General features: G+C 54.5%; 3 protein-coding genes across 6 annotated transcripts; 1 reads left to right on the plus strand and 2 right to left on the minus strand.

The window, feature by feature from the left end:
* Positions 1-6,011: 6,011 nt before the first annotated feature.
* PIK3R3 (phosphoinositide-3-kinase regulatory subunit 3) lies at positions 6,012-71,697 on the minus strand. 4 transcript variants are annotated; one of them, XM_088526156.1, is made up of 17 exons: positions 71,370-71,697; positions 69,653-69,655; positions 68,841-68,936; positions 68,600-68,677; positions 63,970-64,101; positions 61,465-61,636; positions 61,031-61,107; positions 54,530-54,538; positions 18,464-18,575; positions 16,080-16,178; positions 13,438-13,618; positions 12,466-12,591; positions 11,538-11,680; positions 10,733-10,909; positions 9,788-9,862; positions 9,269-9,439; positions 6,012-7,860 (listed from the first exon to the last, which is right to left on the minus strand). In XM_088526156.1, exons 1-17 carry the CDS (start codon positions 71,695-71,697, stop codon positions 7,659-7,661), a joined length of 2,181 nt encoding a protein of 726 aa, XP_088382282.1. In that variant the 3' UTR covers positions 6,012-7,658. The 4 variants fall into 4 exon arrangements, with proteins under 4 accessions (XP_088382282.1, XP_088382281.1, XP_088382280.1 ...); XM_088526155.1 differs by lacking the exons at positions 54,530-54,538; positions 69,653-69,655 and adding an exon at positions 53,309-53,317; XM_088526154.1 differs by lacking the exon at positions 69,653-69,655.
* Positions 71,698-77,263: 5,566 nt separating this feature from the next.
* On the plus strand, positions 77,264-82,194 carry TSPAN1 (tetraspanin 1). Its single transcript, XM_010227665.2, has 7 exons — positions 77,264-77,333; positions 79,374-79,580; positions 79,935-80,009; positions 80,806-80,904; positions 81,228-81,365; positions 81,668-81,751; positions 82,141-82,194. Exons 1-7 carry the CDS (start codon positions 77,277-77,279, stop codon positions 82,192-82,194), a joined length of 714 nt encoding a protein of 237 aa, XP_010225967.2. The 5' UTR covers positions 77,264-77,276.
* A 7,640-nt stretch (positions 82,195-89,834) lies between these two features.
* Positions 89,835-102,312, minus strand: POMGNT1 (protein O-linked mannose N-acetylglucosaminyltransferase 1 (beta 1,2-)). The gene is made up of 21 exons (XM_088526163.1): positions 102,147-102,312; positions 98,819-98,927; positions 98,304-98,419; positions 97,905-97,970; positions 97,295-97,408; positions 96,546-96,663; positions 96,115-96,213; positions 95,502-95,629; positions 95,048-95,118; positions 94,648-94,723; positions 93,576-93,659; positions 93,364-93,405; positions 93,108-93,166; positions 92,657-92,729; positions 92,269-92,397; positions 91,829-91,954; positions 91,599-91,663; positions 90,963-91,007; positions 90,651-90,786; positions 90,343-90,452; positions 89,835-90,067 (listed from the first exon to the last, which is right to left on the minus strand). The coding sequence occupies exons 1-21, from the start codon at positions 102,255-102,257 to the stop codon at positions 89,965-89,967; spliced, it is 1,980 nt and encodes a 659-aa protein (XP_088382289.1). The 5' UTR covers positions 102,258-102,312; the 3' UTR covers positions 89,835-89,964.
* Between the last annotated feature and the right edge of the window lie 4,590 nt (positions 102,313-106,902).

Below are 106,902 nucleotides of genomic sequence, written 5' to 3' on the forward strand. Positions count from 1 at the left end.
GCGCAGCCACTTGGAAATTTCCTACGGCGGCTCCCGGCTGTGATGTTTTCATAGCGAAGCAGCCCGGCTGGCAGAGCCCTGAACGGGATCCGCCAGTTAGTGACTTACATCTTCCTTGTAACTCTACCTCATTAGACTTTATTAAAAAGAAATAAATTAAAACACCCACCCCACCCCCAAAATAGAGGAAACCTCCATCCTCAGGAGGGGCACGAAAATCCCTCCCGCTGCTCGGCTCTCCGCTGCCTCTGCTCCGGCACTGGCTCCCGGGAAGCGGCTGGTGGCGGCCGTGGGGCTGGTGTGTCCCACACAACTGTTGTCCTGCCGCTCAGCACTGCATCATCATCATCATCATCATCATCAGTATTATTGTTACTAGTGCTGCTGTTATTATTACTCTTGGTACAGTTACTAGGAGCCACAGCTCTTTCCTGAGCACTGGCCCTGGGCGGTGACGCTGTTGGTGACACCAGGTGAGGTCCCAGCAGCCTCAAAGGAAGATGGTGCCGGGGAGGGTGGCGTTTTCCACCCCGGAACTGCCCTTTTTGCCGTTTAGGTCTGGGGAATGGGGGGGTTTCTGCCCTACTTGGCTTGGATGGCCCTAACTCAGGAATCTGAGCAGGTGCTGACTCAGCAGAGGAAAAAGCTGACTTGGCAGTTTGAGAAAATGCTGGCCCAGCTTTTCTTTTCTTTTTGTTGAAAGGGGCAACTCAGCGGTTTGGCCGAACGCCGCTCGTGGGGCTGAGACAGAAACGCCGACTCACGGGTTTGCAGAGAGCCTTTGATCCCAGCCCCAGCGCCGGCCGCGGAGCCGTTTCGTCCCTCTCCTGTTTCCCGGGATGTTCCCGCAGCTCCTCCCGCCCCCGGGCTCCAGGGGTGACTCCCTGGCCTTGGCCCTTGTCCCTCTCCCAGGCCGGTGTCCCAGGCAGCCCCACGGGAAGCGGCTGCTGGACGGGGAGCAGCGCGGAAGGGGCACTCGGTGCCGCGGGAGCTGAGGAGCTGGAAAAGGCATCTCCGAGCGCCAGGGAAGGGGCCACGACCACATCGACACCTCCAGCCACCCCGTTTTCACTTTTTCCTGCTGATTCCCCGTCACGCCAGCCCCGCCGCATTTCCCAATTTATTAGAAACATCCTCGGAAAACATTACATGTCCATGTGCTTTATTGCAATTCTTTTTTTATTGCGTTTTTTTGATCTAGAGCAAGTAGGCCCAGGATGCTGAGTGTCTGGGATTTAAAAGCCCAACCATCTAGTAAAAGAAAGTACAGCAAAATTGTAACACGTTGGTGACAAGTACAGTGTTGCATTACTGATCTAGAAACTACAGTATGACTTGTCCGAAAACACTAACATACAATTGGTTTCCTTATGAAGCAGTTTGTTTCTTTTTAAAAGTTAAACTACATGAATTCCTTTTTTTTTTTTTTCTTTCATTATTATTTTTTTGACTACACCATAAATGACAGAACAGGTTTTACACCAATAACAAACAGGAGTACCGAAGTTACATGCTGGAATTCAGCCGGGAGAAAAAGAAGAAGCCCTCAACAGCTTCCCGAGAAGCAGCGTTGGAGCAGATGCAGTTTCCCTTGGAGAAAATGGAATTTAAGTAACAAAAAGCAGCAGCAACGCAGAGGTGGAGCTGCTGTTTCAGCCCTGGCTCTGGCTCCGGTCCCGCTGCCCATCGGCTCTGGTCAGGACGGGATTTTAGGCCTATTTGAACGTGCAAACGTTGAGCTGCATCTTGAGGGAACGTACGAGGGTTTCTTCTTTCAAACCTTTGCTGTGAACCAATTTTTTTTTTTTTTTTTTTTTTTTACCGTTTGTCCCAGAGTAAATAATGATAAAACCCAAATTCAATCACTTTAAAAAAACAAAACGGAACAAAAACAAAACAAAAAAAAGAATTCCGTAGTTCGGAGGTTCACATAGTCAAGATGATCACAACGGATCCTTTTCGTCCGACACAAACGCACCCACCGCGGCCCGGACGCACGTCGGGAGGCGCCGGCCGGGAATTCCGCTCGCTCCGAGGGCAGTGCCGCTCAGGGCCCACGCGCGCCGGTGCGGATGTGGATATATTGTACACTTATCTCTATACACACAGTACACGGACACACGCACGCGCACACACACAGATAGGATGCAGACCGCCACAACCCCTGGTGCAAACAGCCAGATTTACAACATGGACAGGATTCGCCTAACGCCTCTTTGCCGCTGCAGGAGGGACACGGGCCTGTCCCCAAGTGATCCCTGCGGCCGCCCCCGGGTTTGCCAAGGCCGACCCCGCGGCAGGAACTGGGGGTGGGGACGGGTGGCCACTGAGGCCACTTTGGCTCACCCGAGGTATCAGGGAAGCGATTTTTTCCCCATGGAAAGGAGGGCCTGTTCCCATTTGTTCTGCCTCGGAAGCTCGTATCCCCTTTGTGCAAAGGCAATTTTTGAACGAACGGCCAGTCCAGCCACCGTGCCGCGCGGGAACACGAATCCCACGGGAGCCGGCCCGGGCACGTGCGCTTCGAGCCCCGGCGCCACTGGCGCCCGCAGCCGCCCCTCGCCGCCCGCCCTCGCCAGCAAGCGGGAAAGAGGGAAGATTTTAAACGGAATTCTCCCTTTCCCGTTTGGTGGAAGGTCTTGCTGCCCGCGGAACGCCAGAGTCACAACGGCGCTGGACAAGCCCGCGCCACCCAACGCCATCGGGACGCTCCTCGTCCAGCACCTGCCTGTGGGGCTGCTTTGCCGACAGCCCGCGCTGCTTCGTGCCGGGGACCGGGTTCCCGGTGCCAAAGCAGAGCAGGGCGCCCGCGAGCGCCCAGCACGGAGAGGGGGAGCAGGTTCCCGGGCGCTCCCGTCGCTCCCGGGGCCGGGCGCCGCGCGGAGCCGCAGCCGGGGACCCCTTTGGGCGGCCAGCCCGGCCTCCCCTCCTCGGGGCGCTGCCCACGCTGCTTCGGATGGCGAGTTCGGGCGAGCGTCTCCCCTAGCCGCCCGGCCTCGCTCTTCTTTGGGAATAGATTTTGACTTTGCTGGTCTTCCCAAAGCAAATGTTTGCAAATTAACAGAAGGAAGCTACACGTAAGGAAGTCCGGTTTGAAACGCGATCCAAACGAGAGCCCAGCTCACCACAGTGCTTGGTAAAACCGCGTGTTGAACCTGTCTCACCCCCCCAGGCCACAGACAGTACCTGTTCTATGTCTGCGCAATGCAGCAAACGTACGAGACTCACTAACATTTCAGATTTTTATTCCCTGTTAGTGTAACAAAAAAAAAAAAAAAAAACCAAACAGACATTCAAAAATAGAAGATTGTTCAAGTACCAAATAAGGGGCTTTTCCAAACTGAAGCTGACACCTCCCCAGCGACTCCGCCGCACCCGGCCGCGGCGCCGCTCCGCTCCGCCGAGCGCTCGCGGTGTCGGGACTGGGATCCCTCCTTCCCCTGCCTCCCAGAACGGCACCAGGTGTCGGCACCCGCTTCCACAGGCCCCATTACGGCTGCCTGGCTCCGCCAAGGGCAAGGGTTGGGTTTTGTCCTTCTCTGACTTGGATTCAGGTATGACTAAGCACAAGCTCTTTCCCTAGAGATGCTCTTGGCTGGGGAGGTCCTGCTTACACGAGTGTCAGCGAGAAAAGAATCAGGCCCGTCACAATAAACGGAAAATTCCTTGACCATCTGCCACGTCAAGAGAAACGAGCGTGGAAAGAGCGTTTTGTTTTTGGCACGGGACAGAGGGCTGGACTGGATGCGAACTCTCGACTCCAGCTACAAAAGGGGCAGATCAGCTCCCCAACCCACTGCCTGCGGGAGATTAAAAAAAAAAAAAACAAATGAGAAAACAAGGACCAAATCTGGAGCATTTCGAGGGTAAAAGATGCACCACCGCGTATTACTGTTCACATTCTATTGCGCAGCAGCCCAAAGATCAAGACATCCCTCCAAGTTCACAGGTTGGTTCTTTCCATGCTAAGATCACTTGCAATCAAGAAAGGAACTAGCGGGAAAAGATCTGCAAGTCGCTACCTTCAGTGAACACGGCACTCCTGGCTGGCATAACGGGGCCAGCTGAGCTCCCATCCACACGGGCACAAAACACTGAATCACCCCTGATCCCTGCAAATATACTTCAAAACAGATTAGAAGAAACTGTGCATATGAGAGTTTCAACATTACCCCCCGCCCCCATTTAACACTGTGCAAAAGTTAGTATTTGACTCTACATCTATACTGAACACAAGCCGGGTCAATGCCATCCGCACTCCTCCAGCCACACTCCGATAGAAAGCGGCTGCTCCGACAGTGAGACTATTTCCCCCTCTTTCCTCCCTATGTTTTGACTCTTGAAACCAAAACTTTCTCACATCTTACTGCTTTACAAGACCTTGAGTTCCTTTGTTTTGCCTTTATGTTCCCATTTCCTGTATTTGTTTTAGGCTCAACAGCTGGTTTTTGTACAAGGTGCAGTGCTGTACCTCGCAGGCCCGGCTCCGACTCCTCAGCCGCACTGGAATCGCAAGGACACGGGAGCCACGGGGCTTCCCACGGCCCTAACGGTACCGAGCGAGCGGAGTTGGGCCAAGGAGAAGGACCGCGGCAGGACCGAGCCCTTGCCCAGGATTACACCTGCCTCATGTCAGCCGGTTCTACACCCATTTTCACTTGCCATATGAGTGCAAAATCCATGCAAAAGAACGTGTGCCATGACTCGTGAGAGCAAAAAACAGGTACCAATCTGAGCAGCTGTGACTTGAGGCACCTACACCAGATGCAAAGAGATACAGTGGCAAAACAGACACTCAGAACCATCGCTGAGGCTACGGGAGCCGAACACCAACGGCAGAGGCTGCATCTGCCCACGGCCCCGCTCGGAGGCCGGGGAGGGGGACGCTTCACGATGAAAGAGGGACCAGATTCTGAATTCAGTCACACCACCATAAAGCCAAGATACCTCCACGGACGCCAATGGAATTATATTGTATTTACATTGGCAGAAACGGGCCTGGAGTCCGGACCAAGACCTCACAAGATCAGTGAGATCCCGCTAAGAGGAAACGTCAGACAGCCCCGCTTTTACACCGCTGCTGTCAGTGCTCCGAGGGTGTGCCAGGATTTATGAGCCTGGAAGTAGATCCTGGCTTGTTTAAAACAAAAATCAAGCTCGAGTCCTATCTAAAAAACACCGTAAATGTAAAACCCTTCAGCCAGTTCATTCCTTTCCCAAAAACAAGAATCAGAAATACATGCGCCATTATTTTGTAATGCTAACATTGCAAGAGCCAAGCCCTGAGAGATTGCAGGAGCACAGAAAGCAACCAGACACTCCTCTCGCACAGATTTTTCCACAGGAATTAGGCACCTGGCTATCATTTGTGCCTTTGAACTGATTTCCCTCATTAGGTGTTTGGCCTGAACCCAGCACTAAGGGAACATTAGATGCACAAGAGGTGAGAATGACAGCTTTACAGTTACCAGATTAGAACTGCAAATTATCCAAGAGGTAGGGCAGGTTTCTTTAAAAAGAAAAATTTCCATGTCCACATACAGCTGGAGAGTCCACTCCAGAGCAAGGCTAAGAGCAAAGCCTAAGCCTGAGTTTTCCTTTGCTTGGGGAAGCGAGAGAGAAGGGACACACACGGAGACGACGTGGTCACTTTGAGACCTGCCCTCACTAACTTGCTTCTCCTCTACTCAGCCCAGCTAAGTTTCATAGTCTTTTCTTTAACGAGAAAAAAACGGCACCTACAGAGCCTTTTGCCTGGAAGTTACGCTCTACCTGATTACAAAGCACCCGGGAAGTACCAGGGTCAATAGTGCAAAATGAAATATCTCACGGGCAGAGCAGGCAACTCCACCGCCCTTCCCGCAACTGCCGGCAGCGCTCCAGGCTTGCCGCTTCCCTGCTTGGAATTCATGACATTCAGCTAAATAATACTCCTAGCGCCTCTGGTGATGTTACACTTTCAACACCACCAGGCCTGGCAATTTGAGCAGGAAATCAGCAATAGGGTCAGAAGCAGGTCCAGAAGTTCCCAATGTGTCGGCTCCCATTTGCGGGACTGTCGGCTTCCTGCCCTGCACAATGGGCGCGTTTCAAGGGAACCGCTTCCAACATAGGAACAAAAGCAACTTTCAAGGTTGCACACTGAACAATTACTTTGCCAGTTGTGCTTCGATGCCAAGTGGTTCAGTTTGCCAAACTTAGCTTTTTTTTTTTTTTTTTTTTTTTCATTTTAGAACCCTAAGGACTGGAAATAAGCTGCTTTGTATACTTGTGCTGTGTACTTTCTTCTTTCCAAGGAGGGGATTAATGGGGTGATTGCTATACCTGACACAGCCCAGGACTATCTCCTCCAGTATCTGACAGCAGCCCTTGCCCAGGGAAGGTACCAGATACCCACTGTCTGGGGAGTACAGCTCTTTTCCCTTCCTCTGTTTTGCATAATATACAAAATAACAAGAGGTCAGATTATACCAGTGTAAAATCTTACTTGGCTACAGTGATGTGAAAGCTCAGAATCTAGCTTGCAAAGAACAAATGAAAGATTCAATTATCATGCTCACTTTTAACTACTCCTCATGAAATAATTTGGTATGGAGTAAGCCATCCAGAAGCATTAGACTGCACCTCTTTTACATCAAAACCAAGTGTTACAAGAGCCAGTCACTGTTCAGCAAGAGAACTGCAACAGCCGAGTGCAAGTTTCATTCTAGTTTACATTCGGAAGCATGGCATCTTTAAAAATTGAAAACAGAATCCCAAGCTGAGGAATGGGAAGTAGAAAGATGGAGAAAGAGAGGAGAGTGAGCAATTATATCAGGTCAGGCAAATTAGCGTTGTGAAGCCACACAATGTTTTAGCTTTTCCTTTTATTTGTTTCAAGTTTTGGTGTAGAAAGTATGTGCGGATGCTAATGCAACCTTTCCCATAAGTGCTTAATCTAGCAACAAAGTTTTGGTGGGTTCAATTTGGTTATAAGTGTTTCCTTTAAGCGAAGACCTGTAGTGCCATTGAAACCAAAACTTTGTTACTGTTGGCAAAAAAATAAAGCAACTTTTCTTTACAAGCATTTTTTTTCCATTTAAATAAAAACCTGAAGCTTTCCCATAATTCCTTTGGTCTTCTCTCACCAAATTTCACACTACCTTAAGACAAGCCTCTTTTGGAAGTTCGTCTGAATCGCAGTGAAGCTGCTAAAATTAACAGAGAAGAATTGCTGTGGTAGAGTTTCCCCCCTAGTTTCTTGGGCTTTAAGACTGAAAGACATTACTGATGCCTCAAACAGAGGCCTCACATTGTCTCTACAAGAACAAGAGAAAACAGAATCCAATTAGAAGTTCCATTGAAGGTGCCTGGCAAAAAATTATCTCCATAAAATGATGTTTTGCTTCCAGTATTTTTGTACGCGTTGCGTTGAGTCTTTTCCCCTCATAAGGAAACAAAAGTATCAGTGTAAAAGCACAGCTGAGCTTTTAAGGTAGCACCAGGACACCTACACCCAAGTTGTCGTCTTGTTGCTGCTAGGCCTCTTTTTGATTCACATTCACAGAATCACTTCTTGTGCAAAACAAGCAGTCTAAGGAGAAAGAATGCCCTCCAAGTTCTAATAAAAATTGTAGAAAAGAATCCAAGATAGCCAACATTTTCCTCCTCCCCAGGATTTATCTGCAAAGAGAGGGGGGCATCTGTGCGTAGACTGGGTAGGCAAGCCTGACATTTAGGGAATCATTGTGTTGGACAAGGGATGTCTGCTGGTAATGAAGAACCAAATCCTTAAGCGTGCTGTACAGGTTATATGGCTCTGCAAACCCATAACCTCTTGGAGTGCTGTAGATCACACAGTGCTTCACTTCTCCATCAGCTCTGCAAGGAAGGAAAACAGGAGTTTAACATTAAAGAACAAACCCAAAGCGACAGCCTATTAACAATTGACTAACACAGCAACCTTGCCAGTCACTAAATTACATAATGGAGTACCCAGTAGATGCAAGGAGAGGAGATTAATATAGTCTGTGAAGAAACAGTGCTTCAGGGCATGTGATTAAACACTCTTACATAATAATCCACATAAGAGGCCTCTTCTATCCCAGCAGCACAATTCCCTACTGCATTGTTCTCCAAATGTTTCTTGGAAAAAGAGTCAAGAGCTTAACCAAAGAGATAAGCACCTGAAGTCAGCAACAACTTTGTGCTCAACTTATTTGGAAAGCTGTCAGCTAAGCGAAAAAGCCAAAACCTAGACGTTCTTAGGACCTACAGAGTATTTTGTGAGACAGAGCACTAACATTCAATGTGCATTTTCTAATGTTAAGCATGGCATGCGCTCAAGTTGGTTCATTATCTGAAGTCATAGTGATTGAGTCCCTAACTTGGCAAAGCATTTACTGGAACACATTATTTCCAAAGCTGCTAGAATAATTTATCTGCCAAAAAGATCGAGTATTATGTAATCCCTGTACTGAAGCCTTTTACAATCCAAGTCACATGTCTGAACAGGTTACATTATGCCCTGCCTTTGCTATCTTGCAGCATGATACCAACCAAGTGGAAGTATCTGATGAACCTGTCACTTCAGTGACTGTGACAAACAGTATTCTGAACATAGCAGACACTACAACCTTCAGTTACCTTGAGGTGAAATACCTTCACATATTTATTTCCCTGACTTGCTTTCAGATGCAATTAACCTCATGAGAAATAAATCAGTGAAAGCCATTTTGCACTCCAAAATAGGCTTGAAGGATTTTTAGGTAATAGAACCAGAGTATTTCTGGCGTCCATTATACTAGCATAAAACTAAGTGAAACACCAGGGAAACAGAAAAAAAAAAATCAACACAAGGCTGGTGCAATCAAAACATCAGGTAAGAGCATAAGATCTCCTCTTAAGATCTATCCTCCATTGTCTTAAATGCACAACAGGAGGAGCCTGGCGTTTGGCACATCTAGAAATCAGAACAGATGATGTTACAGCATTACAGCACAGCTCTCCTTTCCACATGTTCCTTGGCAGATAAAAATATGGTAGATTTCAGCCTTAAATTGCTTATGACCTTAGGAGCTTCAAGCTGGGATTCTTCAGAGGTTTATACTACCAATTGTGATGAAAGAAAAGACTGTTAGGACTAGTTACTGCATTTTCAAAACATATTTTTGTAACAAAGCTATTGCCATTCTCAACTTCCTGCAAATATGCAACAGGTTTCCACGCGTAGGCCTAAAAACATGATTGTGAATTGAAAAATTAGGGGAGAAAAGGAAATTAGACTTACACCACAGAACAAGCATAGCATCCTTTCTTGCTACTTTCTCGAATTAAAAATGCTCCATCAGGTTTCCCACAGAGCAAGTCTTCTGCTTGGATACGGTTGAGGTCCCCGACAAACCAAGTTTTCTCATCATGATGCGGCAGATTTTCATCCTCTTCATTCACAAAATATGTGCTGCAAGAGGAGATCAATTTGTTAACTTAGCTTCTGCTCAGCAAAGGAGTTAAGAGGACAAACAATTTGTTTTTGCAGAATTCCAAGTGATATAAAAACCCTCAAACGTGGATGTCAAGCTCCTCCTGGTCATTTGGTATCAACTTTAGCCTTTAATCCTGGAGGTTTCAATGTAATACTAAATATTTCAGCAGAGTTAATACCTCGAATGACAGTAGCATCCCTAGAGAATTCCTTCCTTTCTCTGCAATCCTTTATAAAGAAACTTGTGCTTCATATTACCGACATCCACAAAATATACCACATATCAATGCTTCTCAGTAGAATTAAATGTACAATGACACTTACTCATCAATATTTTCATTTTTGATCCCCAGCCAGTCATTTATTCGCTTCTGTCTCACTCCTTTATGGTTGAGCCATCTGCCAGGAGAAGACAGCATTAACATATTATTTTAGACTATGTGCACAGGTTTTCTTACTGATCAAGCAGAAATTCAAACACCAGGTCCTGTAGAGAAACAGTGTAGAGTTTAATTTACTCTCTCCTAACAAGAGCCACAGAGAAGACCCAGATAGCCCACATTCCACAAAAGCGCCTTCCTGAATAGCCTTCTGAGATGCCACCTCCACTGGGCACAGCAACGAGCCTCTTAACTGGAGAAAGAGGAGGGTACAGCAGAGAGAGAGGTATTGCCTGTGCACAGTGCAGGTCAGGGAAGAAGCTGAATAGAGACTGTGACAGCTGCCTATTTTCCTGAGGAAACAAAACAGGTATCACTTCTAACCACCAACTTCTTTAACCACCTAACATCACCTTTTCAGAGAATGCATTGCCCACTGCTTTCTGCCAGAATCAGTTATCCCCGGGCAGTGACTCCAGCACAAAGACATTAAGAGCTGGGTAACAGAGGTGTCTTTGAAATCAAGAACAGGACCAGAGTAACATCTGCTACACCCACCACAAAAACAAGCAACTTTTGTTGCAATAGTGGGCATAGGTTTTGGTTGAAATCACATTTAACCTAAAACGATACTTTATTTACATGAGTCACAGAATGTGCACTTAATTGTAGCAGGCCCTTTAACTCTGACAACTGCAGTAATACAGTAATGAAGCCAGGAAGAGGCCAACCAATTACTCAGATATCCCATGCCAAGGTTTAATACCACATTAGTGCTCACACCACTTTGGTTATGAAAAGAAAATTAAATTCCCATTACCCTGATGGAGCAGTCATTAACCTGGTTTGTCAGAGACACCATTTTGAGGCACAGGTCAGGCTTACTTACACAAGATACTGATCTCTGATTTTGCGGAGCTGAATTAGGTCAGGCTTGATACTGTTCATTTTCTTATCAGTCTCTCTGTTGTCCAGAGCTTGCTTTTTCAAATCTTGTTCCAGACGCATTTTGCTATCATGGATCTCACCCAAGCGTGATTTTAATTTCTCATAGTTCATCATAATCCTGCAAATAAATGTACAACATTTGAGAGGTGAAGTCAATCTTGTCTAGAGGGACTGAACCTTACCGACGGCAATGTATATAAGACACCCAAGTACTACTGCAACAGCAGTTCCCTCCCTCTTCCCCCCACCTTAACATAAAAATCTCTACGTGAGTGCCAGAAAGGCACAAGACCTTTTTGCTAGAAGGCCAGCTACCCTTTTGCCTACCATCTATGGCAAGAGTTTTCAGTTTGCAGATCTTATGTGCAGTTAAGTTATAAGTATCTTCAAGCAAGGAGATTTAAAACCACTATGAGCTCCCACCAAAAAAAAAAAAAAAAAGAAAAAAAAAGAAAAAGAAAAACAGGACCTATGACCAAATGCTGTTCTGCAATAAGGACGGCTTTCATTACTAATTGGCGCACAGGCACTCAACTGCATGGTCAAGCAAAAAGTGTTCTGTATCAAGTCAGCCTGGTGATTGAGAACACACGGCAAACACTGCACTTGAGAAAAAAACTTCGAGTTTACACTGCAGCTTACAGGCTGATATACACCTTGAATATCAGCCCCAGAGCCAAAGTTTTAGAAAAATACATATGTAAACATGGCCCTTCCTTGTAAGTAAGCACAGCTTGAAAGCCTACCGTTCAATTTCTTTGTCATTCCCCTCTCTGCGAAATCTCTCAATGTAGTCTTTGCTGTAGCGCTCTTGTGAGTGGCACTGCTCCTCAAATATCTTAATAGTTTCATTAAACGCTTCAATTGCGGTCCTCTTCATCTGAATTTCCTGTGTGGGGAAAGAGTCTTTGTCATTTGTTCATGATGCAGATGATAACATAAGACTCAATTACATTCTCTAAATTGATTGATATGACGAACTCTTCTCTCCCTACAAGTCAAAATGTGATTAATCAGGTTTTATTATAGTGCAAGTACCTCAGTAGTCATCTCTTCTATGATCCCTTCCAGTATGTTTACATTCCCCCAACCTCAAACAATGCCCTCTATTAGGGTGCAAGCCCTCTTGGAAGTATTTTAGTCTTGCTTTTCATCTTCATTTTCAGGTAGACTGAACACCCTCCCAGCAAACACTCTCCCCCTACCAGTACAAATACCACACTGGCACTTTCTTAATGCATCAAATTTGATGGGAACACGACTTCACACATAACCAGACCAAGTCCTTCCAGTATTCTCACTGCAGCAAGCAGCAGCTGTAAATATTAAGCAGCTGAAATAGTGGCCTGCAGTGCAAAGCTTGCACAGGATGGTCTTCTCCACTGTTCTGCCTTACTACAGAAAGCTCAGCTTCTATTTCTTCCTCATCTTACACCAACAAATTATATTCATTCTGATTCCTTTCCATCTTCTTGCTCTATTACAAAAAAATTGCAGCATCTTTTTCCTTGTATTTTTTGACCCTGGATTGACTTTGCTAGGTTTAATACATTAAAGCCCTTTACTTATTTTTTTTAAACAAACAAACAAACAAAAACAAAAAACAAACAAAAAACAAACAAACAAAAAAAAAAACATGAAACAGACTCTGCAGATAACTGCAGTGGAACCAACCTGTGATGTTCTGGTATATTCTTCATACAGTTTGTCATATTCTTTACTCTTTTCTTGATACTGGGCATGGTATTCTTGAAGCTTTTTACCTACTGCATCTATATTATCTTCTTTCACCAACTGATCCTGCATATACAAAAAGCTATTAAGTCTTCAAGTAAAGTAGCTTTTCCTTAAGAGTATTTGCTTGTCCACTCATACACATTTGCATTTCTACAGGTATTAGTATAACTTTTATAATTAGGTTTCCACAGAACACACAGACACCAAATTGAAATCCCTCTTTCTTCTGCACAACAAGTTCCACAATTTTAAAAGAGCAGCAACTGGAATTGTGGGACACTAGGACTGATAAAGATACTAGAGACCCCCAAAATACATGACAGTTTAGTCTACACTCCTATCTTACCTTGGAGAAAAGAGAAAGTCAGTTGCTCAGAACTGGAAATTAAAGATCAGAGCTTTTTCCAAAAAGCTCTTCATTTTTTTTCCCTTTAACACACATAAATGTCTTAAGACTACTGAATAAAAACATCCCTCCAAAATGCTAAAAAAGCTGCATGGCTAAACACACAGAAAGCGGTGACATAGCTCAGAGATGACTTTCAAGGGCAACTTCAGCTGTCTAGCACAGTGCCCTGGAGCCCCTCAGGGACCCAAGGGAAAAAAGGCTCCTCAAACAGGCTCAAGGTTGCTGCATCCAGGAGTTTCACGTTCCTATTAGAGTGCTCAGGTGGAGACTGGTAGATTTATGAAATGCAGGAGAAAGCTTAGATATCTAGAGAATTTTGAAGACAGGTTAGTGTGAGCTGTCAAAAAGAGGTTAAATATGAAAACTCACATTTTGCAAGTTTTCAAGCAAAAGAACCATGTATGGGTAAAAAAGAACATTTTATAAGATGAAATGGGCATATGGTTGCATTTTTTTTCTTGCTTGCACTAATAGTTGCAGTGATCTGACGAAGACCTTACCTGCTGATAGCGGGACACTGGATACATCAACTTCACATCAAGCTTTGGGTTATACTGAGCAAGAGACTCATTGCGGTAGTGGTTAATCAGTTCCACAACAGAATTAAACGTCAGTGGATCAGAAAAGCCATATTTTCCATCCCGATGATAGATCTTTATCAGTTTATTGTTGCCACCCTTCCTGCAAAACAGTACAGTCATTTAGAGGTTTTACTGCATACCTCCTATCCTCTTCAACAGTGGCTGCTAACAAAAACAGTGAAATTCCTGGGCAAGAATCTCTGAGCCAGTCAGACAGTTAAATAAGTTTAACTCTCGGATTATGACTATAATTGTCTAATTATAAAGCTTAATTTTATAATGATCCTTCACATACTAACAGGTATAAGGTAGTTTAAGAATCAATACACACAATTATCATTGTGTATTATTTGAACAGGAGCAAAGCCCAAAGCAAACCACTTCCTGTGTGCTCATTCTGGAGCCAGCTTGCCATATTAAAGGCCTATCTTAGCTAGTAGCTTTTCAGGAATGCTTAAGGCTCAATAAAGGAGCCCTATTAAAATGAAACCCCAGTATTTCCTGGACTTCAGGGTCACTAATAGCGTACAAGTGAGCATATATTTATACAGTGATTAACAAGTCTTTCAAGTTAGGGATGCTAATACAGGATATGCTAATCAAAACAAAATCCTTTGAGAATTACAACATAGCTGTAAATCCAGGACTTTACATTATCCAGATTTATACATCCTAGCAGTTTCCACAAATACTGTTTATTTTTTCTCTTTTCACCAACAGACTGTTTAGACAATACTCTGTCCTTCCTGCACTTTCAATTATGGTTCCTAGAAACATTTGCTTCACATAAATAAAAAAAAATCATGTCAAACCTTAGCATCCAGGTCTTGAACTACAAGGTACAAGTCAGGGTAGAATTTAAATCACATGCTTGAGGTCATAAAACAACTGAAATTCATGGCAACATCAAATATACATAAGAGCAACTCCCAAAGGAGAACTACAGCTGCAGTGGCTCACATGTCCTTCCAGTGTGCCTGTAATGACCAATCTTGAGAGCCTGGTAGAGGCAAGTGGCTGCACATTCTGGGCAAATACATAGAATCATAGAATGCTTGAGGTTGGAAGGGACCTCTAGAGGTCATCTAGTCCAACCCCCCTGCACACGCAGGGTCACCTAGAGCACGTGGCACAGGACTGCGTCCGAGCGGGTTTTGAAGATCTCCAGAGAAGGAGACTCCACAACCTCTCTGAGCAGCCTGTTCCAGTGCTCTGTCACCCTCACTGTTAAGAAATTTTTCCTTAAGTTCACGTGGAACTTTTGGTGCTTCAGTTTGTGGCCATTACCTCTAGTTCTGTCAGTGGCCACCAATGAAAAGAGGCCAGCACGATCCTCCTCACTGCCTCCCTTGAGGTACTTCTAGACACTGCTCAGATCCCCTCTCAGCCTTCTCTTCTCCAGGCTGAACAGGCCCAGCTCCCTCAGCCTCTCCTCATAGGGCAGATGTTCCAGGCCCCTGATCATCCTTGTAGCCCTGCGCTGGACTCTCTCCAGCAGCTCCACATCCCTCTTGTACTGTGGAGCCCAGAACTGGACACAATACTCCAGATGCGGCCTCACCGGGGCTGAGTAGAGGGGCAGGATCACCTCCCTCGACCTGCTGGAGACGCTCTTCTTAACGCACCCCAGGATCCCATTGGCCTTCTTGGCCACGTGGGCACACTGCTGCCTCATGGTCAACTTGTGGTCCACCACGACGCCCAGGTCCCTCTCTGCAGAGCTGCTCTCCAGAAGGTCAGTCCCCAGCCTGTACTGGTGTCTGGGGTTATTCCTCCCCAGGTGCGGGACCTTGCACTTGGCCTTGTTGAATTGCATGAGGTTTTTCTCCACCCAGTTGTCCAGTCTGTCCAGGTCCCCTGGATGGCAGCGCAGCCCTCTGGGGTATCAGCTACTCTTCCCAGTTTGGTATCAACTGCAAACTTGCTGAGGGAGCACTCTGTGCCTTCATCCAGGTCATTGATGAATACATCGAACAGGACTGGACCAAGGACTGACCCCTGGGGGATACCACTAGCTACAGGCCTCCAACTAGACTCTGCACCGCTGATCACCACCCTACATGTGCACCCACATGTGCAGCTAGTGACAAGAGGTCTGCTGTCTAAATGAGCTAGAGCAGCTCTGAGAAGCCTGCCATTTGTGGGCTATTTTAATGATGAACGTGCCTCCAGTTCAACATTTCCTCAACTCTAGATCAGAAAGCACAAGATGCTCACTTTACGAGGACACTGTATTCAATTATCTGCACAACACTCCTATTGATCAAAGCCCTTATTCAAGAAACACTTTTACCTCAGCACTCCCGAGTGCCTGCCCTCCTGAATCCCATTTAATCCACTGAGACCCTTACAGTACTGCTCAGTTCATGGTCAGGGTTGTTGAATCTGTACAGAACAGACCATCACACCCAGCTACTCATTTGCTCATTCTGTGATTTGCCACATCTTTGTGCATCTATCTGAACTGGGGACACGCCAGCCTGTCGGCACCACTGCTGTCACTGGGACAAGGAGGAGCTGTGCGGGGTTGGCTCCGCAGAACGTCACCTCTCAGCACTTACCGCAGCGTCAGGGTGTAGTCTCCCTGCATCTTGGTCGACGCATCGCGCACCAGGAATGTTCCATCTGGCATGTCTCGTAATTTGTCGTTTACTTCTTCCCTGGAGAATGGAAAGGAAGATAAGAGTTGACATGAAGACACAATCTCTTTACTATAGGTATCAATATTCAGGGTATTGATACTAGCAGGGGTAAGGAATTTTGTCTTCAAAACATGAAGCAATCTGCATACAAAAATCAGGCTCCGCAGTCTTTTAGGCCACCTAAAGCAAGTTCAAACTTACTGAAAAAATAGCAGCTGGAGTCAACTGCCACTGAGGAAGTAGTTTACATTTAAGCAACAGTAGTAGCTGTGTCTCAGAGTTCACAACCTTTCACTGTAAGCTGCTCATGTTTTAAAGCCCACACTGGAAACAGGTGCCCTTTGAGAAGCCAGTCCTGACCTGCTAAGAAACAAGCTCCAGCATCATCTCTCAAAGGTGTCTAGAGTTTAGCACAGTTCTAGTCTCAAGAGACTCATTATTGGCTTAACTCTGATCTTATTTGCAGCAGTTTTAAACCACTGCAACCTCGCTAGCTTCAGTGTAGCTTCTCCATATTTACAAGTGTGAAACAAAAGAAAAACTAGCCTTAGAGCCTTAAGCCAAATCAAGAAATCTTTTAGGGAAAGGGAATACCTAGAAGTATTTTTTTTTAAATGTTTTCATTTGAAAAGTTAAATGTCTTGACAGGTTTGACCATTTCACCTAGATTACAAATTGCATTTTGTAACTGCTTCTAAGAAGGTGGTAGAAAGCTGCTAAGCACTTTTTAATACAACCATTTGAAAACAAAAGTTTATCTGGTAGGCTCAACATTATGTAAATAAGGTAAGAAGTCTGCTTGAATTTTAAAAAGAAAAAAAAAATGTTGTTGTTATTCAAACATCAAGGTACAAAGAGTATTCTTACAAAACAGCCTTAATTTGATTTAGCTACCTGAAAGCTATTCTGTTAAGATTACTGACTCCTATAGGTATCACATGCACGGCAGGTTATTTCTCTTAAAACCCTGGGCAGATTGGACCTATGTTACTCAAATGGTCTCCTCTTATCTTTGAATAGCGGAACTGATCTAGAGGCCTGGGCTTTTGTCTGCAAGCTGCATCCTGAAGCTCAGTATACAATTTTCTTAAGAACCTGGTTGATGATTCGACAGTCTGATGCTATCTGTGGCTACTGGCTTCCAAATTAGAGCCATGAGCAATTTCATCCTCATAGGCACGGGTGTCACATTTTAACCCAATGTTAAATCCAACAGCGCTTGTGCTGCATCTCCTCCTCTCATCTTGTGCACTGAACGAGGAACAAATCCAGAGTCAATGAACTTATACTCATATTGAGCTGTTTTAAACAAATCCTGCCTAGTGGGTTTTGTGATCAGGTTTTCCCACTCCTCTTTGATTTAGTATTAACAGAAATATATCACTGCTGAGGCCCTTCAAAAACAAGATCTATGTGGGTTTACCTTAGAGATAAGAGTGGTACAATAAAGATATAAAATCTTTATTTCCTTTCTCAGAACTTCAATGGACTACTGGACAAATATACCTTTCTTTCTTTTATCTGACAAACTGTTTCGAAGTATTATGTGTACAAGTTTGAGCAACTGCTGATCACAAGCCCAGCATGCTCATGTTACTCCCTGCAGTTCCAAATTCTAGACTGTTCAATAATGCCTTCAGAGGGTTAAATGACTAGACACTACAGTTCTCTTTTTTCCAATGAAAATAAGTATACAAAAAAGGTATGTTATTTTCTGAACCTAACCCAGGACATCTATTTTCTCAAGCATTTGAAAGTCTTTCCTGAAAAGGTAGAACTTATGTATTTGGCATGTATCTGTATCATCTGTTGTGTGACAGCTGGGGATGGTTAGCATAAGATCAGTTTTTATACCACTATATAATAGAAACTAATAAATATGCAATCCTAACAAAATGTTGAAAAAAAAACCCAAATAAGAATAAATGTCCTTTTATTCTAAACAAACCTCCAACTAAATTTCCTCAATTGCATGCATCCCAGTCCTGCATGCTTTGAAAATTTATTATTACATTGCATATTCAGAAATCCTTTTCTGCTGAACCAAATATATATTTTTAAGTTTATGTATCTTGAGAAAGTTTTTTTTTAAAAAAAAAAAAAAAAGTCCTCAAAATTGACAATCTCTGCTCCAAAAGAGCCACCCTTACATAAACACAAATCCCAAGTCCATTGGAACACTCTAGTACTCCCCAAGTACAGTCCCAAAGCATTTCTTCCTGTAAAATGCTGTCTGAAACTGATACATTCTTCCCCTGAAGCCTAACAGGTCCACTGTGTTTTTGATCATAAATAAACTTTACCTTGAGATGTCCCCCCAGTACCACTCTGCTTCCTGCAGAGAGAAACTGGAATTGTCCTTTATCCCATTTGTATTGACTGGTGTCATTGGTTTGGGGGGCTTTGGAGGAAGAGCTGAAAAAGAGATGATAGAAAGAAAGGTAAATAGGGGGAAATATCACTGCAATGTTATACAAACATGACAGTGAAAAAGAAACCCAACAACAAGAGAAACAAGCAAAAACCCCCATAAACTTGGATTTCATGCTTTCTCAAAATAAACAGAATCTGTGATTTTTAAAGTTCTTTGATGTCAACAGCTGCACTGTGAACTGAGATTTCCCAGCACTCAAACAAAACACAGACTGAGGAAGCAGCAGAGCAAGGAATAGGAGGAAATGGGAGCTTTTGTTAAAAGGAAGACTGGCTCAGGCACAACCACCTGGACTATGACTGCCTACACCTCCAAGCGAGTTACAAAGATGTTTTGTGCTTGAACACCACAGCACGTAGCTATGGAAAAGCTATGGCTACTAAGGAAAAGCAAGTCTTTTTGGAAACCTATATGAGCACACAGGTGTGCCCTCCTCAGAGGGAAAAAAAAAAACAACTTTGCTGGAGAGAGAAGTGGGGGCTAGGCAGCTGCACACCCATTACAGACCCCAGGGCTCATGTTTAACACAGGACTTGTTTCTTGGGCATTAAGAACAGAAACTACAACTCTTTGTATAGTTAATTCATACAGGACACAAGGTGATAATTAGGAAAATTAGCTCACTATTAGAGTGTTTAACTCAAAGTTATCAACACCCCTTTAAACTACCTAGTCCAGTACCTTTTACTAAAGAAAAGGGGGAAACTACAATTCCCCAAAGACAGTCACCAAAACTGTATGAGTTTTATCTTGGCTTCAAATTTGGTTTCAAAATTGGAAGGACATATCTGCTACAGTTCCCCTGCTATGAATTCAGTGCAAACAGGGTTTACTTCTAGCTCTCAAAACAAGACTCCACCATGAAAGGACATATAACTCACTCAAGCTCTGCTCTTGCCATCCAGCCTGTTTTCCAAAGCAAGCCCAACAAGCAACTTTAGCACAATCCTGCACGCAAGTCCTATTCCAAGAATAATTCAGCAGCCACAGGTATACTAATATATTGGTAGAGACTTGTCTGTCGTCACAAATTCTTTACTATTATTGTTGAGAAAGAGGTCTCGAGTGCTCTCCCTTGCTCTGTGGAGGGGCTCGGGGCTCATCAGAAACACTTTCACCAAAATGGAACATTTCATGAGGCAAACACGAAGGACTTGAGGGACAGCTATTATGTGAGTTTAGAGAAAGATAATAAAGCAGCTACATGCAATGATTTGCATGTTTTTAAGTCAGGCCCAGAACACCTACTCTCCCAGGCCTATGCCCTTGCCATCTCATTACAGAGCATCAGAGAGCAGGCCCAATGCACGGTGACAGCCGCCAGCTTTCAGGCAGGCGGTGCAGGCCAAAAGGCAATGAGCAGAAAGCAGATTTTGATCTGCAGTGCCGAGAGGTGTCCTGCTCGGCCCCATTCATCCGCTCGCCGCCGAGCCACACCTCCCACATTAAAGGAGAGAAAACACCGCCTTCCAACTGCACTTTCAAACACCATTTCATGTTGCATATCCCACACACAGTAACTTCACTGTTCTCGGACAAACCAGCCACTGCTCTAATCGAGCCAATCTAAACTAAACGTGCACCTTGACCCAGACGTTTGCACCCTGGGCTTGCTGACCAAACACCTGAGTCAGATAGCCGCATTCATTCGGGGGCACTGCGCGTTAAACAGGTTCTTTTTGTGAGGTGCGCCAGGAGCGCTCAGGTGCGCGCGTATCTACCAGGGCAATTACAGCTCTCATAAAAGGAAGGCGCAAACCTTGGGATTCGGTGAAGTTTCCTGGTTAGGAGGCTGCGTTTGGCCCTAGCTCAACTAAGAGCTAGGTGTTGTTTAACACCTAAGAAGGACTCCTGGATATACTCCTGGGAATAAGATGCTTTTTAACTCCTCTTTACTTGAAGCGCTACAAGTCTTATTCTGCCTTTGCAGGGCAAGAGGAGTCTATATCCAGACCAAGCCAATGGAATTAATTTTTCATACAGCCCCCTATTTTGTTCCATCTCTCCCATTCAAAGTTCAGGGTTTAGAAAGTTTTCAGGTCCTTCTTCCACCCCACACCACATTTGGACTTGGGAACCCTACACTCTACACAAGCAACAGGATACAAGCAGCAAAGCTCTGATTGCTGTCTGCACATGAAAATACATCTGAATCCAGAAAAACCCAACAACTGAATGTTTTCAATCTGCTCCAGAATCTTTCCCCCTGCAGATTCTGAATCAGCAAGTATGCGAAGGTTCATGTAGAAAACACAATAGCATGGAGCAATTTTTGGATTTTTTTTTTCCCTTCATGAACAACATATCAGCAATGACTTCACTTTTTACAAATTAAGGCCTGAACATACCAAAAATTTCAAGGTTTTTACAGTGTAAGAGCCCCTTTTATACTGGCAATAGAACAAGGTTTTAGGGGCTTTCTAGAAAAGGCTTCCAAGTGTTCTCTAGAGTTCTTGAATGCTTCTCCAGCCCTCTTTGTATGCTTAGGTCTTGCTCCTTTGTATACTATGGAATTATTTTGCAGCTTTGCTAGGGCTCACTCCAAAGCAGTGGGCACAAAAAAGCAAACTAACAAAGACCAGAACTTTAAGGAAGGAGAGTTTAGTAAAAGGGCACATATTACACCCACTGTCCTCACTATAGTTTTTTTTTTCTTCTTCTTTCCTATGAAAGGTAGGTGTTATTTCTTTCTATCATGGGTTTATGTGCACAACTTCACTCTGTGTGAGAAAAATCAGAAGACCTGGAGCAGTTCCTGTAAAACCTGACTCACGGAAGTCAGTCTTTTCCACAACAGACTTTTAAAAAATGCTTTAATAGCTTGCACATTTGAAAAATACAAAAGTACTTGCAAGGGTGGATCTTCTGCTTTTTTTAGCACTATGGACCTAGTCCTTTACTTTCGGGGCTTTGAGTTCTTGGAATAGTAATGGCATTATTCACTGAAGTACTGTCTAGAGAAAAAGGCCTTTGCTGTTGCTTTGTCCACAAAACAAATACGCCAAACCTTTTTTTTTTTTTTTTTTTTTTTTTTTTTGCATTGCTTGATTATTTTCTCAGCTTGATATGACTGCAGTCTGTATGACTGGAGAAAAAGCAGTTTGGACTCTGCAATCCAGAGCATGTAATGACAGGAGAGGAACATTTTGCAGTAGAGGGACAATTCCAGTGTAATGGAGTAGCAACCACCGCACTGCTGCTTTCAGAGTTCTGGCACAATGAGCTGGAATAGACAGAGGTGTTAAAACTAAAATAGTCTTTAATGATATCTACACAGTACTAACTGCCCTAGAAAAGACATCCTGTGATGTAGAAGAAATTCTACAGAGCATTTTACAGATGCTACAGATTTTTATTTAAATCTTAGAAATTCAAATCTAAGAAAAAAGAATCCTGTTTTGTATGCTGCAGTTGACGAGAGCTAAAATCCTACAGTAAAGTGAAATAGAGCTGGCTTGGAGTCAACAGAAATGCTTTCAAGAACAGCAGTGTTCCTCTCTCCATATCACTGAGTCCAATTCTGATTTAGCCACAGGCACAATCTCAGTTTGTCTAAAAAACAAGCTTTGATTAGACTGAAAGATCTTGATTTTTTCCCCCCCTTGCCTTTTCTTGGGGAAGAAAGAACACGGATCTTTAGTGATTAACAGCACTTTTTTTTTTTCTCCTAAATAAAGAACTTATTGTTAAGATGAGATACACAAAGCAGCCCTCCCCTACCCGTGTCTAGCTTTACCACACAGATCTTTCCAAAAACCAAAAGACATCAGCTGAACACGATGCTCTTCCATCCTTGCATTCCCAAGACCATGTTCAGACCTCAGCGACTGCCTGGCATGCAGCTAGGAGACACAACCAGCAGGCACCTTCCTTTTTAATTCCTCCAGCACTCTTAAGTCCCCTCTCTTTCCAGCTTCCCCAAGCAGCCTGGTTTGAGCTAAATCCCAATCCCAGAGCACTGTCATTTCAGAGAGGAAAATAAAAAGGAGCAGACAAGAGCCCGGAGAGAGCAGAGGCAGCCAATGCAGGCGGGCCGCGCGATCGCGTGTTGCTGACGTCAGGGCCGGGCGCTGCTGCGCAGCCTCCGGCAGGTAGCTCGGGCCGCACGGCGCCGCAGCAGCCATCGCCGCTCCGGAGAAAAAAGCCCAGCGATTGGGCGACACTGAGATACTTTCTCGATTATATACATTTTTTAAAAGGTTATTCCGGATTTAACAGATATAATCCCCTGAAATTCAAATCAACTCTAATGCTGAGACAACATAGAAAACCTGCCACTGTCTGCAGCTTGGTACTGCTGTGTTTTTTTTCAAATTAAGGTCTCATGCAGAAGACAATGGGCTGTATTAATCCCAAATTTAACTTCAGTAAAGTACACTGACTTTCAGCAGATAGCCACTTTTCCCAGCTAGGCTTTTAATCAAAAATTTTAAAAGTTTACATGATCTCAGAGCCAGCGAGCCCAAAGAATGAGAGTTTTCAATAGCACTAATTCCGGAGGAGTGAAAAAGCGGAATGCCTTGGGTCTCCAAGTGCACCATCCAGTCAAGCAGCCCATTCCCTCCCTGGCTGCAGCATTTGTGTACGAGATAAGTCTGCCAGTTAATTAAACTTTCATTTAAGTTTTCAGGCAGATGCCACTTAGTCTAGGAATGTCTCCATTACTTAACTCACTTCTAGCATTTTCGAAAGGATGCAGGCCAGATACTTAAAAGCACAGGAGATTTAAATGCAGTATTAACTATCTGCATTGCTACATATAATCATAACTACTGAGCAGTTAATTTTAAGCCACTTGGCACTTCCTTGTTTACTAACCTGCTTCCTTCTGAAGATCCCAATCTACTCTCTCTATATATTTTCTGCCAGGCATTTAACAGGTCTGAAGTTTACTAAGACAGTTATCCAGTTTCAAAAAAATGGCATGCAGCACCCTATGAAGCATAATATAAGGCTTTGAAAAGTGTCATCGCTAGGGAAAGCAGTCCAAAGTTAGGCCAGCTAAGATTGTAATGACACAGTCCTTGAGAAATACTTTCCCAGTGTAGATATGGATGAGGACTTGCAATGGAAGTGCAAGCTAGCTTTTCTCTTTTGGGAAAGAGAAAGTCTCCCAACATTTGTCCTGTATTTGTCACTGCTACACTAGTAGTTCCCCTCAAGACAAATGCAGCTTGGAAAAAAGAAAGTATGTGCTGAACAAAGGTGCTTTTTGCACTTTGTCAGTGAATTTGCCTTCTGTGCATGCAAGCAGGAGCCATAGGGCACTGTACCTCTGCTGAGATTTTCCAGCTGACAAGGGGGAGGATCATGCATGGGTGACAGCAGCTCATTCACTAATAGTGACAGGGAAGTTATCTTGGCAGCTGCACATCTCAGCTTGTCAGTTCTCTTGCCAAGACCCCGTCCTCAAAGTAGGGAGCATCGATGTCCTTCTAAGCTTCTCTTCCCCAAAAGGCAGCTCTACAGCCCTGAAAACTCCTCAAGAAGCAGATGGGGAAGCTACTTGATCGCATTATTGCTGGCCCTGGAAGCTTGTGCATGCTCGCATGTTTGCCCTCCTCCACCAGATCAGGCGAGACACCAAAGACCAAAAAAATATTCAAAAAATCAAAGTCTTTCAATATCTCATTACAGAAAAGAACAGACAAGCTGGCAAGAAGCCAGGCAAGTTTCCAATGAAAACACTTCCATTATAGCTTTGCCTGCATTACTGTGAACTTTCATAAAAAGCAACACCTTTAAGAAATGTTTCAGGTTTGATTAATCAGCTTTCTTGATAAAGATCTGTTTTGTTTGAAAACTCCCCAGCCATCCAATCCTCTCTCACAGCTCACAAGCCCAGTTTCACCTCCTGGGGGCTGTCAGGCTTCTGGGGCACTATTTGCTCTTCATGAGCACTCACAGCTATTGCACAGGTTAAAAGATGGAGGGGGACAAACAACAACAGCATGAAGAAAAAGGGGCCAACTCGGATACAGAAGTCCCCCTGTGGCATGTGGCAAGTACCATCACTGTGTCACAAGGTTTGTTACTTCACCGACAGAGGGGCAGAAACCGAAGATGCTCACTGCCAGATAGATGACATTGAGATTTTTGACTTCATCATTATAAAATAACATGGCATTTCCTTTCATTCCACTCTTTGCATGGAGACCTTGTAAAGCCCCCAAAGCCCCAAATCCCCAATTATTTTCACTGTCTGATGACAGATGTTCTTTCTCTCAACATGGACCACAGCAAAACTGTAACGCTACAGTGTTTGAGGCTGAATGACTAGCAGGGTTGAAGACTGTTACAAAGTTAACATGATGACGATGAAAACCACAAGTCCTCTTTTACTTAGCAAGCACAATTAGTTTACTGTCGATAAGCTGGATACCAAGACAGTAATAATGCTTTAAAAGTTGTCCTTGTATTCATTCAGAAAGAAGATCATTATTAGCTAAGCACTACACGCTTAGCTCACTTCAGAAGGGAATAGCACTACCTATCAGCCAGGAGGCCTAGGCTTTTACCAGCTCTTAGATGAACGTCGGAAGGAATCCTTTCCCATGAAAATCTGAAATACTTATTATCAACAACTGGATTTCACAGAATTCAGTGGCAGATCTAGAAGACTATCCTACACAAGGAGAATCTTCAAAGAGCCACTACATAAACCATTTGGTCAACACATGAAGATAAATTGTGTGCAAGAGCTAGGAAAGCAAAAATTGAGCATAAGCACAGATCTATAGTGACCTGCTAGCTCTGTTGTGGAACACAGGACAATGAAGTCAGGCCGAGGCAGTGAAAGATGCTAACTAGAAGACTAAAAAGAAAGAAAAAAAAAAAAGGAAAGAAAAGAAAAGAAAAAGTTACTTGAAATGAGAAGGGGCAGGGGACTTCTTTTCCTCAGACATGTCAAAAAGTAACCATCTATCCAGATATCAAACACAAACTTTACAGGAGAACTAATTCACAGAAATGTCTAGGCAGTCATGAGAAGTTTGTTGAAGAGAACCCTACCTCTTGCAAATAATAATACAGTCTTAAATACATGTGACTCTTCCTGCTCCAAGCGGCATTTTTTTTCAGTTTTCCGCTGGCTCAGATCTTTCGCAGCAGTACATAAAAATATCCTTCACACAGCACATGTCCTTGCTATATGCCAAACTATTTTCTGTAGTTACTAAACAGAGATATTTCAACACTACCTAAATTGCTAACAGAGATCCATCTAAATCAAGATCAGAAGGTGCTTTCCAAATTAGTACTCAGAAGAAAACAGTTGCAGTTTGTGTGCGTGCTCATACATACACCCAGAGATCAGAAAGGCAGTTACAGTAAGGCAGGAGTGTCAATACATGCAGTCCTATGCAACGCCCTCAGCAGAAGCTGAAATTCAGAAGATAAAAGGTCACCATCCCTAGCCAGCATATCTCAGATGGCTGGTGCTTCAGGTGTAACAAAAAAATGGGTTTGATCTCCTTGATCAAGTACGCTGTGATCTTCAAAATATTTTAATCAAATCCATTTGACAAAAGCAATTTGACTTCTTTCTTTTTCCCATACTGACCAAACAGCGTGGTCTGGACCACACTCTTCTAAACAGAAAGGATCTTAAGTGTTCACCGCATTGATTTAAGCTTCTCTGAAACCTTCAAATTACTTTTGTAGGTAGGAGACAAAGTAAAAGATGCCACTAAACCCAAAGAATACTAACTTGAAATTCAGGAGCAGTTCCCCAGAAAGTCAATGATCAAGATTCCTAAAATTTCAGTATGGTCATACTGGAGAAACACAACATGACTACTAACAACTGGAAAATTTAATTATTAATTATAAATTCTGGTTGAAACAGAGAGAGTAGAATTTTTGGATATATCACATCAATGAATTTCTCATCCATGTCATGTCTAAAGCATCTTCCTGAAGCAGGCTTCGTGGAGTGCAAGTCTTCCTGCCCACACTCAGAAGGAACACAACAGCACAGTGGGCTGTGCCCCCCTACCAGAATCCTTTTCTTCAGGGAAGGAAAAAAAAAAAAAAAGTTTGAAAAAAAGAGGTGCTTCTCAATTTCTCTTTTCAAGGGGAAGTGAGGAGAAGAAAGGTAAAAAGTATTCAGCAGAAGAAAGCACTATGCTTGTTTTGAAGGAGAAATCTGATCTGAAAGACAAGAGCCTCTAAGTACCACCAAACCAAATATCAAGTTATCTTAGAGTCAAAGAACAGAATAAGGGGATAAAAATTGATGTTTTATTGTTTTGTCCAACTCCCCATAAAGATTTTTTTTTTCCTCTAAAAAGTATCTTTTTAAATCCTTTACAAATAGCCACTTGTCAGCTTCAGGGATATCTGATTCTAGAAGCAGCAACATACATATCATTAAAGTAACACTTTTCCAGCATTCATGAAAACTAGTAGAGAGCCTAAGAAAGTGCTGGACAGTCACAGGCATTTGGAATGTTTGATCTCCTCTTCCAAACAGAGCCGGATGGGCGCTGGCTGTCTTCAGTGTGCTATTGGACTCAAATCCAGAGAAGAACGTGGATTCTGGTCAGCCAGAGAAAACTTTAGAGTATCGTACTTTGGCATCAGAATTCACCAGGCAGCTGTAGTCCTGCTGGGAAGGGTTACAACAGGCAGCACTTGCAGCTTTGCTTCCTTTGAGCTGTATGCATTTTTATAAAACTTCCATTTGGTAGCCACTCTTCCTTAAAAGTGCACTAGCAAAACTTAAGGTACTGGAATATATTCAGTAAACCATTTCAAAACCTTTGATTTTTGAGGGGAGAGCATAGCTAAGATCAAGGACAACTGAAATATCTTCTTTAGAAGATGTTACCATCTCACTCTGGGAATATAATCTAAATTTATATGTTGCAGTTTAGATTATGCAAAGAACAGACTTAGCTACAGTACAGACATTAGCCTGTCAGGAAAAAAAAAAAGTTAAAAAACAGAAGAAAAAAATGATTCATTTCTCATAGGAACATCTAATACATGAGCAAAATCTGCTCTTCAAGCACTACTCAGCAACCTACTTTACAAACAGAAGTGCCCCAAATCCAGCTAGAACACACCTATTGCTTTACTGGTGCCAGAGTTTTACAGATACATGTTTCAAGACAGTAACAGTCTTTGTGACAATAACCACCTAAGCTTTAAAACATACAGGTAAACACTGAGAAAAGTTTCTTTACACTGCTGTTTCTTCCAGCGTTCTCTAACTCTCTGCCCCGAAGTGACTCACCAATCAACATGAGATAAGGCACCCAGATGTAACTTCTTAGTAATGGTTGCAAATGCATACATCCGACTATGCTGCCCAGTTCTCCCAAACTACAGAGTAAGGATAAGGTTAACTCTGGAATAAAATATGATACATGCCCTGGTGAAGAGGGAGGTCTTCTACAGCTTGGGAAACTAGATCCTTCAAAATGAAACTCCAAGGAGCAACACTGTCAGCTAGGGGCTTCAGATGAGATACAAAGTTGTTAAGAACAGGGCAGAACTGACATTTCAGGCCAGTAGAGATGGTTTTGCTTTCAAGCATGCCACAAATAGCTCCCTATCTTTCCAGGGCATTCTTTTGTATTTTAGTTATCATAAACCTGAAACTTCTCAGGACAATTGAATTACAACTCCCTTCACTCAACTTTCTATTCCCAACTTGTTTTCTATGTCATCTGAAAGCCTACTGGTAAAAATTTCAGCCTTTTGAAGCAGGTTCTCCCTATTCCAGCAAAACACCATCTCACTTTATATTAATGATGCTACTTTTTGCATTCATGTACTTAATTGAAAGCTGATGAGTGATATTCTTTAACAGTTAGAGCCATCAAATGAAAACCAAACACAAGGAATGCAAAAACAACTCTGAAAATGCAATCTGAAATAAGAGACTGCTACAGCAGTAATTAAATGAAGACTGGAGAAGTCTACATGTAACAAAAACACAAAAAGGCCTCTTTCCTTAGAGGAGCTGAGAACTGGATTGAAACAATTTTTTAGGATTTGCAAAGTATAGTTTATTGAGTCTTTATTCCCTGCTCCATCCCAAAACAGCCTGCAGAAATTTCCTTGTCTGTGTAATAAGGAAACATGCTGTCCCTTAACATCTATATTTTGGGGGTCTGACTTCCAGCAAAACTCGCATTTGCAATGATGACATTTGCTGTTACAGTGCTGTTATGTTGACAAGACTAACTAGCAAGAACTATTCCAGTATTTACAGAGGTGAGAGCAGAGCTTCTCTTTGATAAGCTTTTGGAAGCAGCTCAGAGAAGCTGAAGGACAACATAATAAAATTTTCAACCATTCTTCCACCAGAAAATTAGGCACAGACACACAGTATTCACCTACATCTGGCAACTGCACCACTCAATCCCAAACCGTGCAGCCACATTCAGTCATCACACAATACTGTGGATGACACAGCAGACCCATATCCAAACAAACAGAATAGAATCCTATGTTTTCCCAATTTAAATTATAGTACTCCCTTAAAACAAGGGTTGTCAATTATGAGAAGCAGAAGCTATAATAAATGCAGCTTTTTTCTTTGAATACTTGTCTCTGTCATACAATGGCAGTACTGCTCCTTCAGACTAGACTAAACTGAGCAGCCTACAAACTATTATTCATTCCTCATCCTTTTCTTTTTTAAAGGAATATAGATTTTGTAGTAATAGCATTGCTATAGCTAGTATAAGCACACGGAGGGAAGGAAAACTAGTAGTCTTGAAAAATGTAGTTGGGTCAAGAATATAAATGCAGTCAGGTATATTTGTGCCTAGCAGTCTTTAGAAGGGTACTTTTCATATAGTTTTAGGACAAACATCTATTACATTATCTGCAAATCAATAGACAAGAGTCCATTCTGCATTAGTAAACCTACTTTAGACTTGTGGTTTTCTTCATAACTCACACTGAAACTAACCTCTAATTTGTAGTTGAGCCAAATATCTTTGCTGACATCTGTATCTGAAATCCCAACAGAAAACTCTTACTGATTTTCATCCAACTGTGACAGAATGTATTCAGTGATCACACATTTTATCATCAACAGAACTGATAATACTGCCTAGGTCTAGAGAGAGAAAGGGAAAGTCACATTTCACTCCTAACTAGAAGCAATGCAATACCCAAGTACCTAAGTAGTTGGGGATTTGGCACTGCAAAAACTTTTACAGCCAGTTCAAGATCCTCTATTCAAAAAACTTCTGGCAGCTACAAACTGTTGCAGAATGAACAGATGTGATAGAATAAAAATAAATCCAATCCTGTACCCTATTTCCTTGAGTTGTCTTTTCAGACAGCAGGGCTCAGAGCAAGAACAAAAATGTGTGTCACTGATTAGCCATTTTCCCAATGCCTGAATCAGTATGGTGCTTTTATAACTATGATATTCCATATTAATCCTGATTTGGAAGTTCAGAAGCTGTGCTAGCTACTGGCAACTGATGGCTTCAATTTTGTCTTTAGACACTGGAAGTTATTTTGTTGCATCTAGAGTTATCTGTCATTATACAACCTATGGACACACCTTATATCAGTGATGCATTTGATTATGCCAAAAGACTTGCAAGCACCAAGAAGAGGTTTTAGGTCCTTTGAAAGAAACAGGAGTCACCCTGCTAGTTACCACCACTTTTGCTGCTGTATTAGTAACAGTGCTATAAAGCATGACTTTTTTTTCAGGACTGTAGAACTGAATCCTCAGGATTACCAATCCATTTATGAAAACTGCCCCACTCCTATGCTTAGGACTAAAAGCTAGAACAAAGCTGACAACCACTTGTTTCCTGACATTGTACCAATTGGAGTTGGAGAAAATTCCATGCAAGTCAGGCAGCTTTTTTTTTATATATAGAGATAGATAGATATATACATATATTTTCTTAACCAAACTCTTTAGCAGATTGACTCCAAGAACAAGACAAGCATGCATTTACACCTACAATATCTGATATAGCAAGAAAACATGAACACACTGATAAGCCGGTGCAGGTGCACCAAGGCCTGCCAGTGCCTACAGCTTGGCTCCGTATTGCCTGCTATCACAGGATTTTATTTCTGCATTATTATTGGGTAACGTTAAGGTGGGTATTAAGGTGGCCTGCCAAGATATATTAAAAGTCTATTGGCCTTAACAAGAAGCAGTATCTCTACCCCTGACTCAGAGGTTACTGGTGACACTGCATATTATGTTAACCTTGCTTTTGTCTTCTGCCTAAACTTCAGGCAAACTAAAACGCAACTGCGAGCAGCCAGGCAGGATCTGAGCCGCTTGCAGCCAGTATCAGCGAGTGCCCAGTGCTACAGCGTGAAGAGCAGTCAGGGATCTCTTCCCGCACGTTCTGCGAACAAAAGAGCGTGTTGCCTACGCCGGCAGCGAAGCAACTGCCTGCGCGCTGTTAGCTCGGGCACCGCGGAGAACTCCCAGCACCACCGGTCAGCTGCTCGGGAGCTCTAGCCACTGGGCAGGGGAACAACTCTGTACTGAAAGCCTTAGCAGATTTTTGTTGGAAGGGGGCCAGGTTCAGTTGTGGTGTTACCGGGTGCAAGCAAAGTGACTTTATCACAAGGCATGTGGAGTGTCTAAGTCTTCCAAATAAATTCCTCCACAATCCCCTTAGGGATGACCTATCATTCCAGACCTTAAAATGCTTTTCCATCCCACCTCCAGACTAGGGAAAAGGAGATGACCTTAGACACATTCTCCTCCCCCTCTCCCCGCTCCATTCCTGTAAAATTTATAGTTCTACAAAATCAAGACGTGCACATGGGGACCATCCCATGCATCATTCCCAGCTCTGACTTTGCTAGCTAATGACTATGAAAGATAAAGTTCCTGAACACGGCAGGGGATCAGTACCCATCAGTAAAGTGCAACAAGCACTTTACTAACTTCAGTGATAGAAGCACTGACTATATCAATGACAGAACCACTGCTTCTTAACATAATCTTCTGAAGGCTGCACTGCCCGGTTTCTGCAGAAATATTAAAAAAAAAAAAAAAAAAGGAAAACACACACACCTATTTTGTAACTAGCACAGTTAGGCCAACCTAACTTTTAGCAGTCTCCTCACACCAAACCACTTAGGGGGTGTTTTTGTCTGCATTGTCTGCAGGCACCTACATCAAAACTTGCATTTTGTTTCCTTGAAGCAGGTTGACAGAATTACTACCTGCCTGAGGAGTTGAAATTGAACAAGCATTTACAGAAAAGTTACCCTTGGAAATTCATAGCAGCAAGCGAATGTATTTGACTGAACTTCAGGCGTTCAGGAGTAGCATCTAAAAATAGGTAGTGTCAGCTATGCAAGAATTTAATGAGCAGTGGCCAGTACTGCGTATCTTGGAGATCTGTCCAATTTTTAGTGCGTCGGAGTTGCTAGAGGAAGTGACTACAGGTCCTTGAGATCCAAAAATCTTAAGGCTATCCTCCCTCCCTCTCAACCCCCCCACTTTTAGTTAAAGTATCCACATACCTAAGGAGACAGAAAAACAGTTCGCTGTGTTGAAACAAAGAGATCAAAACACACCTTCGGGTACAAGCCATAACTCAGGCATAGACTTAAAAGCACATTTTGAAAATCTAGGAGTACATACTGCACACCCTACAAAAGACTTGCTATCAGTTTCTCCAATGGCAGGCTGAGATTTTTGATACTTGTCTTACTGCACATTGCGAAACAGAGGCACAGAGGCCCCTCAATCATCTCACTGCTCTCAGACAGTTATAGTTAGAAACTTAGGTATAAACAGGGGTTCAAAACTACACATCCATGCTTAATTTATTGCCAAAGAACCAAACTCTTCTCCTTGCATCTGTAAGCCTTCCCTCACTCTTCAGAGGCAAACGAAACTTTCTGTCCTATCTAAAAACTTTAGGCAAGCAAAGGATGAAACATTTTCTTTATTTTCAGCACTTGCAATTAATAGGGGGAAAAAAAGTTGCCTCAAAACAAGGTTATTATTATTAAAATGATGCTGCCTCAAGGAACCTATTTCCAAAAAACCAAGAACAAGGACTCAGAAAAAACACATACAATCTGTCAATGCAGTAACGGAAGCTGAGAGAAAAGGGCTCAGAATCTGTAAAAAACTATTAAACTGAAACTGAATTAAAAGAGGTAGGTAAATCACTAACATCAAAGTGCTACAGGCACATAAAGGCACACAGGTGAAGGGGGTAATAAAACCGCTGCTCTAGCAATGAACACATCTAAAATATACAGTTTTCAATAAAGGTTTTAAAAAAAAAAAGGACTTAGGAGAGAAACTGCTAGTAGTTCTTTTTCTTCTCCTTCTTCTACCCTCCTGAAAGCAAGATAAATCACTGTGGCCCCTCCACACCCCCCACAAAAGCCAAACAAAATCAGCCTTAAAACACTTCTGCTCTGCAGACAGCAGCATCCGAGTCAGTGCAAAGTTTGCACAGGCACCAGAGCTGGTTTAGCAGCAGATTTCCCCCCACCCCTGCAGATCCCCCCGCTCCTTTTCCAAATGGAAAAGCGTGCCATCAGGAGCCATGCCGAGCCGGGTGGGCCAGGGAGATGGCAATAACGGCCAGAAAATAAAACGCAGCATCTCTCGGCCGAGCGACGCGCGCGGAGCCCCGCACGCAGACTTGTGCTCCGTACCTGGAGGGTCCATCTCAATATAAAATATCAGCTCAGTGGAATATGGCATCATCACTTCCCTCCAGTCCGTGTCATCGCGGTCCGTATCCCACACCGTGTTGTACATCGCGACAGGCGACTCCCGGCGGGTTTATAAATGAGAGACCGGCTTTCTTTGCGTTTAATGGGCAAAGGAGAAGGAAGGAGGGGGAGGGAAGGAAAAAGCCGAGGATAACCTACTCGGCTTTGATGTGACACTTCTGTCAAAAATTTTAAAAAATAAAAATCTTACCAAAAAAAAAAAAAAAAAAAGCATACAAGCCTACACACGCGAGACACCCCAGCAGCTGCTCTGCAGGACTCGACTAGGTAGATAGCGTATATAATAGAGTGCTTTTTGTCGTTATTGTTGTTTAAAAAGACATCTTTCCACAGAAAAGCCACTTTCTAAAAAGATTTTTTTAAAAAAAGAAACGAAAAACCCCTCCGGGGGTAAAAGACCTGGTTTAAAACAAAACTGAGCCCCTCGCACAAAGGCGAAGGGGGGATGTGGTGGGGGGGGGGATGAAAAAAAAGCCGCTAAAAGGGGCGATTTCGGCGCCCGGCTGGACTTCCTAACCCGCCGGCTGAGGAGGAAGGCGGGGGGTGGTCGGCGAGCGGCAGTAGCCGCCCGGAGCGCGGGCTCGCCGCGCCTCAGCGCCGCGCCGGCAGCCCGCGGCGGCGCCCGCCGTGCCCGTGCGCTGCTCGCAGCCCCGCGCGGCGCGGCCGGCGGCTCCGCGCGGCCCCGGCAGCTCGCGGCCCGTCGCTCTCTGCGCCGCTCCCGGCCCCGCTCGGTTTCATTTTAAGAGGCTCTGAGGGGCCCAACCGTCGCCAACCGCCTCTTGCCCGGGACGAGGCCACGCCCCCCCCTCGACAGCGCGCGGGAGGGGCGGGGCCTCGCGCCGCCTTTTTAACCCGTTCGAGGAGGGCCGGAGGGGGGCGCTGCGCGGGCGGGCGCTACCACGAGGCACAGCAGGGGGTGCACAACCAGCAGAGGGGGAAACGTCCTCCTGCGCTCGGCGAAGAGTGCGGGAAAAGAAAGCTGCTCGCTTTAAAATATCTCCTTCCTATCCTTCTGACTGTTCATCCCCTTTATTCCCATATTTTATCAGCCTGTCTCGACCCTTTTTCCTTCTACGCCCCCCTTCGAGGAGGAGAAGGCGAGTGGTAGGTGCCGCGGCTGGCGCGCCGCCAAGGGGAGCTGCGCGGAGCACGCGCGAGGGGCGGGGGGAGCCGAGCCTGGTTGCCAGAGCGGCCGTCTTTGTCTGAGGGAGCAGCGCGCGCGCCGATTGGCTGAGGGCTGCCGGCGGCCCGTCCAATGAGCTAGCGGTCCAGCCGGCCGGCTCGGCGGCGATTGGCTGGGAGCCCCAGTTACTAAGCGGGACAAAGAAAGGCGAGCGTTGAAGGGGAGAAATGGCGGGGGGGGGGACGACAAAGAGCGAGTGAGGGGGCGCGCGCGCCCTGCGCGGAGCCGGGCTGTCCCCAAGCGGGGAGCCGGGCTGTCCCCATGCACACACGGAGCTGGCTGTCCCCACGCACACACGGAGCCGGCTGTCCCCCCCACACACGGAGCCGGGCTGTCCCCACGCACACACGGAATCGCGGTGTCCCCACGCGGAGCCGGGCAGTCCCCCCGCACACACGCTCGGGGCTGCAGCCCCACGAGGAACTCGAACGTGCTCCCCACACGGGTTGGGGGCACAGCCTCACAATGACAGGGCTCTTTGCCCCACACACTGGGGTACACGCGCAAAGTGGGGGATGGAGGCTCGCCCCACGCATCGACAGGGGTTTAAGCCCCGAAGGGATGGGGGATGAACATCCCTTTCTGCACCGATCCCTTTCTGCCAGGTGCCTGTGCAGTTCTGGGGTGCACAAGGGCTCCCTCCAAGGTGGGGAGTGAGCCCTCCATGCTGGGGGCTGCAGCTGCCCCCCAAGCTGCTGTGGGGCTGCAGCGCTGGCACACACCGGTTATGGTTATAGCCCCTATACCATGGCGTGTGTGCCCAGCTGTGCTGATGGAGGGGGTCCAGCCCCACATCTCCCTGCCCTTCCCATCCCTGCGCCGGCTGCTAGTCCCTCGGGGATGGACGTTAAGCCCTGCAGCGCATCTGGGACTGGGATCCCCATGGTCATTCCCACTGACGCTCTCCTCTCCGCCCGCTCCCTTCAGTCCTGCCTCACTGGGCTTGGACCATGGACGGGGCCGTCTGGAGACATCCCGCCCGGTGACCCCTGGCAGTGCTTGCTCACGGCCGGGACATGGGAGCCATTTTTGCCGGCAGCGCTGCTGCCTTCGTCCCCTGCTGTCGCAGCACCAACCTGAGCCAGGGACACGGTTAAATACATCTCACCCTGGAGGAGAGCGAGCGCCCCATCCCCCTCCACACACAGCAACGCCATGGACACGCACCTGAGGCAAAACCCTCTGCTCCCTCTCTCCTGAAGTGCCTGGGCTTGGGAATGTGGAAGCAGCCACAATGGCATTAATAGCTTTGCTTGCGGAGAGGTGAATTTGGGAAGCAGGGGCTGAGCGAGACCTGCTCCTCTTGGCATTTCTCATGAGCCCCCTCCAAATGAGGACAAGGCTCAGCAAAACCAAACCTCGTGGAGAAGGACGAGGAGATGGAGCAGACTCACTCCAACAAAGGGAAGGGAAGGGAAGCTGAGCGCCGCACGGAGCATCCCTGTGAGCCGGCGCCGGTGCTGCCGACACGGCAGCTCTGCAGGATGCGCGGGTGACTCCCGGCCTCCCGGCGCGAGCGCCTTGGACGTGACGGCCCTGCAGGCGAGCGCGGGGCCGGCACAGGCTGCCCGGCACGTGCGGTGGCAGGAGGGACAGGATGAGACCCCCCGCGCTGCCGGTCACCATCAAGATGCTCCTGCTTCGCAGGATGTCCCAGGGAACGCAGCAGTTCCGAGCAACTTCCCCGCCGCTCGGCCTCTGATGTGTTTTCTGTGCTCTTTGTACATAAGAAATTAAATAGAGGATCTCCTGTCCTACCTTCGAGGCTGCCTTGTGAGAAAACTGTCTGACAATGTGACGGTGCCTAATGTATATTAAAAACAATGCCACTTCATCCAACTCTGGCCACCTGGAAGTCGCAAAGTGCATCCTGGCCCTCCACTAACTAGAGCAGGGATCTGGGAGGAACCAAGCATTCCCTGTTCCTAGTGACATATCCAGGATAAAAAAGAAAAGCCTCCAGCAGGAATGGCACCAAACGGCTGCCTCTAACAAACTTCCAAATAAAATGTCTGAGCTACAAACACAAGCAAAACCAAAGCAGGACAAGGAGCCCTGATGTGCGTGCTAGTGAGATCTTGATGACCAAACCCAAAGCTGGTGCCTACAGATGCTAATGGACTAAATGCTACACGAGACAGAAACTTGGCTAGCTCGAAAGCCAGGCTCTGTGTTAGCTCAGTGCAGCATCTTTAAAGAAAGGCAAAATGACAGCTGCTCAGATACTGAGGAAAAAACCTTTCCAGAGACTTCCAACCACTGTCACGGACACAGCGACGGACAAGAACTTTGATCTGCTGGAGACATGTCAAGGAGCGTTAAAAAACCCAACACTTGAGTTGTCCATTTTATCTGCACTTTAAAGCATGAAAGAATAAGTTATTAATAATTTCGCCTGCTCTAGCTCAAGGTAGAAAGCTGCTGAAAACACGCTCGTGGCTTAGGTGAACCCGAGGGTGACTGAGGGTGGCATGTGGAGTGAATAACCGAAAGCCTATACCCAACTTAAGAATACGTGGGAAGAGCAAGGCTCAGAGAATCTGAAGTTTGCTGATATATCTCAAATAACTTCCATAGCAAGTAATTGAAAGGAAGCACTGCTCCAGTAATAGACCTCCTTGAGGGACAGACAGCTGCATAGGAGCACGGGGCTTTGATGCAAATAACTCACTGTAGATAAATTAATTTTATATCCCCATCCACAAACTGATTAATCCACGATAACCAGATACGAATCCTTTTCTCTAATTTTTTAAATTAAATTTCTTGGCCTAGTGTAACACGCCAGCTCGCGCTTGCCCAGAGGAAGCGGCGTCCCCGGAAACCGGCACCGCGGTGACACCGAAGCCGGTCCCGTGGGCGCAGACGCCCCCTGCGCGCGGAGGCTGCGCCGGGTGCCGACCCCACGGACGGGGAAAAGAGGCTCGTCCGGCCCCAAACTCTGATCAGCAGCCCTGAAGGGGGGAGGACGGAGGAGGGCGTCGGGTTGAAATTCATTTTCCCCCTTCCTGCACCTCATTAAAAGTTCCACCCACACAAGACCTAATTACTTGGCTTTTATGCTGGCAAAGTGGATTTCATTCTTGCTGTTTCCCATGATGGTTGCCTTCATTTTCATGGCGGCGCTGATGGTTACGGCTTATTGATGTTTTCACTTTAGTGATTTGAAGCAGAATACATTCTGCTATTAGCGCTGGTTTCTCTCATTGCTGCTTTAATCAAAGATGCAATTTAAGGCAAGGGATTGTGTGTAATGGTAAACAGTAGGATAATGCCTTGAGAGGACAGAATATTAATGTGTTTTTATTTCTCAAAACCCTGCTTATAATATACCCAGGATTACTTGGCTCCCAACACACACGGATGGGGCTCTGCCTTTCCTTCTTCCGCCACTGGTGTGGTGGGGGAGAGGAGGCCACACGTGCGGTTCCCCCTGCTCGTGTGTCCCCTCCGCATGTGCAGGAGACGGGGACACGGCCTCGCTGAAGCCCTCTGAGAGAAGAGGCCAAACACGGAGCGCCCGGACACTCGGGATGCGCCGGCGCTTCGGATCATCCCTTCGGATCGTCCCGGGTGGGGAGGAATTGGGCTGGAAGGTGGAGGATAAAGCAGGGCGGCGATGGGGAAGCGCGGCTTGGTGCTCGGCGAGCCCAAACGACAGGAACCGAGCAGAAACGAGCACGGCGCGCGCTGCCGCGGCGGTGCCGCCGACGTTCCCGTGTCAACTGCCATAAGTTCTCCCTCTTTCATTTCCTTGGATCTGACAATTTGCGTTTCAAGGCAAGATTAAATATTGAAGTTCTGAGCGCTTCCATGTGTTTCAGGAAGAGTCAAATGGACTCGCGTTGGAACATGCTGAACACAGAAAAGCCATTTGTGCCAAACTGCTTGGTTTCCTCTTTGCCGAGCCACGATAATGTGATATCCGACAGCTGAATGTAGGCCACAACAGGCTCTTATAGCTGGAGGGGTGGAGGAGGAAACGGGGGGAGCTGAATCCACCGTGCTACTAGCCAAGTGCACTAAAATGATGAGGGATTTTTGGGCAGGCTCTGCGCTTCTGGCCACTCCTGAGATCCAGATATTGGCTTCACCCTTGGCACGAGCAGGACAGGGGCTTTCCGAAGGCCGAGCGGAGCCGGAGCGGGAACGGATGAACCCCCTGCAGGATCCGCTGCAGGATCCGCGGCCCCCGGGGCTCCTGGAACGGCCTCCCAGGCGCCGGGACAAGCGGTCGCCGCAGCTGTGTTTAGGGAGCGGGTTCTCCCGGTGCGTTTCGCACCTCCGGATGCGGGGGAGACGCGGGGCAGGCGGGAGGGTTTTAGTCCCGCTGGGGCAGCGCGGGGGCTTCGGGAGCTCCACTCAGATTTGGCAACTGCGGCGCCAGGGAGCACACACAGCTTTGGCACCAACGGGGGAGCGTTATCCCCACTGAGGCGACCGCGGTTCCCTCTCTGCTCCCTTCTGCAGCCCCGAGTGCGGCGGCACTGCAGGGAGCCACCAAACTTCCCCGGGGGCCGTAATTCCTCCCCTGTCATCTGGAGCTTCGTTGCCGGCCCCCGTTGCTGCTCCACCCCGCGTGCGGCTGCATTTCTGTGGCCAGGAAAAGCCCTGGCAAGTGCACCCGAGCAGGGTGCTTTGGTTGGAAAATTACATGTTGCGTTAAAAACCTATATTAAAGAATTACATGTGGGCTGCAAAAATTAAAAAAAAATACGTCTGAGTTAGGATGTGTCTTATTTGCGGCTGTCAGAGCAACTTGTGTCCTCTTTGCTTCTGTGTCCGTGCTACAGTGAAGGAGGCTGGAATACAGGATCTCAAGGCATGTACGCGGAGCTCCGCTTGCAAGGAATCAGGCATTAGGCATTTCCTAGCTAAAAAGCACTTGGCTTCACAGGGTAAACAACATTCTTTTAACATAGGAAATAAAACAAAAAAAAAAAGAAAAAATATTTTAAATAAATAAATTTAAACAAGATTATTTTAAAGAGGTCATTGCAGCTGGGCCTAACGTGTTCCTCTCCTCAGCAGCATCCACACTCTGGACCTTCCACATTGCTCCAGAGCCGGTGCCTGGGCTGGAGCCGGCCCCAGGCTGCGCCCCACGTGTCCTGTGTGTCCCGTGTGTCCTGCGTGTCCTGTGTCCTGTGTGTCCTGTGTGTCCTGAGTGTCCCACGTGTCCTGAGTGTCCTACATGTCCCGCGTGGGGCTGGACACACAGCGGGCGAGGGGACGGGCGCAGAGCGCAGCTTGTGCTGGGCCGCGGCTTTGGCAGGCAGCTCTGGGCCAGCTCTTTAGAAAGTTCACGTTCAGTTATTGTTTTGACAGGCTGCCAAAGTTTTCTTGAGGAATGCAGGCAGCCGAAGGGAAATGGCGATTTTCAAACTTTTTTTTTTTTTCTTTTTAATAACGCAGCCAAAGCAGACTGGAATTTCATGGGAAAAGCGCAAGGTACGTCTGTAGCCTGGAGGCTTTGTCCCGGGCAGAGCGCGGAGGTGGCGGAGCATCCCCGCGTCCCCGGAGGCTGACGTCCACGCGCGGTGCTCAGAGGATCCAAATGGTCCCCATGCGGGAGCAGACGACGGGAGCTGCGCTGCCTCCCGCCCGCATCCCGGCCCGTGCGCGGACGGCGCTCCGGGGATCCCCGGGGACGCGCGGGCGGATGGGATCCCGCCGCTCCCCGCACGCTCCTCACGCCGCTCGCGTCCCCGCGCGCGGGCGCCGGGTCGCGTCCCCGCCGTGTCCGCGCGGCTGCGGAGCTGCCTCCCGCTTCCCAGGGCGCTCGCTGCCCTTGTCCTCTTGCCAGCGACAGACAGAGAGTTAAACAGAGCAACCCATTAGAGCAGGGCCCTGGCAGAGCGATCGCGAAGGGTTTTCAGCAATCCCCATTTACACGGGCGTGCAGAAATTCCGCCTCGAGCAGCTCCAATTACAGAATTATCGGACCACACTCTGGTCCCTTTGTGCACTTCGCATCTCTGTCATCCTTCCAAGTCTCTCTGTATTTAGTCACTTGGAAATGGTGAGCAGAAGGGAAGGAGACTTGTAACAACTTCAGAGAAAGTAGGAAAAAAAAAGGGGAAAAAAAAAGAAAACCCTTACCCACCCCCTTCTAATTCTGAAAGCAGGGCACTTTTGAAATGTAACACTGTATGAGAATTTAAAATATTTTTCACTTCCTCTACTCATTGCTTTAATGTACTAGAACTACTTGCTGGGATTTTTTTCAAGGAATGCACAATAACCGCTCTGTAAATTCCACAGGTCTGAGTTTAAAAGGAACTGCACAGCGTTGCTCGCAGAGGAAAGAAATAATCCCGATGCCTTCCTGCAATAACTCCCTCTTTCCTAATAAACACGGCAGTGTGCACTTCAGTCCTGGTCAGTGATGCAAGTGTCGGGGAGAGGAAGGAAGTGGCCAGGCTGGGAAAACCGAGGTCTCTTCCCCACTACCAACGCGCTTGGAGACCTTCTGCTCCGAGCGGTTTGGGTTTTGCAGCGCTGGCCCTCTCCCTTCCCGGGATGCGTCCGGAGGCGATCCCGCTCTCCGCGGGCTCCACCAGCTCCCACAGCTCCCTCCTCTGAGCGCCAACACGGGCTCCCACCAAGACTTTGGGCTCCCACCAAGACTTTGGGCAGAGAGGGAAAACACCAGGAAAAAAAACCCAGACAACCCGGGGAGCTCTCTGGGGCATTGAAAAGTCGTCTTGTTTCTTACCCATAGGCTAGGCCAAGAATTCAGAGGCAGGCAGCGTGTTGGCTGGTATTGTTTTCCTTGCAGTTCTACGCATGCAATTCATGCCTTGGAAAATGACCCATTTACCATCATGCATTGTTGCTTAGCTACATGCACTTTCCCTGTAAGTTTTCCCAAATGGAAACATGGCTCTGTTTGCTTTGGAGATCATTTTCCCTGGCTTTCTTTGCTTAACAGTAAATAAGTGCAAGAAGAACAGCCTCTGAACGCTGAGCAGAGAAATAAAACAAACAGCGCAGTATAGGGTAAACATCTGAAAACCAGCACACAAACGCGATGCCTTCATGGTAAAGCCAAGGCAGTGGAAAGAAAGAGCCTGGGCAAAGGGAACTTGCAGATTAACTTCTTTAAGACTGTTTTTGTCTGTCTTTTGCATTAAGATTCTTTCCCTGCAGAAAATTTCCTGACCTACGGGGCGAGTTCAGTTGAATAACACTGGGTTCCTAGGAGAAGGATGTTTATTTCCTGGAGGGCAGGTGGGACTTTGCGGCACCGAGGAGTAGCTCCGTGTTTCTCCTTCTGCCAGGCTTTCCGTGAGAGTCTGTCACTGTGGAGCTCTGGACATCACCTAGAAATGTGCCGGACATGGAAAACACCTCCCTCGCCAGCCCCAAAACTCTTTGCACTGCTTTGCACCACAAGACAGGCCCTTCTCAGCACCAAACCCTGGAATTTCTCGGATTTGTTAAATCCCGGCTCCAGTGGCGCAGCTTTGGGGGGTCCCTATGAGCGGACAGGCCGCAGAAGCCCCCTGCTCGCCTGGGGCTAGAGAGCTGCCCAACGCTCCAGGTGAATTCCCAGGCTGGAAGCCGGCGCCGCGGCGCCCGTGTTGCCCAAATGTCCTTTGGATGTGCAAAGGATCCCGGGCACGTGGAAGGCGCCGAGGTTTGTGTCTCGGGGCAGGGGCACCACGAACGCTCCGAGGAGCGCGGCCGAGCGCGAAGGCTGAGCCTGAGTCCTGCCGTCTGCTGACGCAGCATAAAATGTTCATGGTCTCCAAAAGGGGGGGAAAGAAAAAAAAGGAAAAAAGAGGGAGGGAAAGTAAACAGTGTGATGCTGATTAATGGGCCAACATCCCGGTATAAGGTTTAATGCAACAGCTCCCAGGCCAAGAAGCTGTCAGGAGCTGGGAACGGGTATTGTATCCATGCAAATCGCGGCGCAGGTTGACACGGCAGCCGCCGCGAACACTGCGCGCTCTGTGCGCGCTGCCAGCACCTGAAGAAGCGGCCGCGGCAGCCCCGGCCTTTCGGGGCTCTTATCTCGCTTTGACCAAACGTACACAATGCAACTTTGTTTTACGCAATATCTGCCAGACAAGCCGCCTTTTAAAAGTGTTTTTATGAGCTTGGTGAGAGAAAACAGGAGGAGGGGAAGGGGCGGGGGAGAAGGCGAGCGAAGTCGCACGTATTTGGGGATGAAGCAGGGGGATGTCCAGGAAGGACTTGCTCTTCTCCTTCCTCTGTCTCGGGCTTGCTGCTGCTTCTGCACATTCAGGCTAATGACACACAGCCATGTCCCGCCATGTCGTAGCCACGGGCTGCTGCTGGGCCCACGGGGCAGTATTTTCCATGAGACGGATGCGCTTTGCTTGGCAAAGCTGCATTTTACACCTGTAACTGCACACGGAGCCGTTCTGCTGTCTGCCCCGATGCCTCCCTGGGCGCAAGGTTATCAAGTGATGAGAACAGAACTGGCGCTCGCCAATGGGGTCTCATTCATCCCTGTCGCCATCCTGTGCCCTGCTACGCGCCTACATCCCATCCCGGAGCTGCATCAGGCCACAGGGTCCTTCAGGACACGCTCCGTTCTCCCTGCAGGGATTTTCCAAGGAGTCCCGGGGCTGCAGGAGCCTTGCAGGCCAAGGGGGCTCGTTCGTGCTGGCGAACCCTGTGCTCTAACGTGTGCAGGGTTCGAGGCCTGACTGCAGCCAGGCGTGCGGCACCGTGGGGCCGCTCCGTGCCGCAAGAAATCCCGGGAGAGCCAAGGCAGAGGAAGCCTGGGCAAACCCGCAGTCCTCCCTTTGGCCACCTAGACAGGATCCTTCTGCCTGGCTCGGATGCAGCCCACAGCTCAGGTGCCTCGGGGGTGGTTTTCCTTGGTGGAAATCCCTTTGCTCAGATATCTTTTCTTTAAAGGCCTGGATAAAGCAATGCACGGCAGGGGCAGGCAGGAGAGGGACCTGCTCCTGTCCCTATTCCCTCCTGTCATCCCAGAAGGGGCAGCCTGGAGCAGCCCCGGACGGGTGCCCTGTGATCCGGGCGGCCCTTGGACCTCGTTGGCCCTGTGAAAGTCGAACATCAAAAGGACCTTTTCAGTCCGGGCTATTTCCACATCAAATGCCTGGTGCCAGGCCATGTGGGAGAAGGAGCGCTTCATAAAAGCACAAAGAAGATTAATATTATTTTTCAAATGTATAATGGGAGGTTTCCACTCCCACAGCGCTTCAGAGCCTTTTTTTTTTTTTTTTTCTCACAAAGCCAGAATAATTCCATCCCCAAAGGAGAGTGGAAAAGCAAAACACATCAGACAGAGTTACAAATGCCTGGAAAAAACCACTTGGTCCATGCAGAAACTTTCACCTCACTCTCACTTTGGGGGCAGCTTCCATGTACGCCGCGAGCTCATGGCTGTTGGGGAACGCAAGCCCAAGACCTGCTCCAGGCTCCTTGGGATGCAGCCTTGGCATCCGCTGGCTTCCTCTCGGCTTCCCGCCACCCCAGGGTGGGAGATGAGACCCCTCCAATCATAGAATTATAGAACCATAGAATGCTTAAGGTTGGAAGGGACCTCTAGAGATCATCTAGTCCAACCCCCCTGCACGTGGCACAGGACTGCGTCCAAGCGGGTTTTGAAGATCTCCAGAGAAGGAGACTCCACAACCTCTCTGGGCAGCCTGTTCCAGTGCTCTGTCACCCTCACTGTTAAAAAAATGTTTCCTTAAGTAAAGGATCTCCAAGAGCTCCAAGAGCTGCACCTGGCTGCAACACAGCGTGAGAGGCAAGGAGAGGGCCGAAGCCTGGGGCCGCAGCTGGGACCAGCTCCAGTGCGCGGGGAAAATCCCTCCCCCGGGTCTGCTCCTCACATGGCTCCATGGAGCGAGGCCACGCGTGACGCCATCCCGGGAGCGGGCCGGCAGCGCGACGGCCGCAGCACCGCGGCCCCTTTCAAAGGGACCTGTTACCTCAGCGTCTTCCGTCCGGGAACACCCTGCGGAGCAGGGGGAACCGCTTCCTGGCAGGCTTTGCCCTGCCAGGAAGTTTCTGCTCCATGAGCATTAGCCGTCGGCTTGGAGAGGAGCGTAAATAATCCTTCGGTCACTTCCTCTGCAGGAACCAACTTGAAAAACGCCTCTGATTCATGAGCTCGCAGCCTGTGTCGGAGGCAGTGAGAAATCAGAGGAGGAGCAACCTCCCGCCCTGGAAAATCCCTCCGGCTGTATCTGCCGGGCATTGCTTCCCAGGCCCGCAAGGAAAGGCTGGAGCGAGGGCCCTTCTCACCGTGGTGCCGGGCAGAGCTCCCCAGCTGCCAGGAGAGGTATGGGGAAAGGCGGATCAGGCCTCGGCCTCTGGGACATAAACTGTCCTTGTGCTGAGGGATAGGGAACCACCTTTGCAGCCCCAGGTCTGGTGGCCACCAGTGACACGAGACCAGGGGAAATCGCTCTTTGTGGGCTAGGGAGCAAAAAATGCAAAATGTGCTCCCCAGGGCTCGGAGAGACTCGACTTCCTAAAGCTGCCTCTTGCTGTTTCCCAGTGCTAGGGGCTCCCATTCATGAGGAGGGCTGCAGCAGGCATCTTCATGCCATAAATCCCTTAAGGTCTGAAGGAAATGTTTGAGTTCAGGCGCATCCCCTGGCTGCTGCAGAGGCAAAGATTCCATGTTCGCCCAAGACAGCAGAATCCCCGTCCCCTCCGATGGAGCTTGCTGTCACCTGCAGCTCCAGGAGAGCATGAGGATCCCTCCCCCTGAGAGCAAGTGCCCCAATATCCCAGTGGAGGATTTGGCTTTTTGAGACCCTCGGTTCAATCCCATAGTGGCGAGCGCTGAAGCACGGATGTAGCTCTGGGCCTCTCCAGCTGAGGAGCTCTCCCTGAGACTCAGCTGCATCCGGGAAGGAGGGGGAATCCCGGGAAAGTCGCCGGGAGCCGACCCACGCTGCACGGCACGGCGGGTCAGTGCTGGGAAAGCCGGCAGGCGCGCTGGAAACGGGAGACGCCTGCAGCAGGATATGACCGTGCCAGTCGGACACGGCCGGTTTGCTGCCTGCACGACTTCCAATGCTCTGCCCGAAACAACTCACTCAGATTTACTGTAAGCGGCAGCTGGGCCGCCCGTGGGCCGGGCCGGCCCTCGCACGGGCCCGCGAGCCGAGCTGGCCCCCTGCCCGGGAGGCTGGGACGAGGGAAGCGGGGCCGCCCCGCAGCCCTGCCCGCCTGACCCGTCTCTGAGGCCTTGGGGAAAAACATTTCCCTGAGGTTGTTGCTGTTTGTTCGGGTGCATCTGTCAAAATGTGGAGCACTGGAGTGCTGCTGCCTGCATCCGTGCTGCCCACCGGCCAGAAAACCCCAGTTGTCCCCATTCCCTTTGGGATCATCCCTTCCCTGTCCAAGCGTGGAGCTCCAGAGCTTACGGCTCTGTTGGCCAAGGTCAGGGGAAAGCACGGGTCCGTGTGGTACCTCTAAATGCAACTGCTGGTTCCTGCTGTGAGCCACCACGTTGGGGCAACCTCTGCTTGCACAGGGTACGAGGAAGGAACAGCAGGAGCAGCAAAACTGCTCAGAGAGGACGGAAACCTGCCCAGTTTTTTTGACACATGGTTCAACAACTGCCTTCCCTTCCGCCCTCACTCCCCAGCACAGAGCCCTGCTTGGCTTCCAAGGTGAAACTGGGATTTTGCTTCCCCTGGGAGGGGACCTTTGCAGGGCCAGAGCTCAGCTGAAGCTCTCTGCTCTTGGGAGAGTCTCCGCAGGGGTTGGCACCAAAGGGACTTGGCGCTGCCAGGGAGCATCGCTGCTCAGGCCCACGCCACGCAGCGGCTGGCAACGTGCAGCAAAGGGCAGCCTTTGTGTGGGTTATTAAGGCAGCATTCCCGAGAGGACGCGTCTGCACAAACCTAAAGCTCTGCTCCCCAAACCTTGTGTTTTCTTGCTTTGCTCTAGCAACAGTCCCCATCCAGGGATGGCACAGGTTTCAGAGTGTCTTCGCGCACCCGGTGACACATGTAGAGCTCATCTGCTGGAGGGGACAAAAGGAGGATGTTGCCCAGAGCCTGGCTAGATGCCTTCAGGGAGGAGAAGCGACTGCTGCATAGGCCGGGCTGGAGCAGCTCGCTGCCTCCTGGCGCATCCCAAAGGGAAGAAAGCGGCGCTTTCTGCTCCCCGCGCGGGAGCTCGCGGCCTGCTCGAGCAGCCTCCCCAGGAGCAGCTCCTGGCACAGGGGCTGCTGCTGCTGCGGGGCCGCGGCCGCACCAGGAAGCCCCTCCGCGGCGCTGCCTTCCTGCCTTGGTGCCCCGGCGGCCGTTTGGCGGCACCCGCGCTCGCTCCGGCCAGCCCAGCCCGGGTTTACGCCGGGCATCGTGTCCCCCACATCCCCCGCGGCCGCGGGGCTTCGTCCTCCCTCGCTGCCAGCCGAGGGGGCGTCGCTGAAGCAGCCGGGCCATGGGGAAGTTCCCAACGCCTGGCGCTTCCCAGCAGGCAGGGGATGTTTCAGTGCTGGCGCTGCTGGCGCGTCCTGCGCTTCCTTCCCGTCTCGGCCAGCAAAGCTGGCGCACTGAGCGCTGCCTTTGCAAGCCCGGACTGGGGCCTACTGCTCTTTTCAGGGATCTTTCCAGCACACCCCAGCACTTGCTGCTGCTTGACCCTATTCAGGATCTGTCGCATTTGGGCAGCCATCCCAGGACCCCGGATGCTGACAGCAGCCCCGTCCTGGTAGGAGCCCCTCACCTCTGCCCTTGTACTTCCCAACTTTGCGAGCCCTCCTCGAGCGCGGCTCCCTGTGCTCCGATATTTCCCTGGCCTGGTTCCCGCTGTGTTCCCTCACCGAGTCCTGAGCAGGGCCTGGGGGGTGGTTTTGGTGCTGCCCTGGTCCCCACAGGCGATGCCAATTCCTGCGGCTTTCCCTGGCTTTGGAGGCCGCAGCCAGGGGTGGGCAGGCTTTGGGAGCAGGGCAGACACACGCATCAGGAGCGCTGTCACTTTAGCAGGAATGGGGCTCGCAGGGGGCTAGGAAGCAGTTTTGTGTCCTCCAGCAGCCTCCCGAGCCTGCCAGGGATCATAGCTTCCCTTTCGCCTGTCCCAGCCATCCAGCACCGGCTGCGAATGTTTTCTGTTCTTACAAGAAATCCAGCTGAAAACAAGACAGGCTTCACTTGCCAAGCAGTTCCTTCCAGAGCTCTCCTCTTGCTTCTGGTGTTGAAGCAGCAGCTATTTTTGCTCAGCAATGTCCTGCGTGGGCCCTGCGCTCCCTGGAGCTCCCAGGCACTGTCCTCTTTCCTGGCCCAGCCACCAGACCGCCCGCTCGGCCGGGAGAGCTCGGAGGTGGCTCCCAGTTGGCCTCTTCCCCCTTCCGCACTCGCTGCTTTGGGAAGTCTCCTTCAAAAGATGGAATGCCAAAGATGCATCAAGCCCCTTCTTAAAAGTTTTGTTCTGGGCAGGGGGCTGGATTTGTGCCTTGTGGACACCAACCCTGCAGTGTATGAGGCCATGGAGAGCCCCCCCTTCCTATGGGCGAACGGACCAGTCCTGGTCTGAGCGGGGACCTGAGCCTCCCTTGCAACATTCCCAAGGGGGTGGCGGGAGGGTTTGGGGATGGGGGGACCCAGATGTCCCAGGCTGCAAGGGCTGAGCTGGTTCCTAGGAGCCTCCGGCCCCGGCCTGGGCTTAACTCGCCAGTTTGCAGGAAGAGTTCAAGCCTCCCGATAAATACGGGAAGGAGTTAGCAAGTCTTTGTTGCAGGCGGATTAGAGGCAGAGGTAAATGCTCCTGCTAAGTGTAATCTGGCTGGTTAAAAGCTCAGCTCAGCCTCTATCCCAGCATCTTCTTTGCTTCTTATAAATATAGGAGACAATTCTGCAAATAGGGATTTTATTTTTCCTTTTGCTTATTTATAGGCCCAAGAGACCGGGGAGAGCCTCGCACTCTCCGCACTTCGCCGCATGGCCTCTGTGTCCATCCACCCCCTTCTCCCGGACTGGATTTGGCTCTGGTGGGTCGGGGCGCACAGGGAGCCCGTGGCCCCGTCCCAGCTGTGCCCGTCCCGCGGCCTCGTCCCTGCGCCTGCCTGCGGCACTGCCCTCAGCTCACCCATTGGCCAGGAGCTCCCGGCGCTGGCCGGGAACAGCTGCCGGGATAACCCGGCCCTGATCCTGCGTGTGCAGCAGGAGGGGGATTAGCGCCCGCGGGGCCGTGGGTCGGGGCAGGAGAGTGCAGCAGCGCCCAGGGGTGCCGATGGAAACGGGGCCGGGGGCTCTGGCACGGGCTTGTGTTCCTGCTGTCCTCAAGCTCGAGCCTCGCTCGGGGCAGGGGGCCCCGCGCTGCCTCCCCAGAGGCCACTCTGAGGGCTATGCTCACTGCAAAGCACATAGCAATACTGATAGAAATATATGTGCATACATATATATATATATATATAAGTACATAAAAACAGATCATGCTCCTCTGCACTCCAGTTCCACAGCCCCTGCGGCTTTGCCATGATGCTCCATGACTGCAGCATCGCTGGAGACCCCCTCCCCGACCACGTCCCTGCTGTCCCCCAGCCCTGCACGCGTGGGGACCCGCCGGGCAGTGCTGAGCAGCGCCCACGCGGTCCCCGGAGCGGGGCCGCCCGGGGCAGCCGCCGAGTCCCCAGGGCTGCTCTCATCCCTCCTCGGGGACTGCAGCCCGAGCAGGGGGCTCCCGCGGGTGGGCAGGGATCAGGGGCTTACCAGGGATTAAGCTGTTTTCCATGCATATAAACTAGTGGCCGCGAGCCCGGAGCTATTCAAGAAGGAGCGACCCGGAGCGCAGCGCCCAGAGGACAGGGAGGGGAGAAGCGAGCGCCTCCCCGGGCCGCGGTGTCCCCGGCTCGCCCAGAGCAGGGCAGGATGCTCCGCGGCGCAGGAAGCCCTGCGAGTGCCAGGGAGGACCCATGGCCCCGGCCCGGGGCCCGGCGAGCGCGTGCCGGGGGACACGAGGTTGGTGACGCTCCGGGCATCGGTGCAGGGACAGCAAGGAAGGTCGAGGACCGAAGGGCCTCTGGGGGCCGGGGCAGAGGGGTCTGCCGGGGAGGCACGAGGGCTGGGAGGCTCCCGGAGCTCGTTAACCTTAATCCTGCCTTGGATTAGTGCTCAGGGGAGCTGGGGACAAGGGTTAAACCTGCCGGAGCGAGCCCTCCTGGCAAGCACGCAGCAAAGCGGGCTCAGGAGGGGATGGAGGGCGCCCGGGGAAGGGCAGGGAGATGGCGCCGTGGCCTCGTTTGACACACGGATTCGCGGGAGCAGCCGGCCCTGCCGGCAGCTCCGTGCCGGGCGTCACGTCCGGCAAAACTGTCCTGCTGGGACACGGAGCCGCCGGGGCTGGTCGGGGTGGGAAGCGCCTGCTCCCTTGGGGAAGCGCCGGTCCGCGGAGGAGTCTCTGGGATGAGATCCCGCCCTGAGGCTGGAGCCACTTCCCAGAGCGCCTGGGGCTGAGCCCCGGATGGGCACTGTGAGGATGTTCACACAGACCCCTGCCCGCACCATGGCAGAGAACCCACAAGCTTGTGGCAACAGTGAGTCGTGCAAGCCATGCCTCATGGCAAAGTCCCTGGATAATGTCCCATCTGGGAAAAGCTATAGCCACAGGGGAGGAAAGGGCACCCAGAGGATTCGGGAGAGCTCTGCTGGGGCCCCCATCTGCCATCACCAACCGATTGCCAGTCCCTGCACATGCAGCATCCTCGGCCTCACAGGGGCCCGGACACCAGCACCGTGTGCGGGAGCTCCGGCTGCATTTGCTGCTGGAAGAGTCATCCTGCTCCATCCTCCACAACCCGCCGCTGCCAAAGCGGGTCTGCAGCCCCAGGACACCCGCACCGGGATGTCCCCTTCCTCATCCCTCTGCCGGGTCTCTGCAGGGGATGGGCCCAGGGCCCTGCGGCGGCTGCAGGGGCCATGTGCCCATGCCCGGAGCAGCATGGCAGGACGGGATGTGCTGTCCTAAGTGGCATCTTAGCTAGATCTGATCCAGCCCCGCAAAGCCACAGCTCCTTCAATTCCCTTAGTGCTCCAAATCTGCTACTGTGCATCTAAGCGGATTATTTTAAATACCCCATGATGGACTGCTCCTTTGTAATATAATCCAGCCTCGTGTGTCCCGTTCCCCTCCTATTCGCTGTGATTTAGCTGCAGCTGTGACAGCTCGAAACCCTCCTCAGCTCCCCCTGCTCCCTTGGAAACTTCCCGCACACCAGCCCCTTCCCAAAACCCTGCCAGGCCGTGTGCCAAGGGATCCTGGAGCTGCTCCTGCTGCCTCCCGCTTGTCCCCAAGGAGCATCCTTCCTCATCCTGCCCCTCCAGCCTGCCCTGCAAGCCTGGATACTGCCAGAGTGCAATTCCCAAGCGCCTTGTACGCTGAGGGCCAGACCGGGCGCACACCGGAGCCTTTTCTGTTGCGTTTTACCCATTTTCAGGCCTTTCCCACAAACCAGGTGCCACCCCAGGCCATGCTGCTAAAGCCTCCTGCCCCGCTGCATCCCGCTGCAAGGGCTTGGCGAGGGAGCTGGGATTTGGGAGCCTTTCCATGACCGGGGGAGCCGCATCCGAGCCCCCGCTGGCCCCTGCCTTGGAGATGGCAAAGCAGCCGGCGCTTTTCCAAGCGCTCCCCTTGGGGGCTTGTCTGATTAATGAGGGCTTGTTATTTCCAAACTGTTTGAAATCGTGTTTATTTTATCTGCCGCCGGATTCCTGTGACTCAGGGCTCATCGTTAACTGCCACAGATGAGTGACAGATCCTGCTAATTACAGCTAATGATGGCCGTAAAGGAGCCCTGCGCGCGCACGTGTGTTTGTGTGCACACATGCCAAGGGCCATTTATAATTTAAAGTGGGGAGAGCCATTAGCATAAACCGTGCCCAGATTAATTGCAGCGAGCGGGCTCTCCGGGGAGGACACGCACCGAGAGCAGCTTGTTCCAAGTGCCGGATGCTCGGGAAGTTACGGGCCGGCCGGGCGCGAGCCGGGAGCATCCGCGCGGGTTGTGCTGCCTGCCGGGCACCACCACATGCCAGGGCCCTTCCTCATCCCATGATTCCGGTGCCTCTTCCCAATGTGCCTGTCCCCATCTCCTCGCTGCTCCCTGCCCAGCTGCAGGGAGGTGATGCGTGATGCCATTCCGCCCATCCATCTTTCCATCCCTCCTTCTCTCTGTCCCCAAGTTCAGCCAACTTTGACAGGGATGTGACCCGGTCTCTGGGAGCCTGGGTGCTCCTCCAGCTTCCTTGGCAATGGGCAGGGTGAGCACTGGGGAGACACTTTAGCGGAGCCCCCAAGGACAAGGTAGCATCAACCCCTTCCTAGACACCAGAGCAGCCTCCATCCTGGCGAGATGAGGGGTGCACAGCGGCCAAAAGCAGAGTAGGAGCATCCAAGGGTGGAATGAGCCACCAGGCCACCACGACTGGCCCAACGTGGCTTGCTCCAAGCCCTTTCCTAGCCCCAGTCCCGTCCATTCTCTGCTCCGGCGCTGGAGGCCCGCAGGCCATGGAACAGGCTTCCAGGAGGAAATCAGAAGTGGTTCCAGATGGCAAAAGGCACAGCAGAGCTGAGCAAGTGCTCCTAAGCCCTTATCTTTCCGCACACCAAATCCACCCTTCTTGGAAAAAGTAATTCAACCTCTTCTTTTGCCTCCAAGCTGGCAAGTGGGAAGAGTGGAGTGACGCCGGCGGCTCCCCAGGGAAGGGAAGCGCCGTGCTGTGAAGTGTTTCTATATTGGTCCTTGCAGCAAAAGAAGCCGGAATTGGAAGTAATCACGGCAGAAAGTGCCTCGATGCCGAGATGGACTCAGGCCGGTGCTGAGGGGTGTCAGGGCATGGATGTGCTCTGCACAGCGGGACTCGTGCCAGCACAGGACAGTGCATTTCTAATCCCGCTAAAAGCTGGGGGGAAAAAAACCTTACTTGGATGAAGGTTTTTTGCTTCCTTGCTGAAAAGAACAGATTCAGGTCAAGCCTGATGACTCTTGAATTTATCTTGGATCTTTTTAGTTGTTCTGGACCCCAAACCACTCAGGTTTCTCTTGCTGAAACACTCCAGATGTTTCGTTTTAATGCTTTTACAGAAACAGCTGCTGGAGGCTGCAGAGCAAAGCTTCTCTGATAAATGTGCAGCAACCAAATGGTTACAAGAAGTCTTGAAAAAGCAAAGTGAAACAGGCTGTTCAGGTAAGGCCAGCTTGTGCTTTTGCTTTTTGCATTACCAAAAACCTCTCTGGTTCATCCCAAATGAATTTGTCTCCAGTGCTTCTTCAAACCGAAGAAATCAGCTGGCAGAGCAAGGGAAGAACAGCCAATTATTCACGGAGAGGAGCAGACGGGGGACTTTTCTATTTAGCTGCTGAACTGGAAAGCCACACACACAAAAAAAAAAAGCCATGATGTTCCAGTCTGCCCTGAAATATGACATTTTTGGCTTATGGTGATAGTCAAAATCCCCCATTCTTTGTCTCAAGGTGACCCACAACAGCTTGTTGGAGGATTTCTTTTCAGCTTCTCTTCTATTTTCACTTCTGAAACCTGCCACGACTTCTGCTCCCTTTTGAGATGGGCACATTTTGCAGTCGCAGGTGGGAAGGAGGTTTTCCCACAATGTGGAATGCACCCACAGCCCCCTCGCCAGGGGCTCAAACTGCCTGCAGAGCCGGCCATGAAGCCCCAGGCAGGGTTGGTCCTCCCAGCCCAAGCCCTGCTCTAACAGCCCCACTGCTGAATCCTGAGTGACTTTGCTTTCCGTTGTCCCCTTCCAGGCCTGACAGAGCCCCCTTTGCAGCAGGGACCACCTGCAGATGGGACATAACGGGGCGAGGAGTCCGCATCCAACCTGGAGCACCTCCGTCCTGCTGAACCGCACGTAACAGCCGAGGCGGAGGCTGCGGAGGCACCTTGCAGAGGCGCGTGCTTCCCCAGGGCACGTTTCTAGGAGCTTCACATCCTGATGCGCTACGGACGCGGAATGACAGGAGAGACGTTGGGAAGAGCCGAGGGCTGGAGTGGGAGGCGCTGACGTCCGAGCGAGCGCGGCGGCGCCGCGCGGGGCTGCGAACCCGGGGCTGGGCTCGGCTCGCGGGTGATGAACAACCCTGGCAACTGGGGAAACTGAGGCAGGGATTTGGCTCCCTGGTGCTCCTGGGGACAACATCAGCTCGGACTGTGACTGCTCTTTTTACCCTGTGTCACCTGTGCCTGCAGTAGCTGCACATCCCGCAGCACCCAGGCGGACTCGAGGGCCCTGCGTACCTGCGGTAGGTGCTGGACTCTCAGGTCTCGGTTAGGTCGTGCTCCTTCCCACACCACATCCAGAGATGGTCGGAGTCACCCGAGCTGCGGGATCCAAGACTTGCAGGGCAGGCCAAAACAAGGTCCCTGGCTGCAGGCAGTTCACTGCTCAAATAACCCCTGCAGTCGCTGTCACCCAGCAGAGGAGCCCGTTTGCAAAGGAAGCAGCTCAAAACATAAAGGCCCTGAACAGCCGCTGGGGATGTGACAGCCACCTCTGCGTAGCACAAGGTCAAGCTGCCCAGGACCAGCACTGGCCCCGGTGGGGACGGTGTGGCCAGGACACTCCATGAGACCCCAAGCACTGCAGATACCCCAGCACCTTCAGCATCTTCCCCCCAACAAGGGCCAAGAGATGGAGAAATTTGCTGGCCAACACCAAGGCACGGCCATGAACTTCCAGAGACTTGGTGTGACTCACAGGCCGGAGCTGCAGCACCCTGAAGCAGCCGGCGCCGTCCAGGCGCTCTTGGCCAGGCTAATGTGTCCCATCGTGACGGAGACGGCAAAAGCACCGCTGGAGCGGGATACAAATGCCGCATGGAAAGGGCGAGACGGGTCCAAGTGGGGCTTTTTCCAGCTGGTCTCATTTCATTTTTCACTGACTACTTTGGCGCAGAACCAGCTCACGAAATGTGCCGGTGCTCCGTGGCGGGAGACCTTGCCGATATGGACAGGGCTGGAGATGCCTTCCGGGAAGAAGTGGGTGGATGGAAGGAAAGGGAGAGAGGGCGGCACAGATTCACCTCAGAGTGTACTATAGAACCAGGACAAGCTGTCCTAGGACCAGACAGCTAATGCAAGGCTGCAAGCAGGACCTACATCCAGACAAGGTGGAGGAACCTTCCCCTACCCTCTTCTTATAGCTGGAGTCTTAGAATGTCAAACTCATTGCACCTGTGCCCATGGCCTCTAGTTATTTCAAGCATCAGGTGAGCTAGGGGGCAAGAAGAGGAAGAGGCTTGTAGTCAAAAAGAAACAGGTACTACAGAAAATGCAACCCAAATCCCTGGTGTTGGGGATGGAGAGGTAGCTCCGTTAACCCCTGCACATCCAGGCACCAGTTAAGATGCTGGTGGCTGTTTCCCCTCCTTGGCAGCATGTCTGGGGCCACTGGTCCAGGCCTGCATATCCCAGAGGACAAAGCCCTCCTTTTCCTTGGATATTCTGGCCCTCCGAAAGCTGCAGAGCATCTCCCAGGTCATCCCTGCGATGCTGTGTCTGCATGGCAGAGAGGAACGCTGACCCGCAGCCATGGACACCATGGTTGGCAAGGGGACACGGAGCCAGGATAGGGACACACGGATGGCGCAGGGCCACACGCACCCCTGCAGCACCCAGGGTGCAGGGACACCCCCGTACGGGGTGCGATGACCCCACAGAATCACACGGGCCTCCCTGTGCCACGTCCCAGCTATGGCCCCCAGGGCTCGGGGGCACCCGCTGCAGCCTGGGGCAGCCACGGGCCGAAGGGGGATATTTCACCCACAGCAGCTCCGCATTCCCAGTCCTTCCCAAGTATCCCCGGGCACTGCAGCAAGGCCACATCCCTTGGCAGCGCGGGCGCCTCCAGGGAAAGCGCCGCTCCAAGAGGGAGGCGGGCGCCCCGTCAGCTCCGGCCGGGCCGCGCGTGGCAGGAAAGCGCCTGCCCGGCTTTCCACTTCCAGGCAAACAGAGGCGGCGAGGCCGCGCGCGCCGCCCGGGCCGCACAGACGCGCCATTGAGCCGCGCGCCCCGCACAAGCGCGCAGTGTTGGCGGGCGCGCGGCGAGGGCCGCCCCGCGGCCTGCCCGGCCCCGGCCCTCCGGCCGGGGGTTGACGCGCGGCCAGGCTGGAGCGGGGCCAGCGGCGCCAGGCGCTGCCAGCGGGCGCAGAAAGAGCCGCTGTTCCGGCGCGCGGGGGGCGCAGAAAGGGCCCCTTGTGCGGCCGGGAGCCGGGCAGCGGCTCGGCCGCGTCCCACAGCGCGGCCGGCCGCCCCGCCGGGCCGTGGCGTGTGGTCCGAGCGCGTCCTCGCCCCGGCCGAGCGCGCGCTGGGAGGGAAGGGAGGTTTGAGCCGCCTCTGCCCCTGCTTGGCACCGCTCCTCTGCCAGCCAAGCCGCCTCCTCCTGCTCCACGTTGTGTTGCTCAAGTCTGGCCCTCCTCTCTGGTGGCTGCAGCCTTCACCAGCTTCTGCTGTCGGGCCGGGAGCACTGGGGAAACTGGGGCCCATGCAGGGCTCCCCGTGGAGCTGCAGGCTGGACACCCTCGGGACACCCTGCCATGTCTTGCGCATCCCTCGCTTTAACCAGCTCCTCTGAGCACCTGGATTCCTTCCCTAAAGACGCATGGAAACTTCTCCTGCCCCAGCGGATGGAAACGGATCCTCAATCCAACTTTGCCCCTGGGCCATGACTTTGCTAGGGCGGGAGCAGCGGTGTCTTGGCTGTGCCACCTCCGGTGGCTGCACGGGAGATCCTGCTCTCCTCCCACCCCAGCTCTCGTCTTCAGCAGCAAAACAACGACGACGTTAAAAGACATTAACACTGGGCTGTGCGGGCGAGTGCTGCTGCCTGAGCTCAGGGATGGAGCCGATGGCCACCGGCTCCCACAGCCCTGCCACCTCAGCTGACTCATCCCCTCCTTTCCCTGGAGGAGGGATGTGGATGCACCAGACTGACAAGCAGTTTGCCCAGTTTCCAACCCATCCAAGTGCCCGGCAGCTGCCTCCCAGTCTGGGGACCTGTTTCAGCTCACGTGGGTGCCTGGGCTTCAAGCCCAGCAGCGGGATGGGGAGGGTCCTGCTTTTGGCTTTGGCCAAAATGCCGACGCATCCCAAAAAATCGGACACGCCGGAAAAAGTAACAATGCGGGGAAAACGGAGCAGGCGCCAAGTGCCGGCTCCTGGCTCCTCGCGGGGCGATGACCCCGCGCGGGTCATTGTTCGGCAGCTCACAATGAGCGGCCGCCTCGGCCCCTTATCAGCCCTGGCCATGCAGGCGGGCAGGAAAAGGGTTTGAATCCGAGCGGAGCGGAAACAGCTTCCGCTGGGAGCTGTTTCCCCAGGCGCGGGCGACGGTGCTCCCGGGAGTTGTATCACATTGTGTTTTGGTGCGGAGAAGAGCCGAGGCGGAGGTGGGGGGATACAGGGAGCAATAGGGCAGTAGAGGTGCCCTGAGAAACCCTGCGGCGAAGGCAGTGCCCAGTGGGGAAACCGAGGCATGAGGTGACTGTGAGGCAGGAATGGAGCTGCAGAGCATCCTTCATCCCTGCCCGGGCTGCTCCCGGCCTCTCCTGCCAGCTACTGCAGAGGAAGAGGACGGGAGGGAGGAAGGGTTGTCCCTGTCTGCTTCCCAGAGCAGCAGATACCGGGGGGAGGACGCCCCGGGCCCCGTTTCTCCAAGCCCGGCTCCCAGCTGGCAGCAGGCGGCCCGGCGGGAGCCTCGGCTCGCTGCAGTGCCTGGGCCCCCTCCCGCTCCATGATTAATTGAGCACGGGGCTAAAATTAGCAGCGCCGCGGGGGTCCCCCGCCGGCATCCGGCTCCTGCCCGCGGGCAGCCTGCAAGTGGGTCACAGCGGCGGCTTCCCGGGGGCAGGGAGGGCTGAGCCCCGCGGGATCCCGGCGGGAGCGATCCCGGAGGAGGGGATGCTCATGGAGCGGCCATCCAGTGGCCAAAGTCACATCGCCGACCCCTTTGCCCCAGCCGTGCTGGAGATATTCCCAGTCCATCCCTGCCGGCTGGCGGGAATCCCGCCTCGTCCCTCCCCGCTGCCCACGGACTTCCAGCGCGCAGCCGGTGGCTCCCGCGCGTTCCCGTCCCTCTGGAGCGGCGAGGGGCCTCGGCTCGGGATGGCGGCCGTGGATATTCCCGCTGTGCCTCTCCCCGTGCCCACGGGCACTCGCTATTTTTAGCCGCTCTCCCCATCTCATGTCGCTAGGCGCTCCTCGGCTTTTATTTTTCTCTCTTTTTTTCTTTTTGTTTCTTTTTCCCCAGCATTGTTTGCTCTGGATTATTTTCAGGGCCCTACGCTGCCCTTCACCCCACACTTTGGGGTTGTTTTTGCCCCCACTGGCTATTTTCAACCCTTTCCCCACCCTACACACTGCTCCCAGATAAGGGTCAAGGGATGGACTACAGTATACAGAATGGGGGGCAGCCTTAGCAAAGCCACTCACATGGATGGAGACAGATGTGGCAGGACTCGCTGGGGAACCTGCCTTTTGCAGATGGTTTTTGCCCTGGTTTCCAAGCCGCTCCCTGAGTTTGTCCAGTTTCACCCATAGGTGGGACCCCATTGCACAGAGGGGAAACTGAGGCACGGAGAGACTGCTGGGGGTACTCCACCAAGCTGGTGGGATAAAGGATGAAACCAGTGGGATATGCAATCAAACCGGTGGAACTGGGCATTGAGGACCACACGGATGCCCAATGCGTCTCCCGGCCCTCGGGATCGCACGGATGGAGGAGGAGGTTTTTCTGGCACTGCTCGGCCCTGGCCTCGACACGAGCTCCGCAGCCTCCCCCGGGGCCCGGCTCCTCCGCCAGCCGGGCCAGATGAAGGGTGGGCTTTCCCCTCGGATGCTGAGGGAGGCGAGCAGGAGACAAGCAGAGATAATTAAAAACTTCAAAGCCACACGACGCAGCTCCTCATTTGGTTGAAGGCAGCTGCTTTCGACAGCAGCGACGCTGCCCAGCAGAGACACCCGCATCAAGCTCGGCGGGTGCCGGGAGAGGGACATTCCCAGCGGGATCCGCACGGGCAGCGTCCCGGATCTGCCGCTATGCGCACGTGCCCCTCGCTGCCCCATATCCCGCGTGAGGGGGAGATCGGGAAGCACCTGAGCAGGGAAACTGAGGCAGGGCAGAGATGGGCTCAGCCGCACTGGGGGCCACCAGAGCATCCCCACGACCCTGCCCTTCCGATGAGGCGCGGGAGCCGCTCGCTTCCCGCTACGGATCCGGAAAACCCTCCATGCTTTTTTATAGCTGCCGCTCCTCTCCCCATGCCCAGCACGGTGACATGATGGTCACGGGGCAGGGAAGGAGACAGCGATGCAGGACACCGTGTGTCACCCACACGGTGACGTCCCCGTCCCCCGCGGCACCGGCTATGCACACGCGGCCCTGGGGCTCTCAAGGAGGGAGAGGGAGATCTCCCTTCCTCAATTATCCCCACAAGAAGCAGAAATCCTCACTTTTTTCCCCAAATCAGATATATTCCTGCTCTTCACCTCCCTGCCTTCTTTTCCTGCCTCTCACCCCCATTTCTGGTTGTTTTTTTCCCTCAGGGAGGGGGTTTGCACCGGTCTTTGCTGCCCTGTGAGCAAAGGCATCCCGCTGTCTGCGGGCTTACGGCTTGCCGGAGAGATAATAAAGAAAAAGGGAGTAAATTGAAGTGCCTATAAATAGCGCCAGGAGAGGAAAAGGAGATGAAGTCATCTTCCCTCAGCTGAGCTGCTATTTACATCACTGCTTCCCTCTGCCTTCCCTGGCACTCCCGCACCCCAGCTCCGGCATCGGATCCGACTGGCACCGGGAAGCCATGAGGGCTCTGGGCCTGGCCGGGAGCTCCCGGCTCCAGGAAGGGCTGACGGGGACTCGCAGTGGGAAGGGTGAGGGGAGCTCTGGATGTGGCCGCCCGGCTCCCGCCTCGGCCCCCTGCGACTTGTTGTGTCAGCAGAAGGATGGAGACCCAATGCAGCCGCCGCGCCAGCACCAACGAATGCAGAGCCCCAGCCAGGAACCAGGCTCCAGCAGCGCCTTTCATCCCTTGTACTCATTCCTTTATGCACCAAAGCCTCAAACACCAGCCCCGAGAGGGCGACCCCCGGCCCCGAGGCCCCCGGGCGCCTGTTCGCACAGGGTATGTTTATGCCTGAGTCAGAATGAGCTCACACCGTGGTTTCCTCCGTGTCAACTCCCGGCTCCTATTCCTGGGCCGCTGGCACACACCCGCACTGTTATTGCAGGGTATTTATAGCTATTTTACATGTATGATTACAGAGCTGCAGCCCTGCATGGGCACGGAAACGCGGAGGGAGCCCGGGCGCGGGGCCGCGCGACGGAGCGGGCGGCGAGCGCGGCAGCGAGGGGAGCGCACGCGGCCCACGCGCCTCGCTGCTAATAATAATTCCTCGCCCTTTTTATAGCATCTTTCGTCCTCAGCTCTCAAAAGCGCTTTGCAGGCATTTAATTAAGCTTCCCAACATCCTAATGTGATGACAGACCAGTAATAATATCCTCCCTTTTAGATGCAAACAGAGGGGAGGCTGCAGGGCTTGGGACAAGTCACGCGGTGAGCCGGAGAGCCCAGACGTCCCGGCTCCGATTCCCTGCGGCCGCCTTCCCGAGGGGCTCGCGGTGTGGGATGAGGACCCCAGAGCCCTGACCCTGCTCCCCACTTGGTTTGTGGCAGAGGTGACAGGAGCAGGGGTGGCACTCGGGGCTCCAGCTGCACAACATCTGGGTGAGCGGCACGGAAGACAGATCGTGGGCGAGCGAGAAACAAGATGACAGGTCTGAAAGGGCTGATTTACGAGCAATATTAAGAGCCGTAATCCTGCAGGGCTGGCCACCCCACAGCCACGCAGCACGATGACAGGGACCCAGATATATTACAGGGAGGGAGTGCGCGGGGACAGGATCCACCAGGGCCAACGCTGACACATCTCCGAGCGGGAAGCCAGAAGCCGCTGGCTCCCCTGTGGGTCCGCAGGGCCCAGGGTCCGCGCGATCCCAGAGCGGCCGCGAGGAGCCCAAGCCTCCGCGCTCCGTTGGGAGCTGCTCACCATGGCCCCAGGGGCTGGTGCCCGGCCACCCGCTTCTCCCGGCACATCCCTAACCTGCCCGAACACGGCGCCCGCGGCCCGGCCTCGGGAGCATCCCGAGCCCTCCTGCGAACATGAGAGCCAAGGCAGGGACAAATGGATGCGGGAGACCAAGCACCGCTCTGGCAGTAGAAATGAGACATAACTAGAGTCCTTGTGACTGAATCCTGGGAGAGGTTGTGGCTTCATTAATAACAGCAAAATAACAATATCGTCATATCATTTTTTCTCTCCTTTTCCCTTGTTTTTCTCCTATCCCCACTCTTTCAAAGCTTCCCAAGGTACCCATGGAGCAGAGCCCTGGCCCATGCACAGGCTCCACCAGCCGCATGGCACCTGCTGGCTCCGAGCAGCAGGGCCGCGGACAGGGAGCAGAGCAGCTGCAAAGATCCCGCTTTTCCACGTGCATTCGGAGCACGCGACGGCCGCCGCGGCACCTCCCGCCGCCCCGGCCGCCTCTTACCGGGGACCTCGGCTGTGCTGTCCACCACGATGAGGGACTCGACCACCTTGGCGCGGAGCTCGGGGCTGCCCTCACTGCTGCAGGGAGGAGGAAGAGGAGGAGGAAGAGAGGGGAACCCTCCCGTGAGCACTGGGGTATCGCGAAATGGGCCCCCGGTGGGACCCCGCACCCGCCTTATCCCGGGACACCCCGCTGTGGGATGTTGGAGGGCTGCAGTGCGTGTGTGAAAACCCCGAGGGGAAAAAACCCTGCAGCTCCAGGGTTTTATTGAGATGCAAGGCAGGAGCCGGCCAGGGGAAAGCAACTAAAACAGCCAAGCAAAGGTGACCGCGACTTTGCCCTTGGGGCAAGCGCGTGGGGGAGCAGGACCCCCCCGGGCTCCAGGACCGGGGCTGTGTCCCCGCCACCACCGCCGGGTCCCCGCGCGCCCTCACCTGCCGGCAGCGGCGCGGAAGAGCAGGTCACCAAAGAGCTCCGCGAGGCGCCGGGGCGCGAGGCGCCCGCCGCGGCACACGCGGCCCAGGTGCGCCGTGAGCTCCCGCAGCAGCGGCGCGGGGCCCAGCGCGGCGCCCGCACGCTGCCCGCACTCCTCCGGGCCCGGGGTCTCTGCGCGACAGCAGGAGAGAAAGCACACGTGCTGTGAGCTCCGCAGGGGCTCTGCTCCCGGTTCACCCCCGTGCCCTTCCCCCTCGCCGCTCCCCTCACACCGGCATCCTCCGGTCCCCGGGGCTGACGGGCACCCGGAGCCAGGGGTGGTGGGATGCGGGGACCCCTGCCAAGTGAGTCAGCGGCACCACGGACGGCTCTGAACAGGATGTGACCCCTGGGCTATTTGCAACTGGACCAATTCCCCGCTTCATCCCCATCCCCAGACCTGGATTTCTGCAGTTTCCAGCCCTGCCTTGGGTTGCCCTAAGGAGAAACCCTGGTCTGAGTGCTACAGGCAGCATAGCCAAGCTTGGGCATGGCGTTTGGAGAACCTCCTTCTCCTGTTTTTCCAGCTTGCCCTGTGCCAGCCGGCTGCTTTGCCAGGGCTGCCCGCACAGCTCAGGCCGAGGCTCTCCAGAGGGCTGCGCCATGGGGAGCAGCTCGGTTTGGGTGTACCCCAAACCCAGATCCCTTGCAGGGCAGCGCAGGGGGAAGGAGAGTCGTGGATGTCCCGGATGGAGCAGCCTGGAGCGCTGCAATCGTGGAGCTGCTGCAGGCACCAGTCCTGCGCTCCCAGGGCTCTGCGGCTTTCCGCCAGGAGCAAGTTCAAATCCATGCAGATAAGGGCCTGGAAGGTGGCGTAGATGAGACCCTCATGCGGTGGGTCCCTCCAGCCTCAGCCTTGGCACAGGAGGCTCCTTGCAAGGGCGGACTGCCAAAAACCAGAGCAGTCTCCTCAAAGAGTTGTGTTTTTTTTTTTCCCCCTAAGCCCTGGAGAAATCCCTGGCGGTTTTCGCCTTGGTTCCTGGCTCCATCCTCCTGCTCCTCCTCCTCCTCCTCCTCCTCCTTCTCTGTGTTGTGCAAGGAGCAGAGCTCGCTCCTGCGCAGGAATCCGAGGAACTTGGGGCTGCAGGGGAAAGGCGCTTCCCTTTGAAGTAGCTTAACGAGGCAACACGGCTAATTGCTTTCTAATTGAGTTTTTATCCTTGGAAGGGAGGCAGCCTTTGATTTCTCCTCTCCGATGGGCATGGGGAGGGATGGTGTCTCCGGGGTCTCCGTGCCACCGGCCTCGTGGGTGCGGGAGAAGGGGGCTGCTCCTGTACCAGGGTGGCGGGCGAGAAGCTCTGCGGCGGCGGGAGCTCTCCAAAATCTCCATCCACAGGCTTGGTCCCGGCCGACCTGGAAAAACGACCTTTCCCGGGCTGCTTACCAGCCTGTCACTTCAGTGCAAAAAATCAGAGCTGAAATCTTCACAACTTCACATATTTGCACAGAGGCCGAAAAGCTTGCAGAGACCTGCAGGCACTTCCAAAATCCTGAGCTAAAAAAGCGAGGAATTCTTCCATGCCCATATAAAGCCAAATCTTGACGAGATTACAGCAAAAAATTCCCAGGCAGCAGAGCCAAAATATTGTAATAACGCTTTCTTCCTGGGCCAGTATCGCAGAGCCTTGGCAGGCGGCTGCGCTTCTGGCAGGGCCGGACGCACCGGCACTGCTCACCGTCCGGACGGAGCGGGACGACGGATACGCAGTGGGATTCGGAGGGTGCACAGCTGGATTTGGAGTGTGCACAGTGGGATTTGGAGAGTGCACACTGGGATTTGGGATGTACAGCATGACCCAGGCTTGTGGTTGTTCCTTCTGTGGGGTTTTCCCTAGGGAGCCCTGGTAGCCTGGGCAGGGTCTGTGGGGCAAAGTGCTCCAAGCGCCACGCTCCAGTGTCCCCAGTGTCCCCACAGTGTCACGTGTGGGTGGCAGGGCACCCCGTGCTGCAAGGTGGGATCCCCGGGAGCGCGGTGGGAAGCCCCGGTGCCTGCCCTCCTTGCAGCCTGTGGCTGCCCAAGCGCAGCACCGCGGGCTGCGAAATGCCCGTGCCCTTGTGCAACTCCGAGCGTGGGAGAGCATCGTCCTGGCGCTGCAGCAGCGCGGCCGGGCACATCCCTGTGGCTCCCGGCACAAAGGTTTTGGGGCTGGATATGTCCCCTGGGAATGACGCATCCGGGCTGAGCCCCTGGACACCCCGTCAGGAAGGTGCTGATCCCATGGGTGTCTCCGTGGGGGCCTAGCAGGGTGGCGTGTGCTCCGGGCTCCCATCCCGCTCTACCAGGAGCCCTCCCCACTCCCAGCTCCCATCCCACTGCTCCTGGGTCTGCACAACCCTCTGGAGAGGCCTCGTGCCATTTGCTCATATGTTCTTAGCCACAGTGATTCCTGGGAGCAACCACTTCCCACGGGACGGATAGGAAGACGGAGGGAAATCCCCGCGCGCGAAGCCCCGGCGCCGCTCACCTTGGGCCAGGCGGAGCAGGTCGGCATGGGCGGCCGCGGGGATGACGGGGGACGGCAGCTCCTGCAGGTACCACGTCAGGGCCTGCGCCAGCGTCCGGCTGTCGTAGCGCTCCAGGTCCACGGCGGAGGCATCTGCAAGGAGAGAGCGGGGCAGCCCGTGACCCTCTCCGGCAGCAGCCGGCCAATATTCCCGCGCCAGCAGGAATAGCTGCCAGCAGCTCCCTAGCATCAGCAGTGGAGCTCCGGCTTCCCAGCAGAGCGGCAGCACCGCGGGCCCTTCTCCGGCCCCTCCGGACATGGAGCTGGACCCCAAGCCCACGCCAGGAGGGGCTGCTTTTAAAAACACCCTGATCAAAGCTCCCGATTTGTCCCCATGCCCACCAGCCTGCCTAGAAATAAAGCCTGGCAACTGGAGCAGACGATGCAACACCGAGCGATGCAACACTGAGCGATGCAACACCGAGCAATGCAACACCAAGTGACGCAAAACCAAACGATAGAGCACCAGTCGATGCAAAACCCAAGGATGAAGGATCAAATGAGGCTCCCCGGGTTGCTGCTGCCCGGCATCGTCCCCAGCGCTCTGCAGCGCAGCGAGGGTGGCCCGGCCGGCGCCGCTTGCGCCAGCCAAGATGCAGCCGCGGCCGGGCAGCGGCGAAAGAGGCTCCCGGGATGCGCAACACCACAGCTGGGAGAGATCCCGCGGGAAGGGCTGAGCTCACGTGGAAGCGAGCCCAGGACGGGGTCAGCGCTCCAACGGAGGTGCCAAGGGCGGGAGCCCGCGCGGGGCCGTGACTTCAGCGCATCCCTTGGGAAGAGCCGGCCTCGGAGCCGCCGCCTCGTGTGTTTTTCTTGGAGGGCCGGGAGGTGGCTGCCCATGGGGCCACGTCCCCTTTCGCAAAGGCCTCCTCGAGCTTTCGAAACCTGCCGCTGCTTCACACCGCTCCGAGGGCCCATGTCTGGAAACTCTCCTCCTGGGAGAAATCTCAGGGAAAGAAAAGGGGGGAGAGCGGAAATCGCCAGATATTTGGGACTGGCTGAGATGTTTTGTTTGTAGAAACTGAACTCTTTGCCTACATGGGAATATCAGAGGCGCGAGGGGAGAAAAGCAGATTTTGCACGTTCCTAAAGGAGGTGTTTTAAGACCCGACTGGTTGATTTGCTGTGATCTGTGAATTTGACACAGCTAGAACCTTCTTGCTCCCTTTCTTTCCCCTAATTCTTGGGTTTTATCCCAGAATGCAGCTTACTCAAATCAGCAGAATATTGGGAGATGCCTCATTTCCGGAAAACTGGTGTTTTTCAACAGAAAAACGCTCAAGCCTTTAACCATCCTGACTGGCCATCTGTGGCCTCGCTGCCTTGCAGGGACCGGGAACTCAGGGGACAGCATTAGGCACCAAAAATAGCCAAAAAAAAAAGCTCCTTCCAAAGGAGAATACAGGGAGAGGGGATTGGGAAGGAGCGGGAGCCCCTGGCCCCTTGGGCCGGTGGGGGGTCCTGGCAGTGCCAGCGTGTATGAAAGGAAAAGCACAAAAACGGGATAGAAATCACACAGCTCCCTTATTTACAGGCTGCCGCTGTCTCCCTGTCCTGTGCCCGGTATTTGGCCACGCAAGCGGCCAGCAAAGATGGAACAACCCGGGGCAAAACCTTTAGCCCTGCAGCAGCCGCTGCCACACGCTCTGCAAGCCCCCGTCCTCGGAGCGGGCCGGCTGCATTCCCGCGAGCCTTGGGCTCCCGTTCCCGCAGGCTGCGCCCTGCCCGGGCTCTGGCACTGGGTTTTGCAGCGGACGGGAGGGTTTTGCAGGCGCCTGTCCCCTTGGCAGCGGCAGCCGCGCGCACAGGGGCCGCTGCGGTGTCAGACGGCGCGGAGCTCCGAGCGGGATTGCCGCCCCGGCCTGGCCACGCTCCCGCCGGGAGCGACATTTTCCTCCTGCCATGGAGACTGTGTTTTTCTTCTTCATTTCCTGCCCTGGCACTGCTGCCCTGGGTTGTTTTGAAGAGGCTGCCACCGGGCAGCTGCGTTTTAACAAAGAGCTCTCTTTGGAGAGGGGAAACGCCAGGCAGGCGCATGCGTGTGCACACACGTGCAAGCTGCATGCACACACATGCAAACACGTGTGCACACACGTGCAAGCTGCACGCACGCATGCCCAGGCAGCCTAGTCCTGCCTGCTGCGGAGATTCCGGCTGGGACCCGCCGCGGTGCTGCTGGTGCTGGCACGGATTGGGAGAAGCAGCCACAATCTGTTCCCGAAGCCGGGGAGAGGCTCTGCACATGGGCTCCAGCCCGAGGCGATTAGCCCCGGGAGCCGGCGCTGCCTAACGAGCTCATTTGCATGGAGCAGGCGCCTCCGGCAGCCCTTGGTGCTGTCGAGCTGCCCGGAGAGGAGCCGGATGAACATGAGGAGCTGCAGGAGAACCAGGGGCCCAGGGGCCATGGCTGGTCTCCTTCCAGCAGCACAGTAAGGGTTAATGGCAGAGGCTTCCCAGGCAATTACATCCCGGCTGGAGCGTGCGGATCTGCTCGCTCAGTATCCAAGGGGGATGATAAGCAGCTCTAAGAAGTTAATGATGCTGCAGGATGAGTCATTGCTCTCCCGCCGCTCTCCAGATGTTGCAGCCCGGTCCTGCAGGCCCCCGTCCCTCGCTGAGCCCTGGATAAACGAGGGGGACTTCCCATCTGGGCACCCTTCACCGGGAGGCATCCAGAGAGGTGCTTTTGAGGATGGAAAGGGAAAATGCCCCAGGAGCCTCCAGAGCTCCTTGGCAGCGGGATGCAAGGGCTGATGCAGCACATCCCACCAGGGAGAGCCCAGCCTGTGCCCCTTCCATGCTGGGGTGCCCAGAAAAAATGCAGGCATATGGAAAAACGCAAACGCAAAATATGAATCCTTTGGGGGTCTCCAGCAGTGGAGATGCCCAGAGTGACTCATGGGCAGGCCCATCCCGAAAGCATCCGAGCTGCAGGGGGAACGTGCGGGCTCCAAGCGCCGGGCGCCCGGTGGGAGCTCTCCCGGAGCGAGCGGAGCCGGGAGCCGGGGGCTGAGTCAGGCTGGGCAGGAAATACCAGGACCTCTCTGGGCCACTCCAGCTCCAGCTCCGGCGTGAGGAAGCCGCCCCGCGGCGCCCGGCCTGGCTGTGGGCGCGGAGGGCGCCGACACAAGGGAATTTTTCCCTGGCTTTGACTCAGTGTCTTTGCAATGGACCTAGGCCAGCCCCCATGCCGGGATCCACTGTCACCTGGGACAGTCCCTGCCACCCATATGGGACCCCTGAAAGCCAGTGAATGCCTGGACACTCCCCCAGCTCCATTCAGCATCACCAGCACGAGGACGCAGGAACGCAATTCCTATAGGCTGCTTTCCAGTGCTCCCTGCCCAGCACCAGCGCCCGGAGTGGGGGAATCGGTGCCGGCTGCTCCGGGCTCGGTGTGATGCTCCCGCCCGGCTCCGACTGCCTAGCAGCAGCTCCCGGGAGCCGGAGCCACTGACGGAGCGGCCGGGCCGGCGCAGCCTCTAATCCGCTCCGCGTCCTGACCTAATTCCCGGGCACGTGAGCGTGTCTCCAGGCAGAGCGCGCGGCACAGCGGCCGCACATCAAAGCCGGCAGGATGGCAGCGCAGCCCAGCACGCCCGGAGACAGCAGCTCCAATCCGCGGAGCGGCGCGGGAGCCCGGCTGCCACGGCTGGGGCTCGGGGGGATCCTCTGCTGTCTAATAAGGATTGAGCACACGCGCGGCGATCGCGCCTCCTGCATGGATACAAGACCCCTCTGTCAAATGGGGTTGCGTTTGGGCATTGCAATAGCGTGAGCTTTTGTTTTCTCCCCTTAGGAAACCAGACTGAATGGGCAGGGGTGTGGGGAGCCACCTCTTTACTTTCATGCAGGTGCATTTTTCCCTGGAGAAACCTCCTCCCTCCCCACGGAAATTCAAGACAACTGAGGGTTTTTTTTAGCACAGAAAACACCCTGTTCTCTTTGACACATTAAGTCTGGGGTCAGGAAACCAACACCTGAACCTTTTCAGCCCCTACTCCCTTTTCCGCGCGCTCTCTAGCAGTTTTCCTGCCGTGGCTGCCAAATACCAGCATAATTGGGGCATTCATGGGGAAGCCGAAACCCCCGGTGGGAACAGAGAGCCCTTCCCGACACCCGCGTTTCTCCACAGCTGAGACCTGGCTTCAGTTCCAGCCAGCCCCGCACCGCGGCTCTCCCCACGGCGGAGGAAGCAGCGCCGGGTTGAGCCCTGGCAAACTCACGCCACGGCCTCACGTATGCGATGCCATGGTCCGCCCGCCCTCCCCGCGGCGCCGGCCCCGGCGGGACGCGGCGCAGGGAAGCGATGAGCTCATGCTGCTGGATATAGCTCTGCCATCCGCTCGGGCGCAGCTGGGGCACGTGGGCTCGCAGCCCTGCCAGGACGGGGCCGCGCGCCGGTGCCGCAGTGCCGCCCTCTGGGCACCCCTGCCCGCTCAGCCGCTCCTGCCCCGCTGCCAGAATCCAAGCATCTCGCAGCTGGCACCGCGTCCCCTTGCCCCAGAGCCGGGTTTCGGCGCGGGGATGAATTTGCTCCAAGGTGGCAGCTCCCGCCGTGCCCGAGCAGGGCCATGCGGAGGACACTCACCCGTCAGAAGAGCCTGCTGCAGCTCGGGGTCGTCCAGGGTGCCGGGAGCCGATCCGTAGGGAGCCTCGCCATCCTGCCCTGGAGAACGGCCAGAGAGAAGGTCAGAGCAGGGCCGGGTGCCGCTGGGAGCACCGCGCCAGCCGCGGCTCCTTGCCCCTCCGTGCCCCTGCTCCGGCTCGGCCCAGGCCTGGGGACCATTGCTCCTCCCGCCCACGTGTCCCACCTGGAAAGGTGCCGGTACCTTTTCTTTCCAGCGCCTCGATGAGCCTCGCTACGGTGGGTAGGGCCTGCTCGGGGAAGCCGGAGACCTCGGCAGCCTCTGCCTGCCCGGAGAGCCCTGTGTGGAGAGAGGAGAGCTGGGGCCGCCGCGCCGCCTCGGCCAGCCGTGCCGCGGGCATCGGAGGCGCCTTCCTTGGGGCCCGGGACAGGACAGAGCTGCCACTTGGGCACAGCAGCAGCCAATGCTCTGGATCGCACACGTCCACCTTCGGAGGGTCTGTCACGGGAAGAGCAGCCCCCGGCCAGGTGCCCCTGTGCTGCCCGCAGGGCACCCGCCTGCCCCTCTCCTTTGCCAAGTCCTGGGGGGCAGAGCACCCTGCCCAGTGCCCCCCGTGGGATGCCACCCCAAAAGGCAGCTGCAAACATCCCGTGGGGGCCCTCCGGACATCGGGATGGGGTTATCACAGGAGCTGTCAGCTCCTGGAGATGACCTGGCCCAGGGGACCCTGACAGACGCGCTCAGGCCGATAAGAGGGACCCGCTCCGGCCGCTGGAGTGGCAGCCATGAGAGGGACACAAGACCCAAGGCAGGCAAGGGCCACCCTGCATCCCACAGCCCCATGGTGCAGAGGCTGCTGAGGCCTGTCCGAGTTGTGGCAGCAATGGCCAGGGGTGCACACACCCCAGCTGCCCATCCCAGCCCAGCCAAAAAATGTTCCCTGTTTTGGGCAAGGTCCTGCTCTGCAACCAGCTCCGGACGGGGAGATTTTTCCAATGGCAGCACCATAACTGCTCCTGCGCTGCAGTCCCAAAGAGACTCCCAAACATTCCCACCTGCTGTCAGTCCAGAATGGGGTCGGGAATGCTGGAGCTGACCGCTTGGCCCTGGCAGGGATGGGGAAGGGAGCATTTCTCTCCTTGCTTCACTGAGGGCAGCCAGCAGCCCAGTAGGTTGGACCCGTATGTGGCCCATCAAGGGCATGTGGATGCCATTTGGAAAGGCTGGAATGGCAGGAGCTCCTTTGCTTGCCCAGCGTGGAGAGCAGCTTCGCTCTCATGGAAATGCATTAGGAGGAATCGGAGCAAATTGAATAAAGATCCCGCGTGCCCGCATTCCGCCGAGCTGCAGCCCAGCCAACTTGCTCATTAGGGTTTCTCCATTTTCCTGAGAAAGAAAGGAAGCTGTATATCCTCTGGGGAGATGGGTCTGGGTGTGCTCCCGCCTCTTGCAGAAAATCCCTGCACTGCCATCCCGCATCCCGGGGCCCGGCCTGGCACCCTACGGCACCGAGTGGGCAGGGGCAGCGTGAAGCTGCTGTGGGGAAACGCGCGTTCGAGCCGGCCAAAGCAAACATCCCTCAGAACCTCCTCCTGCAAATGGAAACATTAAGAGAATATTTGTCCAAAAAAAAAAAAAATCAAAAAACCACCACCCTTCTCTTCCAAAAAACCAAAAAACTTTGGAGTTTCTTTTTTCCATTATGGAGAAAACCCAGCACGCCAGATTTTGGCTCAAACCAACACCGGATGATACAGCTGTCCCGTGCTGAAAGGACGATGCCACGAGGATGATTTTGGTGGCATTCTGGCCACGAGTGTGTCCTGGGACCCCCAGCTCATCCCCCCGGTCCTGCTCCGTGTCATTGGCACTTGCTGCTGCTCCCCCGGCAAACCCAGCACCGCACGATGGGCCCGGCCTTTTGGGGAGAGTTTTAGGGGGGAAAATCTTAAAAGTCTCCTTGGTGGCACATGTGTACGGGGACTCGGCCAGCACGTGTCCGGCAGATGGCAGCATCCCCTATCCATTTGCCCCCGAATCCTGCCTTTATGGGCTGTTCCTTAACAGAAAGTCTTAATTTATATATATTTTTCTATTTATTTCTTTTTCCTGGTCTTGCCTGAGCTCTGCATCAGGTGTGTGGTTCCTGATGGAGCGAGCTGGCAGCACAGGCTAAATCCAAATCTATGGTTCATGGATGGGAAAAGCTGTGAGTGGCCAAGGCCCAGGGCTGCCCGTCTCTGCCCGCGCAAGGCCGGGGAACCGGAGCTTCACCCAGGGCTGCCGGGTTGGTTTACTGGCCTACCTGGAGGCTTCTTCTCTTCTATTTTCCCTGTTTGCTGGACATTCTGCATTGCTCTGCAGTCCCTCTGGCCCCAGCGTGCTCAGCCCTTGGAGCAGCGAGGACGGAGAGAGCCGCGAGTGAGCCCAGGATCCTGGGATCCCGGGATCCCGAGCTGGGTGAGAGCGCCGGGCCCCACAGCATCCTGCAGGGAGCCCTGTGTCCCAGTGCGGGACACAAAAGCTCCTGCCAGACACAGACGCCTGCCCAGTGTTGGTAGGACCATTGGACATGGGACCTCGGGAGGATGTGCTGAGTGCGACAGGAGGAACGTGCCGACTCCGGAGCTGGGTGGCAGGGCCGAATCAGCCCGGCCATGCTGTGCTCTCTGGCACCCCTTCCATGGCCACCCCCATGCCCTGGCACAGGGAAATCCTGGGGCAGGAATAGCCCCCGCTGCCACCCCATCGCGCCATCGCCCCGGCACTCACCCCAGGGCTGTCCGCTGGACATGGGGGTCCCGGTGGGCGTTGGGGGCACAGGCCGTGGCCTGGTCTTGGCAGCGGTGGCCGGGGCGCGTGCGGGGCCCATGTACTCCACGTAGGTGCCGGGGAAGTCGCCGCGCTCCTTGGTGCGCTCGTTGAAGCCGCTGAGCCAGCCCTGGGGGCTCCGCTCGTCGCCGTCCTGGTAGCCGGGGGCGCCGAGCAGCGCGGCCCTGCTCACGGTGAGCACGTCGCCGGGGCGCAGCGCCAGGTCCTCCTCCCGCTCCTTACGGTACTCGTAGAGTGCCCGGTACTGCAGCGCCTCCGGAGAGGCCATGGCCACCGTCACGCTGCCCGCGTGGCCCTGCGCCCGCCGCTCCTGTCGGGCATCGGGGTGTCACCAGCGGCTCCGGCAGGATTTCCTTGCCTATCCACACTCGGAAAGTGGCCCCCAGAGAGCCGTGGGTGGCCCCGGAGGCTCCGCAGGCTGCCGGCGCTTGCTCAGGTGCTGTTGAGCAGCCCACGCAGCAGCAGAGAAGCGATGGAGGCTGCTCCGGTGCCAGGCGCGGGCGCAGTCCTGGCTCAGCCCTGCTCTCTGCCCTTCATGCGCGCGTCGCTCAGCGCTCCCGGCCGGCCGCTCTGTGGGAGGGAAGCGCAGCAGCGCGTGAGGAGCCCGGCCGCTCACTCGGCTCCCGCTTCCCAGCGGGGATGGGACCCTGCGCGGGAGGGAAGTGCGGGCGGGAGTGTGGAAAGTAGGGCAGGAGAGCAAGCAACGCGCGTCTCCAGGAGCAGCCGCCTGCCGCACGCAAGTCCCGCGGCCGCGGAGCCGGCGCGCGGAGCAGCAGGCGACCCCCCCGCTCCAGGATGCATTTAAAATCCTGCAGCCGCCCCAGCTCCCCCTGGACCCCCCTGCCCGGCCTTACCCGCCGCAGCGGAGCCGCAGCCGCAGCCGGAGCCGGGGCTGCGCCGCGGTGATGTCAGCGGGCGCCCCCCCGCCGGTGCCCGGGCCCCCCCGGCTCCGCAGCGCGGCGCAGCGCGGCGGGGCGGGCGCTGCAGCCCGGCCTTGCAGGGCGGGTTTATCCCCCCGCTCCTTCCCCAAAACGCTTCCCGGTTGCAGCCGGATCGCAGCCACCCCCGGCTGCCACCTCCTTGCTGAGCTGGGGGAGAAAATCAGCATCCCCCGATGCCCCTCTGCTGCCCAGGGAAGGCCCGTGGCACAGGAGCAGAGCGGCTGCATGCAGCGAGAGCGCTGGGTCTCAGCGCCCTTCTGCTGCGAGCTGCTCTCCCTGAGGTGCTTCGTGTCTCCCTGAGTCGCAGAAGAGTCGCCTTAGTTTGGGCATGGATGAGGTGCCCAAATGTCTGGGCGCGGAGATGTTTGGTGTGATGCTACCAGAGGCACGGAGGTTTCATTTATTTATTATTGTTATTATTATTTTAATCCTTGCTTCTCACGCTGCTCCTCTGAACCAGTGATTGCCCGGTACCTTTGCCGCAGGTTGGGCATCCTAAAAATAGATGGCACCTAAAACAGGAGCTCTGGGAAGCGCACTCTGCCTGAATCCAGGCCAGCGCTGGAGCCGCATGGGAAGGCTGCGGCACCAGGAGCCGGGAGCACCCGTCCGTGCAGGAACAGCCCTTCAGGAAGGAGACGCTCTTGGGCTCCAGGAGAAACCAAGGCATGAGTGGAGACTGCACGGGTGCGGGTGCAGCGGGAGCTCCGGTGCTGTCTCCTGCATGAATCCTGGCTCCAGATGACAACTTCTTGCCACGCTTTGACAGCTGAAGTTTCCTTTGCAAAGCCACAAGGAGCAGAGCTGCTGGGAGGTCACGGGGATTTGGCCGGAGGCCGTGGAGGGGATGGGGAGCACCTGGCCCAAAGGCCTCACGCTGGTCCTGGCACCCAGGGACGCTCTGTCGGAGCGGCACCAGCCTTCAGGCGGATGGAGAATCCCGCAGGAACATCCCCAGTCTCCTAGAAACAGTGCACCTGGATCAGGGCCAAGGCATGGGAGCCCCTGTGCTCTGTTCCGAGGATTCAGGGCAGGATTGAGGTGCTCTCCTCCAGAGTGCGGCCACCCCCAGGGCTGACAAAGGGGGAATTCAAGGCTGGGCGCTCATTCTGGGGCTGGGAAATTTGGGGAAACTGAGGCCGTGTGCCTGGCACGGGGTGAGCAGAGCAGGGCGGGAGGTGCTTGGCCCTTCTCGGCCGTCGTCTCGGCCCAGCGCCGGCCCCCGCGGGGTCTGGCTGCAGCTGCATTCACTGGGATCATGCACAGCCCTCACAGCCCTCCCTCCGCTCCCTTCCCAGCCCAGATCCTGCAACAGCTGCTGGGCTGGGACTACAAGGGCTTTTTCTCCTCTCTTGCTGGCACCGCAGCTGCTGGGACGGAGCTGGAGCCGGTCCTACCTCCCGCATGGCAACGGACAGCCCGGCTCGTTGGGACCATGGGCAGAGCCCGGCCTGGGGGGGCATCAGATGGGTTTGGGGATTCATCAGTGGGGGGTCTTCTTTGGAAATCCAGGGAAACCAGGGCAGTGCTCCCATGCACTAGGTTTATCCTGATGGGCATCCAGAGGGAATTCAATACCTTATCCTGTTCTGAGCAGGGAGCTATGCCTTCTAGGACACATCTGGAGCTGCCTGCCAGGCCCTGATTAGCTCCACGTCATTCCTTGTTTGCCTAATGAGCAGGGAGCGCGGGAACACAGGATTTGCCATCTGTCTCCCTGCTGGGGCACACGTCTCCTTAGCAGGACCAGCCTCTCTTTCCTCATGCCTTTAGAAGAGGCTGTATCCTGTTTTTTCCTTGCTTTTGGGGAAAGCCCTCCACGAGTGCTGCTGCCGGAGGCCCCCGGCCGCCCATGCTGGTGGGATGTGACGTGGGGAAGACGGATGAGGACCGGAGAGTGGCTCCGGAGCGGAGAACCCCTCTGGGAAGCGGCGCCCGCGCGGGGCTGTCCTGGCATGACCCGGCGGTGTCCTCGTGACCACCACGGCTCCCATTCGCAGCAGCTGCTGCCTCTACGCAGCCCCTAGTAATTAATCTGGGAGGGATTTATCCATCTTGGACACATGAGAGCGTGAGAAAACGTGACATGCAGAGGTGCTGGCAGCCGCCGTGGATGAGCCCGAGGAAGCGGAGCGCGATGCGCTGGCAGGGACGCATCGCCCACCCTTCATTAACAAAGCCATAATGTGCTGCGCTCCCCTTGCCTCCTCTCTCTTCTGCGTGACTCGGGGCCCAGATCCACTTTTTGGACGCTTTGTAATTCTGCACACAGCCAAGCAGGAGAAAGACCCCAAAGCTGGGAGCTGCAGCCAGGTTATCTATTTGGTTTTGCACCCTTGTGCCTCCTGGAACTGCAGGAAATCAATGATTCCTCTGGTCACAGCGGTCTGGGTTTTGTTTGTTATAGATAGCGCTCCAGTTTGCTTACGATCGAGGTGTCCCTTCAAAGCTGCAAATTGAAATCTGTCACTGTCAAGAGGTCAAAAGCTCTTGGCTCCTTTAGAAACCTGGTTCTGTTTCAGCAGGAAAAGGAAACACTGATGAATTAGATGCCAAATGCATTAACTTTGATTTGCCGATATCCAGCCTGGCTCATCCCTGGTGCACTGTCCAGGGACACAGGGTGTCACTTCCCGCTGGTCCCCATATGAACATCCTGGCATCTCCTGGGCACTGCCTGACAGATGTTTCCAGCCCAAAACATGTGGCGGGTGCCTGTTGCAAGGGAATCTCCCAGCTGGAGCTTCACAGGTGACTGCTGAGACAGTCCTTGTGCTGGTTCCCATGCAGGACAGATAGGAAACGGTGAGCAATAATCCCATCGTTATCCCCCACCACCTGGATGGGGCCTTGTGCCCTTTGCAGCAGGTCTCTCTGCCCACCTGAGCTGCCAAGGCCTCTTACAGCAGGGCCTGACTGTCAGCAGGCTGGAAATTCAGTGTTTCGTCCCCCCAAAACACCCCTGTGCACCTGAGGGCTGTCGTCTGATGCTCTCCATGCAAGGGGCACTTGCCTTTGGCTTAATGCTTCCAGCAGACCTGGAGGCAGGACATCCACTTCCCATCTCGCACCATATATGAGTATGAAGCTCCAGGACAGACCGCTGGGAAGTGATGGAGTGCGAGCAGGGCACTGGACCAGCCGGGCCTCTGGGATGACCATGAGGAGGCACTTCTGCAACCCTGCGGAGAGGGGGCCATGACAGCCATGCGCTGCGCTGCGGGGTGGCAGCTCGGGGCTCGGCAAGCAGCGGGGCAGCCGGGTGCTCGGATGGGTTGACAGGGATCCGGCCACGTCGCCGATGCAGAGGGATGCGTGGGAATGCCGCCCGGCCCGTTCTGCTGTCACGAGATCAGGCGTTCCCAGGGAGCCAGAAAAGCCACCCTGCGCTCTCTAATTGGGCTTGGAGGTGAAGGCAGTGGGAAACATCCAAAACCAACTAACCTGCCTAGTTAGATGCCGAGGAGCCCAGCTAAGCGGCTCCTAGCTCATCCTTTTAGTGCCCCAGTGACTGGGACAAATCCCAGCTAAGCCAGTGGCATTGCCAGCCCCCAGCTCCTGCAGCCAGAGCTCTGCACGCGTTGGGAGAGGAGCCCAGGTGCCACAGACAGCAGCAGAGCTCGGCGGTGGCTCCCTGCAGCGTCCGTGCGGCCTCGGGCCGGGTCGGCTGCCGATGCCCATCTCGGTAGGAGCAGCCTCTTGTCTGCATGCGCCTGGACCACCCAGCACAGCCCCAAGAACAAGGTGGGAATGGGGACTGGCCCGGGCACGCACGGCACCAAGCCCGTCTCCCACAAGGGCGTTTTGTCCCGTCTCCCGCAGATGCGGAGAGGACACGTGTTGTTGTGACCTTGCCGCAAACACTGAGGCCTTTGACAGGATCGTTTTTGGGGGCGGGGGCGGTGTTGGGCTGGGATGGGGCATCCTTGGCGCCAGAGGCGCTGCCTCGGGGCTGCCAGGCCGCTCGGCCGTGTGCCTGCTCCTGCCGGACTGCCTGGACTGCAGCCTTGGCCTGGCTGGGCCCCGGTGAGGTGACTTTGCGCCGCCGAAACGCATCCCGGTGCTGGCGGGGAACTTGCCGGAGGGTCGGGGGGGGTCCTTGTCCTCCCGTGTCCTCCTGCTCCCCGTCCGCCGGAGAGCGCCGTGCTGTGACAGCAAACGGCGCCGGCGCGGCCGCACACGGCGGAGTGTCCCCAGCCGGTCCCTGTGCCTGCCCTGGCTGGCAGGGCGCAGAGGGGGACAGCGTGCTGCCAGCCCCAGGGGGTCCCGTCGTGCTTCTCCATGTGGAGGAATGAGGTTTGGAGCAGGAAGTGGGGCTCACACGGGTTTTGGGGCACCCACAAGCCATCCTTTGCCAGCCCTGCTGCCTGCTCATATTCCCAGTGATGGGGGCATCAGCCCTCCGTGTCCGGGGGCAGGAGGATGGGACATCGGATGCGCCAAGAGGCCACAGTGATGGATGCAGGTGGCAGCCACCCCGGCCACGCTCGGCCCTTCCGGCCGGTGCCTTTTGGCACCAGAGGGCAGCAACCACCAGGCACCCCGCGTGGCCGAGTCACTTTGTCGCCGCACAGGGGGTGGCCGTGGGCGGCTGGGCGCTGCCTTGGGCCGGGCACGGTGCGTTCTCCATTGGAGGAGGCGGCTGCCACGTAGGGACTCACCTGCTTAAAGGCGGGCAGGTGGCGCAGGTGCTGCACTGGGGTTGGCCGAGTCTCTGGGAGCTGCTCTCTGCTCAGGTAGGCTGGAGCTGGGCTTGGGGGCCCTGGTGCGCCCCGAGGAGCCTCCCTGCTGTGGGAGGTGACTTTGCTGCCCCTCACTGCAAAGCTGCTCTGTGGCTCAGCTTGCCCTCCTGCAGCTCCCCCGGGCTCCTGCTCATCACAGATCTCTTCTCTCCCCAGGTGCAAAGATGGGGTTCTTCACGTTCATCAAGGTCATGATGATCCTCTTCAACCTGACCATCTTTGTAAGTGCTCTTCTGGGCTCTGCTTGGCCTGGAGGTGCCCCCTGCCCAGGGGGGATGTAAACCTCGTGCCCACCTGAACCACCCTCCCAAAGTGGGGATGAGGCTGGAGCAGGTGGCGACCGGGGAGGCTGTGCTGTGGATGGGGTGGGTGACACTGGCTGCCATGGGCTCTGCTCCCTCCTGGAGCAATATGGGGCTCTGAGCAGGTAGGTGCTGGCGGGATTTTAGGAGCCTGTGGGGCACCAGCCCTGGTGGCTGCCTGTTCTTGGCTGGGAGTCTTTCCCTGTGGTGGGGCAGGGCAGCCCGGGCTGGGCAGCAGAGCCCAGGGCTGGCAGGACCTTGCCGAGTGTCCCCTGGGGTGTGGTGGCCAAAGTCCAGAGCGCAGTGAAGCAGGGGGCTGCGGTGAAGCAGGGGGCTGAGATGAAGCAGGGGCTGCGCTGGGGACATTGGCTGTTGCATCAACCCAGGTGTCCCTGCCCGGAAAGGGTGGCTGGAGGCGCTGGGCACTGGAGAGGGCCACTCGCGGGTCCCTGCTGGGGGTGCCCATCTCCCCCGGGCAGCAGCCTGGGTGTGTGGTGGGACTGGAGGTGTTGGGGCTCCTGGGGCATGTGCAGCTGGGGATGGTAGCAGAGGTCCCTTGCAGCTGCTTTGACTCTGCTGGAGCAATCAAGCCACCTGGAAGGGTGCCTGGACTGGCACCTCTTTAGAAAGGGAGGAGTGGAAAGTGAAGCCCAGAAGCTCGAAATACTCCCCCTTGAAGCTGCAGGGTGGATGTCCTGGCTGCATGGGTTGGGTGAGATCCTGACCAAGGGCAGGGCTGGGCAGGGCGGCCGCTGTGGAAATGGCCTTGAGCTGATCTTGAGAGGTGCGTAGGAGTGGCTGGGGCCAAGTATTGCTCAACCGGGTGAGCAGGGCTCCTGCAGCCGGGAGGGAGTTGGCGGCAGCGCCTGCCCTGGCAGCGAGATGGTTCCTGGTGCCCGAGCGGGATGCCTGGAGCCTGCGGTGCCCTGAGGTGCCTCCATGGAGGCAGGGTGCCAGGCTGACCAAGTGTGGCGTTGCCCTAGGAAAGCCTGGGGAGCAGAGGAGCTCCTGCAGCAGCTCCTTGCTCACCTCCCCAGCCTGTGTGTGGGCTGTGCTGGCAGAGAGCAGGGCTGCCCCTTCCCTGGAGCTCCCAGTTCCTTTTCTGCCCAAGAAACATATAAATAGCAGTTTGAAAAGATTGGGGATGTGGGAATAGAGGCAATGCTGAGCAGGGACTCCATCTGCTTCCCTGGAAGGCAGACAGCAAGATGGCTGCTGCTCCCCTTCCTCAGGGCCCTGGCCTGGCTGGAGGTGCTTGCTGTGCCCTGAGTAAAACTTGGAGGGGCAGGGGAAGGAGAGAAGGAAAGGAGTGGAAAAGTGCTCCCTGCCTGAGCCTGCAGGATGGGGGGTAGGGGGGTATGTTGCAAACAGCCCTCATACACACTGGCTTGGGGGAACACGATCTAGAAAACTTTAGGTTTTGTGCCTCGGGAAAGCGAGGCCATGGGCTGGCTGGGGAATGGGGCACAGTCCTGGACAGGGCTGCTGGGAGCCCCGAGCCTCTGCGGTGTCCTGGGCCGAGCCTGGCTCCTGCATCCCCCTGGGTGGTCTGCCCGGCTTTGGGGCCGCAGCATATGGCGAGGGGGAGAAGGTGCAGCAGGGTGCAAGGAGCACGGAAGCCTCCTGAGATCTGGCAAGGTCCTGTCCTGCTCCTCCTTGCTTCTGAAGAACTGAGTCCCCTCTTTTCCACTCCAGGTCTGGAGCAACTGTATTTGCATCTTGCCTGCCCCATATTAAGGCCTTCTGTTTTTTTGGGTGGTCTAGCTCCAGACAGTGGCTGTCCTCGCTGCCGGCCTGGGTTATGCTGGACAGCTAATGCTGCCTTCAAACTGCACTTGGGTGCTCCAGGAGAGGCTGAAATGTGCCAAAAATTCTTGAAAAATAAAGTTGTTCCCCTACTGATAACTCCTGCTCCCACTCTCTAGCTGTCCATGAACTCATGTGTCTCTTCTCTACCAGCTCGGTGGTGCGGTTCTGCTAGGAGTTGGAATCTGGGTCGTAGTGGATGAAGATTCCTTCTTCAAAATATTTGGGGCAATTTCCACGAGCCTCCTGCAGGTTGTGAATGTGAGCTACTTCCTCATTGTCATCGGTGCCATCCTGCTGATCATTGGCTTCCTGGGGTGCTGTGGAGCCCAGAAGGAGAGCAAGTGTCTCCTGATGTTGGTAAGGACGTGACTAGGCTCAGCAATGCTTTAGATCCTTATCAAGCCTCACCTGAGCTGGGTTTCTGGTGTGGGAGGCTGGAGGGTTACACTTCTCCAGGGAGATGTCTTTTCTGGGCCTTCCTCTGTGGCAGAAACGTTTCCTAAAAGGACTCTTAGATGCTCAGAGGCAGATGCAGGGCTTGAGGAGACCTCCAAGCCATGTTGCTTCTGTCTCTGGAGCAGAGAAGGAGGCCACAAAATGACTTTGAGGCCTGGGTGAGGCTCCTAGGAAATGAGCAGGTACAGCAGTTCACCCTGGTGGCTTGTGGACCATGACGACTGCTCCTGACCTCTCTCCCCTTGTGTCTCCTAGTTCTTCACAGTGGTGCTGATCATCTTCATTGCTGAAGTCGCCGCTGCCGTGGTAGCTCTTGTCTACACCGGTCTCGTGAGTGCCATGTTTGAATCTTGGGGCTGGGCTAATTGGAGACCTGTTCCATCCCCTTTGGGCCACCTTGGTTAAAAGTTGAGGGCTGTCTGCTCATCTTCAGCCCTGGCCAAACAGCACTTGGCTCTCTAGACTGCCCAGGAAAGCCAAGTGCATGTGCTGTGTCTTGTTAGCTTGATGTGTTGACTTGTTTTATGTTTGTGGCTTGGATTATGCGCAGAAAACAGGAGTTTCAATAACCCTGTAGAAGTGAGGATTATGATTTGAATTTGACATTTACTTTAAGAAAAGCAAACAAGCAAAATAAACAAAAACACATTAAGTCTTAGTTGGTGTTGGACTAGCCCCCCTCCTTCTCTGAGGGTAAGAATATTCAGTAAGAATACTGAAAAGGAAGTGCCAAATGCTTCATGCTGTGCAAACTCAACTCCTGATTAGATGCTAGAGAACCCATCCAGGAAGAGGTGACTACTTCAACACCAACACACTTCACCTCATTAGACACCAGAGAAGCCACCCACAAGGCAGACGTCATTAGGCAACCTGGCTTCCTTGCTTGTGCTGCTTAGTGAATGACTCACTTGTCATAAATAGTCTTGCTGGTGTGCGAGGAAAGTGTCAATGTCCCTGGGAAGGTGTCAGTGACCCTGGGCTGCAGTTATGGCAAGGCCAGGAGGTCCTTACTCCATATCTGATCTACCCTGCCAGCTGGGACATGAGATGGGCACTGGGGGCTTTTAGCTCCACAATGCTCCTCAGAACATCTCTGATGGTGGATTTCTGCCTCTTTTTCCAGGCAGAAACGCTGCTGACAGCTACAGTGGCTCCTCTGTTGAAGGACAAGTTTGGGAAGGACGAAAGCCTTACGCAGATCTGGAACGTCACGATGAATGAGGTGTGCTGAGCTGTGGGTCCTTCTGGCAGTGTTCTGGTGGCATGTAGCCCTGTGGGTTTGGTGGGATGGGAAGGTCCTCACCCTGGTGCACTCCACCAATCCTTAGGCTGTAACTGTCTCCCAGAAATCTGGGGTCTGCCTTTTTGGGATATAACCATGCTGGATTGCATGCCACATGCCCCCAAGAAGATCCTTGAACATCCCCACAGAGTCGGGTTGAAGCTGGGTGCCCCCACCATGGGTTGGACAGGGACTGACTGGTGGGGATGTGGATCCTCGGGAGACCTGGAGGATGTTTTCACTATTTCTCTCTCCCCCCTTAGCTCCATTGCTGCGGCTTAAATAACTACACAGACCTCACTGAGTCTCCTTGGCTTCAGAAGTACAAATCTTACCCTGCGCCCTGTTGCTCTGGAAAGCAACCATGCAATGAGACCCTTGCTGAGGAAAGCGACGTCCCGGTATGAAAGCACAAGCAGCGCTCGCTGCCTAGCGGAGCCTGTCGAGGGTTTGCCCTGGTAGGGGAGGAGGGATCACCCTGGAGCTGAGCCCAGAGGTGTAAACTTGGCCATCTCCCTGCCTCTTAGGGCTTATTTCCCCCAGTGTTGTGCTTTGATCTGAGATGTGTCTGAGTTGAGATGCTCCAGAGCAACTCCCTGCACATGAGGGGCAGTGGGAATCCCAAGTGGTGTGTGTTCCTGGGGGCTATACGCCAGCAATGTGGAATCTGCACTCGTCCTCACTCCTCTCTTGCTTCCTGCAGGGCTGTTTTCAACAGCTCCTGACCGAGATCAGGAAGAACGCAGGCGTGGTGGGCGGTGTGGCAGCCGGCATCGCGGTCTTGGAGGTGAGTGCCCAAGTGTCACCGCTTCAACACCTTGCACCTGGGGATGGGCACAGGGCTAGGGCTGGCCTGGGTGGCCGATGCTTGAGAAGATGCTGAAGGGGCCCTGTGGACCACTGTCATCCTCAAGGTGACGGCCAAGCCTTCCTCTGCAGGCACACTGGGCTCTTCCTCCTTGGGGAGGCTCAGGGTGATGCTGTGGACTGTGGCCTGGACTCACTTCTGCTATATAAGTGGCCTCAGTCCCCTGCACAGGGAGCTCTTAAGCAAGAGGGAGGAAGATGTGAAGATGAGGAGTAGCCAAAGTGCAAAAAGGGGGGTCTAGCTGAACCCCAGCCCCCAGGGCAGGGGGGAGCTGGCAGGGGAGCTGACTTGCTTTTTGCCACCCACAGCTCGCCTCGATGTCAGTTGCCATGTACCTGTACTGCCGCCTGGATGAGAAGTGACCTCCCAGCCTCAAGGGCGACCTGCCCGGTGGGCAGCGTCTGCAGCACGGTGCTCCCGGGGGTCCCCATCGCTCCCCGGGCCTGATGCTGTCCCGTGCACTGTGATTTTATAGCTGGTTTGATCTACTGAGCTGGGATCTGTAGAGTTCATATGTATATTTTTGTACTGATATGGCACAATGCATCTGTACAGAGATTTTTTTTTTTTTTAAGTCGGTGGGGGAGAAGTAGTTTTATTGGCTTTGCTGATGATGCTGAGACTTGTTGCTCCCAGCCCTGGTGGCGTGGGACCTCTCCCCTGCTGTCCCCAGGGCCCTGCCTGCCCGTGCTGTGCCAGCCCATGATCATGAGCCCCTCGCCAGGGGAGATGGAGGCTGGGACCAGTCCTGCTGCCGGAGCCAGCCCAAGTCTAGGTGACAAACACACCTTCTCCTGGGGCTGGGACCACTCCATGTGGTCCTGGGAAGGACTCAGGGCTGCTCTCTGCTCCCTGCCCTGGTGTGATGTGCAACCCTACAGGTCCCTGCTCCCTGGGCCGTGATCGGGCCCTGTGCTGTGATTTGTGTGGCAGAACCCCCTGGCCTGGGGGCAGCAGCTCTAGACCGTAATGAGGGAGAGGAGGGGGTGAGAATTGTTCATTTTTGGATATAAATTATTTTCTTGAGCTGATCTCTTGTACTTCAATAAAGACCTCTGACTCTACCACCATGGCTGGGGGAGAGGAATCAGTCCGGGGGCTGTAGAGGGGCCAACACAGGGTTGGGGAGCGGGGCAAGGAAAGGGGCCGGAGCTGTGGTGCTGACTCAAGAGGGAGCGACAAGCACAGCTGGGCTTGCAAAGGTGCCCTCCCTGCAGCAGCACCTTTCCCAGGAACAGCTTATCGTGACAGCAGGGGCTGGCTCTGCCCTGGCTTTTACGGGAGCTGGTAATTGCAGCAGGGCACGTGTGTCCCAGCGCCACCGTGCTCGCTTGGATGAACCTGTGGGAGAAAGTCCTGCTTCCTGCTACCGTTTTCCCCTTCCTCTGCTGGAGCCCAGTGCTGGCGGTGCCTTCTCCTTTCCTTTGAAAAGAAAAAGCCCCTTTAAAGAATGTGGCCAGTGGTGCTAGGACTGATCTCCCTCCACGCTGTGGGCAGCAAGGCCACCTTACCTCACGTGCTTGGTCGTGGCCGCAGCGGGGCCAGGTCCCCACCCTGTGACTCAGCTGGGAACAAGGTGACAGTGGCTGTGCCTCCCCTCCCACCCAGCATGGGAAAGCTGCCCAGTAAAGGCCCCAGCGGGCGGCTGGGGGAGGCCGGGGTTTTGTGGCCTGGTTGCTGCCGCCCTGGGCTCTGCGCCCGACCTGCCGGCCCCCCGGCGAGTTTCGCTGGCCACGCAGGGCGGTTGCCCTGGTGCTGTTTGCCCAGGCCGGCTCTGTCCTCCCCTCTTTCGGGGAGGGAAACCCGCAGGACCAGTTTCGCCTCCTCCCGTGTGGGGTGGCTGCTCGGCACCGGTGAAGGACAATTCCTCCCTGTGGCCTTGACGCTGCAGTGGCCCCCACGCCTCTTCCCAGCCCGATGTCGTGTGCCTCCTGAGCACTGGGAAAAGCTTCCTGAGGCAAACGTGGCTCAGGAGGGGCTCTGGGCTGTTTTGGCAGTGCCCTTTGCCGGTCCCATGCCAGGCCCAGCTCTACATGGCTATCGCACCAGGGCAATGGCGAGGACAGAGCACCCAGCACAGAGTCTGTCCCACCCAAGGTCCTGCACCCGGTGCCCTGTGAAGCTGGGGCAAGGCCAGAGTGGTGCCACATTTGCTGAGCATGTTTCCCTGCCATCCTCCAGCGATCGGAGCCTCCCCGCGCCACCACACGTCACCGGGTCTTTGGAAACCCTCGGACTGCTCCAGCTGCCCTTGAAGCTACGCTGATAATCTGTCATGGCAAGAACACCCCGTGGCACTGCCCCCCTTTGGGGGGACTCGCCCTCAAAGCAGCCCGAAACACCCCCAGGGACACGTAACTGCAAACTTCCTTATTGCGCCCAGGAAAGGCGTCCCCGGGTTTGCTCAGCGCGTGGCAGCGCCCACGTGCGTGTTGTGTGCCCACTTCTCGCACCCGTGACGCAGTTGTGCGCGGATGGGAAATGTCCCCTGTCAGGGAACGGCCCTGGAACCGACAGCGACGCCTCTGCTCCCTGCTCCTGCAGGCGCCGCTTGCAGCCGGCCACGGCCACAGCCCTTGGAGCGCCCAACCCACTGGCACCACATTAACCCCCTTGTGGGGGCCCAGGACCTTGATCATCCATGAAACTTCGCCCCTTTGAGGCAAAACATGGACTTTCCCCCTGCTGGGAACTGGGCATGTTCCCGCCTGGGGCTGGGCAATAGGGAAGAGGCTGGAGCACAGCACAGAGGAAGAGTGCCCGGCTCCTCATGGGCATGGGGCTGTGGACAGGAGTGAGGGCTGGAGCCCAGGAAGGGCACAAGCACCCAAAGAGCTGCATGTCCTGCTTGGATAGGGGATAGGGACAGCCCTGTTCACCCCCTGTCACCGCATCCCCACCGCCCTGTGGGACTACAAGAGCTTGGCTCCTTGCTGACCCGCTGTGACGGTAGCGGGCACCAAGCATGGACGTTACTCATGCCACTCTGGAGAGGCCGGGCGGCTCTGTGGCACAGGCCCATTTCCCTGGAAAGGAGCCCTGCGCTTCCTGGGCTGGGTTTGGTTTCTTGGGAAAGCGCAGAGCTGGAGGGAGGCTCGGCTGGGTGTGCAGGCTGATAAGGGACTTGCTGGAGGCCCGTGACAAAATCCCGGCTCTTGCCAGTGCCCAGGGTGGACCTGCCAGGCGGACAGGGAGGCTGCACTGCGATTTCGGAGGGGCAGGACTCAGCGCCTTAGGAAACAAGCTCCCCCCTTCGCTCTTTTTAATTGGTTTTCCCGGGGGACGGTGTGATGACGTTCCTGGGATGAGTGGGCTGAGGAGCCGCGGGGCTTGTGGTTTTCCCAGATGGAGTGAGTGTATGACCAGTGGAGATCAGAGGCTGCGGGGAGGCGAGGGAAGGGGTGGCGAGGGGAAAACCTGCCGCGTTAATCATTAACACCGCGGCAGGTAGGACACAGCGTAATGACCACGAAGGTAATGATCCGGGTTGAAGATTAATTTGCGCCAGGCTTTTGTTGTGCAGGGAGCAGGAGATTGCGGCCCGGGGAGGGTGTGACGAGGGGGCACAGGCAGGCCCAGGTGCTGGACGCTCTCCCATTGGGAAGGCACCTCCTGTACCCGGGGCCGAGGGAAAACCCAGCGCGTAGCCCCTTCCTCTGAGCGGGATGCAGTGCTCCCTACAGAGTGGAGAGTGCTGGAAAACAACCCCCACTCACCAATGCTAAGGGCTGCCATGGAGAGAGGTGGTGCAGGGCGAGGGAGGAAGTGGGTTTTCCAGGCCTCATCCCTGGAAATGCAGGTATGCTGCGGAGCCGGCTGCCGCGTGGGGATGCTCCCGGCGGGCTCCCCCGCGGCACTCACTGGATGCTCTGTTGTTGGATGCTCCTCTGCCCCCATTGCTGCCTGCAGGGTCTCCCTGCTCCCCCTGGCGCAGAGATCACCACCAAACAACCACAATGCAGGAAAAAAAAAAAAAAAAGGAAACAACAAAAAATTATGCAAAATCTCCCCCTTCCCTCCCCCGTCGCCTGCTGCAGAAAGGTCATGTTTCATGCCAAGGCTATTTTGCTTTTGTTTAATTATCAGTCTTCTCCGGGGACGCGGAGCAGCCTGGGCAGGTTTTGCTTTGTAACATTACACAAAGCGAGCGAGGCCGCGGCGCGGGGGGGCTGCTGGGAACCTGGGGACCCGCTGCTGGTGTCACACGTGCAAACGCTGCCGCCCCGCAGGGCTCCTGCACCTGGAACCCTCCTGCACCCGCTGCTTCTGCTCTCCAGACATGGGCTTGACAGTGCAGGGAGCAGCCGAGTCCTTGAGCCAGCAGAGCACGACAGGAGCTGCCTGGTCTCAGCTCTGACTGTGGCTGGTTCAGGGCCCCGGCCCCATCCCCTCCAGCTGCCATTTCCCTTCCTTGTGGCAAGGGGCAGGTCAAGCTGTACCCGGCTCCAGGCAGGGCTGTGCCCAGCATGAGGACAAACCAGTGCTGAACAGCACCTCCAAAGAGAGTTAATCTGCCCAGTTAGGTCACGCATCGTGGTCACCTCCAGCTCCGGCCACGGCACCTTCCACCCTGCGGTGCTGCTTAGACCTTGGGTGCGAGATGGGGGAGAACCCCGCGGTTCCAGGACCGCTTTACCCCTGAAGTCCCCCAGAAACACATCCCAGACCCATGGATTGGGGTGTCCTGGACATGCCCCCGTACAGGGGCACTGAGCCACCCCCACAGCAGCTTTGCCTGGTGCTGCGGGAGGGCCAAGGCAGGGGCTGAGCGACGCTCACGCGCGGTGCAGCCGCGGGTCCTGGCTCCCCGCTCCGTGCGGCGGGGCTGCTTCCTCCGGGCCCGCTCTGCGGCTGGCTGCAGGTAGCACCGCGGCCCCGTGACGCCGAGCGAGAGCCCGCGCGGGCAGCTCAGAGCTTCCACCGGTTTAGCACAGGAAAGATAAGCAGCGTCGAAACCTCCTCCGGAGGAAGCGGCGCCCGCGCCAGCCGGCGAGCAGCACGCGCCGCGGGGGACCTCTGCCGGCACCCGCGCTGCGAGGGCCACGAGGGCCCGGCCGAGCTGCTGCAGGGCGCAGGGCTACCCCCGGCAGCGGGGCTGGCCCCGCCGGGCTCCGGGGCGCTGGGGTGGAGGTTGGGGTGAAACGGCAGGAATGAGAGAATAGCTGAACGCAACCACGGGCGCCTGAGGACCAGGCAAACTGTGCTGATAGCTGCTCCCCTCCCTGTACAGCCCAAAGGAAGGGAACACCGAAGGAGAGCTCCCTTCACTGACTGCCTGCGCAGCCAGGACACCCCACGGGGATTTACAAGATGTTTTGGCTGAGAAGGCTCTGCCCAGAACACTGTGCACAGCTCTGAGTCGAGGAAAGCCACCCTTTGACACAGAGCCACCGCCTCCTCCTAGGCTGCTCCAGCTTTGCTGCTGAGCCCAATTCTCCCTGCTACTTTTCTGAGTCCCCTCCTGCCGCTTGGCCAACACTGTGAGACCCAGGTTTCTGGATACCTCTCAACAACCATCCCTGCACCCAAAGCGATGCTCTCTGCCTGCCTTCCTGAGCCCCTGCTGAGGCAGAGGGACCAAGGTGCCACCCCCCAGGGGGTTTTGGAGCACAGAGCCGCAGACAAGACATGCAAGGCTCAACAGCTTTGCAATATTTATTCTTGAAAAAATAATTCAATTGAGAAAGCGGCAAGCCCTGGGGTTGCCCTTGCTCCCAGCCATACCACGGCCTGGCAGCTCCCCATCCTCTCGGCTTCCTAACCACCACACGGGAGTCTCGCGAGGAGCAGGGACAGACGGACGGAGAACAGCACCGAGCAGGCCTGTCTTGGTGCGCAGAGAGGGAAGGAATGAGGACGTCAAAGCCCACAAGTCGGATCCTGCTGTCACTGAAAGCAAAGGGCCCTGCAGGACAGGGAGCAGCACTAGGGGACAGGGGAAGAGGGGGACTCAAGTCTGGCCATGTGCCTGGCTGCAGGACTGTGTCCCCCAGCCCCAAGGAGCTTGTGGCGGGCCTGACCCCTCCTGTGGGGACGAGAAAGGAGGGAGTTAACTTAAAGAAGAGAGGAAATTTGACCTTGAGAACTGAGCCACCAAGAAAAACCACCGTGGCCATGGAGGTTCTTCTCAAGCAGGACTTGAGGCGCAAGCAGCCAGCCCCGCTGTCGGGGAGCGGGGAAGGGAAGCCGAGTCCCTGTCTCCCAGCATTTAAATGACCTTTTTTAAATGCCCAAGGGCCAGCTGAGACTGCAGAACAACCCAGGCACCCACCAGCACCAGAGCCCCAGCGAAGAGCCGAGGCCAGGGGGGTTGCAGCAAGGCAGCGATGACCTCGAGCCCCAGGGCTGCGACCAAAAGGTCTTGACGGTGCCAGGATGAAGAGGGTGCAGCGGGGACCTGTCACATCCATGTGGCCGTGCAGGCACTGCCCACCCAGCTGCGCTGTCCCCACGGCCGACGAGGCAGCGTACGAGGGACCCCAGGGCTCAGAGCCCTGTTCTCATGCTGGAGCTGGGCTGTGCTCACGTGGGGGTTATTGGGACCAGAGGAGCAGATCTGCTGCATTCACACTCATTTCCTGCTGCTGGGCAAGGGAGGGAGGAAGAGAGGGAATGAAGGATGGAGCTGGGGGCTTCAAGGAGAAGGCCTATAGGACGGTGCCCTTGCAGGTCTCCCTGCTACGTTTCTGCTATCCCCCCTTCCCCTCAAGTAATAAATAAATAAGTTAGTGTAGTGTAGATCCCAGGGGGAGCTGCCGTGGGTGCTCCCAGGTGCCCTGATGCTCAGCTCACAGTGAGAAAAGAGAGGGCAAGAGCACCTGACCCAAAGGGTGCTGCAGCTGGGGGGTCACCCCTCACATTTGCTCCCTGTGGCCACAGGGACAGCGCTGGGCAGCAAAGCCCGTGCCGGGCAGCAAGCTGAGCACGAGCGACCTGGGCAGAGAACTTGACTCTGTTGCATGGGTCAGAGAGGGAAGGTAGCGAATGCAGGGATGAGGAGCGTCCGGGATCGGGGCAATTTGTACCAGGTGGTTGGGATGGGGCGCTGGGCTCCTTCCCAAGGCAGGGCAGCCCCTGCTCCCTCTGCACAGGGCCCGTATCCAGCCAGGCTGCCCATCCCGGCTCGACCTGCAGCTTCCCTGGCAGAGACGTACCGTGCAAAGGGGAGATTCGGGAGAAGAACCCTTGCCCTGAGCAAGGGCTTGGGGCAGCTGGCACACAGGGGGACGGGGCAGTAGCACAGCACGCACGGTGCCAGGCTGCAGTGTCACTCGCCGCCAGCACAGGCTGCTCGAGGGCCCCGGCCAGCCCTGCCTCTGCGCAGGGGGCTGCAGGGGGGGGGTGTCCTTCACTGCTCGTCCTGCTCCACAAGGCACTTTCACCCCTTAGCCCAAGGCTGGTCCCAGCGCGGGAAGTGGCGGGGACGGTCCGAGCACAGCTTGGTCCTGCTCCATCCAGTCATCTCTGCCTCCCGGAACCGAGGGGAAAGGGCATCCCCTCGGCGGCCCTCATGGTGGGGATGGGGTGTCCCCTATGCGTCCGCGGCAAGGCCAGCTCTTCTGCAGCATTCCCTTCTGCCTACAGGCTGAGCTGCACTGCTGCCTGTGGCCCAGGTAACGAGCTGGGATGCAGGGAGACATCGAATCCAGGGCAGTCTTCAGGGTGCATCCATGGTGCAGGAGAGAGGAGAGATGCTGGGAGATTCCCCTCTTCGCCACTGCGCTGGGCATAAAGCCAGCCAGGCAAGAGTTAATAAATAAAACCTGGCTAGTCAGCTGCAGCGCTTCCTACCAGAGCCTGCTGCTCTGCTCGGGGCCTGGCAGTGGGGGCAGAAGAGCCACGGGCATTTCTGAAGGCCTCCCCTCCAGCCCAGACTGAGCATCCTCTGCCTCCAGCCTTGCCCAGGGAGCCGAGGTGGGGAGAGCAGCGTTAGTAAAGAGTCTGTGTTAAAAATGTTCCCATGCCGTGGGTGTAGCGGATCTGCAGGGAAGGATCCCACGCCAGGAAGAGGGGGACCCAAGATCTCATTTTGCAGCCTGAACCTGGAGCTCGTGTCTGGCCACCAGCTGCCGAGGGCAGCTGCCCACCTGGTCTCTGCCTCTCCAGCCCCCCTTCCTGCCCAGCTGTTGGTCTCATGTCTGCTCCGCTGCAGGGACCGCTGGCGCTGCCACTGCCCCCTCCTCCTTGGCAGGGGGCTCCATGTAGATCGGGGTCACTGAGGGGGGCTTCTTGGACCTGTGGGCAAGGAGGAAAAGCCAGCTGGGAATGGGCAGGGATGGTGGACCCACCTCAGAGCCCTCACTCACACCAGTGCTGGCCTCCCACCCCCATGCAGGATCTCCTTCCCACTGGAAGCCTCCTCCATGCCTAGGCAGGTATCCCAACCCGCTCCCACCACACAGTGAGAGGGATGCTCTGCATGAGGAACGCTGGGTGATGCAGTGCCATGGGCAGGGATGGTGCCACAGGGATGAGGGGACAATCCAGGTTGCTGTGCCCCTGCTACTCACGAGTAGGGAGAGGCAGGGACGCCCACCACGAGGAAGTGGTTCTTCTTGCGGAAAAGCCTCCATAGCCCCTTGTGATTTCCACGGACATCCAGGTCCCAGATGTGGAGGCACTAGGATAGAAAGGGAGAAAGAGGAATCAATGTTCACAGCCTTGGATGCTCCAGAGCCTGCTGTAAAAACCAAGAGCTTAACCGGCATCTGAGGGCAACAGGAATTGTTTTGGACCAGGACCAAAAGCCGAAGCCAGACAATTCCCAGCAATGCCAAGGCCAGTGCAGGGGTGTGGACAGGCTGAGCCAGGCCCCCACCTTGGCAAGCTGAGTCCATGTGGTAAAATCAGCTTCCTGCTCCATCCTGATGAACATGACGTAGACCTTGCCCTCAGTGTCAGGCACAAAGGAGTCCTCACAGGGGTTCTTGCTGTGGTCCAAAACCTCAGCCTCACTGTAGGAACAGAAATGGGAGTGAGAGGGGACCCCAGCTTCCTCCCATACCCACCACAGGGCACTCCAGACAGGCAATCAGTGGCTGGGGCCACCTCCATCCTTTCTTCTGTCCCAGGTAGTTCACCCAGCACACCCTGGGGTCTCCCGGTTTTCTGGCAAGCCTCATGCACTTACCCAAGGAGCCGATGAATTTCGACTTCGTAGGCATCCTTCTTCAAGCTGTCAGGGAAGACAGAGCACAATGATCATGAAGAGTCAGAGTCTGGCAAGGGACCTTCCCGAAGCAGTCTCAAGTAACACAGTGCAGTGTAACACTGAAAGGCAGGTCAAAAGAGCAGACTGCCATGTGCAACACTTCTCGGGAGGACATGGCAGAAAAAGGGCCAAAAAGGTCCCCTTTGGGCAAGTCTGCAGGCACACCTCCAAGCTCTCGCCACCAAACCACACACATCTTTGAGGAAAGAAAGAAAACTCACTAGGCTGGCTGCATACACCCTGAGAGCTCTCAGCTTCATAGCCAGCCTGAAGGATCGGATGCTGTGTTTCTGCAAGGGAACTGACATCTGTCCCAAATTGCTGCTGGGGACCCACAAACAAGAATGAGGGGTGTTTTGTGTGCAGGTTGCTTTTGGGCTTCCTGCAGCATGGGTTAGATGAACCCATCCCACAGAAACCACTGCAAGGAGGACTCAGTGTGGTGGGGATGAAAGTGAAGGTTGTTATAGCAGAAGGAAGGGAGATATCCCTGGCGCAAAGGGGCAGAGCCAGATACAACTGTCTCATCCCAATCAACTCATAACTAGCACTTACCTCTCCACATTTTTAAGCTGGACATTGGGGACTGTGTTGAACTTGTGCTTTTTGAAATAGGCTTCCTAGGAGGAAAAGAAAGCAGAAAATGGAAAGGGGATTTGGTCTGGAGAGCAGCAGTGCTGTGAAGTCACCTTGAGCATCCCCACTGTCCGTGCAATGAGCTGGGGGTCACAGCCCAGCACCCAGAGAGGACGTGGCAGAACTAGGAGCTGGGGCAGGTCACTCACGTGAAAGTAGCCGTTCATGTTGAGCCCCACGATGCCAAAGTGGTAGGAGCGTGAGATGTCAGGGATGATGCATTCCCGGCCCTTCCGCTGCTCAGGCATCCGCATCCACATGTCCCAGTCCCAGAGCTGGGGAGGGGAAACTGTCATTCACACTCAGGTCTGGGGATGTCATTGGTAGAGGAGCTGTGATGGAGCAGGGACCTTCCCTTCTGCCTGCACTGGCTGGGGTCCACACAGTCCCAGCCTGCCTGGGCAGCTCTACAGCTGAGTGCATGGTCCTCAACTTAGAGTCTGCCCCAAATCCACCCTGCTTGGGCATCCAATCCAAGGGAAGCTCAGAAAGAGCCAGGCCCCCTCCAGAGCTGAGCCCATGGGGATCTGGACTTACTGTTGCTGATATACAGAAGGGTAAGAAGACAGGGCCCATCCAGGACACTCACCTTCTCCGGGGTTGGCCACTTTGGCTCCAGCTCTTCCTTGTACAGGTTTTTGCGGAGTACCCAGCCCAGGCCTGGCATGGTTTCCACACGGTACAGGAGTGAGGGGTCCTCGGCTGTGTGCTCGTAGCCCTGCAACATTCCAGGGAGCACTCAGAGATCCCCAAGGAAAACAGGAAGCCTTTTGCTCCATGAAGACCCCCAGCCTGGGGAACAGGGGAGAGCCACTGGGAAGCCCAGGGCAAGGACAGGGCAGTCATTTGCAAGGGTCCAGTGCAGGGCTGGGGAGATGGACCTACCCCGATGAGTGCTGGCAGAACCCCAGCCCCAGCCCAGCTCAGATACAGCACAAGCTGGAGCTGTCCCTGCTGTGCTGTCCTGCCTGACCCACCTGGTCATTCCAGGCCGAGATGCAGTACAGGCTCTCATCCTCTTCCAGTAGGTAGATCGACTGGCTCAGGAAGCTATGGGAAGAGCAGCGCAGCCCCTGGTCAGGAAACCCTCATGGACAAACCAAAGCAAGCTCGTCAAGGGCACTGCCACTGTAGGGTAGTTTAACCTGATTCTAGGGCTGAGCTGGCTCTCACTGTGCAGGACTGGGCAAGAAGCACCTCACAAAATACACTACATCTCCATAAGAGAAGGGACAATCAAATCATCTCCTGCCTCCAACAAACCAGGGGAGCCACAGGCTACCTGATCCTGAAGATTCCCATCGCTGAGGCCTAGGACAGACAAGGACTGCCTCTCTGCAGGCAGCAATCAGAGCTCTCCTGAGTGGACACCTTGTTCCTAGGAAATGCTCCAACCCATGACGGGAGCTCAGGGCCCCACAGCTTTACCTGAAGAAGTCAACAGAGATGTCAAGGTCTTCCTCCAGAACCACAGCAAACTTGGCCTCCTGTAGAGCGCAGAGAGATGTCACAAAAATGGATGGAGAGGACCAGGATAGAGCAGAGACACCAAGCAGTGTCCCCTGCCTGTGCTGGTCCCTGTGCAGTGCCAGCTCCCATGAGATGGTGTCACTGCCAGGGAGCTCTGTGCTGCCTTGCTCTCGTGAGCAAGTGGATGGACAGGGTCAGGCAGTGGTTCACTCACCGGAAACAGGTTGAAGGTTGCAGTCAGACTGGCTTTGTAGTGCTACAAGAACAGACACATCATTTCCTGCATTAGTATTAATCCCTGAACCACAGGGAGGGGCAGCCTGGCAAGGACGTGGGGCTAAACCTGCCTCTCTTGAATATGATCAGTCCTGTCCCATCTCATTGTGATGCTGGGGGCAACAACAACACCAGGAAGGGGTCTCTCACCTGAGAAACTCTGGCATTTTTAATGCTGATGGGAGTGTGCTGGATTCCAGCAAGACCAAACAGCTCCACGACATCCATCGGCTCCTGCAACAACCGGAATGGAGAAAGCTCAGGAAATGATGGGTCTAGGTACCTTCTCCACCCCTCTGCCAGTGGCAGCAAAACGGTAGCCAGGAACACCCAAACCCTCTTGCCCCCTCAGTCCCAAAGCACTGCTAGCCCTTGCAATACACCTAATAACTTGCAGACCAGAAGTTGTATCCCAGCAAGAACCTCTGAGGGGCCTGAATCCCCAGTCCCTCATAGACAGGGCAGAAAAGTGTGTTTTTCCAGGAACACCTACCTAATAGCTGTTTAACACCGAGACCATAATCAGCTTCACTTTCTCCTGCTGTTGCCAAGAAGGGGACCTCTCTGAACAAGCAATTATCACGGGGGTCAGAAGCAATCCAGAACTGGGCTGACACACCTCCGCTCCAAGCAGGACCCACCCTGGCCTTCTATATCCTCTTTTTAAACACCATCCCTTCCATCACCCAGCCACAGATGGGAGAAGGAGTTCCCATTGCTCCTCTTCCCCCTTTCCTTGGTATCCAGCATGAGCATCCAAGCCACCCCCTCACAGCCAAGGGATGAGCTCCAGTTGCCATGGCAATGGATGCTGCTATCTTTATCTGTCCTGATGTGCTGCAGGAACAGCCTGCACAAAGGCCCCCCAAACCAGCCGTGGTCAGAAAGGTCTGAATCCATCCCGTACGATGCTGCATGGCCTGTTGCAGACACACAGGCTAGACCCCGCCGAGAGCCCTGGCTATCCCATACGCCTGTCCCAGGACACATCCTGCTGCTGGGGAGCCAGTGCTTGCAAGCGGGATCCTCCAGGGTCTAGCTGAGCTGAAAGGAAGGTCCTTGCCCCCTCACCTCCCCTACCTGACCACAGCTTTCACAAGTCTTCTGAGAACAGACCCTTCTGGGGCTCAGAGCCTGCCACCCACCAAGGCCTGGGCAATACCACATCCTCCTGCCTGTGGCCCTGAGGCTCAGCTGTAGGAACCCCCAGCAGGGCTCTCACCTCATAGTACCCGTCAATGAAGACTGTGATCATCTCGGGATTGACTCCCTGAGCCGACAGCAAGGAGCGCAGCATCCTAGGAAAGAGACACAGGGCTCTAAGCACAGCACTGCCCCAGCAGGCTTGGGCCATGCGGCAAATGGTATTAGACAATCCATCTTCAAAGAAAGACTACAGGGACAAGCCACAGCCCAAATCTCTTGCGGTGGGAAAGGCTGTGAGGGATTAGAGTCTAGTGACCCCTTTCCCATGGCCAAGGCCTCTGCAGCAGGCCTGCCAGCATCGCTTATGTGACCCCATGACGATGCTGGATCCTGCCATCAGGGCACGGGGGAAGGCCTGGGCCTTGCCAGGTCCCTTGACATGAGCTGGAGAAGTGATGTCCCCTAGAAGCACTCACCTGTACAGGTAGTTGGGCCGGTTCCCTGCAATAACAGCTACAGGCACATCGAAGACTTTATTGTTTTTGAGCTGGGGAAAGGAAAAAAAAAAAAAAAAAAAAAAGAAAGAAAGTGTGTGACTAGGACTGAAGGAGGACACCTGACATAAAGCAGGATCTAAGGGGTAGCACAGATGTCAGATGCTCTGTCTGCAAAGGTACAGGCTCAGCTGCTTCCATCAAGGTTCCTAGAGCCATGGTAAACTGGCTGGAGGAAAAGGGAACCCAGCTTCCCTAGTATTACTTGACCCAGGTGTATTTGCCTTACCTTTGCCAGGGCCTAAGAGGTTGCCCAAAGGCAGTTACCGCCCCTCAGCAGTTGCATAAGGACAGGGCTCTGCATCTGAGCTGCAAACATGGGTTCAGGCCAGCCCTCCCTCCTGGAGCCCTTTGGCTGCACTGCCCCTGCCCTCACCGGCTCGGGGTTGAACTCGATGGGAGTGGGGTCTTTACAGCTGCAGACGCTGCCGTAACCTTCGACTTTGCTGCAAAATGTCTTGCGGCGGCGGTTCAGCTCTGTGTTGGGCCAATGGCACTCAGCATCTAGAGGTACCAGAGAGAAAAGCAGGCTGCTCATCCCCATAGTCTTGTCCTGTGCGCTTCAGGCCCCACAGATGGCTCTTCCCGGGCTCAGCCATCACCAAACAAGTCTTGTTGCCACAAATAAGCACCACATCAGGATGCAGACAGAGAATCTGCTTGGAAACCATCCCGACTGCATGACCTCTGTGAGTGGCAATAGGCCTGGTTCAGAGAGGACTGGAGCAGATCCACACTGGAGAGATGAAGAACGGCCAAAGTGTGTCCCCACTCCCTCATCCTCACCTCACACCATCCCTGCAATTGCCATGGAAGCAGGAAGAAGGGAAGCTCGCCCCATTAAAAAAATCACCAACCTGCTCCAAATAGCATTAAATTTATCTTGCAATGTTGTTAACAAACCCAAGGCTTAGATTTAAATACACCAGGAGCATCGGGCAGACAACCTCCGGCGATCCTTCACACCATGACGCAGACCCTACTCCTACCTTCCAAGGACGTCAGGCGGACTTCTGTCTTCAGCAGCACAGGGTCACCCCATGTGGAGAGGGCAGGCGACTTGGCGTGCTTCTCCCCGTACACCTCCCCTGGAGCAGGAGCACAGGGTCAGGACTATCCAGAGGGGGCCTATTTCCCTTGTATCAAGGAAAGAGTGATTGTATTCCCTTGTATTCCCTTGTATCAAGGCCAGAGACTGTAGTTCAGAGTAATGGCTTGGGACCCTCTTCCTTTTTAGCCACTGGGGAGCTGCTGAGGGAATCTCCCATCCCTCATTCCCAGGAATAGGGTTGGTTCCTCTCTCTGACCTGCTCCCCACTCATATACAGTGTGCTGGGGATGGAGCAGGTTTACCTTAACCTGTCATCCCCCTTCAAAAGGTACCATGAACTCCTTCCAGGTCTGTGCTAGACTCACTCACCTCCCTTCTTCCCCACAAATGTCCACATGTCTCTCCAGCTTAGGAATGGTGCAACTTGGCTCCCCAGGCTTTTCAGAAGATTCTTAGCTGTGTCCTTGAGGTGGAAGGAGCCTTCATCCTGGAACGAAACACAACTATGAGGTCTTTTCCTTCCACTGTGCCCAAAATCTAGCTCCTCACCTCATGTAGAAAAGAAAGTCTTCCAGTGATTCCAAAGGGATAGAGTCCACCTTTACCCTCTGCACCACTAAATCTGCTTGCGGCTTCACTGTGATCAAATTGTTCTAGAACAGAGCTGTGCACCCAGAAAGGCTTCGCAGGGCTGAACCTGTAACCCTTAAAAGGCATAACCTAGACCTGCACCTTGCACAGCAGCCAAGAGCCAGCACAGCCCCACAGAACAGCCTGGAACTGCAACAGTCTAGGACTGGCACAGAGAATCTCCTGCAATGATCCCACCACAAACTCTTACTTTCTTATCTTCATTTTTCCATGTAGCTTTTTGGTTTTGGCTGCAAGCTCTGACTTGCATACTCTTTTTGCTTCATGCCTTGCTCCTGCCAACTCACAGCATATTCACAGTAAAAAAGGGGAGGAGAGAAATGAGGGAATAGATAAAGCCAGAGAGCTTCTTTCAGCTTCTGCTCTCTGAGTCAAGCTGAGGATGAGACATTTAGGCCTGGGAATGCATGGTGAAATTCAGGCAATGACAGGAGATGAAAGTTTCTTTTGACACAAAGATCACTTACCTTAATGGTAAAAATCAAGATGCGGCCCCGGGCAACCATGTTGAGGAAGAGTACCATGGCTTCATCCTCATGGGGAGAATAGGTGTCAAAGACCCTCTTGGCCATCACATGACCCTGTTGGTATTTAAATATGAGATGTACCTTAAGTTCTATATGGCCAGGACATGTAGGGGTATGGAAATTTGCCCTGGAGGTCTCTGTCCTTATCCTTAGATAACACGACGAGCTACTTTTCTGTTAGGGAGCAAGCACCCAGGCAAATTCAGCCCCTGCACCTTTACACAGAGCACAAAGTGCTTTTTTGGACAGCATTACCCAAACTCATGACCCTTCTTCTGCCTACTTGCCCAACACACTCCTGTTAGGGTTCACATTTCTTCTACTTGAGGACTGAGCCCAAAGATGAATTGAGAAACCAGTAAAAGCTTTCCTCTGAGCTAGGCAAACTCAGAGAAACACCACGAGAACGTTTTGGGTCACCACATCCTGCTCTGGCAGCTAGAGGCAAACGAGCATTAAGGGACTTCTGGCCATTCTTTGCTTCATGCATACAGGTCAACAGAAGGACAAACATGACATAGTGAGAAAGTCACACGGAGACAAACTTTACCGTAGCTTGATTTAAGACGATGACATGGATCCCTCTTCCCTGCTCCCGAGCATCATCTTCCAAGACCTGCAAGTAGAAAAGTCATGAGAACTGCAAACCAAAACCCTTATTTCCTACCCAACAACCCTGTCTGTTCAGCACAACAGGATCCCCAAACAAGAGACAAGTATCTCGTGACATTTTGGTTTAGCTCATGGCATCAATTGTGTCTGAGTAGGGGACGATGTGGGACAACAGTTCTGTGGCCCTGTAAGCAGGAGCAGGAGGATGCCTGTTGCCAATCACAGAAATGTGCTCCTAGAAGCATTTCATAGAATAATTCTTCATATCATAGCAGGCTCCACCCATCCAGCCCTAACCATCCTCTGCTCAAAGACAGAGCCAGCAACAGCCACTCACCGTTGTCCCATCCACAGCCACATAGACCTTTGATCGGCTGGAGTAGACCTCGACATCCAAGACCTTCCTGGTGTTGGCAGGCTGCTTAGGGACATCCATGTCCAGCATCTCATCATCTGCAAGGGAGGAAAGCCCAGTCTCACCCAGCCCCAGAGCTGCTGGCGTTTTCTCTGCTCGGCCCTAGATGCAGCCATACCTCCGAGGAGGTCATACACACTAGGCACCCCAGCTGAACAAGCCATGGGCCAGAATCTACACGGAAAGCTCAAGGGAAAAAGGCTAAATTGCAACAGGTCTGACCCCAGCCATCCCCGTGAAGCCTTCTGCAGTCAGAGAAAACCATCGCCCTCTGTCCCACTACTCAGCTGAAGCCTTAAGAAGATGAGGAATGGTAACAGTTTGTGAATTTTTTGTTAAACCCACATGCAGAGAGATGTCTTTCCTGCTGTAGGTGGAGACAGGTTACTCCCCTCTCCCCCCTTTCCTTGCTTTCACAGCAGGGTCATGCCTCTCACCATATTCCTGTGTGGACTCCTCTTCCTCCTCATAAGCAGCTCTCCTGGTGTCCAAGATCAGCTTGATATTCACAATCACAGTCACAAGCAGGAACAGGACAGCACCTGTCTGCAGAACACTGTGTTAACAGCTTATAAGGAACCACCCTGACAGCTACCTGGTAGAGCATGCAGAGCACTTCAGGTAGATCTTGCAAGGGATTTGGCATTGTCATTTTTTGTATTATCTTCTGGGAAACGCAGAGAGAGGAATAGGCATGACCAAGCTTTAGGATAAATGTTTTCATCTGCCAGAAAGCACTGAACAAAAGAACAAGCCCACTGCCAGAAAGCACTGAACAAAAGAACAAGCCCACTTCCAGCAGGTCCCTGCTTCCAGATCTGTGAGCAGATTTCTGCTAAAGTATCCATCAAGGCTGAGGACGTCTGTGTGTCAAGGGTTTGGTAATACAAAGTGTTCTGTGCCTCCTGCAACACCACTACATCCGTCTCACCCCTGTAACCACAGGACACGGCCACCACAGTCATTCACATGGCAGACAGACACATCCAGAACTGGAGAGCGAGGCAGAGATGCTGTAGGGACTGAAGCAAAGCACAGGCAAGAAGCTGAGGCCCAGCTTCAGGAAACTGCACTGTGTTATGGGCTGCAGAGACCAGCGCACTGCCTTCCTGCCTGCAGCAAACCACAGGGCAACCCACGCAGAGCAGTGGAGAGGGCCGTGGTTTATACAGCAGACCGTAAGAGTCTCTAAACTGAGTACCACCACTTCCCAAGGCAGTGTTGCTCCAATACCCAACTATCGTGTATTTCTTTAAATGCATCTTTTCCTCTCTGCTCCAATTTTAGTCATTTTCCTGATATTTAGACAGAGTAAAGTAGGAAGTATGCCGCACCAAAAGGGTCAGTTCTGAGACGCAGGGCTGTACAGGCAGACTGGGACCATGAACACCCAGAAGTGCACAGTGACCAGCCTGCAGACACACACGGGACAGAGCCCCAGGGGACGGTCTGAGGGCTGCAGCGTTGCCCTGTGGTGCAGAATGCCTCAGGTTTAAAGATAAGGCCCCAGCTGACATGATCTCTCACTGCTCGTGGGCAGGGAGCCTGCCTGGCTCTCCTGCGTGATGGAAGGTAACAGCAGCACGTGGAGCTGCAGAGCTCTGTGCACCGAGACAGCGGTGAGGCAGCGACAGCCCTGCCTCAGCTAACCCACAGCTGCCCTGGCCATTGGCACAGGAAGGTCCTGTCACCAAATTTAAGACAGAAAGGACCAGACACCTGCTAACCACAAAGCCAGCACAGCTGCAGGGCTCCCCCACCTGCCTCCAGGCCAAGAGGCACCTTTCAGTTCATAGCAGAGCCAACATATGGCCCAAATCTGATTGCTACATGCTGCTGCTGCTGGATTCATCCTGGGAGCCAAACGCTGTGGCCCCTCATCCACACGGACCAGATGTCTTCCCCGACCTTCCCTGCAAACTCAGGGTCCTGCTAAGCTCCCCATAGCATTCCAGGAGAGGTGTCTATGTGGAGGTGTCACAGGAACCGAGGAGCAGGAGGCAAGAGTTTGGGATGGGTTCAAGCAAGGCTGCTTATAGCATGGTCTCCTCCAAGGATAGGTCAGGCCTCAAGGGGAGACAGAGCTTGGGTAGTTCTGAAACTCCTCTCGTATCATGTGTGCAAAAACTAACTCAAAACAAGTTGCCCTACAAGCCCCCAGGTCCAAAACAACTTGTTTCCTCAGCATCTGAACCTTTTTCACCTTTAGGATTCCTGCAATGGCACTTTCTCTCAAGCAGATTCTCCAAGGTCTACTGGGTTGAGAACAAATATAAACTTGCCCTTGGTAAGAGGCACTAAATGAACCCCACCGCATGGCAATTTACTGCCTCAAAGCTACATGTTCCTGCTACCTCTCCTGAGCAATCAAACATGTTCAATACCACCTAGGAAGATAAATGGGGAAAAAGAGTAACCAGATAATAGATGGACAGACAGACAGCCTGATAATATGCGTCACTGCCATTTTGGCTTGTCAGTTTGCCATCAGTTAAAGAATACGAGCACCTCTGTGAATCTGGGCAGCAAAAGCTTTTAATTAACCAAGAGGAGAATCTCAGCCTTCTGGCTGAAAGCAGGTCATGTGCAGGGCCAGCTTACCCAGGCCACACTGCCTGGCTGCTGCTGGAGACATGGAGAAGCAGCCCAAGCTCCAGCCAGGGCACCCTGCAGAGCTGTCACAGGACATGGGACAGCCCCGAGCAGGACCCGCAGCCAAAGCTAATGGAGGGAGCTCAGCCAGAGCCGCCCACAGGGGCCTAGCTATTCTGGACTTGGCTTTCACAGCTGTAGCTCTAATTTAAATATTTTTAAGCCCCACTTGCACCTGTGTTTCAAGCATCAGCAGCTGACAAACACCCGCTGCCTCTTTCCCTGTCTTCAAAGTGGAGCTTTTGTTTAGACATGCTTGAGGACAAGATTTATAGGAAATCACTTGACTCCAGTGGTCAATGTCCCAGGGTCTTAAATAGGATATAAAGGGCCAGGAGTGAGAGGAGCACAGCAAGCCGTGCCTGTCCTGAAAGATTCGCTCCATTCATCAGCTCACGGAGTTCCAGGGAACGCAGCATGGAGCAGTCTCCTTCCTAAGGCTTTCTCCTCCCAGGCAAACACAAAACCCTCCCCTCTGCCTCCCCACAGCAAATTGATTGCCCGGTTTCACCAAGCCCTGCTCATCTCAGAAACACCCCTTTCTGCAGCTCAGGGCCAAGGGCCCAAATCCTCTGGTCTTTGTTTCCCCAGACACTCACTGGGACACCGGCACTGTCTGGGATTAGACATTTTTTAGCTTAAGCAACACGGCTCTCCCAGACGCCAGCTGCCTCCAGGCACAAGATCCCATTACTCACCCAGCCCTACTGCTCCCTCCACCTGCTGGGCCTTACACTAAGCCCGTGCCAGGGCTGCTTCACTACTACACACAGAGCACCGCTGTACTCGGCAACGGTACGGGTCTGCGAAGGGAGGAATCAGTATCTTTCCTAGCTGAGAATCTCCCCGGAAAGCTTGAATAAGGGCATCTCCTGCTGCAGACACCCAGCAGGCCGATCTGAAGCAAGGAGGAACGAAGGAGGAACCGTTAGACACAGCAACCCCCTCAAGGCACGAGCACAAAGCCGCTCGGGCAGCTTTTCTGAGGATGAGTTACGCTTCCCCAGCACCTTACACCACCCCAGGCTGCTGAGAGACCCGCTTCCACCCCTGCAGCTGCTCCGTAAGCTCGTAAACCCCACCGACGATCTCCCTAATCCACGGCAGCCTCACCTGGCAGAGCTTCCGCAGCGCGCGCTGGTTCATCAGCTTGTACTTCCAGGCCAGGTACCAGCTCCGCTTCTTGTGGGGCTTGGCGGCGGGGCTGCCTTTCCACTCCTCCATGGTCAGGGCAGCCGTCAGGGCGGGGGTCAGGATGGGCTCCGCTCGGCTCGCGCGTCCATCGGGGCTCCCTGCTTGGGCGGGACAGGCGCAGGGTGAGCCGCGATTCCCGCTTCTTCCCAAAAGGTAACACGAGCCCAGCAGCACCCCCCAGCCACACCGCAGGGCTGCCCGGCTCTGCCGGACAACCTGCACGAAGGTCCTAGTGCCCAAGGGCCGGGAGGTGCCCTCCTCCCCGGCCCAGCCGCTAGCGCACGTGCCGCGCGGCGCCTGTTTCCCGGGCCCGTTCGCCAGGAATGGGAGCGCATCCCATGGGGAGGCGGCAGCGACCCCAGGGAGGGCCCTGAGGCGGCAGGCGGGACCGAGGCGCCTGCGCCGCTCTCACCGCCACGGGGGCTGCGGGAGCTGCGCTGCCAGCGGCTGCAGCGGCCCCGGTGCCAGCGGCTGCAGGGTCCAAGGGTGGGGGAGACCGGTGGGCCCAGGCGTCCTGGGCTGGTGGGGAAGAGGCGCCACGGCCCGGTTTGAGCGCGGGCCGCGCTACTCACGGTGCGCGCGGGGAGGCCGAGACGGGAGGAGAGAGGGGCCGGGCTGAGGTGAGCGGGGCCGGGGCCAAGGCCAGGCTCGGGACCGGAGCTGGGCTCAGAGCCGGGTTCGGTTCGGCTGCCCCAGCCACCCCCGCCCGCAGCTCCTCAGCGCAGCTTCCGGCGCCGCAGCGACGCCGCGGGGCGGGGCCAGGGACAGCCCCGCCCCTTCCGCCGGAGCCCCGCCCCTCCGCGGAGCCCCGCCCCCGGCCGCTCCGCACCGCCCCCCAGCGGTGCCCAGCCCCGAGAGCGGGGACACGGCGCCGAGGGGCCCGCGGGATCCATAAACGAGCCCCGAGGCGGGGACGGGCGGGGGACACCGGGGCGGGAGGGCGGCCGCCGCCGCGGGGACTGGTCTTTCGGCGTGCCCGCGCGTCGGGGGAATACGGCGGAGTGCGCGGGCGGTCGGTGACTTACGGCGCGGCGGGGGCGGGGCGGGGGCGGGGCCGCGGTGCCGGCGCCGCCGCGGGGCCGGGGAGCCGGCCGCGGTCGCGGGTGGCGGGTGGCGCCGCGCGCCGCCCCGGCCGGGCCCGCATGGAGGGCGCCGCGGAGGCGCTGCCCGCCGAGCTGGCGCGAGCTGGCGGGCAAGCTGGGCCGGCGCCCGCCCGCCGCGCTGCTGCGGGGGCTGCGCGCCGAGGCCGCCCCCGCGCCGCCCGCCGCCGCCCGCCGCCGCCCCGCGGCGGCTCGTGGCGCCCGCCCGCCGCTCGCCGAGCGCCTCGGCGCCCTCCGCCTCGAGCTGGTGAGTGCCGCGGGGGCCGGGGCCCGCGCGTGGATGACTGCCCCCCCCCCGGGTGGATAACTGCCTCCCCCCGGGTAAATACCTGCCCTTCTGCCCGTCCGGGGGTGACCCGCTACCCCCGTGGCCGCGTTGGGGACAGCGTGACCCGGGGGCAGGTGGGGCGGGTCAGTGCGGGTGACGTTTTCCCCAAGCCGTTTTGGGGTGAAAACGCAGCGTTTTGGGCACGCCAGGTGCTAAGCGTGGTGTCTCCTGTCACCCAGCAGCCGGGCTGAGTCCCCTGCGATCCCGGGGGAGCTGTTAGGGACATGAGGGACAGCACGTCCCCCAGCGCGGGAGCTTTGCAGGCTCATCCGGCCGGCTCCCTGGGGGGCCCTTTTAATTTTTCCCATGCAGAGTGATGGGAGCAAATATCCTGCTCCTCCTGGACAGGCCGCTGACGCTGGGAATGGGTTAAAATGCTCCTGGGGAAGGGACACTCCCACGCACACGCATGCTCGAGGCAGGGTCGAATAAGCGTTGTTTCCATAGGAAAACAGGCTAAAAATAGCCAGCAACCCCTCCTGCCGTGGAGGTCTCCGTGTGCTGAACTGGCCTGGCCTGAGCAGTCCGTGCTCGGGGCTCTGCCGGTGTCCCCAGGGCTGGTCCCAACCTTCCACCCTCCCTCCCGCTGCCCTCTGCCCTGGGGAGAAAGTCTGTGCAGAGCAGAAGGAGCTCTGCTTATTCCCAAGCTGTTTCCCACAGCCCGGCTGCAGGTGGGGATAGGAGCCCTGAGCAGTGACACCAGGAAGGTGGCAAGTGTCCCTGTCCCTCATCCCACCCGGCTGCTCCAGCAAGCACCAGCTAAAAGGAGGAACTTGCCTGGGGGTTGGGGAGGAAGAGCGGGAAGAGAGCAAATTCCCACCCTTGCTTCCTAATCTAAGGAGGATATTTTATCCCTTGGGCCAGATTCCTCCTTGCGGGAATGGACTGAAGCGAATTCGGGGTGGGGGAGTGAATCCTGCCGGGCTGCAGGGAGGCTGGGCCCAGCTAGGCCCAGCTTTGCCTGCGTCCCCGGTGTTCACAGCTCGGTCTTCAGCAGTGCAAAGGAGGGCTCCGATTTTGAACACGCTGGGGACACAGCAGGGAGGGAGAGGACAGGGCAGGAGGATTTTGCTTGTGAAAATGCAGATCCCAATGTGCTAATTTGGTCGCTGCGCACCCCGGGGCAGGGGTGCTCCGGGCTCATTCTGCTGTGTGACTCGTTAGGCTTCTGTGGCCTGGGGTTTGGTGCTGGGCTTTGCATTTTACTCGAGGTCCTGCAGAAACTGAGGCTGCAGTGCTCAGCCCATGAGCGTGTCCATCCAGCTCTCCTGTTTTTTTGCAAAGCTTTAGAACTTCCTGGCCGTTCCCCCCAGCATTGCGCCCAGAGCAGACGCCTCAAAGGTGGAAGGTGCCTGCTGGTTCCCTGAGCCCTGGCTCGGGCAGAGGAGAGGGGACCTGTTCCTGCTCCCTCAGCGCCTGCTGCTGGTGTGAGAGGTGCATCAAGCGTCAGGAATATCCCGTCCTAGGAGGGAAGGGCCACAGCTCCCCGCAAACACAAGCATTGGTGCCTCGGGGGTATTTCCCCTTTTGAATGCTCCCCTGCCATGTGCTAATCGTCCTGCTCCCCTGCAGCTGCTGGTGGCCGAGGCGCTGACCTGCACGGGAGCCCTGGGCACGTACAAGTTCAGCAGAGCCTCCAAGTCCCTTGCACCACTCCTGTCCTGCACGGGATGGGAATAAAAAGCATCCGACCTGTCCGAGAGGCTCTTGGTGTCCTTCTGTGTGACCTCGCCTTCTTGCAGGGAATGTCTAGGGCTGCAACAGTGGCATGAAACAGCAGCGAAGCAGCCACCAGCTCTTCCCAGAGAATAAAAAAATAGGGAATGTGTTTTCACTGGCATCCAGCCCACTAATCTCGGAGCAGCGTTTGACCCCAGGGCTCTGCTCTGCCCGTTGCATCCATAACGGCAGCAGTTGGATGTGGCCAAGGGAGAAACCCAGTTGCTCGGAAGCCAGGGAAGACATTGGGAACTACCAGACTTCCTAGTCCAGTGTCTGCTCTGTGCCAAGGCCAAATGCTTTAGTAAAACATGCAGAAAAGTCAGTTGTAGGCAGTTTTAGAAATAGCTTGCCTAGAAAGGAAGTTTCTGTAGTTCAAAGCTGGCTCCTGCCCCAATTTGGGCAGTTTACAACTTTCTCATTGCTTTATTTTTTTAAATCGGCGTGATGGGCCTGTGGGAGGGGGGTTATTGTCAGGGTCTCTACAAATGTTTGCCCGTTTTCTTTGTGTCCTCCCTAGTGAGAGGTGTCCTGTGCCAAAACTCTGGCTGAGTTTTCCCAAGCTCCTTCCTCTGCTGGTTTTGTTGCTGCGCTAATTGTGGGACCGGAGATGAGGATCTCGGGAGAGCCGCGGGTCATCAGCGGGCGGGTGGCTGGAAGGACACCAGATGCTCGGGAATCGCTGCTGTGCTTAGAAATGATCCCGGGGGACCGTGCGGTTTTCTTTCATGTGTCCCGAGCAAGGCACGGGATGAGCCTGAGAACAAGTTTGCGGGGACTGGTGGGAGCCCCGGCGGGCTCTGCGGGATGCCCATAATCGGCACCTGCATTGAGTTTTCCTTCCTGCCTGGCCCCCAATGAACGTTTTTCAGCCAGACCCATTCCCTGGAGCCGGTGCTGAGCCGCAGGCTGCAGCTCTGCCCTGCGTCCTGCAAGCTCCGAAATGGCCCATGCTGGGGCAGCCGCTCGGCCCTGTCTGTGTTTGGAGAGGCTGTGACCACAGGAGTCCATCGGAAAGGGCTCCTTGCAGCCTCCCTCATGAGTGTGAGGAACATCCTCTAAATATTGCCTTGCGTTGGCTGCCCGGACCTGTCCACAATGGGTTTCTCTTCCTCTCTGTTTTTTCTTTCTCCTCTCTTCTTACTCTCCCTTTCCTGGCCACATATTTCCATCCTGTGCAGGGGAAATCCAGGGGCTTTCAGCAGCGAGTATCATACAAGCAAGAATGTCTTGGCAGGCCGGCCTTCCCGTCAGGAAAACAGATGTTTCTGCAGCAGTCGAAGTGCTGTGAGGAGCTTCCCCGCAGCCTTGGAGGGACAGGACTCGGCAGTGCGAGTGTTGTGATCCCTGACCGCCGTCTTCCCCGCGTCTCCCCAGCTGCTTTCCCCACACGCTGCCAGGACTGATGCTTTGTGTCACCTCTGTTTTCTTTCACCTCCTCACAAAACTGGCTGGTGGCTGTGGGAGTGATTCAGACCTTGGACTTTGGATCCCGGTGTGTCACATGGGCACCTCGCTGCCCTGGCTC

This window comes from Tinamus guttatus, unplaced genomic scaffold, assembly GCF_059628265.1.
Source record: "Tinamus guttatus ecotype Peru unplaced genomic scaffold, ASM5962826v1 Tinamus_guttatus_pri_ptg000242l, whole genome shotgun sequence".
Lineage (NCBI taxonomy): Eukaryota > Metazoa > Chordata > Aves > Tinamiformes > Tinamidae > Tinamus > Tinamus guttatus.

Excerpts from the sequence above, each read along its gene's own strand:
- PIK3R3 (XM_088526156.1), bottom strand. The coding sequence starts at position 71,697 with ATGGCCTCTCCGGAGGCGCTGCAGTACCGGGCACTCTACGAGTACCGT. Across the intron at positions 64,102-68,599 it reads GCAGCAGGCTCTTCTGACGG|ATGCCTCCGCCGTGGACCTG; the intron begins GTGAGTGTCCTC and ends CTCTCCTTGCAG. Across the intron at positions 61,108-61,464 it reads TTCCGCGCCGCTGCCGGCAG|CAGTGAGGGCAGCCCCGAGC; the intron begins GTGAGGGCGCGC and ends TCCTCCCTGCAG.
- TSPAN1 (XM_010227665.2), top strand. The coding sequence starts at position 77,277 with ATGGGGTTCTTCACGTTCATCAAGGTCATGATGATCCTCTTCAACCTG. Across the intron at positions 80,010-80,805 it reads CTCTTGTCTACACCGGTCTC|GCAGAAACGCTGCTGACAGC; the intron begins GTGAGTGCCATG and ends CTCTTTTTCCAG. Across the intron at positions 80,905-81,227 it reads GGAACGTCACGATGAATGAG|CTCCATTGCTGCGGCTTAAA; the intron begins GTGTGCTGAGCT and ends CTCCCCCCTTAG.
- POMGNT1 (XM_088526163.1), bottom strand. The coding sequence starts at position 102,257 with ATGGAGGAGTGGAAAGGCAGCCCCGCCGCCAAGCCCCACAAGAAGCGG. Across the intron at positions 97,409-97,904 it reads TCGTCTTAAATCAAGCTACG|GGTCATGTGATGGCCAAGAG; the intron begins GTAAAGTTTGTC and ends AAATACCAACAG. Across the intron at positions 95,119-95,501 it reads TCGAGTTCAACCCCGAGCCG|CTCAAAAACAATAAAGTCTT; the intron begins GTGAGGGCAGGG and ends TCCTTTCCCCAG.